The sequence below is a fragment of the Scardinius erythrophthalmus genome (genome assembly GCF_964197995.2).
Source record: "Scardinius erythrophthalmus genome assembly, chromosome: 16".
In the NCBI taxonomy this organism is placed as follows: domain Eukaryota; kingdom Metazoa; phylum Chordata; class Actinopteri; order Cypriniformes; family Leuciscidae; genus Scardinius; species Scardinius erythrophthalmus.
Window position 1 is genome coordinate 31,518,460 of NC_138236.1, and position 144,179 is coordinate 31,662,638.

The window sequence follows — 144,179 nt, forward strand, 5'->3', positions numbered from 1 at the left end:
CCTGCTGGCAACAGGAAGTGACATGTTTAACACTGATATGGACTCCTAATAACATATAAAAAAGTGCCAGCAAGTGCTAAACATGCTAACAACATAATAGAAGCATGCTAAAACATGCTAGCAAACTCTTAGCTAAGTGCTAAAGCATGCTATTATTGCAATTAAATAGGAATTTGCTGTAACTCAGGCATGGAATGTCAAATCTGCCCCAAACTTCACACTTTTGATAAGCGTTCTGTCCTGAACACATTTACATGAGAAAATTCAGTTATAGTAATAGCGCCACCTACTGGTAACAGGAAGTGACATGTTTAACACTCTTGTGGTCTCCTAATAACATATAAAAAAGAGCCAGCAAGTGCTAAACAGGTAAGCAACATACTAGAAACATGTTAGCAAACACTTAGCTAAGTGCTAAAGCATGCTATTACTGCAATTAAATAGGAATTTGCTGTAACTCAGGCATGTAATGTCCAATCTGCCCCAAACTTCACACATTTGATAAGAATCATGGCCTGAACACATGTCTATGCTCAAATTCAGTTATAGTAATAGCGCCACCTACTGGCAACAGGAATTGACATGTTTAACACTTTGATGCCGTTCTAGCAACATGTTAAAAATGCCATTGAGTTCTATACATGCTAGAAACATGTTAAAACATGCTAGCAGTACTTAGCTAAGTGCTAAACCATGCTAATTCAATGAAACAGGACTTTGTTGTTACTCAAGAAGGCAATGTACAATCTACCCCAAACTTCACACGTTTGATAAGAGTTATCTCTTGAACACATGTCCATGCTCATATTTAGTTATAGTCATAGCGCCACCTGCTGGCAACAGGAAGTGACGTTTAACACTGTTCTTGACTCCTAATAACATATAAAAAAATGCCAGTAGGTGCTAAACATCCTACCAACATACTAGAGACTTGCTAAAACATACTAGCAAACACTTAGCTAAGTGCTAAAGAATGATATTACTGCAATTAAATATGAATTTGCTGTAACTCAGGCAAGGAATGTCCAATCTGCCCCAAACTTCACACTTTTGATAAGCGTTCTGTCCTGAACACATGATCATGCTTACAGTCATAGCGCCACCTGCTGGCAGCAGGAAGTGACATGTTTAACACTGTTATGGACTCCTAATAACATATAAAAAAGTGCCAGCAAGTGCTAAACATGCTAACAACATACTAGAAACATGCTAAAACATGCTAGCAAACTCTTAGCTAAGTGCTAAAGCATGCTATTATTGCAATTAAATAGGAATTTGCTGTAATTCAGGCATGGAATGTCCAATCTGCCCCAAACTTCACACATTTGATAAGAATCATGGCCTGAACACATGTCTATGCTCAAATTCAGTTATAGTAATAGCGCCACCTACTGGCAAAAGGAAGTGACATGTTTAACACTTTGATGCCGTTCTAGCAACATGTTAAAAATGCCATTGAGTTCTAAACATGCTAGAAACATGTTAAAACATGCTAACAATGCTTAGCTAAGTGCTAAAGAATGTTAATTCAATGAAACATGACTTTGTTGTTACTCAAGAAGGCAATGTCCAATTTGCACCAAACTTCACACGTTTGATAAGAGTTCTGTCCTGAACACACATCCATGCTCATATTCAGTTATAGCCATAACGCCACCTACTGGCAACAGAAACTGACATGGTTAACACCGTAATGCAGTACTAACCACATAATTATTGTGTACTAAGCATGCTAGAAACAGACTAAACATGCTAGCAACACTTAGCTGAGTCATGAAGCATGCTATTATCACCATTATACAAAACATTTTGTAACTGACTTTGACATACTCTTACTATATATACCTCCTTAAATGTACATTTCCCAACCATGCTCTGTCTTCCTAAAGCCACCGAGTGTTGATGGCACGGGTGCGAGGGCCCTTTCATCGCTGCTTGCAGCTTTAATTATTATTAGGGCCCGAGCACCGATGGTGTGAGGACCCTCTTGGAATTGCTCTGTTTATTATTATTAGGGCCCGAGCACCGATGGTGTGAGGACCCTCTTGGAATTGCTCTGTTTATTATTATTATTATTAGGGCCCGAGCACCGATGGTGTGAGGACCCTCTTGGAATTGCTCTGTTTATTATTATTATTATTATTATTCTTCTTCTTCTTCTTCTCCGCATTGAATTGCATTTTTGAGGGCCTAAACATGCGCGAAAACTCACGAAACTTTGCACACGCGTCAGAACTGGCGAAAATTTACATCTGATATAGGTTTCAGAATTGGACGGGGCAAAACGGCTCGATAGCGCCACCTATAAAAGTTCAACGGAGTGCGCCTCCCGCAACGTTCCACGTACGTGCACGAAATTCGGTACATACATGTAATGACCTAATACCTACAAAAAAGTCTCTTGGAGCATAGCCCTAAACCCAACAGGAAGTCAGCCATTTTGAACTTCCTCCCAGATTTTTGTGCAGTTTTTGACATTTTCAGGCCTCGTACTTTAACGAACTCCTCCTACAGTTTTAATCTGATCATCTTCAAATTTGGTGAGTGTAATCTTAAGGCCTTTGCGACGTTAAATTGCGAAGATCTTGAGTTTTCGTCGAAGGGCGGGTCCTCGGCGGCCTGACAAATTTTGATGTTTCGCCATGAAACAGGAAGTTGCTGTAACTCAGGCATGGAATGTCCAATCTGCCCCAAACTTCATACGTTTGATAAGAGTTCTGTCCTGAACACATGACCATGCTCATATTCAGTTATAGTCATAGCGCCACCTGCTGGCAACAGGAAGTGACATGTTTAACACTGTTATGGACTCCTAATAACATATAAAAAAGTGCCAGCAAGTGCTAAACATGCTAACAACATACTAGAAGCATGCTAAAACATGCTAGCAAACTCTTAGCTAAGTGCTAAAGCATGCTATTATTGCAATTAAATAGGAATTTGCTGTAACTCAGGCATGGAATGTCCAATCTGCCCCAAACTTCACACTTTTGATAAGCGTTCTGTCCTGAACATATCTACATGAGAATATTCAGTTATAGTAATAGCGCCACCTACTGGTAACAGGAAGTGTCATGTTTAACACGTTGATGCCATTCTAGCAACATGTTAAAAATGCCATTGACTTCTAAACATGCTAGAAACATGTTAAAACATACTAGCAATACTTAGCTAAGTGCTAAAGCATGCTAATTCAATGAAACAGGATGTTGTTGTTACTCAAGAAGGCAATGTCCAATCTGCGCCAAACTTCACACTTTTAATAAACGTTCTGTCCTGAACACATGACCATGCTCATATTCAGTTATAGTCATAGCGCCACCTGCTGGCAACAGGAAGTGACATGTTTAACACTGTTATGGACTCCTAATAACATATAAAAAAGTGCCAGCAAGTGCTAAACATGCTAACAACATACTAGAAGCATGCTAAAACATGCTAGCAAACTCTTAGCTAAGTGCTAAAGCATGCTATTATTGCAATTAAATAGGAATTTGCTGTAACTCAGGCATGGAATGTCCAATCTGCCCCAAACTTCACACTTTTGATAAGCGTTCTGTCCTGAACATATCTACATGAGAATATTCAGTTATAGTAATAGCGCCACCTACTGGTAACAGGAAGTGTCATGTTTAACACGTTGATGCCATTCTAGCAACATGTTAAAAATGCCATTGACTTCTAAACATGCTAGAAACATGTTAAAACATACTAGCAATACTTAGCTAAGTGCTAAAGCATGCTAATTCAATGAAACAGGACTTTGTTGTTACTCAAGAAGGCAATGTACAATCTACCCCAAACGTCACACGTTTGATAAGAGTTATCTCTTGAACACATGTCCATGCTCATATTTAGTTATAGTCATAGCGCCACCTGCTGGCAACAGGAAGTGACGTTTAACACTGTTCTTGACTCCTAATAACATATAAAAAAATGCCAGTAGGTGCTAAACATCCTACCAACATACTATAGACATGCTAAAACATACTAGCAAACACTTAGCTAAGTGCTAAAGAATGATATTACTGCAATTAAATATGAATTTGCTGTAACTCAGGCATGGAATGTCCAATCTGCCCCAAACTTCACACTTTTGATAAGCGTTCTGTCCTGAACACATGACCATGCTTATATTCAGTTACAGTCATAGCGCCACCTGCTGGCAACAGGAAGTGACATGTTTAACACTGTTATGGACTCCTAATAACATATAAAAAAGTGCCAGCAAGTGTTAAACATGCTAACAACATACTAGAAACATGCTAAAACATGCTAGCAAACTCTTAGCCAAGTGCTAAAGCATGCTATTATTGCAATTAAATAGGAATTTGCTGTAACTCAGGCATGGAATGTCCAATCTGCCCCAAACTTCACACTTTTGATAAGAGTCATGGCCTGAACACATCTACATGAGAATGTTCAATTATAGTAATAGCGCCACCAACTGGCAACAGGAAGTGACATGTTTAACACGTTGATGCCGTTCTAGCAACATGTTAAAAATGCCATTGAGTTCTAAACATGCTAGAAACATGTTAAAACATGCTAACAATGCTTAGCTAAGTGCTAAAGCATGCTAATTCAATGAAACATGACTTTGTTGTTACTCAAGAAGGCAATGTCCAATTTGCACCAAACTTCACACGTTTGATAAGAGTTCTGTCCTGAACACACATCCAAGCTCATATTCAGTTATAGTCATAACGCCACCTACTGGCAACAGAAACTGACATGGTTAACACAGTAATGCAGTACTAACCACATAATTATTGTGTACTAAGCATGCTAGAAACACACTAAACATGCTAGCAACACTTAGCTGAGTCATGAAGCATGCTATTATCACCATTATACAAAACATTTTGTAACTGACTTTGACATACTCTTACTATATATACCTCCTTAAATGTACATTTCCCAACCATGCTCTGTCTTCCTAAAGCCACCGAGTGTTGATGGCACGGGTGCGAGGGCCCTTTCATCGCTGCTTGCAGCTTTAATTATTATTATTATTCTTCTTCTCCGCATTTAATTGCATTTTTGAGGGCCTAAACATGCTCGAAAACTCACGAAACTTTGCACACGCGTCAGAACTGGCGAAAATTTACATCTGATATAGGTTTCAGAATTGGACGGGGCAAAATGGCTCGATAGCGCCACCTATAAAAGTTCAACGGAGTGCGCCTCCCGCAACGTTCCACGTACGTGCACGAAATTCGGTACATACATGTAATGACCTAATACCTACAAAAAAGTCTCTTGGAGCATAGCCCTAAACACAACAGGAAGTCAGCCATTTTGAACTTCCTCTCAGATTTTTGTGCAGTTTTTGACATTTTCAGGCCTCGTACTTTAACGAACTCCTCCTACAGTTTTAATCTGATCATCTTCAAATTTGGTGAGTGTAATCTTAAGGCCTTTGCGACGTTAAATTGCGAAGATCTTGAGTTTTCGTCAAAGGGCGGGTCCTCGGCGGCCTGACAAATTTCGATGTTTCGCCATGAAACAGGAAGTTGCTGTAACTCAGGCATGGAATGTCCAATCTGCCCCAAACTTCACACTTTTGATAAGCGTTCTGTCCTGAACACATGACCATGCTCATATTCAGTTACAGTCATAGCGCCACCTGCTGGCAACAGGAAGTGACATGTTTAACACTGATATGGACTCCTAATAACATATAAAAAAGTGCCAGCAAGTGCTAAACATGCTAACAACATAATAGAAGCATGCTAAAACATGCTAGCAAACTCTTAGCTAAGTGCTAAAGCATGCTATTATTGCAATTAAATAGGAATTTGCTGTAACTCAGGCATGGAATGTCCAATCTGCCCCAAACTTCACACTTTTGATAAGCGTTCTGTCCTGAACACATCTACATGCTCAAATTCAGTTATAGTAATAGCGCCACCTACTGGTAACAGGAAGTGACATGTTTAACACTCTTGTGGTCTCCTAATAACATATAAAAAAGAGCCAACAAGTGCTAAACAGGTTAGCAACATACTAGAAACATGCTAGCAAACACTTAGCTAAGTGCTAAAGCATGCTATTACTGCAATTAAATAGGAATTTGCTGTAACTCAGGCATGTAATGTCCAATCTGCCCCAAACTTCACACATTTGATAAGAATCATGGCCTGAACACATGTCTATGCTCAAATTCAGTTATAGTAATAGCACCACCTACTGGCAACAGGAAGTGACATGTTTAACACTTTGATGCCGTTCTAGCAACATGTTAAAAATGCCATTGAGTTCTATACATGCTAGAAACATGTTAAAACATGCTAGCAGTACTTAGCTAAGTGCTAAACCATGCTAATTCAATGAAACAGGACTTTGTTGTTACTCAAGAAGGCAATGTACAATCTACCCCAAACTTCACACGTTTGATAAGAGTTATCTCTTGAACACATGTCCATGCTCATATTTAGTTATAGTCATAGCGCCACCTGCTGGCAACAGGAAGTGACGTTTAACACTGTTCTTGACTCCTAATAACATATAAAAAAATGCAAGTAGGTGCTAAACATCCTACCAACATACTAGAGACTTGCTAAAACATACTAGCAAACACTTAGCTAAGTGCTAAAGAATGATATTACTGCAATTAAATATGAATTTGCTGTAACTCAGGCAAGGAATGTCCAATCTGCCCCAAACTTCACACTTTTGATAAGCGTTCTGTCCTGAACACATGATCATGCTTACAGTCATAGCGCCACCTGCTGGCAGCAGGAAGTGACATGTTTAACACTGTTATGGACTCCTAATAACATATAAAAAAGTGCCAGCAAGTGCTAAACATGCTAACAACATACTAGAAACATGCTAAAACATGCTAGCAAACTCTTAGCTAAGTGCTAAAGCATGCTATTATTGCAATTAAATAGGAATTTGCTGTAATTCAGGCATGGAATGTCCAATCTGCCCCAAACTTCACACATTTGATAAGAATCATGGCCTGAACACATGTCTATGCTCAAATTCAGTTATAGTAATAGCGCCACCTACTGGCAACAGGAAGTGACATGTTTAACACTTTTATGCCGTTCTAGCAACATGTTAAAAATGCCATTGAGTTCTAAACATGCTAGAAACATGTTAAAACATGCTAACAATGCTTAGCTAAGTGCTAAAGAATGTTAATTCAATGAAACATGACTTTGTTGTTACTCAAGAAGGCAATGTCCAATTTGCACCAAACTTCACACGTTTGATAAGAGTTCTGTCCTGAACACACATCCATGCTCATATTCAGTTATAGCCATAACGCCACCTACTGGCAACAGAAACTGACATGGTTAACACCGTAATGCAGTACTAACCACATAATTCTTGTGTACTAAGCATGCTAGAAACAGACTAAACATGCTAGCAACACTTAGCTGAGTCATGAAGCATGCTATTATCACCATTATACAAAACATTTTGTAACTGACTTTGACATACTCTTACTATATATACCTCCTTAAATGTACATTTCCCAACCATGCTCTGTCTTCCTAAAGCCACCGAGTGTTGATGGCACGGGTGCGAGGGCCCTTTCATCGCTGCTTGCAGCTTTAATTAGGGCCCGAGCACCGATGGTGAGAGGACCCTATTGTTTTTGCTCCGTTTATTATTATTCTTCTTCTCCAAAGTGAATCGCTTTTTAGAGGGCCTAAACATGCTCGAAAACTCATGAAACTTTGCACACGCTTCAGAAGTGGTGAAAATTTACGTGTGATATGGTTTTCAGAATTGGGGGGGGCAAATTCGGTAAATTATTGCCCCCACATTTTGCCCCGGCTCCTGGTTTCACGTACAGGTATGAAATTTGGTACATACATGTAATGACCCAATACCTACAGAAAAGTCTCTTGGAGCATAGCCCTAAACACAACAGGAAGTGAGCTATTTTGAACTTCCTCCTGGATTTTGGGCATTTTTCGTAATTTCCTGATGTTGTACTTTAACGAACTCCTCCTACAGATTTGATCTGATACTCTTCAAATTTGGTGAGTGTAATCTTAAGGCCTTTGTGACGTTAAATTGCGAAGATCTAGAGTTTTCGTCGAAGGGTGTGCCCTCGGCGGCCTGACAAACATCTATCTATAAATTACAGGAACGTCTGTCTGTCTGTCTGTCTGTGTGTGTGTGTGTCTGTTCCTCGCATATCTCTCGAACCGTTAGTCCGATTGATTTCAAACTCGACAGGTGTCTTGCCACGGGCACGAGTAAGTGCAGTGCCAAGTTTGACATTGTTTGGATGAGAAATGCAAAAGATATCGTTAAATATATCATTTTTAGAAGGTTGTGGTTTAAAAATAAACATTCTGACATTAGAGAGTTGTATCGGTCAAAGAAGCCCCAAGAAGGCTGTGGTTTAAAAATAAACATTCTGACATAAACACTCAGTCAGCTACACTGTTTACTTCTGAATATTATAGTTTGGTTCCCGAACGTGATAAATCCATCTATCTATAAATTACAGAAACGTCCGTCTGTCTGTCTGTGTGTTATTCGCATATCTCTCGAATGTGAGATAACCACTAAATGTGTGAAAACCACTATTTTCTGTTTCAAACTTTCACATAGCATCTTTAGGTTATAACAACATTGAAAATCAAAATCTGGATTTGAATTTTTTAAGATTTATTATAAAAACGGATTATTTTTTCCCAAAAATGCAATAAATTCATGACTTTTTTTTTTTTTTTTTTAAATGCTATTAATCCATTGAATCAATATAAAGTTATTTTTGATCATATTGCCATCGCAAGAAATATCTCCTGAACTTTTTTGACGGCGATCAGCTCACAAAAACTGATTTTGCACGGGCACTTTGCACTGCTCCCTGAATCGAGGTGCTTATTCATTTGTGGATGTAAACTGAATCTGTAAGTCAGCTATGCTGTTAGTGTTTACTTCTGAATATTATATTTCATTCTGGTGCGCTTAACGTTGTCGCTACTGTGTAATAGTAGCCTATGCTATTCACCAACTAAACATATCCTATTCAATGCGTTCACAGTCTCTTTCACGGGCATCATTTGTAGTTGCCTATTCACAAACTGTTTGCTCAAGCATAGCGTTTTCTCGGAGTTCACTGTGTGCTTTTTACCATGCACAAATAAAAATGTCACTGAACTTTTGCTGTGTAATTGTAACAATGAGCACACACCAAACCAACAATTACTAAAAACACACACAAAAACTGATTTTGCACGGGCATTTTTTGCACTAGTTCACCCAATTTCGGCCTTTTGGTGATATATGCATGATCAGATAAGTTCAATATTAATGTTGCTTGCAGTTCTGATGTTGCTAGGCAACCACAGACAGCCTGCAGTAACTCAGGCATACAATTTTCAATCTGCCACAAACTTCACATGTTTGATAAGAGTCCTGTCCTGAACACATGCCAATGCTCATTATGATTATAGCAATAGCACCACCTGCTGGTAGCAGGAAGTGTGGCAAATACAAAACGTGCTCGAAAAATCATGAAACTTTGCACACGCTTCAGAAGTGGTGACAATTTACGTGTGATGTGGTTTTAAAAATTGGGTGGGGCAAAATGGCTTACTTATTGCCCCTACATTTTGCCCCGGCTCGACGTTTCACGTACAGGTATGAAATTTGGTACACACATGTAAAGACCCAATACCTACAAAAAAGTCTCTTGGAGCATAGCCCTAAACACAACAGGAAGTCAGTTATTTTGAACTTCCTGTCAGATTTTGGGCAGTTTTTGCCATTTCCTGATGTTGTACTTTAACAAACTCCTACAGTTTTGATCTGATCCTCTTCAAATTTGGTGAGTGTAATCTTAAGGCCTTTCCTAAAGGTGCCGGGTGGCGGTGGCAGGGGTGCGAGGGCCCTTTTCATCGCTGCTTGCAGCTTTAATTAGGGCCCGAGCACCGATGGTGTGAGGACCCTCTTGGAATTGCTCTGTTTATTATTATTATTATTATTATTATTATTCTTCTTCTCCGCATTGAATTGCATTTTTGAGGGCCTAAACATGCTCGAAAACTCACGAAACTTTGCACACGCGTCAGAACTGGCGAAAATTTACATCTGACATAGGTTTCAGAATTGGACGGGGCAAAATGGCTCGATAGCGCCACCTATAAAAGTTCAACGGAGTGCGCCTCCCGCAACATTCCACGTACGTGCACGAAATTCGGTACATACATGTAATGACCTAATACCTACAAAAAAGTCTCTTGGAGCATAGCCCTAAACACAACAGGAAGTCAGCCATTTTGAACTTCCTCTCAGATTTTTGTGCAGTTTTTGCCATTTTCAGGCCTCGTACTTTAACGAACTCCTCCTACAGTTTTAATCTGATCATCTTCAAATTTGGTGAGTGTAATCTTAAGGCCTTTGCGACGTTAAATTGCGAAGATCTTGAGTTTTCGTCAAAGGGCGGGTCCTCGGCGGCCTTACAAATTTCGATGTTTCGCCATGAAACAGGAAGTTGCTGTAACTCAGGCATGGAATGTCCAATCTGCCCCAAACTTCACACGTTTGATAAGAGTTCTGCCCTGAACACATGGCCATGCTCATATTCAGTTATAGTCATAGCGCCACCTGCTGGCAACAGGAAGTGACATGTTTAACACTGTTATGGACTCCTAATAACATATAAAAAAGTGCCAGCAAGTGCTAAACATGCTAACAACATACTAGAAGCATGCTAAAACATGCTAGCAAACTCTTAGCTAAGTGCTAAAGCATGCATATTATTGCAATTAAATAGGAATTTGCTGTAACTCAGGAATGGAATATCCAATCTGCCCCAAACTTCACACTTTTGATAAGCGTTCTGTCCTGAACACATCTACATGAGAATATTCAGTTATAGTAATAGCGCCACCTACTGGCAACAGGAAGTGTCATGTTTAACACGTTGATGCCATTCTAGCAACATGTTAAAAATGCCATTGAGGTCTAAACATGCTAGAAACATGTTAAAACATGCTAGCTTATGTTAAAACATGCTAGCAATACTTAGCTAAGTGGTAAAGCATGCTAATTCAATGAAACAGGATGTTGTTGTTACTCAAGAAGGCAATGTCCAATCTGCGCCAAACTTCACACTTTTAATAAACGTTCTGTCCTGAACACATGACCATGCTCATATTCAGTTACAGTCATAGTGCCACCTGCTGGCAACAGGAAGTGACATGTTAAACACTGTTGTGGACATATAAAAACATATAAAAAAAGTGCCAGCAAGTGCTAAACATGCTAACAACATACTAGAAACATGCTAAAACATGCTAGCAAACTCTTAGCTAAGTGCTAAAGCAGGCTATTGCTGCAATTAAATAGGAATTTGCTGTTACACAGGCATGGAATGTCCAATCTGCCCCAAACTTCACACGTTTGATAAGAGTCATGGCCTGAACACATCTACATGAGAATATTCAGTTATAGTAATAGCGCCACCTGCTGTCAACAGGAAATGACATGTTTAACACTGTTGTGGTCTCCTAATAACATATAAAAAAGAGCCAGCAAGTGCTAAACAGGTTAGCAACATACTAGAAACATGCTAGCAAACACTTAGCTAAGTGCTAAAGCATGCTATTACTGCAATTAAATAGGAATTTGCTGTAACTCAGGCATGGAATGTCCAATCTGCCCCAAACTTCACACATTTGATAAGAATCATGGCCTGAACACATGTCTATGCTCAAATTCAGTTATAGTTATAGCGCCACCTACTGGCAACAGGAAGTGACATGTTTAACACGTTGATGCCGTTCTAGCAACATGTTAAAAATGCCATTGAGTTCTAAACATGCTAGAAACATGTTAAAACATGCTAGCAATACTTAGCTAAGTGCTAAAGCATGCTAATTCAATGAAACAGGACTTTGTTGTTACTCAAGAAGGCAATGTACAATCTACCCCAAACTTCACACGTTTGATAAGAGTTATCTCTTGAACACATGTCCATGCTCATATTTAGTTATAGTCATAGCGCCACCTGCTGGCAACAGGAAGTGACGTTTAACATTGTTCTTGACTCCTAATAACATATAAAAAAATGCCAGTAGGTGCTAAACATCCTACCAACATACTAGAGACATGCTAAAACATACTAGCAAACACTTAGCTAAGTGCTAAAGAATGATATTACTGTAATTAGGGCCCGAGCACCGATGGTGTGAGGACCCTCTTGGAATTGCTCTGTTTATTATTATTATTATTAGGGCCCGAGCACCGATGGTGTGAGGACCCTCTTGGAATTGCTCTGTTTATTATTATTATTATTATTATTCTTCTTCTTCTTCTTCTCCGCATTTAATTGCATTTTTGAGGGCCTAAACATGCTCGAAAACTCACGAAACTTTGCACACGCGTCAGAACTGGCGAAAATTTACATCTGATATAGGTTTCAGAATTGGACGGGGCAAAATGGCTCGATAGCGCCACCTATAAAAGTTCAACGGAGTGCGCCTCCCGCATCGTTCCACGTACGTGCACGAAATTCGGTACATACATGTAATTACCTAATACCTACAAAAAAGTCTCTTGGAGCGTAGCCCTAAACACAACAGGAAGTCAGCCATTTTGAACTTCCTCTCAGATTTTTGTGCAGTTTTTGCCATTTTCAGGCCTCGTACTTTAACGAACTCCTCCTACAGTTTTAATCTGATCATCTTCAAATTTGGTGAGTGTAATCTTCAGGCCTTTGCGACGTTAAATTGCGAAGATCTTGAGTTTTCGTCGAAGTGCGGGTCCTCGGCGGCCTGACAAATTTCGATGTTTCGCCATGAAACAGGAAGTTGCTGTAACTCAGGCATGGAATGTCCAATCTGCCCCAAACTTCACACTTTTGATAAGAGTTCTGTCCTGAACACATGACCATGCTCATATTCAGTTATAGTCATAGCGCCACCTGCTGGCAACAGGAAGTGACATGTTTAACACTGTTATGGACTCCTAATAACATATAAAAAAGTGCCAGCAAGTGCTAAACATGCTAACAACATACTAGAAGCATGCTAAAACATGCTAGCAAACTCTTAGCTAAGTGCTAAAGCATGCTATTATTGCAATTAAATAGGAATTTGCTGTAACTCAGGCATGGAATGTCCAATCTGCCCCAAACTTCACACTTTTGATAAGCGTTCTGTCCTGAACACATCTACATGAGAATATTCAGTTATAGTAATAGCGCCACCTACTGGTAACAGGAAGTGTCATGTTTAACACGTTGATGCCATTCTAGCAACATGTTAAAAATGCCATTGACTTCTAAACATGCTAGAAACATGTTAAAACATGCTAGCAATACTTAGCTAAGTGCTAAAGCATGCTAATTCAATGAAACAGGATGTTGTTGTTACTCAAGAAGGCAATGTCCAATCTGCACCAAACTTCACACTTTTGATAAGCGTTCTGTCCTGAACACATGACCATGCTTATATTCAGTTACAGTCATAGCGCCACCTGCTGGCAACAGGAAGTGACATGTTTAACACTGTTATGGACTCCTGATAACATATAAAAAAGTGCCAGCAAGTGCTAAACATGCTAACAACATGCTAGAAACATATTAGCAAACACTTAGCTAAGTGCTAAAGCATGCTATTGCTGCAATTAAATATGAATTTGCTGTAACACAGGCATGGAATGTCCAATCTGCCCCAAACTTAATATGTAACATGCAAGAAACATGCTAGCAACACATAGCTAAGTTCTAAAGCATGCTAGAAATGCTAAAGGAAGTTGTTGTAACTTAGGCATACAATGTCCAATCTACCCCAAACTTCACACGTTTGATAATAGTTATCTCCTGAACACAAGTCCATGCTCATATTCAGATATAGTCATAGCGCCGCCTGCTGGCAACAGGAAGTGACGTTTAACACTATTCTGGACTCCTAATAACATATAAAAAAATGCCAGTAGGTGCTAAACATCCTACCAACATACTAGAGACATGCTGAAACATACTAGCAAACACTTAGCTAAGTGCTAAAGAATGATATTACTGCAATTAAATATGAATTTGCTGTAACTCAGGCATGGAATGTCCAATCTGCCCCAAACTTCACACTTTTGATAAGCGTTCTGTCCTGAACACATGACCATGCTTATATTCAGTTACAGTCATAGCGCCACCTGCTGGCAACAGGAAGTGACATGTTTAACACTGTTATGGACTCCTAATAACATATAAAAAAGTGCCAGCAAGTGTTAAACATGCTAACAACATACTAGAAACATGCTAAAACATGCTAGCAAACTCTTAGCTAAGTGCTAACGCATGCTATTATTGCAATTAAATAGGAATTTGCTGTAACTCAGGCATGGAATGTCCAATCTGCCCCAAACTTCACACTTTTGATAAGAGTCATGGCCTGAACACATCTACATGAGAATGTTCAGTTATAGTAATAGCGCCACCTACTGGCAACAGGAAGTGACATGTTTAACACGTTGATGCCGTTCTAGCAACATGTTAAAAATGCCATTGAGTTCTAAACATGCTAGAAACATGTTAAAACATGCTAACAATGCTTAGGTACGTGCTAAAGAATGCTAATTCAATGAAACATGACTTTGTTGTTACTCAAGAAGGCAATGTCCAATTTGCACCAAACTTCACACGTTTGATAAGAGTTCTGTCCTGAACACACATCCATGCTCATATTCAGTTATAGTCATAACGCAACCTACTGGCAACAGAAACTGACATGGTTAACACAGTAATGCAGTACTAACCACATAATAATTGTGTACTAAGCATGCTAGAAACAGACTAAACATGCTAGCAACACTTAGCTGAGTCATGAAGCATGCTATTATCACCATTATACAAAACATTTTGTAACTGACTTTGACATACTCTTACTATATATACCTCCTTAAATGTACATTTCCCAACCATGCTCTGTCTTCCTAAAGCCACCGAGTGTTGATGGCACGGGTGCGAGGGCCCTTTCATCGCTGCTTGCAGCTTTAATTATTATTATTATTCTTCTTCTCCGCATTGAATTGCATTTTTGAGGGCCTAAACATGCTCGAAAACTCACGAAACTTTGCACACGCGTCAGAACTGGCGAAAATTTACATCTGATATAGGTTTCAGAATTGGACGGGGCAAAATGGCTCGATAGCGCCACCTATAAAAGTTCAACGGAGTGCGCCTCCCGCATCGTTCCACGTACGTGCACGAAATTCGGTACATACATGTAATTACCTAATACCTACAAAAAAGTCTCTTGGAGCGTAGCCCTAAACACAACAGGAAGTCAGCCATTTTGAACTTCCTCTCAGATTTTTGTGCAGTTTTTGCCATTTTCAGGCCTCGTACTTTAACGAACTCCTCCTACAGTTTTAATCTGATCATCTTCAAATTTGGTGAGTGTAATCTTCAGGCCTTTGCGACGTTAAATTGCGAAGATCTTGAGTTTTCGTCGAAGTGCGGGTCCTCGGCGGCCTGACAAATTTCGATGTTTCGCCATGAAACAGGAAGTTGCTGTAACTCAGGCATGGAATGTCCAATCTGCCCCAAACTTCACACTTTTGATAAGAGTTCTGTCCTGAACACATGACCATGCTCATATTCAGTTATAGTCATAGCGCCACCTGCTGGCAACAGGAAGTGACATGTTTAACACTGTTATGGACTCCTAATAACATATAAAAAAGTGCCAGCAAGTGCTAAACATGCTAACAACATACTAGAAGCATGCTAAAACATGCTAGCAAACTCTTAGCTAAGTGCTAAAGCATGCTATTATTGCAATTAAATAGGAATTTGCTGTAACTCAGGCATGGAATGTCCAATCTGCCCCAAACTTCACACTTTTGATAAGCGTTCTGTCCTGAACACATCTACATGAGAATATTCAGTTATAGTAATAGCGCCACCTACTGGTAACAGGAAGTGTCATGTTTAACACGTTGATGCCATTCTAGCAACATGTTAAAAATGCCATTGACTTCTAAACATGCTAGAAACATGTTAAAACATGCTAGCAATACTTAGCTAAGTGCTAAAGCATGCTAATTCAATGAAACAGGATGTTGTTGTTACTCAAGAAGGCAATGTCCAATCTGCACCAAACTTCACACTTTTGATAAGCGTTCTGTCCTGAACACATGACCATGCTTATATTCAGTTACAGTCATAGCGCCACCTGCTGGCAACAGGAAGTGACATGTTTAACACTGTTATGGACTCCTAATAACATATAAAAAAGTGCCAGCAAGTGTTAAACATGCTAACAACATACTACAAACATGCTAAAACATGCTAGCAAACTCTTAGCTAAGTGCTAAAGCATGCTATTATTGCAATTAAATAGGAATTTGCTGTAACTCAGGCATGGAATGTCCAATCTGCCCCAAACTTCACACGTTTGATAAGAATCATGGCCTGAACACATGTCTATGCTCAAATTTAGTTATAGTAATAGCGCCACCTACTGGCACCAGGAAGTGACATGTTTAACACGTTGATGCCGTTCTAGCAACATGTTAAAAATGCCATTGAGTTCTAAACATGCTAGAAACATGTTAAAACATGCTAGCAATACTTAGCTAAATGCTAAAGCCTGCTAATTCAATGAAACAGGACTTTGTTGTTACTCAAGAAGGCAATGTACAATCTACCCCAAACTTCACACGTTTGATAAGAGTTATCTCTTGAACACATGTCCATGCTCATATTTAGTTATAGTCATAGCGCCACCTGCTGGCAACAGGAAGTGACGTTTAACACTGTTCTTGACTCCTAATAACATATAAAAAAATGCCAGTAGGTGCTAAACATCCTACCAACATACTAGAGACATGCTGAAACATACTAGCAAACACTTAGCTAAGTGCTAAAGAATGATATTACTGCAATTAAATATGAATTTGCTGTAACTCAGGCATGGAATGTCCAATCTGCCCCAAACTTCACACTTTTGATAAGCGTTCTGTCCTGAACACATGACCATGCTTATATTCAGTTACAGTCATAGCGCCACCTGCTGGCAACAGGAAGTGACATGTTTAACACTGTTATGGACTCCTAATAACATATAAAAAAGTGCCAGCAAGTGTTAAACATGCTAACAACATACTAGAAACATGCTAAAACATGCTAGCAAACTCTTAGCTAAGTGCTAACGCATGCTATTATTGCAATTAAATAGGAATTTGCTGTAACTCAGGCATGGAATGTCCAATCTGCCCCAAACTTCACACTTTTGATAAGAGTCATGGCCTGAACACATCTACATGAGAATGTTCAGTTATAGTAATAGCGCCACCTACTGGCAACAGGAAGTGACATGTTTAACACGTTGATGCCGTTCTAGCAACATGTTAAAATGCCATTGAGTTCTAAACATGCTAGAAACATGTTAAAACATGCTAACAATGCTTAGGTACGTGCTAAAGAATGCTAATTCAATGAAACATGACTTTGTTGTTACTCAAGAAGGCAATGTCCAATTTGCACCAAACTTCACACGTTTGATAAGAGTTCTGTCCTGAACACACATCCATGCTCATATTCAGTTATAGTCATAACGCAACCTACTGGCAACAGAAACTGACATGGTTAACACAGTAATGCAGTACTAACCACATAATAATTGTGTACTAAGCATGCTAGAAACAGACTAAACATGCTAGCAACACTTAGCTGAGTCATGAAGCATGCTATTATCACCATTATACAAAACATTTTGTAACTGACTTTGACATACTCTTACTATATATACCTCCTTAAATGTACATTTCCCAACCATGCTCTGTCTTCCTAAAGCCACCGAGTGTTGATGGCATGGGTGCGAGGGCCCTTTCATCGCTGCTTGCAGCTTTAATTATTATTATTATTATTCTTCTCCGCATTGAATTGCATTTTTGAGGGCCTAAACATGCGCGAAAACTCACGAAACTTTGCACACGCGTCAGAACTGGCGAAAATTTACATCTGATATAGGTTTCAGAATTGGACGGGGCAAAACGGACGGGGCAAAACGGCTCGATAGCGCCACCTATAAAAGTTCAACGGAGTGCGCCTCCCGCAACGTTCCACGTACGTGCACGAAATTCGGTACATACATGTAATGACCTAATACCTACAAAAAAGTCTCTTGGAGCATAGCCCTAAACCCAACAGGAAGTCAGCCATTTTGAACTTCCTCCCAGATTTTTGTGCAGTTTTTGACATTTTCAGGCCTCATACTTTAACGAACTCCTCCTACAGTTTTAATCTGATCATCTTCAAATTTGGTGAGTGTAATCTTAAGGCCTTTGCGACGTTAAATTGCGAAGATCTTGAGTTTTCGTCGAAGGGCGGGTCCTCGGCGGCCTGACAAATTTTGATGTTTCGCCATGAAACAGGAAGTTGCTGTAACTCAGGCATGGAATGTCCAATCTGCCCCAAACTTCATACGTTTGATAAGAGTTCTGTCCTGAACACATGACCATGCTCATATTCAGTTATAGTCATAGCGCCACCTGCTGGCAACAGGAAGTGACATGTTTAACACTGTTATGGACTCCTAATAACATATAAAAAAGTGCCAGCAAGTGCTAAACATGCTAACAACATACTAGAAGCATGCTAAAACATGCTAGCAAACTCTTAGCTAAGTGCTAAAGCATGCTATTATTGCAATTAAATAGGAATTTGCTGTAACTCAGGCATAGAATGTCCAATCTGCCCCAAACTTCACACTTTTGATAAGCGTTCTGTCCTGAACATATCTACATGAGAATATTCAGTTATAGTAATAGCGCCACCTACTGGTAACAGGAAGTGTCATGTTTAACACGTTGATGCCATTCTAGCAACATGTTAAAAATGCCATTGACTTCTAAACATGCTAGAAACATGTTAAAACATACTAGCAATACTTAGCTAAGTGCTAAAGCATGCTAATTCAATGAAACAGGATGTTGTTGTTACTCAAGAAGGCAATGTCCAATCTGCGCCAAACTTCACACTTTTAATAAACGTTCTGTCCTGAACACATGACCATGCTCATATTCAGTTATAGTCATAGCGCCACCTGCTGGCAACAGGAAGTGACATGTTTAACACTGTTATGGACTCCTAATAACATATAAAAAAGTGCCAGCAAGTGCTAAACATGCTAACAACATACTAGAAGCATGCTAAAACATGCTAGCAAACTCTTAGCTAAGTGCTAAAGCATGCTATTATTGCAATTAAATAGGAATTTGCTGTAACTCAGGCATGGAATGTCCAATCTGCCCCAAACTTCACACTTTTGATAAGCGTTCTGTCCTGAACATATCTACATGAGAATATTCAGTTATAGTAATAGCGCCACCTACTGGTAACAGGAAGTGTCATGTTTAACACGTTGATGCCATTCTAGCAACATGTTAAAAATGCCATTGACTTCTAAACATGCTAGAAACATGTTAAAACATACTAGCAATACTTAGCTAAGTGCTAAAGCATGCTAATTCAATGAAACAGGACTTTGTTGTTACTCAAGAAGGCAATGTACAATCTACCCCAAACGTCACACGTTTGATAAGAGTTATCTCTTGAACACATGTCCATGCTCATATTTAGTTATAGTCATAGCGCCACCTGCTGGCAACAGGAAGTGACGTTTAACACTGTTCTTGACTCCTAATAACATATAAAAAAATGCCAGTAGGTGCTAAACATCCTACCAACATACTATAGACATGCTAAAACATACTAGCAAACACTTAGCTAAGTGCTAAAGAATGATATTACTGCAATTAAATATGAATTTGCTGTAACTCAGGCATGGAATGTCCAATCTGCCCCAAACTTCACACTTTTGATAAGCGTTCTGTCCGGAACACATGACCATGCTTATATTCAGTTACAGTCATAGCGCCACCTGCTGGCAACAGGAAGTGACATGTTTAACACTGTTATGGACTCCTAATAACATATAAAAAAGTGCCAGCAAGTGTTAAACATGCTAACAACATACTAGAAACATGCTAAAACATGCTAGCAAACTCTTAGCCAAGTGCTAAAGCATGCTATTATTGCAATTAAATAGGAATTTGCTGTAACTCAGGCATGGAATGTCCAATCTGCCCCAAACTTCACACTTTTGATAAGAGTCATGGCCTGAACACATCTACATGAGAATGTTCAATTATAGTAATAGCGCCACCAACTGGCAACAGGAAGTGACATGTTTAACACGTTGATGCCGTTCTAGCAACATGTTAAAAATGCCATTGAGTTCTAAACATGCTAGAAACATGTTAAAACATGCTAACAATGCTTAGCTAAGTGCTAAAGCATGCTAATTCAATGAAACATGACTTTGTTGTTACTCAAGAAGGCAATGTCCAATTTGCACCAAACTTTACACGTTTGATAAGAGTTCTGTCCTGAACACACATCCAAGCTCATATTCAGTTATAGTCATAACGCCACCTACTGGCAACAGAAACTGACATGGTTAACACAGTAATGCAGTACTAACCACATAATTATTGTGTACTAAGCATGCTAGAAACACACTAAACATGCTAGCAACACTTAGCTGAGTCATGAAGCATGCTATTATCACCATTATACAAAACATTTTGTAACTGACTTTGACATACTCTTACTATATATACCTCCTTAAATGTACATTTCCCAACCATGCTCTGTCTTCCTAAAGCCACCGAGTGTTGATGGCACGGGTGCGAGGGCCCTTTCATCGCTGCTTGCAGCTTTAATTATTATTATTCTTCTTCTTCTTCTTCTCCGCATTGAATTGCATTTTTGAGGGCCTAAACATGCTCGAAAACTCACGAAACTTTGCACACGCGTCAGAACTGGCGAAAATTTACATCTGATATAGGTTTCAGAATTGGACGGGGCAAAACGGCTCGATAGCGCCACCTATAAAAGTTCAACGGAGTGCGCCTCCCGCAACGTTCCACGTACGTGCACGAAATTCGGTACATACATGTAATGACCTAATACCTACAAAAAAGTCTCTTGGAGCATAGCCCTAAACACAACAGGAAGTCAGCCATTTTGAACTTCCTCTCAGATTTTTGTGCAGTTTTTGCTATTTTCAGGCCTCGTACTTTAACGAACTCCTCCTACAGTTTTAATCTGATCATCTTCAAATTTGGTGAGTGTAATCTTAAGGCCTTTGCGACGTTAAATTGCGAAGATCTTGAGTTTTCGTCAAAGGGCGGGTCCTCGGTGACCTGACAAATTTCGATGTTTCGCCATGAAACAGGAAGTTGCTGTAACTCAGGCATGGAATGTCCAATCTGCCCCAAACTTCACACTTTTGATAAGCGTTCTGTCCTGAACACATGACCATGCTCATATTCAGTTACAGTCATAGCGCCACCTGCTGGCAACAGGAAGTGACATGTTTAACACTGTTATGGACTCCTAATAACATATAAAAAAGTGCCAGCAAGTGCTAAACATGCTAACAACATACTAGAAGCATGCTAAAACATGCTAGCAAACTCTTAGCTAAGTGCTAAAGCATGCTATTATTGCAATTAAATAGGAATTTGCTGTAACTCAGGCATGGAATGTCCAATCTGCCCCAAACTTCACACTTTTGATAAGCGTTCTGTCCTGAACACATCTACATGAGAACATTCAGTTATAGTAATAGCGCCACCTACTGGTAACAGGAAGTGTCATGTTTAACACGTTGATGCCATTCTAGCAACATGTTAAAAATGCCATTGAGGTCTAAACATGCTAGAAACATGTTAAAACATGCTAGCTAATGTTAAAACATGCTAGCAATACTTAGCTAAGTGGTAAAGCATGCTAATTCAATGAAACAGGATGTTGTTGTTACTCAAGAAGGCAATGTCCAATCTGCCCCAAACTTCACACTTTTGATAAGCGTTCTGTCCTGAACACATGACCATGCTCATATTCAGTTACAGTCATAGCGCCACCTGCTGGCAACAGGAAGTGACATGTTTAACACTGTTATGGACTCCTAATAACATATAAAAAAGTGCCAGCAAGTGTTAAACATGCTAACAACATACTAGAAAAATGCTAAAACATGCTAGCAAACTCTTAGCTAAGTGCTAAAGCATGCTATTATTGCAATTAAATAGGAATTTGCTGTAACTCAGACATGGAATGTCCAATCTGCCCCAAACTTCACACTTTTGATAAGAGTCATGGCCTGAATACATCTACATGAGAATGTTCATTTATAGTAATAGCGCCACCTACTGGCAACAGGAAGTGACATGTTTAACACATTGATGCCGTTCTAGCAACATGTTAAAAATGCCATTGAGTTCTAAACATGCTAGAAACATGTTAAAACATGCTAACAATGCTTAGCTAAGTGCTAAAGAATGCTAATTCAATGAAACATGACTTTTTTGTTACTCAAGAAGGCAATTTCCAATTTGCACCAAACTTCACACGTTTGATAAGAGTTCTGTCCTGAACACACATCCATGCTCATATTCAGCTATAGTCATAACGCCACCTACTGGCAACAGAAACTGACATGGTTAACACAGTAATGCAGTACTAACCACATAATTATTGTGTACTAAGCATGCTAGAAACAGACTAAACATGCTAGCAACACTTAGCTGAGTCATGAAGCATGCTATTATCACCATTATACAAAACATTTTGTAACTGACTTTGACATACTCTTACTATATATACCTCCTTAAATGTACATTTCCCAACCATGCTCTGTCTTCCTAAAGCCACAAAGTGTTGATGGCACGGGTGCGAGGGCCCTTTCATCGCTGCTTGCAGCTTTAATTAGGGCCCGAGCACCGATGGTGTGAGGACCCTCTTGGAATTGCTCTGTTTATTATTATTAGGGCCCGAGCACCGATGGTGTGAGGACCCTCTTGGAATTGCTCTGTTTATTATTATTATTATTATTATTCTTCTTCTTCTTCTTCTCCGCATTGAATTGCATTTTTGAGGGCCTAAACATGCGCGAAAACTCACGAAACTTTGCACACGCGTCAGAACTGGCGAAAATTTACATCTGATATAGGTTTCAGAATTGGACGGGGCAAAACGGCTCGATAGCGCCACCTATAAAAGTTCAACGGAGTGCGCCTCCCGCAACGTTCCACGTACGTGCACGAAATTCGGTACATACATGTAATGACCTAATACCTACAAAAAAGTCTCTTGGAGCATAGCCCTAAACCCAACAGGAAGTCAGCCATTTTGAACTTCCTCCCAGATTTTTGTGCAGTTTTTGACATTTTCAGGCCTCATACTTTAACGAACTCCTCCTACAGTTTTAATCTGATCATCTTCAAATTTGGTGAGTGTAATCTTAAGGCCTTTGCGACGTTAAATTGCGAAGATCTTGAGTTTTCGTCGAAGGGCGGGTCCTCGGCGGCCTGACAAATTTTGATGTTTCGCCATGAAACAGGAAGTTGCTGTAACTCAGGCATGGAATGTCCAATCTGCCCCAAACTTCATACGTTTGATAAGAGTTCTGTCCTGAACACATGACCATGCTCATATTCAGTTATAGTCATAGCGCCACCTGCTGGCAACAGGAAGTGACATGTTTAACACTGTTATGGACTCCTAATAACATATAAAAAAGTGCCAGCAAGTGCTAAACATGCTAACAACATACTAGAAGCATGCTAAAACATGCTAGCAAACTCTTAGCTAAGTGCTAAAGCATGCTATTATTGCAATTAAATAGGAATTTGCTGTAACTCAGGCATGGAATGTCCAATCTGCCCCAAACTTCACACTTTTGATAAGCGTTCTGTCCTGAACATATCTACATGAGAATATTCAGTTATAGTAATAGCGCCACCTACTGGTAACAGGAAGTGTCATGTTTAACACGTTGATGCCATTCTAGCAACATGTTAAAAATGCCATTGACTTCTAAACATGCTAGAAACATGTTAAAACATACTAGCAATACTTAGCTAAGTGCTAAAGCATGCTAATTCAATGAAACAGGATGTTGTTGTTACTCAAGAAGGCAATGTCCAATCTGCGCCAAACTTCACACTTTTAATAAACGTTCTGTCCTGAACACATGACCATGCTCATATTCAGTTATAGTCATAGCGCCACCTGCTGGCAACAGGAAGTGACATGTTTAACACTGTTATGGACTCCTAATAACATATAAAAAAGTGCCAGCAAGTGCTAAACATGCTAACAACATACTAGAAGCATGCTAAAACATGCTAGCAAACTCTTAGCTAAGTGCTAAAGCATGCTATTATTGCAATTAAATAGGAATTTGCTGTAACTCAGGCATGGAATGTCCAATCTGCCCCAAACTTCACACTTTTGATAAGCGTTCTGTCCTGAACATATCTACATGAGAATATTCAGTTATAGTAATAGCGCCACCTACTGGTAACAGGAAGTGTAATGTTTAACACGTTGATGCCATTCTAGCAACATGTTAAAAATGCCATTGACTTCTAAACATGCTAGAAACATGTTAAAACATACTAGCAATACTTAGCTAAGTGCTAAAGCATGCTAATTCAATGAAACAGGATGTTGTTGTTACTCAAGAAGGCAATGTCCAATCTGCGCCAAACTTCACACTTTTAATAAACGTTCTGTCCTGAACACATGACCATGCTCATATTCAGTTATAGTCATAGCGCCACCTGCTGGCAACAGGAAGTGACATGTTTAACACTGTTATGGACTCCTAATAACATATAAAAAAGTGCCAGCAAGTGCTAAACATGCTAACAACATACTAGAAGCATGCTAAAACATGCTAGCAAACTCTTAGCTAAGTGCTAAAGCATGCTATTATTGCAATTAAATAGGAATTTGCTGTAACTCAGGCATGGAATGTCCAATCTGCCCCAAACTTCACACTTTTGATAAGCGTTCTGTCCTGAACATATCTACATGAGAATATTCAGTTATAGTAATAGCGCCACCTGCTGGCAACAGGAAGTGACGTTTAACACTGTTCTTGACTCCTAATAACATATAAAAAAATGCCAGTAGGTGCTAAACATCCTACCAACATACTATAGACATGCTAAAACATACTAGCAAACACTTAGCTAAGTGCTAAAGAATGATATTACTGCAATTAAATATGAATTTGCTGTAACTCAGGCATGGAATGTCCAATCTGCCCCAAACTTCACACTTTTGATAAGCGTTCTGTCCTGAACACATGACCATGCTTATATTCAGTTACAGTCATAGCGCCACCTGCTGGCAACAGGAAGTGACATGTTTAACACTGTTATGGACTCCTAATAACATATAAAAAAGTGCCAGCAAGTGTTAAACATGCTAACAACATACTAGAAACATGCTAAAACATGCTAGCAAACTCTTAGCCAAGTGCTAAAGCATGCTATTATTGCAATTAAATAGGAATTTGCTGTAACTCAGGCATGGAATGTCCAATCTGCCCCAAACTTCACACTTTTGATAAGAGTCATGGCCTGAACACATCTACATGAGAATGTTCAATTATAGTAATAGCGCCACCAACTGGCAACAGGAAGTGACATGTTTAACACGTTGATGCCGTTCTAGCAACATGTTAAAAATGCCATTGAGTTCTAAACATGCTAGAAACATGTTAAAACATGCTAACAATGCTTAGCTAAGTGCTAAAGCATGCTAATTCAATGAAACATGACTTTGTTGTTACTCAAGAAGGCAATGTCCAATTTGCACCAAACTTCACACGTTTGATAAGAGTTCTGTCCTGAACACACATCCAAGCTCATATTCAGTTATAGTCATAACGCCACCTACTGGCAACAGAAACTGACATGGTTAACACAGTAATGCAGTACTAACCACATAATTATTGTGTACTAAGCATGCTAGAAACACACTAAACATGCTAGCAACACTTAGCTGAGTCATGAAGCATGCTATTATCACCATTATACAAAACATTTTGTAACTGACTTTGACATACTCTTACTATATATACCTCCTTAAATGTACATTTCCCAACCATGCTCTGTCTTCCTAAAGCCACCGAGTGTTGATGGCACGGGTGCGAGGGCCCTTTCATCGCTGCTTGCAGCTTTAATTATTATTATTATTCTTCTTCTTCTTCTTCTCCGCATTTAATTGCATTTTTGAGGGCCTAAACATGCTCGAAAACTCACGAAACTTTGCACACGCGTCAGAACTGGCGAAAATTTACATCTGATATAGGTTTCAGAATTGGACGGGGCAAAATGGCTCGATAGCGCCACCTATAAAAGTTCAACGGAGTGCGCCTCCCGCAACGTTCCACGTACGTGCACGAAATTCGGTACATACATGTAATGACCTAATACCTACAAAAAAGTCTCTTGGAGCATAGCCCTAAACACAACAGGAAGTCAGCCATTTTGAACTTCCTCTCAGATTTTTGTGCAGTTTTTGCCATTTTCAGGCCTCGTACTTTAACGAACTCCTCCTACAGTTTTAATCTGATCATCTTCAAATTTGGTGAGTGTAATCTTAAGGCCTTTGCGACGTTAAATTGCGAAGATCTTGAGTTTTCGTCAAAGGGCGGGTCCTCGGCGGCCTGACAAATTTCGATGTTTCGCCATGAAACAGGAAGTTGCTGTAACTCAGGCATGGAATGTCCAATCTGCCCCAAACTTCACACTTTTGATAAGCGTTCTGTCCTGAACACATGACCATGCTCATATTCAGTTACAGTCATAGCGCCACCTGCTGGCAACAGGAAGTGACATGTTTAACACTGATATGGACTCCTAATAACATATAAAAAAGTGCCAGCAAGTGCTAAACATGCTAACAACATAATAGAAGCATGCTAAAACATGCTAGCAAACTCTTAGCTAAGTGCTAAAGCATGCTATTATTGCAATTAAATAGGAATTTGCTGTAACTCAGGCATGGAATGTCAAATCTGCCCCAAACTTCACACTTTTGATAAGCGTTCTGTCCTGAACACATTTACATGAGAAAATTCAGTTATAGTAATAGCGCCACCTACTGGTAACAGGAAGTGACATGTTTAACACTCTTGTGGTCTCCTAATAACATATAAAAAAGAGCCAGCAAGTGCTAAACAGGTAAGCAACATACTAGAAACATGTTAGCAAACACTTAGCTAAGTGCTAAAGCATGCTATTACTGCAATTAAATAGGAATTTGCTGTAACTCAGGCATGTAATGTCCAATCTGCCCCAAACTTCACACATTTGATAAGAATCATGGCCTGAACACATGTCTATGCTCAAATTCAGTTATAGTAATAGCGCCACCTACTGGCAACAGGAATTGACATGTTTAACACTTTGATGCCGTTCTAGCAACATGTTAAAAATGCCATTGAGTTCTATACATGCTAGAAACATGTTAAAACATGCTAGCAGTACTTAGCTAAGTGCTAAACCATGCTAATTCAATGAAACAGGACTTTGTTGTTACTCAAGAAGGCAATATACAATCTACCCCAAACTTCACACGTTTGATAAGAGTTATCTCTTGAACACATGTCCATGCTCATATTTAGTTATAGTCATAGCGCCACCTGCTGGCAACAGGAAGTGACGTTTAACACTGTTCTTGACTCCTAATAACATATAAAAAAATGCCAGTAGGTGCTAAACATCCTACCAACATACTAGAGACTTGCTAAAACATACTAGCAAACACTTAGCTAAGTGCTAAAGAATGATATTACTGCAATTAAATATGAATTTGCTGTAACTCAGGCAAGGAATGTCCAATCTGCCCCAAACTTCACACTTTTGATAAGCGTTCTGTCCTGAACACATGATCATGCTTACAGTCATAGCGCCACCTGCTGGCAGCAGGAAGTGACATGTTTAACACTGTTATGGACTCCTAATAACATATAAAAAAGTGCCAGCAAGTGCTAAACATGCTAACAACATACTAGAAACATGCTAAAACATGCTAGCAAACTCTTAGCTAAGTGCTAAAGCATGCTATTATTGCAATTAAATAGGAATTTGCTGTAATTCAGGCATGGAATGTCCAATCTGCCCCAAACTTCACACATTTGATAAGAATCATGGCCTGAACACATGTCTATGCTCAAATTCAGTTATAGTAATAGCGCCACCTACTGGCAAAAGGAAGTGACATGTTTAACACTTTGATGCCGTTCTAGCAACATGTTAAAAATGCCATTGAGTTCTAAACATGCTAGAAACATGTTAAAACATGCTAACAATGCTTAGCTAAGTGCTAAAGAATGTTAATTCAATGAAACATGACTTTGTTGTTACTCAAGAAGGCAATGTCCAATTTGCACCAAACTTCACACGTTTGATAAGAGTTCTGTCCTGAACACACATCCATGCTCATATTCAGTTATAGCCATAACGCCACCTACTGGCAACAGAAACTGACATGGTTAACACCGTAATGCAGTACTAACCACATAATTATTGTGTACTAAGCATGCTAGAAACAGACTAAACATGCTAGCAACACTTAGCTGAGTCATGAAGCATGCTATTATCACCATTATACAAAACATTTTGTAACTGACTTTGACATACTCTTACTATATATACCTCCTTAAATGTACATTTCCCAACCATGCTCTGTCTTCCTAAAGCCACCGAGTGTTGATGGCACGGGTGCGAGGGCCCTTTCATCGCTGCTTGCAGCTTTAATTATTAGGGCCCGAGCACCGATGGTGTGAGGACCCTCTTGGAATTGCTCTGTTTATTATTATTATTAGGGCCCGAGCACCGATGGTGTGAGGACCCTCTTGGAATTGCTCTGTTTATTATTAGGGCCCGAGCACCGATGGTGTGAGGACCCTCTTGGAATTGTTCTGTTTATTATTATTATTATTATTATTATTATTATTCTTCTCCGCATTGAATTGCATTTTTGAGGGCCTAAACATGCGCGAAAACTCACGAAACTTTGCACACGCGTCAGAACTGGCGAAAATTTACATCTGATATAGGTTTCAGAATTGGACGGGGCAAAACGGCTCGATAGCGCCACCTATAAAAGTTCAACGGAGTGCGCCTCCCGCAACGTTCCATGTACGTGCACGAAATTCGGTACATACATGTAATGACCTAATACCTACAAAAAAGTCTCTTGGAGCATAGCCCTAAACACAACAGGAAGTCAGCCATTTTCAACTTCCTCTCAGATTTTTGTGCAGTTTTTGCCATTTTCAGGCCTCGTACTTTAACGAACTCCTCCTACAGTTTTAATCTGATCATCTTCAAATTTGGTGAGTGTAATCTTAAGGCCTTTGCGACGTTAAATTGCGAAGATCTTGAGTTTTCGTCGAAGGGCGGGTCCTCGGCGGCCTGACAAATTTCGATGTTTCGCCATGAAACAGGAAGTTGCTGTAACTCAGGCATGGAATGTCCAATCTGCCCCAAACTTCACACGTTTGATAAGAGTTCTGTCCTGAACACATGACCATGCTCATATTCAGTTATAGTCATAGCGCCACCTGCTGGCAACAGGAAGCGACATGTTTAACACTGTTATGGACTCCTAATAACATATAAAAAAGTGCCAGCAAGTGCTAAACATGCTAACAACATACTAGAAGCATGCTAAAACATGCTAGCAAACTCTTAGCTAAGTGCTAAAGCATGCTATTATCGCAATTAAATAGGAATTTGCTGTAATTCAGGCATGGAATGTCCAATCTGCCCCAAACTTCACACATTTGATAAGAATCATGGCCTGAACACATGTCTATGCTCAAATTCAGTTATAGTAATAGCGCCACCTACTGGCAACAGGAAGTGACATGTTTAACACTTTTATGCCGTTCTAGCAACATGTTAAAAATGCCATTGAGTTCTAAACATGCTAGAAACATGTTAAAACATGCTAACAATGCTTAGCTAAGTGCTAAAGAATGTTAATTCAATGAAACATGACTTTGTTGTTACTCAAGAAGGCAATGTCCAATTTGCACCAAACTTCACACGTTTGATAAGAGTTCTGTCCTGAACACACATCCATGCTCATATTCAGTTATAGCCATAACGCCACCTACTGGCAACAGAAACTGACATGGTTAACACCGTAATGCAGTACTAACCACATAATTATTGTGTACTAAGCATGCTAGAAACAGACTAAACATGCTAGCAACACTTAGCTGAGTCATGAAGCATGCTATTATCACCATTATACAAAACATTTTGTAACTGACTTTGACATACTCTTACTATATATACCTCCTTAAATGTACATTTCCCAACCATGCTCTGTCTTCCTAAAGCCACCGAGTGTTGATGGCACGGGTGCGAGGGCCCTTTCATCGCTGCTTGCAGCTTTAATTATTATTATTATTATTATTCTTCTTCTTCTTCTCCGCATTGAATTGCATTTTTGAGGGCCTAAACATGCTCGAAAACTCACGAAACTTTGCACACGCGTCAGAACTGGCGAAAATTTACATCTGATATAGGTTTAAGAATTGGACGGGGCAAAATGGCTCGATAGCGCCACCTATAAAAGTTCAACGGAGTGCGCCTCCCGCAACGTTCCACGTACGTGCACGAAATTCGGTACATACGTGTAATGACCTAATACCTACAAAAAAGTCTCTTGAAGCATAGCCCTAAACACAACAGGAAGTCAGCCATTTTGAACTTCCTCTCAGATTTTTGTGCAGTTTTTGCCATTTTCAGGCCTCGTACTTTAACGAACTCCTCCTACAGTTTTAATCTGATCATCTTCAAATTTGGTGAGTGTAATCTTAAGGCCTTTGCGACGTTAAATTGCGAAGATCTTGAGTTTTCGTCAAAGGGCGGGTCCTCGGCGGCCTGACAAATTTCGATGTTTCGCCATGAAACAGGAAGTTGCTGTAACTCAGGCATGGAATGTCCAATCTGCCCCAAACTTCACACTTTTGATAAGCATTCTGTCCTGAACACATGACCATGCTCATATTCAGTTACAGTCATAGCGCCACCTGCTGGCAACAGGAAGTGACATGTTTAACACTGTTATGGACTCCTAATAACATATAAAAAAGTGCCAGCAAGTGCTAAACATGCTAACAACATACTAGAAGCATGCTAAAACATGCTAGCAAACTCTTAGCTAAGTGCTAAAGCATGCTATTATTGCAATTAAATAGGAATTTGCTGTAACCCAGGCATGGAATGTCCAATCTGCCCCAAACTTCACACGTTTGATAAGAATCATGGCCTGAACACATGTCTATGCTCAAATTCAGTTATAGTAATAGTGCCACCTACTGGTAACAGGAAGTGTCATGTTTAACACGTTGATGCCATTCTAGCAACATGTTAAAAATGCCATTGAGTTCTAAACATGTTAGAAACATATTAAAACATGCTAGCAATACTTAGCTAAGTGCTAAAGCATGCTAATTCAATGAAACAGGACTTTGTTGTTACTCAAGAAGGCAATGTACAATCTACCCCAAACTTCACACGTTTGATAAGAGTTATCTTTTGAACACATGTCCATGCTCATATTTAGTTATAGTCATAGCGCCACCTGCTGGCAAAAGGAAGGGATGTTTAACACTGTTCTTGACTCCTAATAACATATAAAAAAATGCCAGTAGGTGCTAAACATCCTACCAACATACTAGAGACATGATAAAACATACTAGCAAACACTTAGCTAAGTGCTAAAGAATGATATTACTGCAATTAAATATGAATTTGCTGTAACTCAGGCATGGAATGTCCAATCTGCCCCAAACTTCACACTTTTGATAAGCGTTCTGTCCTGAACACATGACCATGCTTATATTCAGTTACAGACATAGCGCCACCTGCTGGCAACAGGAAGTGACATGTTTAACACTGTTATGGACTCCTAATAACATATAAAAAAGTGCCAGCAAGTTTTAAACATGCTAACAACATATTATAAACATGCTAAAACATGCTAGCAAACTCTTAGCTAAGTGCTAAAGCATGCTATTATTGCAATTAAATAGGCATTTGCTGTAACTCAGGCATGGAATGTCCAATCTGCCCCAAACTTCACACTTTTGATAAGAGTCATGGCCTGAATACATCTACATGAGAATGTTCATTTATAGTAATAGCGCCACCTACTGGCAACAGGAAGTGACATGTTTAACACGTTGATGCCGTTCTAGCAACATGTTAAAAATGCCATTGAGTTCTAAACATGCTAGAAACATGTTAAAACATGCTAACAATGCTTAGCTAAGTGCTAAAGAATGCTAATTCAATGAAACATGACTTTTTTGTTACTCAAGAAGGCAATTTCCAATTTGCACCAAACTTCACACGTTTGATAAGAGTTCTGTCCTGAACACACATCCATGCTCATATTCAGCAATAGTCATAACGCCACCTATTGGCAACAGAAACTGACATGGTTAACACAGTAATGCAGTACTAACCACATAATTATTGTGTACTAAGCATGCTAGAAACAGACTAAACATGCTAGCAACACTTAGCTGAGTCATGAAGCATGCTATTATCACCATTATACAAAACATTTTGTTACTAACTTTGTCATACTCTTACTATATATACCTCCTTAAATGTACATTTCCCAACCATGCTCTGTCTTCCTAAAGCCACCGAGTGTTGATGGCACGGGTGCGAGGGCCCTTTCATCGCTGCTTGCAGCTTTAATTAGGGCCCGAGCACCGATGGTGTGAGGACCCTCTTGGAATTGCTCTGTTTATTATTATTATTATTAGGGCCCGAGCACCGATGGTGTGAGGACCCTCTTGGAATTGCTCTGTTTATTATTATTATTATTATTATTCTTCTTCTTCTTCTTCTCCGCATTGAATTGCATTTTTGAGGGCCTAAACATGCTCGAAAACTCACGAAACTTTGCACACGCGTCAGAACTGGCGAAAATTTACATCTGATATAGGTTTAAGAATTGGACGGGGCAAAATGGCTCGATAGCGCCACCTATAAAAGTTCAACGGAGTGCGCCTCCCGCAACGTTCCACGTACGTGCACGAAATTCGGTACATACGTGTAATGACCTAATACCTACAAAAAAGTCTCTTGAAGCATAGCCCTAAACACAACAGGAAGTCAGCCATTTTGAACTTCCTCTCAGATTTTTGTGCAGTTTTTGCCATTTTCAGGCCTCGTACTTTAACGAACTCCTCCTACAGTTTTAATCTGATCATCTTCAAATTTGGTGAGTGTAATCTTAAGGCCTTTGCGACGTTAAATTGCGAAGATCTTGAGTTTTCGTCAAAGGGCGGGTCCTCGGCGGCCTGACAAATTTCGATGTTTCGCCATGAAACAGGAAGTTGCTGTAACTCAGGCATGGAATGTCCAATCTGCCCCAAACTTCACACTTTTGATAAGCATTCTGTCCTGAACACATGACCATGCTCATATTCAGTTACAGTCATAGCGCCACCTGCTGGCAACAGGAAGTGACATGTTTAACACTGTTATGGACTCCTAATAACATATAAAAAAGTGCCAGCAAGTGCTAAACATGCTAACAACATACTAGAAGCATGCTAAAACATGCTAGCAAACTCTTAGCTAAGTGCTAAAGCATGCTATTATTGCAATTAAATAGGAATTTGCTGTAACCCAGGCATGGAATGTCCAATCTGCCCCAAACTTCACACGTTTGATAAGAATCATGGCCTGAACACATGTCTATGCTCAAATTCAGTTATAGTAATAGCGCCACCTACTGGTAACAGGAAGTGTCATGTTTAACACGTTGATGCCATTCTAGCAACATGTTAAAAATGCCATTGAGTTCTAAACATGTTAGAAACATATTAAAACATGCTAGCAATACTTAGCTAAGTGCTAAAGCATGCTAATTCAATGAAACAGGACTTTGTTGTTACTCAAGAAGGCAATGTACAATCTACCCCAAACTTCACACGTTTGATAAGAGTTATCTTTTGAACACATGTCCATGCTCATATTTAGTTATAGTCATAGCGCCACCTGCTGGCAAAAGGAAGGGATGTTTAACACTGTTCTTGACTCCTAATAACATATAAAAAAATGCCAGTAGGTGCTAAACATCCTACCAACATACTAGAGACATGATAAAACATACTAGCAAACACTTAGCTAAGTGCTAAAGAATGATATTACTGCAATTAAATATGAATTTGCTGTAACTCAGGCATGGAATGTCCAATCTGCCCCAAACTTCACACTTTTGATAAGCGTTCTGTCCTGAACACATGACCATGCTTATATTCAGTTACAGACATAGCGCCACCTGCTGGCAACAGGAAGTGACATGTTTAACACTGTTATGGACTCCTAATAACATATAAAAAAGTGCCAGCAAGTTTTAAACATGCTAACAACATATTATAAACATGCTAAAACATGCTAGCAAACTCTTAGCTAAGTGCTAAAGCATGCTATTATTGCAATTAAATAGGCATTTGCTGTAACTCAGGCATGGAATGTCCAATCTGCCCCAAACTTCACACTTTTGATAAGAGTCATGGCCTGAATACATCTACATGAGAATGTTCATTTATAGTAATAGCGCCACCTACTGGCAACAGGAAGTGACATGTTTAACACGTTGATGCCGTTCTAGCAACATGTTAAAAATGCCATTGAGTTCTAAACATGCTAGAAACATGTTAAAACATGCTAACAATGCTTAGCTAAGTGCTAAAGAATGCTAATTCAATGAAACATGACTTTTTTGTTACTCAAGAAGGCAATTTCCAATTTGCACCAAACTTCACACGTTTGATAAGAGTTCTGTCCTGAACACACATCCATGCTCATATTCAGCAATAGTCATAACGCCACCTATTGGCAACAGAAACTGACATGGTTAACACAGTAATGCAGTACTAACCACATAATTATTGTGTACTAAGCATGCTAGAAACAGACTAAACATGCTAGCAACACTTAGCTGAGTCATGAAGCATGCTATTATCACCATTATACAAAACATTTTGTTACTAACTTTGTCATACTCTTACTATATATACCTCCTTAAATGTACATTTCCCAACCATGCTCTGTCTTCCTAAAGCCACCGAGTGTTGATGGCACGGGTGCGAGGGCCCTTTCATCGCTGCTTGCAGCTTTAATTATTATTATTATTCTTCTTCTCCGCATTGAATTGCATTTTTGAGGGCCTAAACATGTGCGAAAACTCACGAAACTTTGCACACGCGTCAGAACTGGCGAAAATTTACATCTGATATAGGTTTCAGAATTGGACGGGGCAAAACGGCTCGATAGCGCCACCTATAAAAGTTCAACGGAGTGCGCCTCCCGCAACGTTCCACGTACGTGCACGAAATTCGGTACATACATGTAATGACCTAATACCTACAAAAAAGTCTCTTGGAGCATAGCCCTAAACCCAACAGGAAGTCAGCCATTTTGAACTTCCTCCCAGATTTTTGTGCAGTTTTTGACATTTTCAGGCCTCATACTTTAACGAACTCCTCCTACAGTTTTAATCTGATCATCTTCAAATTTGGTGAGTGTAATCTTAAGGCCTTTGCGACGTTAAATTGCGAAGATCTTGAGTTTTCGTCGAAGGGCGGGTCCTCGGCGGCCTGACAAATTTTGATGTTTCGCCATGAAACAGGAAGTTGCTGTAACTCAGGCATGGAATGTCCAATCTGCCCCAAACTTCATACGTTTGATAAGAGTTCTGTCCTGAACACATGACCATGCTCATATTCAGTTATAGTCATAGCGCCACCTGCTGGCAACAGAAAGTGACATGTTTAACACTGTTATGGACTCCTAATAACATATAAAAAAGTGCCAGCAAGTGCTAAACATGCTAACAACATACTAGAAGCATGCTAAAACATGCTAGCAAACTCTTAGCTAAGTGCTAAAGCATGCTATTATTGCAATTAAATAGGAATTTGCTGTAACTCAGGCATGGAATGTCCAATCTGCCCCAAACTTCACACTTTTGATAAGCGTTCTGTCCTGAACATATCTACATGAGAATATTCAGTTATAGTAATAGCGCCACCTACTGGTAACAGGAAGTGTCATGTTTAACACGTTGATGCCATTCTAGCAACATGTTAAAAATGCCATTGACTTCTAAACATGCTAGAAACATGTTAAAACATACTAGCAATACTTAGCTAAGTGCTAAAGCATGCTAATTCAATGAAACAGGATGTTGTTGTTACTCAAGAAGGCAATGTCCAATCTGCGCCAAACTTCACACTTTTAATAAACGTTCTGTCCTGAACACATGACCATGCTCATATTCAGTTATAGTCATAGCGCCACCTGCTGGCAACAGGAAGTGACATGTTTAACACTGTTATGGACTCCTAATAACATATAAAAAAGTGCCAGCAAGTGCTAAACATGCTAACAACATACTAGAAGCATGCTAAAACATGCTAGCAAACTCTTAGCTAAGTGCTAAAGCATGCTATTATTGCAATTAAATAGGAATTTGCTGTAACTCAGGCATGGAATGTCCAATCTGCCCCAAACTTCACACTTTTGATAAGCGTTCTGTCCTGAACATATCTACATGAGAATATTCAGTTATAGTAATAGCGCCACCTACTGGTAACAGGAAGTGTCATGTTTAACACGTTGATGCCATTCTAGCAACATGTTAAAAATGCCATTGACTTCTAAACATGCTAGAAACATGTTAAAACATACTAGCAATACTTAGCTAAGTGCTAAAGCATGCTAATTCAATGAAACAGGATGTTGTTGTTACTCAAGAAGGCAATGTCCAATCTGCGCCAAACTTCACACTTTTAATAAACGTTCTGTCCTGAACACATGACCATGCTCATATTCAGTTATAGTCATAGCGCCACCTGCTGGCAACAGGAAGTGACATGTTTAACACTGTTATGGACTCCTAATAACATATAAAAAAGTGCCAGCAAGTGCTAAACATGCTAACAACATACTAGAAGCATGCTAAAACATGCTAGCAAACTCTTAGCTAAGTGCTAAAGCATGCTATTATTGCAATTAAATAGGAATTTGCTGTAACTCAGGCATGGAATGTCCAATCTGCCCCAAACTTCACACTTTTGATAAGCGTTCTGTCCTGAACATATCTACATGAGAATATTCAGTTATAGTAATAGCGCCACCTGCTGGCAACAGGAAGTGACGTTTAACACTGTTCTTGACTCCTAATAGCATATAAAAAAATGCCAGTAGGTGCTAAACATCCTACCAACATACTATAGACATGCTAAAACATACTAGCAAACACTTAGCTAAGTGCTAAAGAATGATATTACTGCAATTAAATATGAATTTGCTGTAACTCAGGCATGGAATGTCCAATCTGCCCCAAACTTCACACTTTTGATAAGCGTTCTGTCCTGAACACATGACCATGCTTATATTCAGTTACAGTCATAGCGCCACCTGCTGGCAACAGGAAGTGACATGTTTAACACTGTTATGGACTCCTAATAACATATAAAAGAGTGCCAGCAAGTGTTAAACATGCTAACAACATACTAGAAACATGCTAAAACATGCTAGCAAACTCTTAGCCAAGTGCTAAAGCATGCTATTATTGCAATTAAATAGGAATTTGCTGTAACTCAGGCATGGAATGTCCAATCTGCCCCAAACTTCACACTTTTGATAAGAGTCATGGCCTGAACACATCTACATGAGAATGTTCAATTATAGTAATAGCGCCACCAACTGGCAACAGGAAGTGACATGTTTAACACGTTGATGCCGTTCTAGCAACATGTTAAAAATGCCATTGAGTTCTAAACATGCTAGAAACATGTTAAAACATGCTAACAATGCTTAGCTAAGTGCTAAAGCATGCTAATTCAATGAAACATGACTTTGTTGTTACTCAAGAAGGCAATGTCCAATTTGCACCAAACTTCACACGTTTGATAAGAGTTCTGTCCTGAACACACATCCAAGCTCATATTCAGTTATAGTCATAACGCCACCTACTGGCAACAGAAACTGACATGGTTAACACAGTAATGCAGTACTAACCACATAATTATTGTGTACTAAGCATGCTAGAAACACACTAAACATGCTAGCAACACTTAGCTGAGTCATGAAGCATGCTATTATCACCATTATACAAAACATTTTGTAACTGACTTTGACATACTCTTACTATATATACCTCCTTAAATGTACATTTCCCAACCATGCTCTGTCTTCCTAAAGCCACCGAGTGTTGATGGCACGGGTGCGAGGGCCCTTTCATCGCTGCTTGCAGCTTTAATTATTATTATTATTATTCTTCTTCTCCGCATTGAATTGCATTTTTGAGGGCCTAAACATGCGCGAAAACTCACGAAACTTTGCACACGCGTCAGAACTGGCGAAAATTTACATCTGATATAGGTTTCAGAATTGGACGGGGCAAAACGGCTCGATAGCGCCACCTATAAAAGTTCAACGGAGTGCGCCTCCCGCAACGTTCCACGTACGTGCACGAAATTCGGTACATACATGTAATGACCTAATACCTACAAAAAAGTCTCTTGGAGCATAGCCCTAAACACAACAGGAAGTCAGCCATTTTCAACTTCCTCTCAGATTTTTGTGCAGTTTTTGCCATTTTCAGGCCTCGTACTTTAACGAACTCCTCCTACAGTTTTAATCTGATCATCTTCAAATTTGGTGAGTGTAATCTTAAGGCCTTTGCGACGTTAAATTGCGAAGATCTTGAGTTTTCGTCGAAGGGCGGGTCCTCGGCGGCCTGACAAATTTCGATGTTTCGCCATGAAACAGGAAGTTGCTGTAACTCAGGCATGGAATGTCCAATCTGCCCCAAACTTCACACGTTTGATAAGAGTTCTGTCCTGAACACATGACCATGCTCATATTCAGTTATAGTCATAGCGCCACCTGCTGGCAACAGGAAGCGACATGTTTAACACTGTTATGGACTCCTAATAACATATAAAAAAGTGCCAGCAAGTGCTAAACATGCTAACAACATACTAGAAGCATGCTAAAACATGCTAGCAAACTCTTAGCTAAGTGCTAAAGCATGCTATTATTGCAATTAAATAGGAATTTGCTGTAACTCAGGCATGGAATGTCCAATCTGCCCCAAACTTCACACTTTTGATAAGCGTTCTGTCCTGAACACATCTACATGAGAATATTCAGTTATAGTAATAGCGCCACCTACTTATAACAGGAAGTGTCATGTTTAACACGTTGATGCCATTCTAGCAACATGTTAAAAATGCCATTGACTTCTAAACATGCTAGAAACATGTTAAAACATGCTAGCAATACTTAGCTAAGTGCTAAAGCATGCTAATTCAATGAAACAGGATGTTGTTGTTACTCAAGAAGGCAATGTCCAATCTGCGCCAAACTTCACACTTTTAATAAACGTTCTGTCCTGAACACATGACCATGCTCATATTCAGTTACAGTCATAGTGCCACCTGCTGGCAACAGGAAGTGACATGTTAAACACTGTTGTGGACATATAAAAACATAAAAAAGTGCCAGCAAGTGCTAAACATGCTAACAACATACTAGAAACATGCTAAAACATGCTAGCAAACACTTAGCTAAGTGCTAAAGCATGCTATTGCTGCAATTAAATAGGAATTTGCTATAACACAGGCATGGAATGTCCAATCTGCCCCAAACTTCACACGTTTGATAAGAGTCATGGCCTGAACACATCTACATGAGAATATTCAGTTATAGTAATAGCGCCACCTGCTGTCAACAGGAAGTGACATGTTTAACACTGTTGTGGTCTCCTAATAACATATAAAAAAGAGCCAGCAAGTGCTAAACAGGTTAGCAACATACTAGAAACATGCTAGCAAACACTTAGCTAAGTGCTAAAGCATGCTATTACTGCAATTAAATAGGAATTTGCTGTAACTCAGGCATGGAATGTCCAATCTGCCCCAAACTTCACACGTTTGATAAGAATCATGGCCTGAACACGTCTATGCTCAAATTCAGTTATAGTAATAGCGCCACCTACTGGCAACAGGAAGTGACATGTTTAACACGTTGATGCCGTTCTAGCAACATGTTAAAAATGCCATTGAGTTCTAAACATGCTAGAAACATATTAAAACATGCTAGCAATACTTAGCTAAGTGCTAAAGCATGCTAATTCAATGAAACAGGACTTTGTTGTTGCTCAAGAAGGCAATGTACAATCTACCCCAAACTTCACACGTTTGATAAGAGTTATCTCTTGAACACATGCCCATGCTCATATTTAGTTATAGTCATAGCGCCACCTGCTGGCAACAGGAAGTGACGTTTAACACTGTTCTTGACTCCTAATAACATATAAAAAAATGCCAGTAGGTGCTAAACATCCTACCAACATACTAGAGACATGCTAAAACATACTAGCATACACTTAGCTAAGTGCTAAAGAATATATTACTGCCAATTAAATATGAATTTGCTGTAACTCAGGCATGGAATGTCCAATCTGCCCCAAACTTCACACTTTTGATAAGCGTTCTGTCCTGAACACATGACCATGCTTATATTCAGTTACAGTCATAGCGCCACCTGCTGGCAACAGGAAGTGACATGTTTAACACTGTTATGGACTCCTAATAACATATAAAAAAGTGCCAGCAAGTGTTAAACATGCTAACAACATACTAGAAACATGCTAAAACATGCTAGCAAACTCTTAGCTAAGTGCTAAAGCATGCTATTATTGCAATTAAATAGGAATTTGTTGTAACTCAGGCATGGAATGTCCAATCTGCCCCAAACTTCACACTTTTGATAAGAGTCATGGCCTGAACACATCTACATGAGAATGTTCAGTTATAGTAATAGCGCCACCTACTGGCAACAGGAAGTGATATGTTTAACACGTTGATGCCGTTCTAGCAACATGTTAAAAATGCCATTGAGTTCTAAACATGCTAGAAACATGTTAAAACATGCTAACAATGCTTAGCTAAGTGCTAAAGAATGCTAATTCAATGAAACATGACTTTGTTGTTACTCAAGAAGGCAATGTCCAATTTGCACCAAACTTCACACGTTTGATAAGAGTTCTGTCCTGAACACACATCCATGCTCATATTCAGTTATAGTCATAACGCCACCTACTGGCAACAGAAACTGACATGGTTAACACAGTAATGCAGTACTAACCACATAATTATTGTGTACTAAGCATGCTAGGAACAGACTAAACATGCTAGCAACACTTAGCTGAGTCATGAAGCATGCTATTATCACCATTATACAAAACATTTTGTAAGTGACTTTGACATACTCTTACTATATATACCTCCTTAAATGTACATTTCCCAACCATGCTCTGTCTTCCTAAAGCCACCGAGTGTTGATGGCAGGGGTGCGAGGGCCCTTTCATCGCTGCTTGCAGCTTTAATTAGGGCCCGAGCACCGATGGTGTGAGGACCCTCTTGGAATTGCTCTGTTTATTATTATTATTATTATTATTATTATTCTTCTTCTCCGCATTGAATTGCATTTTTGAGGGCCTAAACATGCTCGAAAACTCACGAAACTTTGCACACGCGTCAGAACTGGCGAAAATTTACATCTGATATAGGTTTCAGAATTGGACGGGGCAAAATGGCTCGATAGCGCCACCTATAAAAGTTCAACGGAGTGCGCCTCCCGCATCGTTCCACGTACGTGCACGAAATTCGGTACATACATGTAATTACCTAATACCTACAAAAAAGTCTCTTGGAGCGTAGCCCTAAACACAACAGGAAGTCAGCCATTTTGAACTTCCTCTCAGATTTTTGTGCAGTTTTTGCCATTTTCAGGCCTCGTACTTTAACGAACTCCTCCTACAGTTTTAATCTGATCATCTTCAAATTTGGTGAGTGTAATCTTCAGGCCTTTGCGACGTTAAATTGCGAAGATCTTGAGTTTTCGTCGAAGTGCGGGTCCTCGGCGGCCTGACAAATTTCGATGTTTCGCCATGAAACAGGAAGTTGCTGTAACTCAGGCATGGAATGTCCAATCTGCCCCAAACTTCACACTTTTGATAAGAGTTCTGTCCTGAACACATGACCATGCTCATATTCAGTTATAGTCATAGCGCCACCTGCTGGCAACAGGAAGTGACATGTTTAACACTGTTATGGACTCCTAATAACATATAAAAAAGTGCCAGCAAGTGCTAAACATGCTAACAACATACTAGAAGCATGCTAAAACATGCTAGCAAACTCTTAGCTAAGTGCTAAAGCATGCTATTATTGCAATTAAATAGGAATTTGCTGTAACTCAGGCATGGAATGTCCAATCTGCCCCAAACTTCACACTTTTGATAAGCGTTCTGTCCTGAACACATCTACATGAGAATATTCAGTTATAGTAATAGCGCCACCTACTGGTAACAGGAAGTGTCATGTTTAACACGTTGATGCCATTCTAGCAACATGTTAAAAATGCCATTGACTTCTAAACATGCTAGAAACATGTTAAAACATGCTAGCAATACTTAGCTAAGTGCTAAAGCATGCTAATTCAATGAAACAGGATGTTGTTGTTACTCAAGAAGGCAATGTCCAATCTGCACCAAACTTCACACTTTTGATAAGCGTTCTGTCCTGAACACATGACCATGCTTATATTCAGTTACAGTCATAGCGCCACCTGCTGGCAACAGGAAGTGACATGTTTAACACTGTTATGGACTCCTGATAACATATAAAAAAGTGCCAGCAAGTGCTAAACATGCTAACAACATGCTAGAAACATATTAGCAAACACTTAGCTAAGTGCTAAAGCATGCTATTGCTGCAATTAAATATGAATTTGCTGTAACACAGGCATGGAATGTCCAATCTGCCCCAAACTTAATATGTAACATGCAAGAAACATGCTAGCAACACATAGCTAAGTTCTAAAGCATGCTAGAAATGCTAAAGGAAGTTGTTGTAACTTAGGCATACAATGTCCAATCTACCCCAAACTTCACACGTTTGATAATAGTTATCTCCTGAACACAAGTCCATGCTCATATTCAGATATAGTCATATCGCCGCCTGCTGGCAACAGGAAGTGACGTTTAACACTATTCTGGACTCCTAATAACATATAAAAAAATGCCAGTAGGTGCTAAACATCCTACCAACATACTAGAGACATGCTGAAACATACTAGCAAACACTTAGCTAAGTGCTAAAGAATGATATTACTGCAATTAAATATGAATTTGCTGTAACTCAGGCATGGAATGTCCAATCTGCCCCAAACTTCACACTTTTGATAAGCGTTCTGTCCTGAACACATGACCATGCTTATATTCAGTTACAGTCATAGCGCCACCTGCTGGCAACAGGAAGTGACATGTTTAACACTGTTATGGACTCCTAATAACATATAAAAAAGTGCCAGCAAGTGTTAAACATGCTAACAACATACTAGAAACATGCTAAAACATGCTAGCAAACTCTTAGCTAAGTGCTAACGCATGCTATTATTGCAATTAAATAGGAATTTGCTGTAACTCAGGCATGGAATGTCCAATCTGCCCCAAACTTCACACTTTTGATAAGAGTCATGGCCTGAACACATCTACATGAGAATGTTCAGTTATAGTAATAGCGCCACCTACTGGCAACAGGAAGTGACATGTTTAACACGTTGATGCCGTTCTAGCAACATGTTAAAAATGCCATTGAGTTCTAAACATGCTAGAAACATGTTAAAACATGCTAACAATGCTTAGGTACGTGCTAAAGAATGCTAATTCAATGAAACATGACTTTGTTGTTACTCAAGAAGGCAATGTCCAATTTGCACCAAACTTCACACGTTTGATAAGAGTTCTGTCCTGAACACACATCCATGCTCATATTCAGTTATAGTCATAACGCAACCTACTGGCAACAGAAACTGACATGGTTAACACAGTAATGCAGTACTAACCACATAATAATTGTGTACTAAGCATGCTAGAAACAGACTAAACATGCTAGCAACACTTAGCTGAGTCATGAAGCATGCTATTATCACCATTATACAAAACATTTTGTAACTGACTTTGACATACTCTTACTATATATACCTCCTTAAATGTACATTTCCCAACCATGCTCTGTCTTCCTAAAGCCACCGAGTGTTGATGGCATGGGTGCGAGGGCCCTTTCATCGCTGCTTGCAGCTTTAATTAGGGCCCGAGCACCGATGGTGTGAGGACCCTCTTGGAATTGCTCTGTTTATTAGGGCCCGAGCACCGATGGTGTGAGGACCCTCTTGGAATTGCTCTGTTTATTATTATTATTATTATTAGGGCCCGAGCACCGATGGTGTGAGGACCCTCTTGGAATTGCTCTGTTTATTATTATTATTATTCTTCTTCTTCTTCTTCTTCTCCGCATTGAATTGCATTTTTGAGGGCCTAAACATGCTCGAAAACTCACTAAACTTTGCACACGCGTCAGAACTGGCGAAAATTTACATCTGATATAGGTTTCAGAATTGGACGGGGCAAAACGGCTCGATAGCGCCACCTATAAAAGTTCAACGGAGTGCGCCTCCCGCAACGTTCCACGTACGTGCACGAAATTCGGTACATACATGTAATGACCTAATACCTACAAAAAAGTCTCTTGGAGCATAGCCCTAAACACAACAGGAAGTCAGCCATTTTGAACTTCCTCTCAGATTTTTGTGCAGTTTTTGCTATTTTCAGGCCTCGTACTTTAACGAACTCCTCCTACAGTTTTAATCTGATCATCTTCAAATTTGGTGAGTGTAATCTTAAGGCCTTTGCGACGTTAAATTGCGAAGATCTTGAGTTTTCGTCAAAGGGCGGGTCCTCGGCGGCCTGACAAATTTCGATATTTCGCCATGAAACAGGAAGTTGCTGTAACTCAGGCATGGAATGTCCAATCTGCCCCAAACTTCACACTTTTGATAAGCGTTCTGTCCTGAACACATGACCATGCTCATATTCAGTTACAGTCATAGCGCCACCTGCTGGCAACAGGAAGTGACATGTTTAACACTGTTATGGACTCCTAATAACATATAAAAAAGTGCCAGCAAGTGCTAAACATGCCAACAACATAATAGAAGCATGCTAAAACATGCTAGCAAACTCTTAGCTAAGTGCTAAAGCATGCTATTATTGCAATTAAATAGGAATTTGCTGTAACTCAGGCATGGAATGTCCAATCTGCCCCAAACTTCACACTTTTGATAAGCGTTCTGTCCTGAACACATCTACATGAGAACATTCAGTTATAGTAATAGCGCCACCTACTGGTAACAGGAAGTGACATGTTTAACACTCTTGTGGTCTCCTAATAACATATAAAAAAGAGCCAGCAAGTGCTAAACAGGTTAGCAACATACTAGAAACATGCTAGCAAACACTTAGCTAAGTGCTAAAGCATGCTATTACTGCAATTAAATAGGAATTTGCTGTAACTCAGGCATGTAATGTCCAATCTGCCCCAAACTTCACACATTTGATAAGAATCATGGCCTGAACACATGTCTATGCTCAAATTCAGTTATAGTAATAGCGCCACCTACTGGCAACAGGAAGTGACATGTTTAACACTTTGATGCCGTTCTAGCAACATGTTAAAAATGCCATTGAGTTCTATACATGCTAGAAACATGTTAAAACATGCTAGCAGTACTTAGCTAAGTGCTAAACCATGCTAATTCAATGAAACAGGACTTTGTTGTTACTCAAGAAGGCAATGTACAATCTACCCCAAACTTCACACGTTTGATAAGAGTTATCTCTTGAACACATGTCCATGCTCATATTTAGTTATAGTCATAGCGCCACCTGCTGGCAACAGGAAGTGACGTTTAACACTGTTCTTGACTCCTAATAACATATAAAAAAATGCCAGTAGGTGCTAAACATCCTACCAACATACTAGAGACTTGCTAAAACATACTAGCAAACACTTAGCTAAGTGCTAAAGAATGATATTACTGCAATTAAATATTAATTTGCTGTAACTCAGGCAAGGAATGTCCAATCTGCCCCAAACTTCACACTTTTGATAAGCGTTCTGTCCTGAACACATGATCATGCTTACAGTCATAGCGCCACCTGCTGGCCGCAGGAAGTGACATGTTTAACACTGTTATGGACTCCTAATAACATATAAAAAAGTGCCAGCAAGTGCTAAACATGCTAACAACATACTAGAAACATGCTAAAACATGCTAGCAAACTCTTAGCTAAGTGCTAAAGCATGCTATTATTGCAATTAAATAGGAATTTGCTGTAATTCAGGCATGGAATGTCCAATCTGCCCCAAACTTCACACATTTGATAAGAATCATGGCCTGAACACATGTCTATGCTCAAATTCAGTTATAGTAATAGCGCCACCTACTGGCAACAGGAAGTGACATGTTTAACACTTTGATGCCGTTCTAGCAACATGTTAAAAATGCCATTGAGTTCTAAACATGCTAGAAACATGTTAAAACATGCTAACAATGCTTAGCTAAGTGCTAAAGAATGTTAATTCAATGAAACATGACTTTGTTGTTACTCAAGAAGGCAATGTCCAATTTGCACCAAACTTCACACGTTTGATAAGAGTTCTGTCCTGAACACACATCCATGCTCATATTCAGTTATAGCCATAACGCCACCTACTGGCAACAGAAACTGACATGGTTAACACCGTAATGCAGTACTAACCACATAATTATTGTGTACTAAGCATGCTAGAAACAGACTAAACATGCTAGCAACACTTAGCTGAGTCATGAAGCATGCTATTATCACCATTATACAAAACATTTTGTAACTGACTTTGACATACTCTTACTATATATACCTCCTTAAATGTACATTTCCCAACCATGCTCTGTCTTCCTAAAGCCACCGAGTGTTGATGGCACGGGTGCGAGGGCCCTTTCATCGCTGCTTGCAGCTTTAATTATTATTATTATTAGGGCCCGAGCACCGATGGTGTGAGGACCCTCTTGGAATTGCTCTGTTTATTATTATTAGGGCCCGAGCACCGATGGTGTGAGGACCCTCTTGGAATTGCTCTGTTTATTAGGGCCCGAGCACCGATGGTGTGAGGACCCTCTTGGAATTGCTCTGTTTATTATTATTATTATTATTATTATTATTCTTCTTCTCCGCATTGAATTGCATTTTTGAGGGCCTAAACATGCGCGAAAACTCACGAAACTTTGCACACGCGTCAGAACTGGCGAAAATTTACATCTGATATAGGTTTCAGAATTGGACGGGGCAAAACGGCTCGATAGCGCCACCTATAAAAGTTCAACGGAGTGCGCCTCCCGCAACGTTCCACGTACGTGCACGAAATTCGGTACATACATGTAATGACCTAATACCTACAAAAAAGTCTCTTGGAGCATAGCCCTAAACCCAACAGGAAGTCAGCCATTTTGAACTTCCTCCCAGATTTTTGTGCAGTTTTTGACATTTTCAGGCCTCATACTTTAACGAACTCCTCCTACAGTTTTAATCTGATCATCTTCAAATTTGGTGAGTGTAATCTTAAGGTCTTTGCGACGTTAAATTGCGAAGATCTTGAGTTTTCGTCGAAGGGCGGGTCCTCGGCGGCCTGACAAATTTTGATGTTTCGCCATGAAACAGGAAGTTGCTGTAACTCAGGCATGGAATGTCCAATCTGCCCCAAACTTCATACGTTTGATAAGAGTTCTGTCCTGAACACATGACCATGCTCATATTCAGTTATAGTCATAGCGCCACCTGCTGGCAACAGAAAGTGACATGTTTAACACTGTTATGGACTCCTAATAACATATAAAAAAGTGCCAGCAAGTGCTAAACATAATAACAACATACTAGAAGCATGCTAAAACATGCTAGCAAACTCTTAGCTAAGTGCTAAAGCATGCTATTATTGCAATTAAATAGGAATTTGCTGTAACTCAGGCATGGAATGTCCAATCTGCCCCAAACTTCACACTTTTGATAAGCGTTCTGTCCTGAACATATCTACATGAGAATATTCAGTTATAGTAATAGCGCCACCTACTGGTAACAGGAAGTGTCATGTTTAACACGTTGATGCCATTCTAGCAACATGTTAAAAATGCCATTGACTTCTAAACATGCTAGAAACATGTTAAAACATACTAGCAATACTTAGCTAAGTGCTAAAGCATGCTAATTCAATGAAACAGGATGTTGTTGTTACTCAAGAAGGCAATGTCCAATCTGCGCCAAACTTCACACTTTTAATAAACGTTCTGTCCTGAACACATGACCATGCTCATATTCAGTTATAGTCATAGCGCCACCTGCTGGCAACAGGAAGTGACATGTTTAACACTGTTATGGACTCCTAATAACATATAAAAAAGTGCCAGCAAGTGCTAAACATGCTAACAACATACTAGAAGCATGCTAAAACATGCTAGCAAACTCTTAGCTAAGTGCTAAAGCATGCTATTATTGCAATTAAATAGGAATTTGCTGTAACTCAGGCATGGAATGTCCAATCTGCCCCAAACTTCACACTTTTGATAAGCGTTCTGTCCTGAACATATCTACATGAGAATATTCAGTTATAGTAATAGCGCCACCTACTGGTAACAGGAAGTGTCATGTTTAACACGTTGATGCCATTCTAGCAACATGTTAAAAATGCCATTGACTTCTAAACATGCTAGAAACATGTTAAAACATACTAGCAATACTTAGCTAAGTGCTAAAGCATGCTAATTCAATGAAACAGGATGTTGTTGTTACTCAAGAAGGCAATGTCCAATCTGCGCCAAACTTCACACTTTTAATAAACGTTCTGTCCTGAACACATGACCATGCTCATATTCAGTTATAGTCATAGCGCCACCTGCTGGCAACAGGAAGTGACATGTTTAACACTGTTATGGACTCCTAATAACATATAAAAAAGTGCCAGCAAGTGCTAAACATGCTAACAACATACTAGAAGCATGCTAAAACATGCTAGCAAACTCTTAGCTAAGTGCTAAAGCATGCTATTATTGCAATTAAATAGGAATTTGCTGTAACTCAGGCATGGAATGTCCAATCTGCCCCAAACTTCACACTTTTGATAAGCGTTCTGTCCTGAACATATCTACATGAGAATATTCAGTTATAGTAATAGCGCCACCTGCTGGCAACAGGAAGTGACGTTTAACACTGTTCTTGACTCCTAATAACATATAAAAAAATGCCAGTAGGTGCTAAACATCCTACCAACATACTATAGACATGCTAAAACATACTAGCAAACACTTAGCTAAGTGCTAAAGAATGATATTACTGCAATTAAATATGAATTTGCTGTAACTCAGGCATGGAATGTCCAATCTGCCCCAAACTTCACACTTTTGATAAGCGTTCTGTCCTGAACACATGACCATGCTTATATTCAGTTACAGTCATAGCGCCACCTGCTGGCAACAGGAAGTGACATGTTTAACACTGTTATGGACTCCTAATAACATATAAAAGAGTGCCAGCAAGTGTTAAACATGCTAACAACATACTAGAAACATGCTAAAACATGCTAGCAAACTCTTAGCCAAGTGCTAAAGCATGCTATTATTGCAATTAAATAGGAATTTGCTGTAACTCAGGCATGGAATGTCCAATCTGCCCCAAACTTCACACTTTTGATAAGAGTCATGGCCTGAACACATCTACATGAGAATGTTCAATTATAGTAATAGCGCCACCAACTGGCAACAGGAAGTGACATGTTTAACACGTTGATGCCGTTCTAGCAACATGTTAAAAATGCCATTGAGTTCTAAACATGCTAGAAACATGTTAAAACATGCTAACAATGCTTAGCTAAGTGCTAAAGCATGCTAATTCAATGAAACATGACTTTGTTGTTACTCAAGAAGGCAATGTCCAATTTGCACCAAACTTCACACGTTTGATAAGAGTTCTGTCCTGAACACACATCCAAGCTCATATTCAGTTATAGTCATAACGCCACCTACTGGCAACAGAAACTGACATGGTTAACACAGTAATGCAGTACTAACCACATAATTATTGTGTACTAAGCATGCTAGAAACACACTAAACATGCTAGCAACACTTAGCTGAGTCATGAAGCATGCTATTATCACCATTATACAAAACATTTTGTAACTGACTTTGACATACTCTTACTATATATACCTCCTTAAATGTACATTTCCCAACCATGCTCTGTCTTCCTAAAGCCACCGAGTGTTGATGGCACGGGTGCGAGGGCCCTTTCATCGCTGCTTGCAGCTTTAATTATTATTATTATTATTATTCTTCTTCTTCTTCTTCTCCGCATTGAATTGCATTTTTGAGGGCCTAAACATGCTCGAAAACTCACGAAACTTTGCACACGCGTCAGAACTGGCGAAAATTTACATCTGATATAGGTTTCAGAATTGGACGGGGCAAAATGGCTCGATAGCGCCACCTATAAAAGTTCAACGGAGTGCGCCTCCCGCAACGTTCCACGTACGTGCACGAAATTCGGTACATACATGTAATGACCTAATACCTACAAAAAAGTCTCTTGGAGCATAGCCCTAAACACAACAGGAAGTCAGCCATTTTGAACTTCCTCTCAGATTTTTGTGCACTTTTTGCCATTTTCAGGCCTCGTACTTTAACGAACTCCTCCTACAGTTTTAATCTGATCATCTTCAAATTTGGTGAGTGTAATCTTAAGGCCTTTGCGACGTTAAATTGCGAAGATCTTGAGTTTTCGTCAAAGGGCGGGTCCTCGGCGGCCTGACAAATTTCGATGTTTCGCCATGAAACAGGAAGTTGCTGTAACTCAGGCATGGAATGTCCAATCTGCCCCAAACTTCACACTTTTGATAAGCGTTCTGTCCTGAACACATGACCATGCTCATATTCAGTTACAGTCATAGCGCCACCTGCTGGCAACAGGAAGTGACATGTTTAACACTGTTATGGACTCCTAATAACATATAAAAAAGTGCCAGCAAGTGCTAAACATGCTAACAACATACTAGAAGCATGCTAAAACATGCTAGCAAACTCTTAGCTAAGTGCTAAAGCATGCTATTATTGCAATTAAATAGGAATTTGCTGTAACTCAGGCATGGAATGTCCAATCTGCCCCAAACTTCACACTTTTGATAAGCGTTCTGTCCTGAACACATCTACATGAGAAAATTCAGTTATAGTAATAGCGCCACCTACTGGTAACAGGAAGTGTCATGTTTAACACGTTGATGCCATTCTAGCAACATGTTAAAAATGCCATTGACTTCTAAACATGCTAGAAACATGTTAAAACATGCTAGCAATACTTAGCTAAGTGCTAAAGCATGCTAATTCAATGAAACAGGATGTTGTTGTTACTCAAGAAGGCAATGTCCAATCTGCGCCAAACTTCACACTTTTAATAAACGTTCTGTCCTGAACACATGACCATGCTCATATTCAGTTACAGTCATAGTGCCACCTGCTGGCAACAGGAAGTGACATGTTAAACACTGTTGTGGACATAAAAACATATAAAAAAAGTGCCAGCAAGTGCTAAACATGCTAACAACATACTAGAAAAATGCTAAAACATGCTAGCAAACACTTAGCTAAGTGCTAAAGCATGCTATTGCTGCAATTAAATAGGAATTTGCTGTAACACAGGCATGGAATGTCCAATCTGCCTCAAACTTCACACGTTTGATAAGAGTCATGGCCTGAACACATCTACATGAGAATATTCAGTTATAGTAATAGCGCCACCTGCTGTCAACAGGAAGTGACATGTTTAACACTGTTGTGGTCTCCTAATAACATATAAAAAAGAGCCAGCAAGTGCTAAACAGGTTAGTAACATACTAGAAACATGCTAGCAAACACTTAGCTAAGTGCTAAAGCATGCTATCACTGCAATTAAATAGGAATTTGCTGTAACCCAGGCATGGAATGTCCAATCTGCCCCAAACGTCACACGTTTGATAAGAATCATGGCCTGAACACATGTCTATGCTCAAATTCAGTTATAGTAATAGCGCCACCTACTGGCAACAGGAAGTGACATGTTTAACACGTTGATGCTGTTCTAGCAACATGTTAAAAATGCCATTGAGTTCTAAACATGCTAGAAACATATTAAAACATGCTAGCAATACTTAGCTAAGTGCTAAAGCATGCTAATTCAATGAAACAGGACTTTGTTGTTACTCAAGAAGGCAATGTACAATCTACCCCAAACTTCACACGTTTGATAAGAGTTATCTCTTGAACACATGTCCATGCTCATATTTAGTTATAGTCATAGCGCCACCTGCTGGCAACAGGAAGTGACGTTTAACACTGTTCTTGACTCCTAATAACATATTAAAAAATGCCAGTAGGTGCTAAACATCCTACCAACATACTAGAGACATGCTAAAACATACTAGCAAACACTTAGCTAAGTGCTAAAGAATGATATTACTGCAATTAAATATGAATTTGCTGTAACTCAGGCATGGAATGTCCAATCTGCCCCAAACTTCACACTTTTGATAAGCGTTCTGTCCTGAACACATGACCATGCTTATATTCAGTTACAGTCATAGCGCCACCTGCTGGCAACAGGAAGTGACATGTTTAACACTGTTATGGACTCCTAATAACATATAAAAAAGTGCCAGCAAGTGCTAAACATGCTAACAACATACTAGAAACATGCTAAAACATGCTAGCAAACTCTTAGCTAAGTGCTATTATTATTAGCATGCTATTATTGCAATTAAATAGGAATTTGCTGTAACTCAGGCATGGAATGTCCAATCTGCCCCAAACTTCACACTTTTGATAAGAGTCATGGCCTGAACACATCTACATGAGAATGTTCAGTTATAGTAATAGCGCCACCTACTGGCAACAGGAAGTGACATGTTTAACACGTTGATGCCGTTCTAGCAACATGTTAAAAATGCCATTGAGTTCTAAACATGCTAGAAACATGTTAAAACATGCTAACAATGCTTAGCTAAGTGCTAAAGAATGCTAATTCAATGAAACATGACTTTGTTGTTACTCATGAAGGCAATGTCCAATTTGCACCAAACTTCACACGTTTGATAAGAGTTCTGTCCTGAACACACATCCATGCTCATATTCAGTTATAGTCATAACGCAACCTACTGGCAACAGAAACTGACATGGTTAACACAGTAATGCAGTACTAACCACATAATTATTGTGTACTAAGCATGCTAGAAACAGATTAAACATGCTAGCAACACTTAGCTGAGTCATGAAGCATGCTATTATCACCATTATACAAAACATTTTGTAACTGACTTTGACATACTCTTACTATATATACCTCCTTAAATGTACATTTCCCAACCATGCTCTGTCTTCCTAAAGCCACCGAGTGTTGATGGCACGGGTGCGAGGGCCCTTTCATCGCTGCTTGCAGCTTTAATTATTATTATTATTCTTCTCCGCATTTAATTGCATTTTTGAGGGCCTAAACATGCTCGAAAACTCACGAAACTTTGCACACGCGTCAGAACTGGCGAAAATTTACATCTGATATAGGTTTCAGAATTGGGCGGGGCAAAATGGCTCGATAGCGCCACCTATAAAAGTTCAACGGAGTGCGCCTCCCGCTGTGTTCCACGTACGTGTACGAAATTCGGTACATATGTGAAAGGACCTAATACCTACAAAAAAGTCTCTTGGAGCATAGCTCTAAACACAACAGGAAGTCAGCCATTTTCAACTTCCTCTCTGATTTTTGTGCACTTTTTGCCATTTTCAGGCCTCGTACTTTAACGAACTCCTCCTACAGTTTTAATCTGATCATCTTCAAATTTGGTGAGTGTAATCTTAAGGCCTTTGCGACGTTAAATTGCGAAGATCTTGAGTTTTCGTCGAAGGGCGGGCCCTCGGCGGCCTGACAAATTTTGATGTTTCGCCATGAAACAGGAAGTTGCTGTAACTCAGGCATGGAATGTCCAATCTTCCCCAAACTTCACACTTTTGATAAGCGTTCTGTCCTGAACACATGACCATGCTTATATTCAGTTACAGTCATAGCGCCACCTGCTGGCAACAGGAAGTGACATGTTTAACACTCTTGTGGACTCCTGATAACATATAAAAAAGTGCCAGCAAGTGCTAAACATGCTAACAACTTACTAGAAACATGCTAAAACATGCTAGCAAACACTTAGCTAAGTGCTAAAGCATGCTATTACTGCAATTAAATAGGAATTTGCTGTAACTCAGGCACGGAATGTCCGATCTGCCCCAAACTTCACACTTTTGATAAGCGTTCTGTCCTGAACACATGACCATGCTCATATTCAGTTACAGTCATAGCGCCACCTGCTGGCAACAGGAAGTGACATGTTAAACACTGTTGTGGACTCCTGATAACATATAAAAAAGTGCCAGCAAGTGCTAAACATGCTAACAACATACTAGAAACATGTTAGCAAACACTTAGCTAAGTGCTAAAGCATGCTATTGCTGCAAATAAATAGGAAGTTGCTGTAACTAAGGCATGGAATGTCCAATCTGCCCCAAACTTCACACTTTTGATAAGCGTTCTGTCCTGAACACATGACCATGCTCATATTCAGTTATAGTCATAGCGCCACCTGCTGGCAACAGGAAGTGACATGTTTAACACTCTTGTGGACTCCTGATAACATATAAAAAAGTGCCAGCAAGTGCTAAACATGCTAACAACATACTAGAAACATGCTAAAACATGCTAGCAAACACTTAGCTAAGTGCTAAAGCATGCTATTACTGCAATTAAATAGAAATTTGTTGTAACTCAGGCACAGAATGTCCAATCTGCCCCAGACTTCACACGTTTGATAAGAGTCATGGCCTGAACACATCTACATGAGAATATTCAGTTATAGTAATAGCGCCACCTACTGGTAACAGGAAGTGTCATGTTTAACACGTTGATGCCGTTCTAGCAACATGTTAAAAATGCCATTGACTTCTAAAAATGCTAGAAACATGTTAAAACATGCTAGCAATACTTAGCTAATTCAATGAAACAGGATGTTGTTGTTACTCAAGAAGGCAATGTCCAATCTGCGCCAAACTTCACACTTTTGATAAGCGTTCTGTCCTGAACACATGACCATGCTCATTCAGTTACAGTCATAGCACCGCCTGCTGGCAACAGGAAGTGACATGTTAAACACTGTTGTGGACTCCTGATAACATATAAAAAAGTGCCAGCAAGTGCTAAACACGCTAACAACATACTAGAAACATATTAGCAAACACTTAGCTAAGTGCTAAAGCATGCTATTGCTGCAATTAAATATGAATTTGCTGTAACACAGGCATGGAATGTCCAATCTGCCCCAAACTTAATATGTAACATGCAAGAAACATGCTAGCAACACCTAGCTAAGTTCTAAAGCATGCTAGAAATGCTAAAGGAAGTTGTTGTAACTTAGGCATACAATGTCCAATCTACCCCAAACTTCAAACGTTTGATAATAGTTATCTCCTGAACACAAGTCCATGCTCATATTCAGATATAGTCATAGCGCCGCCTGCTGGCAACAGGAAGTGACGTTTAACACTATTCTGGACTCCTAATAACATATAAAAAAGTGTCACCAACTGCTAAACATGTTAGCAACATACTAGAAACATGCAATCAAATACTTAGCTAAGTGTTAAAGCATCCTATTACTGCAATTAAATATGAATTTGCTGTAACTCAGGCATTCAATGTCCAATCTACCCCAAAATTAATATGTAATATGCTAGAAACATCATAAAACATGCTAGAAATGCTAAAGGAAGTTGTTGTAACTCAAGCATACAATGTCCAATCTGCCCCAAACTCCACATGTTTGATAAAAGTCCTGCACTGAACACATCTACATAGCGATATTCAGATATAGACATAGCCCCACCTACTGGCAACAGAAACTGACATGGTTAACACAGTAATGCAGTACTAACCACATAACTATTGTGTACTAAGCATGCTAAAAACATACTAAACATGCTAGCAACTACTATATATACCTCCTTAAATGCACATTTTCCAACCATGCTCTGTCTTCCTAAAGCCACCGGGTGGCGGCGGCACGGGTGCGAGGGCCCTTTCATCGCTGCTTGCAGCTTTAATTAGGGCCCAAGCCCTGAAAGGGCGAAGGCCCTATTGTTTTCGTTAGGATTATTATTAGGGCCCGAGCACCGATGGTGTGAGGACCCTCTTGGAATTGCTCTGTTTATTATTATTAGGGCCCGAGCACCGATGGTGTGAGGACCCTCTTGGAATTGCTCTGTTTATTATTATTATTATTATTCTTCTTCTCCGCATTGAATTGCATTTTTGAGGGCCTAAACATGCTCGAAAACTCACGAAACTTTACACACGCGTCAGAACTGGCGAAAATTTACATCTGATATAGGTTTCAGAATTGGACGGGGCAAAACGGCTCGATAGCGCCACCTATAAAAGTTCAACGGAGTGCGCCTCCCGCAACGTTCCACGTACGTGCACGAAATTCGGTACATACATGTAATGAACTAATACCTACAAAAAAGTCTCTTGGAGCATAGCCCTAAACACAACAGGAAGTCAGCCATTTTGAACTTCCTCTCAGATTTTTGTGCAGTTTTTGCCATTTTCAGGCCACGTACTTTAACGAACTCCTCCTACAGTTTTAATCTGATCATCTTCAAATTTGGTGAGTGTAATCTTAAGGCCTTTGCGACGTTAAATTGCGAAGATCTTGAGTTTTCGTCAAAGGGCGGGTCCTCGGCGGCCTGACAAATTTCGATGTTTCGCCATGAAACAGGAAGTTGCTGTAACTCAGGCATGGAATGTCCAATCTGCCCCAAACTTCACACTTTTGATAAGCGTTCTGTCCTGAACACATGACCATGCTCATATTCAGTTACAGTCATAGCGCCACCTGCTGGCAACAGGAAGTGACATGTTTAACACTGTTATGGACTCCTAATAACATATAAAAAAGTGCCAGCAAGTGCTAAACATGCTAACAACATACTAGAAGCATGCTAAAACATGCTAGCAAACTCTTAGCTAAGTGCTAAAGCATGCTATTATTGCAATTAAATAGGAATTTGCTGTAACTCAGGCATGGAATGTCCAATCTGCCCCAAACTTCACACTTTTGATAAGCGTTCTGTCCTGAACACATCTACATGAGAACATTCAGTTATAGTAATAGCGCCACCTACTGGTAACAGGAAGTGTCATGTTTAACACGTTGATGCCATTCTAGCAACATGTTAAAAATGCCATTGACTTCTAAACATGCTAGAAACATTTTAAAACATGCTAGCAATACTTAGCTAAGTGCTAAAGCATGCTAATTCAATGAAACAGGATGTTGTTGTTACTCAAGAAGGCAATGTCCAATCTGCGCCAAACTTCACACTTTTAATAAACGTTCTGTCCTGAACACATGACCATGCTCATATTCAGTTACAGTCATAGTGCCACCTGCTGGCAACAGGAAGTGACATGTTAAACACTGTTGTGGACATAAAAACATATAAAAAAAGTGCCAGCAAGTGCTAAACATGCTAACAACATACTAGAAAAATGCTAAAACATGCTAGCAAACACTTAGCTAAGTGCTAAAGCATGCTATTGCTGCAATTAAATAGGAATTTGCTGTAACACAGGCAAGGAATGTCCAATCTGCCTCAAACTTCACACGTTTGATAAGAGTCATGGCCTGAACACATCTACATGAGAATATTCAGTTATAGTAATAGCGCCACCTGCTGTCAACAGGAAGTGACATGTTTAACACTGTTGTGGTCTCCTAATAACATATAAAAAAGAGCCAGCAAGTGCTAAACAGGTTAGTAACATACTAGAAACATGCTAGCAAACACTTAGCTAAGTGCTAAAGCATGCTATCACTGCAATTAAATAGGAATTTGCTGTAACCCAGGCATGGAATGTCCAATCTGCCCCAAACATCACACGTTTGATAAGAATCATGGCCTGAACACATGTCTATGCTCAAATTCAGTTATAGTAATAGCGCCACCTACTGGCAACAGGAAGTGACATGTTTAACACGTTGATGCCGTTCTAGCAACATGTTAAAAATGCCATTGAGTTCTAAACATGCTAGAAACATATTAAAACATGCTAGCAATACTTAGCTAAGTGCTAAAGCATGATAATTCAATGAAACAGGACTTTGTTGTTACTCAAGAAGGCAATGTACAATCTACCCCAAACTTCACACGTTTGATAAGAGTTATCTCTTGAACACATGTCCATGCTCATATTTAGTTATAGTCATAGCGCCACCTGCTGGCAACAGGAAGTGACGTTTAACACTGTTCTTGACTCCTAATAACATATAAAAAAAGTGCCAGTAGGTGCTAAACATCCTACCAACATACTAGAGACATGCTAAAACATACTAGCAAACACTTAGCTAAGTGCTAAAGAATGATATTACTGCAATTAAATATGAATTTGCTGTAACTCAGGCATGGAATGTCCAATCTGCCCCAAACTTCACACTTTTGATAAGCGTTCTGTCCTGAACACATGACCATGCTTATATTCAGTTACAGTCATAGCGCCACCTGCTGGCAACAGGAAGTGACATGTTTAACACTGTTATGGACTCCTAATAACATATAAAAAAGTGCCAGCAAGTGTTAAACATGCTAACAACATACTAGAAACATGCTAAAACATGCTAGCAAACTCTTAGCTAAGTGCTAAAGCATGCTATTATTGCAATTAAATAGGAATTTGCTGTAACTCAGGCATGGAATGTCCAATCTGCCCCAAACTTCACACTTTTGATAAGAGTCATGGCCTGAATACATCTACATGAGAATGTTCATTTTTAGTAATAGCGCCACCTACTGGCAACAGGAAGTGACATGTTTAACACGTTGATGCCGTTCTAGCAACATGTTAAAAATGACATTGAGTTCTAAACATGCTAGAAACATGTTAAAACATGCTAACAATGCTTAGCTAAGTGCTAAAGAATGCTAATTCAATGAAACATGACTTTTTTGTTACTCAAGAAGGCAATTTCCAATTTGCACCAAACTTCACACGTTTGATAAGAGTTCTGTCCTGAACACACATCCATGCTCATATTCAGCTATAGTCATAACGCCACCTACTGGCAACAGAAACTGACATGGTTAACACAGTAATGCAGTGCTAACCACATAATTATTGTGTACTAAGCATGCTAGAAACAGACTAAACATGCTAGCAACACTTAGCTGAGTCATGAAGCATGCTATTATCACCATTATACAAAACATTTTGTTACTAACTTTGACATACTCTTACTATATATACCTCCTTAAATGTACATTTCCCAACCATGCTCTGTCTTCCTAAAGCCACCGAGTGTTGATGGCACGGGTGCGAGGGCCCTTTCATCGCTGCTTGCAGCTTTAATTATTATTATTCTTCTCCGCATTGAATTGCATTTTTGAGGGCCTAAACATGCGCGAAAACTCACGAAACTTTGCACACGCGTCAGAACTGGCGAAAATGTACATCTGATATAGGTTTCAGAATTGGACGGGGCAAAATGGCTCGATAGCGCCACCTATAAAAGTTCAACGGAGTGCGCCTCCCGCAACGTTCAACGTACGTGCACGAAATTCGGTACATACGTGTAATGACCTAATACCTACAAAAAAGTCTCTTGGAGCATAGCCCTAAACACAACAGGAAGTCAGCCATTTTGAACTTCCTCTCAGATTTTTGTGCAGTTTTTGCCATTTTCAGGCCTCGTACTTTAACGAACTCCTCCTACAGTTTTAATCTGATCATCTTCAAATTTGGTGAGTGTAATCTTAAGGCCTTTGCGACGTTAAATTGCGAAGATCTTGAGTTTTCGTCGAAGGGCGGGTCCTCGGCGGCCTTACAAATTTCGATGTTTCGCCATGAAACAGGAAGTTGCTGTAACTCAGGCATGGAATGTCCAATCTGCCCCAAACTTCACACGTTTGATAAGAGTTCTGTCCTGAACACATGGCCATGCTCATATTCAGTTATAGTCATAGCGCCACCTGCTGGCAACAGGAAGTGACATGTTTAACACTGTTATGGACTCCTAATAACATATAAAAAAGTGCCAGCAAGTGCTAAACATGCTAACAACATACTAGAAGCATGCTAAAACATGCTAGCAAACTCTTAGCTAAGTGCTAAAGCATGCTATTATTGCAATTAAATAGGAATTTGCTGTAACTCAGGCATGGAATGTCCAATCTGCCCCAAACTTCACACTTTTGATAAGCGTTCTGTCCTGAACACATCTACATGAGAATATTCAGTTATAGTAATAGCGCCACCTACTGGCAACAGGAAGTGTCATGTTTAACACGTTGATGCCATTCTAGCAACATGTTAAAAATGCCATTGAGGTCTAAACATGCTAGAAACATGTTAAAACATGCTAGCTAATGTTAAAACATGCTAGCAATACTTAGCTAAGTGGTAAAGCATGCTAATTCAATGAAACAGGATGTTGTTGTTACGCAAGAAGGCAATGTCCAATATGCGCCAAACTTCACACTTTTAATAAACGTTCTGTCCTGAACACATGACCATGCTCATATTCAGTTACAGTCATAGTGCCACCTGCTGGCAACAGGAAGTGACATGTTAAACACTGTTGTGGACATATAAAAAACATATAAAAAAGTGCCAGCAAGTGCTAAACATGCTAACAACATAGTAGAAACATGCTAAAACATGCTAGCAAACACTTAGCTAAGTGCTAAAGCATGCTATTGCTGCAATTAAATAGGAATTTGCTGTAACACAGGCATGGAATGTCCAATCTGCCCCAAACTTCACACGTTTGATAAGAGTCATGGCCTGAACACATCTACATGAGAATATTCAGTTATAGTAATAGCGCCACCTGCTGTCAACAGGAAGTGACATGTTTAACACTGTTGTGGTCTCCTAATAACATATATAAAAGAGCCAGCAAGTGCTAAACAGGTTAGCAACATACTAGAAACATGCTAGCAAACACTTAGCTAAGTGATAAAGCATGCTATTACTGCAATTAAATAGGAATTTGCTGCAACTCAGGCATGGAACGTCCAATCTGCCCCAAACTTCACATGTTTGATAAGAATCATGGCCTGAACGCATGCCTATGCTCAAATTCAGTTATAGTAATAGCGCCACCTACTGGCAACAGGAAGTGACATGTTTAACACGTTGATGCCGTTCTAGCAACATGTTAAAAATGCCATTGAGTTCTAAACATGCTAGAAACATATTAAAACATGCTAGCAATACTTAGCTAAGTGCTAAAGCATGCTAATTCAATGAAACAGGACTTTGTTGTTACTCAAGAAGGCAATGTACAATCTACCCCAAACGTCACACGTTTGATAAGAGTTATCTCTTGAACACATGTCCATGCTCATATTTAGTTATAGTCATAGCGCCACCTGCTGGCAACAGGAAGTGACGTTTAACACTGTTCTTGACTCCTAATAACATATAAAAAAATGCCAGTAGGTGCTAAACATCCTACCAACATACTAGAGACATGCTAAAACATAATAGCAAACACTTAGCTAAGTGCTAAAGAATGATATTACTGCAATTAAATATGAATTTGCTGTAACTCAGGCATGGAATGTCCAATCTGCCCCAAACTTCACACTTTTGATAAGCGTTCTGTCCTGAACACATGACCATGCTTATATTCAGTTATAGTCATAGCGCCACCTGCTGGCAACAGGAAGTGACATGTTTAACACTGTTGTGGACTCCTAATAACATATAAAAAAGTGCCAGCAAGTGTTAAACATGCTAACAACATACTAGAAACATGCTAAAACATGCTAGCAAACTCTTAGCCAAGTGCTAAAGCATGCTATTATTGCAATTAAATAGGAATTTGCTGTAACTCAGGCATGGAATGTCCAATCTGCCCCAAATTTCACACTTTTGATAAGAGTCATGGCCTGAACACATCTACATGAGAATGTTCAGTTATAGTAATAGCGCCACCAACTGGCAACAGGAAGTGACATGTTTAACACGTTGATGCCGTTCTAGCAACATGTTAAAAATGCCATTGAGTTCTAAACATGCTAGAAACATGTTAAAACATGCTAACAATGCTTAGCTAAGTGCTAAAGCATGCTAATTCAATTAAACATGACTTTGTTGTTACTCAAGAAGGCAATGTCCAATTTGCACCAAACTTCACACGTTTGATAAGAGTTCTGTCCTGAACACACATCCAAGCTCATATTCAGTTATAGTCATAACGCCACCTACTGGCAACAGAAACTGACATGGTTAACACAGTAATGCAGTACTAACCACATAATTATTGTGTACTAAGCATGCTAGAAACACACTAAACATGCTAGCAACACTTAGCTGAGTCATGAAGCATGCTATTATCACCATTATACAAAACATTTTGTAACTGACTTTGACATACTCTTACTATATATACCTCCTTAAATGTACATTTCCCAACCATGCTCTGTCTTCCTAAAGCCACCGAGTGTTGATGGCACGGGTGCGAGGGCCCTTTCATCGCTGCTTGCAGCTTTAATTATTATTATTCTTCTTCTTCTCCGCATTGAATTGCATTTTTGAGGGCCTAAACATGCTCGAAAACTCACGAAACTTTGCACACGCGTCAGAACTGGCGAAAATTTACATCTGATATAGGTTTCAGAATTAGACGGGGCAAAATGGCTCGATAGCGCCACCTATAAAAGTTCAACGGAGTGCGCCTCCCGCAACGTTCCACGTACGTGTACGAAATTCGGTACATACATGTAATGACCTAATACCTACAAAAAAGTCTCTTGGAGCATAGCCCTAAACCCAACAGGAAGTCAGCCATTTTGAACTTCCTCCCAGATTTTTGTGCAGTTTTTGACATTTTCAGGCCTCATACTTTAACGAACTCCTCCTACAGTTTTAATCTGATCATCTTCAAATTTGGTGAGTGTAATCTTAAGGCCTTTGCGACGTTAAATTGCGAAGATCTTGAGTTTTCGTCGAAGGGCGGGTCCTCGGCGGCCTGACAAATTTTGATGTTTCGCCATGAAACAGGAAGTTGCTGTAACTCAGGCATGGAATGTCCAATCTGCCCCAAACTTCATACGTTTGATAAGAGTTCTGTCCTGAACACATGACCATGCTCATATTCAGTTATAGTCATAGCGCCACCTGCTGGCAACAGGAAGTGACATGTTTAACACTGTTATGGACTCCTAATAACATATAAAAAAGTTCCAGCAAGTGCTAAACATGCTAACAACATACTAGAAGCATGCTAAAACATGCTAGCAAACTCTTAGCTAAGTGCTAAAGCATGCTATTATTGCAATTAAATAGGAATTTGCTGTAACTCAGGCATGGAATGTCCAATCTGCCCCAAACTTCACACTTTTGATAAGCGTTCTGTCCTGAACATATCTACATGAGAATATTCAGTTATAGTAATAGCGCCACCTACTGGTAACAGGAAGTGTCATGTTTAACACGTTGATGCCATTCTAGCAACATGTTAAAAATGCCATTGACTTCTAAACATGCTAGAAACATGTTAAAACATACTAGCAATACTTAGCTAAGTGCTAAAGCATGCTAATTCAATGAAACAGGACTTTGTTGTTACTCAAGAAGGCAATGTACAATCTACCCCAAACGTCACACGTTTGATAAGAGTTATCTCTTGAACACATGTCCATGCTCATATTTAGTTATAGTCATAGCGCCACCTGCTGGCAACAGGAAGTGACGTTTAACACTGTTCTTGACTCCTAATAACATATAAAAAAATGCCAGTAGGTGCTAAACATCCTACCAACATACTATAGACATGCTAAAACATACTAGCAAACACTTAGCTAAGTGCTAAAGAATGATATTACTGCAATTAAATATGAATTTGCTGTAACTCAGGCATGGAATGTCCAATCTGCCCCAAACTTCACACTTTTGATAAGCGTTCTGTCCTGAACACATGACCATGCTTATATTCAGTTACAGTCATAGCGCCACCTGCTGGCAACAGGAAGTGACATGTTTAACACTGTTATGGACTCCTAATAACATATAAAAAAGTGCCAGCAAGTGTTAAACATGCTAACAACATACTAGAAACATGCTAAAACATGCTAGCAAACTCTTAGCCAAGTGCTAAAGCATGCTATTATTGCAATTAAATAGGAATTTGCTGTAACTCAGGCATGGAATGTCCAATCTGCCCCAAACTTCACACTTTTGATAAGAGTCATGGCCTGAACACATCTACATGAGAATGTTCAATTATAGTAATAGCGCCACCAACTGGCAACAGGAAGTGACATGTTTAACACGTTGATGCCGTTCTAGCAACATGTTAAAAATGCCATTGAGTTCTAAACATGCTAGAAACATGTTAAAACATGCTAACAATGCTTAGCTAAGTGCTAAAGCATGCTAATTCAATGAAACATGACTTTGTTGTTACTCAAGAAGGCAATGTCCAATTTGCACCAAACTTCACACGTTTGATAAGAGTTCTGTCCTGAACACACATCCAAGCTCATATTCAGTTATAGTCATAACGCCACCTACTGGCAACAGAAACTGACATGGTTAACACAGTAATGCAGTACTAACCACATAATTATTGTGTACTAAGCATGCTAGAAACACACTAAACATGCTAGCAACACTTAGCTGAGTCATGAAGCATGCTATTATCACCATTATACAAAACATTTTGTAACTGACTTTGACATACTCTTACTATATATACCTCCTTAAATGTGCATTTCCCAACCATCCTCTGTCTTCCTAAAGCCACCGAGTGTTGATGGCATGGGTGCGAGGGCCCTTTCATCGCTGCTTGCAGCTTTAATTATTATTATTATTCTTCTCCGCATTGAATTGCATTTTTGAGGGCCTAAACATGCGCGAAAACTCACGAAACTTTGCACACGCGTCAGAACTGGCGAAAATTTACATCTGATATAGGTTTCAGAATTGGACGGGGCAAAACGGCTCGATAGCGCCACCTATAAAAGTTCAACGGAGTGCGCCTCCCGCAACGTTCCACGTACGTGCACGAAATTCGGTACATACATGTAATGACCTAATACCTACAAAAAAGTCTCTTGGAGCATAGCCCTAAACCCAACAGGAAGTCAGCCATTTTGAACTTCCTCCCAGATTTTTGTGCAGTTTTTGACATTTTCAGGCCTCATACTTTAACGAACTCCTCCTACAGTTTTAATCTGATCATCTTCAAATTTGGTGAGTGTAATCTTAAGGCCTTTGCGACGTTAAATTGCGAAGATCTTGAGTTTTCGTCGAAGGGCGGGTCCTCGGCGGCCTGACAAATTTTGATGTTTCGCCATGAAACAGGAAGTTGCTGTAACTCAGGCATGGAATGTCCAATCTGCCCCAAACTTCATACGTTTGATAAGCGTTCTGTCCTGAACACATGACCATGCTCATATTCAGTTATAGTCATAGCGCCACCTGCTGGCAACAGGAAGTGACATGTTTAACACTGTTATGGACTCCTAATAACATATAAAAAAGTGCCAGCAAGTGCTAAACATGCTAACAACATACTAGAAGCATGCTAAAACATGCTAGCAAACTCTTAGCTAAGTGCTAAAGCATGCTATTATTGCAATTAAAAAGGAATTTGCTGTAACTCAGGCATGGAATGTCCAATCTGCCCCAAACTTCACACTTTTGATAAGCGTTCTGTCCTGAACATATCTACATGAGAATATTCAGTTATAGTAATAGCGCCACCTACTGGTAACAGGAAGTGTCATGTTTAACACGTTGATGCCATTCTAGCAACATGTTAAAAATGCCATTGACTTCTAAACATGCTAGAAACATGTTAAAACATACTAGCAATACTTAGCTAAGTGCTAAAGCATGCTAATTCAATGAAACAGGATGTTGTTGTTACTCAAGAAGGCAATGTCCATGCTCATATTTAGTTATAGTCATAGCGCCACCTGCTGGCAACAGGAAGTGACGTTTAACACTGTTCTTGACTCCTAATAACATATAAAAAAATGCCAGTAGGTGCTAAACATCCTACCAACATACTATAGACATGCTAAAACATACTAGCAAACACTTAGCTAAGTGCTAAAGAATGATATTACTGCAATTAAATATGAATTTGCTGTAACTCAGGCATGGAATGTCCAATCTGCCCCAAACTTCACACTTTTGATAAGCGTTCTGTCCTGAACACATGACCATGCTTATATTCAGTTACAGTCATAGCGCCACCTGCTGGCAACAGGAAGTGACATGTTTAACACTGTTATGGACTCCTAATAACATATAAAAAAGTGCCAGCAAGTGTTAAACATGCTAACAACATACTAGAAACATGCTAAAACATGCTAGCAAACTCTTAGCCAAGTGCTAAAGCATGCTATTATTGCAATTAAATAGGAATTTGCTGTAACTCAGGCATGGAATGTCCAATCTGCCCCAAACTTCACACTTTTGATAAGAGTCATGGCCTGAACACATCTACATGAGAATGTTCAATTATAGTAATAGCGCCACCAACTGGCAACAGGAAGTGACATGTTTAACACGTTGATGCCGTTCTAGCAACATGTTAAAAATGCCATTGAGTTCTAAACATGCTAGAAACATGTTAAAACATGCTAACAATGCTTAGCTAAGTGCTAAAGCATGCTAATTCAATGAAACATGACTTTGTTGTTACTCAAGAAGGCAATGTCCAATTTGCACCAAACTTCACACGTTTGATAAGAGTTCTGTCCTGAACACACATCCAAGCTCATATTCAGTTATAGTCATAACGCCACCTACTGGCAACAGAAACTGACATGGTTAACACAGTAATGCAGTACTAACCACATAATTATTGTGTACTAAGCATGCTAGAAACACACTAAACATGCTAGCAACACTTAGCTGAGTCATGAAGCATGCTATTATCACCATTATACAAAACATTTTGTAACTGACTTTGACATACTCTTACTATATATACCTCCTTAAATGTACATTTCCCAACCATGCTCTGTCTTCCTAAAGCCACCGAGTGTTGATGGCACGGGTGCGAGGGCCCTTTCATCGCTGCTTGCAGCTTTAATTATTATTATTCTTCTTCTCCGCATTGAATTGCATTTTTGAGGGCCTAAACATGCGCGAAAACTCACGAAACTTTGCACACGCGTCAGAACTGGCGAAAATTTACATCTGATATAGGTTTCAGAATTGGACGGGGCAAAACGGCTCGATAGCGCCACCTATAAAAGTTCAACGGAGTGCGCCTCCCGCAACGTTCCACGTACGTGCACGAAATTCGGTACATACATGTAATGACCTAATACCTACAAAAAAGTCTCTTGGAGCATAGCCCTAAACCCAACAGGAAGTCAGCCATTTTGAACTTCCTCCCAGATTTTTGTGCAGTTTTTGACATTTTCAGGCCTCATACTTTAACGAACTCCTCCTACAGTTTTAATCTGATCATCTTCAAATTTGGTGAGTGTAATCTTAAGGCCTTTGCGACGTTAAATTGCGAAGATCTTGAGTTTTCGTCGAAGGGCGGGTCCTCGGCGGCCTGACAAATTTTGATGTTTCGCCATGAAACAGGAAGTTGCTGTAACTCAGGCATGGAATGTCCAATCTGCCCCAAACTTCATACGTTTGATAAGAGTTCTGTCCTGAACACATGACCATGCTCATATTCAGTTATAGTCATAGCGCCACCTGCTGGCAACAGAAAGTGACATGTTTAACACTGTTATGGACTCCTAATAACATATAAAAAAGTGCCAGCAAGTGCTAAACATGCTAACAACATACTAGAAGCATGCTAAAACATGCTAGCAAACTCTTAGCTAAGTGCTAAAGCATGCTATTATTGCAATTAAATAGGAATTTGCTGTAACTCAGGCATGGAATGTCCAATCTGCCCCAAACTTCACACTTTTGATAAGCGTTCTGTCCTGAACATATCTACATGAGAATATTCAGTTATAGTAATAGCGCCACCTACTGGTAACAGGAAGTGTCATGTTTAACACGTTGATGCCATTCTAGCAACATGTTAAAAATGCCATTGACTTCTAAACATGCTAGAAACATGTTAAAACATACTAGCAATACTTAGCTAAGTGCTAAAGCATGCTAATTCAATGAAACAGGATGTTGTTGTTACTCAAGAAGGCAATGTCCAATCTGCGCCAAACTTCACACTTTTAATAAACGTTCTGTCCTGAACACATGACCATGCTCATATTCAGTTATAGTCATAGCGCCACCTGCTGGCAACAGGAAGTGACATGTTTAACACTGTTATGGACTCCTAATAACATATAAAAAAGTGCCAGCAAGTGCTAAACATGCTAACAACATACTAGAAGCATGCTAAAACATGCTAGCAAACTCTTAGCTAAGTGCTAAAGCATGCTATTATTGCAATTAAATAGGAATTTGCTGTAACTCAGGCATGGAATGTCCAATCTGCCCCAAACTTCACACTTTTGATAAGCGTTCTGTCCTGAACATATCTACATGAGAATATTCAGTTATAGTAATAACGCCACCTACTGGTAACAGGAAGTGTCATGTTTAACACGTTGATGCCATTCTAGCAACATGTTAAAAATGCCATTGACTTCTAAACATGCTAGAAACATGTTAAAACATACTAGCAATACTTAGCTAAGTGCTAAAGCATGCTAATTCAATGAAACAGGATGTTGTTGTTACTCAAGAAGGCAATGTCCAATCTGCGCCAAACTTCACACTTTTAATAAACGTTCTGTCCTGAACACATGACCATGCTCATATTCAGTTATAGTCATAGCGCCACCTGCTGGCAACAGGAAGTGACATGTTTAACACTGTTATGGACTCCTAATAACATATAAAAAAGTGCCAGCAAGTGCTAAACATGCTAACAACATACTAGAAGCATGCTAAAACATGCTAGCAAACTCTTAGCTAAGTGCTAAAGCATGCTATTATTGCAATTAAATAGGAATTTGCTGTAACTCAGGCATGGAATGTCCAATCTGCCCCAAACTTCACACTTTTGATAAGCGTTCTGTCCTGAACATATCTACATGAGAATATTCAGTTATAGTAATAGCGCCACCTGCTGGCAACAGGAAGTGACGTTTAACACTGTTCTTGACTCCTAATAACATATAAAAAAATGCCAGTAGGTGCTAAACATCCTACCAACATACTATAGACATGCTAAAACATACTAGCAAACACTTAGCTAAGTGCTAAAGAATGATATTACTGCAATTAAATATGAATTTGCTGTAACTCAGGCATGGAATGTCCAATCTGCCCCAAACTTCACACTTTTGATAAGCGTTCTGTCCTGAACACATGACCATGCTTATATTCAGTTACAGTCATAGCGCCACCTGCTGGCAACAGGAAGTGACATGTTTAACACTGTTATGGACTCCTAATAACATATAAAAGAGTGCCAGCAAGTGTTAAACATGCTAACAACATACTAGAAACATGCTAAAACATGCTAGCAAACTCTTAGCCAAGTGCTAAAGCATGCTATTATTGCAATTAAATAGGAATTTGCTGTAACTCAGGCATGGAATGTCCAATCTGCCCCAAACTTCACACTTTTGATAAGAGTCATGGCCTGAACACATCTACATGAGAATGTTCAATTATAGTAATAGCGCCACCAACTGGCAACAGGAAGTGACATGTTTAACACGTTGATGCCGTTCTAGCAACATGTTAAAAATGCCATTGAGTTCTAAACATGCTAGAAACATGTTAAAACATGCTAACAATGCTTAGCTAAGTGCTAAAGCATGCTAATTCAATGAAACATGACTTTGTTGTTACTCAAGAAGGCAATGTCCAATTTGCACCAAACTTCACACGTTTGATAAGAGTTCTGTCCTGAACACACATCCAAGCTCATATTCAGTTATAGTCATAACGCCACCTACTGGCAACAGAAACTGACATGGTTAACACAGTAATGCAGTACTAACCACATAATTATTGTGTACTAAGCATGCTAGAAACACACTAAACATGCTAGCAACACTTAGCTGAGTCATGAAGCATGCTATTATCACCATTATACAAAACATTTTGTAACTGACTTTGACATACTCTTACTATATATACCTCCTTAAATGTACATTTCCCAACCATGCTCTGTCTTCCTAAAGCCACCGAGTGTTGATGGCACGGGTGCGAGGGCCCTTTCATCGCTGCTTGCAGCTTTAATTATTATTATCATTATTATTCTTCTTCTTCTTCTTCTCCGCATTTAATTGCATTTTTGAGGGCCTAAACATGCTCGAAAACTCACGAAACTTTGCACACGCGTCAGAACTGGCGAAAATTTACATCTGATATAGGTTTCAGAATTGGACGGGGCAAAATGGCTCGATAGCGCCACCTATAAAAGTTCAACGGAGTGCGCCTCCCGCAACGTTCCACGTACGTGCACGAAATTCGGTACATACATGTAATGACCTAATACCTACAAAAAAGTCTCTTGGAGCATAGCCCTAAACACAACAGGAAGTCAGCCATTTTGAACTTCCTCTCAGATTTTTGTGCAGTTTTTGCCATTTTCAGGCCTCGTACTTTAACGAACTCCTCCTACAGTTTTAATCTGATCATCTTCAAATTTGGTGAGTGTAATCTTAAGGCCTTTGCGACGTTAAATTGCGAAGATCTTGAGTTTTCTTCAAAGGGCGGGTCCTCGGCGACCTGACAAATTTCGATGTTTCGCCATGAAACAGGAAGTTGCTGTAACTCAGGCATGGAATGTCCAATCTGCCCCAAACTTCACACTTTTGATAAGCGTTCTGTCCTGAACACATGACCATGCTCATATTCAGTTACAGTCATAGCGCCACCTGCTGGCAACAGGAAGTGACATGTTTAACACTGATATGGACTCCTAATAACATATAAAAAAGTGCCAGCAAGTGCTAAACATGCTAACAACATAATAGAAGCATGCTAAAACATGCTAGCAAACTCTTAGCTAAGTGCTAAAGCATGCTATTATTGCAATTAAATAGGAATTTGCTGTAACTCAGGCATGGAATGTCCAATCTGCCCCAAACTTCACACTTTTGATAAGCGTTCTGTCCTGAACACATTTACATGAGAAAATTCAGTTATAGTAATAGCGCCACCTACTGGTAACAGGAAGTGACATGTTTAACACTCTTGTGGTCTCCTAATAACATATAAAAAAGAGCCAGCAAGTGCTAAACAGGTTAGCAACATACTAGAAACATGTTAGCAAACACTTAGCTAAGTGCTAAAGCATGCTATTACTGCAATTAAATAGGAATTTGCTGTAACTCAGGCATGTAATGTCCAATCTGCCCCAAACTTCACACATTTGATAAGAATCATGGCCTGAACACATGTCTATGCTCAAATTCAGTTATAGTAATAGCGCCACCTACTGGCAACAGGAAGTGACATGTTTAACACTTTGATGCCGTTCTAGCAACATGTTAAAAATGCCATTGAGTTCTATACATGCTAGAAACATGTTAAAACATGCTAGCAGTACTTAGCTAAGTGCTAAACCATGCTAATTCAATGAAACAGGACTTTGTTGTTACTCAAGAAGGCAATGTACAATCTACCCCAAACTTCACACGTTTGATAAGAGTTATCTCTTGAACACATGTCCATGCTCATATTTAGTTATAGTCATAGCGCCACCTGCTGGCAACAGGAAGTGACGTTTAACACTGTTCTTGACTCCTAATAACATATAAAAAAATGCCAGTAGGTGCTAAACATCCTACCAACATACTAGAGACATGCTAAAACATACTAGCAAACACTTAGCTAAGTGCTAAAGAATGATATTACTGCAATTAAATATGAATTTGCTGTAACTCAGGCATGGAATGTCCAATCTGCCCCAAACTTCACACTTTTGATAAGCGTTCTGTCCTGAACACATGACCATGCTTATATTCAGTTACAGTCATAGCGCCACCTGCTGGCAACAGGAAGTGACGTTTAACACTGTTCTTGACTCCTAATAACATATAAAAAAATGCCAGTAGGTGCTAAACATCCTACCAACATACTAGAGACTTGCTAAAACATACTAGCAAACACTTAGCTAAGTGCTAAAGAATGATATTACTGCAATTAAATATGAATTTGCTGTAACTCAGGCAAGGAATGTCCAATCTGCCCCAAACTTCACACTTTTGATAAGCGTTCTGTCCTGAACACATGATCATGCTTACAGTCATAGCGCCACCTGCTGGCAGCAGGAAGTGACATGTTTAACACTGTTATGGACTCCTAATAACATATAAAAAAGTGCCAGCAAGTGCTAAACATGCTAACAACATACTAGAAACATGCTAAAACATGCTAGCAAACTCTTAGCTAAGTGCTAAAGCATGCTATTATTGCAATTAAATAGGAATTTGCTGTAATTCAGGCATGGAATGTCCAATCTGCCCCAAACTTCACACATTTGATAAGAATCATGGCCTGAACACATGTCTATGCTCAAATTCAGTTATAGTAATAGCGCCACCTACTGGCAAAAGGAAGTGACATGTTTAACACTTTGATGCCGTTCTAGCAACATGTTAAAAATGCCATTGAGTTCTAAACATGCTAGAAACATGTTAAAACATGCTAACAATGCTTAGCTAAGTGCTAAAGAATGTTAATTCAATGAAACATGACTTTGTTGTTACTCAAGAAGGCAATGTCCAATTTGCACCAAACTTCACACGTTTGATAAGAGTTCTGTCCTGAACACACATCCATGCTCATATTCAGTTATAGCCATAACGCCACCTACTGGCAACAGAAACTGACATGGTTAACACTGTAATGCAGTACTAACCACATAATTATTGTGTACTAAGCATGCTAGAAACAGACTAAACATGCTAGCAACACTTAGCTGAGTCATGAAGCATGCTATTATCACCATTATACAAAACATTTTGTAACTGACTTTGACATACTCTTACTATATATACCTCCTTGAATGTACATTTCCCAACCATGCTCTGTCTTCCTAAAGCCACCGAGTGTTGATGGCACGGGTGCGAGGGCCCTTTCATCGCTGCTTGCAGCTTTAATTATTATTATTATTATTCTTCTCCGCATTTAATTGCATTTTTGAGGGCCTAAACATGCTCGAAATCTCACAAAACTTTGCACACGCGTCAGAACTGGCGAAAATTTACATCTGATATAGGTTTCAGAATTGGACGGGGCAAAATGGCTCGATAGCGCCACCTATAAAAGTTCAACGGAGTGCGCCTCCCGCAACGTTCCACGTACGTGCACGAAATTCGGTACATACATGTAATGACCTAATACCTACAAAAAAGTCTCTTGGAGCATAGCCCTAAACACAACAGGAAGTCAGCCATTTTGAACTTCCTCTCAGATTTTTGTGCAGTTTTTGCCATTTTCAGGCCTCGTACTTTAACGAACTCCTCCTACAGTTTTAATCTGATCATCTTCAAATTTGGTGAGTGTAATCTTAAGGCCTTTGCGACGTTAAATTGCGAAGATCTTGAGTTTTCGTCGAAGGGCGGGTCCTCGGTGGCCTGACAAATTTCGATGTTTCGCCATGAAACAGGAAGTTGCTGTAACTCAGGCATGGAATGTCCAATCTGCCCCAAACTTCACACGTTTGATAAGAGTTCTGTCCTGAACACATGACCATGCTCATATTCAGTTATAGTCATAGCGCCACCTGCTGGCAACAGGAAGTGACATGTTTAACACTGTTATGGACTCCTAATAACATATAAAAAAGTGCCAGCAAGTGCTAAACATGCTAACAACATACTAGAAGCATGCTAAAACATGCTAGCAAACTCTTAGCTAAATGCTAAAGCATGCTATTATTGCAATTAAATAGGAATTTGCTGTAACTCAGGCATGGAATGTCCAATCTGCCCCAAACTTCACACTTTTGATAAGCGTTCTGTCCTGAACACATCTACATGAGAATATTCAGTTATAGAAATAGCGCCACCTACTGGTAACAGGAAGTGTCATGTTTAACACGTTGATGCCATTCTAGCAACATGTTAAAAATGCCATTGACTTCTAAACATGCTAGAAACATGTTAAAACATGCTAGCAATACTTAGCTAAGTGCTAAAGCATGCTAATTCAATGAAACAGGATGTTGTTGTTACGCAAGAAGGCAATGTCCATTCTGCACCAAACTTCACACTTTTAATAAACGTTCTGTCCTGAACACATGACCATGCTCATATTCAGTTACAGTCATAGTGCCACCTGCTGGCAACAGGAAGTGACATGTTAAACACTGTTGTGGACATATAAAAACATATAAAAAAAGTGCCATCAAGTGTTAAACATGCTAACAACATACTAGAACCATGCTAAAACATGCTAGCAAACACTTAGCTAAGTGCTAAAGCATGCTATTGCTGCAATTAAATAGGAATTTGCTGTAACACAGGCATGGAATGTCCAATCTGCCCCAAACTTCACACGTTTGATAAGAGTCATGGCCTGAACACATCTACATGAGAATATTCAGTTATAGTAATAGCGCCACCTGCTGTCAACAGGAAGTGACATGTTTAACACTGTTGTGGTCTCCTAATAACATATAAAAAAGAGCCAGCAAGTGCTAAACAGGTTAGCAACATACTAGAAACATGCTAGCAAACACTCAGCTAAGTGCTAAAGCATGCTATTACTGCAATTAAATATGAATTTGCTGTAACTCAGGCATGGAATGTCCAATCTGCCCCAAACTTCACACGTTTGATAAGAATCATGGCCTGAACACACGTCTATGCTCAAATTCAGTTATAGTAATAGCGCCACCTACTGGCAACAGGAAGTGACATGTTTAACACGTTGATGCCGTTCTAGCAACATGTTAAAAATGCCATTGAGTTCTAAACATGCTAGAAACATATTAAAACATGCTAGCAATACTTAGCTAAGTGTTAAAGCATGCTAATTCAATGAAACAGGACTTTGTTGTTACTCAAGAAGGCAATGTACAATCTACCCCAAACTTCACACGTTTGATAAGAGTTATCTCTTGAACACATGTCCATGCTCATATTTAGTTATAGTCATAGCGCCACCTGCTGGCAACAGGAAGTGACGTTTAACACTGTTCTTGACTCCTAATAACATATAAAAAAATGCCAGTAGGTGCTAAACATCCTACCAACATACTAGAGACATGTTAAAACATACTAGCAAACACTTAGCTAAGTGCTAAAGAATGATATTACTGCAATTAAATATGAATTTGCTGTAACTCAGGCATGGAATGTCCAATCTGCGTCAAACTTCACACTTTTGATAAGCGTTCTGTCCTGAACACATGACCATGCTTATATTCAGTTACAGTCATAGCGCCACCTGCTGGCAACAGGAAGTGACATGTTAACACTGTTATGGACTCCTAATAACATATAAAAAAGTGCCAGCAAGTGTTAAACATGCTAACAACATACTAGAAACATGCTAAAACATGCTAGCAAACTCTTAGCTAAGTGCTAAAGCATGCTATTATTGCAATTAAATAGGAATTTGCTGTAACTCAGGCATGGAATGTCCAATCTGCCCCAAACTTCACACTTTTGATAAGAGTCATGGCCTGAACACATCTGCATGAGAATGTTCAGTTCTAGTAATAGCGCCACCTACTGGCAACAGGAAGTGACATGTTTAACACGTTGATGCCGTTCTAGCAACATGTTAAAAATGCCATTGAGTTCTAAACATGCTAGAAACATGTTAAAACATGCTAACAATGCTTAGCTAAGTGCTAAAGAATGCTAATTCAATGAAACATGACTTTGTTGTTACTCAAGAAGGCAATGTCCAATTTGCACCAAACTTCACACGTTTGATAAGAGTTCTGTCCTGAACACACATCCATGCTCATATTCAGTTATAGTCATAACGCCACCTACTGGCAACAGAAACTGACATGGTTAACACAGTAATGCAGTACTAACCACATAATTATTGTGTACTGAGCATGCTAGAAACAGACTAAACATGCTAGCAACACTTAGCTGAGTCATGAAGCATGCTATTATCACCATTATACAAAACATTTTGTAACTGACTTTGACATACTCTTACTATATATACCTCCTTAAATGTACATTTCCCAACCATGCTCTGTCTTCCTAAAACCACCGAGTGTTGATGGCACGGGTGCGAGGGCCCTTTCATCGCTGCTTGCAGCTTTAATTATTATTATTATTATTGTTCTTCAAGGGTTCGGGGGCTTTTGGGGCCTTTAACATACTCGAAAACTCATGAAACTTTGCACACTGGTCAGAACCCGCGGCCATTAGGGCCGAGGTGAAGCTGGTACCCGGGCGTGGCAGGGGTGCTCAACAGCGCCACCTAGAATGCAATCTGAAATCTTGGACACATACAAGAACGTATTAGTATGAAACTCGGTACACATATAGATCTCATCAGGCCGAACAACTTCCGCACTCTATGTTATTAGCTCCGCCCAACAGGAAGTTAGCTATTATGGGTTGTTTGAAAAACGTACGCTCTGGAATTTGAAATACTCCTCCTAGAGAATTCATCCAATCCCCTCGAAACTCTGTGTGCATGAAGTCAAGACATTGAGGATGCTAAATTGCGAAAGGATTTTTGATATCTCGAACGGTTTGGCCGTGGCGAGGAAACGAATTTATGGCGAATAATGGGACACAGGAAGTGTGTTATAACTTCTGCATACATTAACTGATCTTGATGAAACTTCAGCAGTGTGTTCGTTGTAAGAGGCCGATCACACTGATGTGACTATTGTGAGTCTAAGTTATAGCGCCACCAACTGGCAGCAGGAAGTGTGTCACTTTCAAAATGCTTTGAAATCACCCTCTTCTTTTTACCTGATTTGCTTCAAACTTTGTGTATAATGTAGACACACTGCAGATGTAGACCTGCGAAAGGATGATTGATATCTTAGATACTGTTGCCGTGGCAATGCTTCAAACTTTAATATTCTTTTTTGATGCTTTTGAGACTCTTAGCATGCTTGAAATTGGATGAAACTCGACAGACAAATAACACTTATTAGCCAGTAGACATGTGAAAAGTTTCAGAAAGGGGCGTGGCAGGGGGGATCAACAGCGCCCCCTTGAACGGAGTTTGAAAACTTGGTCCATATATCAAACACGCTTGCATGAAATAATATGAAACTCGGTACACATATAGATCTCATCGGGCCGAACAACTTTCCCTCTGTCAAGTTTCACGCCAGCCCAACAGGAAGTCGGCTATTATGGGTTGTTTGGAAAACGCTTGCTGTGGAATGTGAAGTAGAGAAGAAAAAGAGAAGAAGTCGCTCAAGTCAGGGTATATTAAAAGCTAGTGAAAAGAGATGCGTTTTCAGAGAGATTTTAAAAAGTGTCAGAGTTTGGGCAGATCTGATATTGTGGGGTAGACTATTCCATAGCTTAGGCCCATAAGCTGCGAAAGCACGATCACCCCTATTTTTTAGTCTGGTCCTAGGGACAGAAAGTAGGTTCGAGTCCCCCGATCTTAGTGATCTTGACTTAATTTCTGGATAAAGCATTTCAGATAAGTACTGGGGAGCTAAGTTCTGTATAGATTTAAAAACAAAAAGCAAAACTTTAAAATCTATTCGAAATTTAATCGGTAGCCAATGAAGCGAAATCAGAACCGGTGTAATATGTTCAAATTTTCGTTTTCCTTTGAGAAGGCGTGCAGCTGCATTTTGGACTATTTGTAGACGGGTGATGTGTTTCTGAGAGATCCCAATATATAAAGAATTACAATAGTCCAATCTGGATGTTACAAAAGCATGCATAGCTATCTCAAAGTGCTTACTAGACAAAAATGGTTTAACCTTTGCTAAGAGACGGAGGTGAAAGAAGCAAGACTTTACCACCGCACTTATCTGCTTTTCAAGGGTAATGTTGTTATCAATCCAGACCCCCAGATTCCGAATACAGGTGGTACTGTAAGGTGACAACGTTTGGAGGTCACAAACATGTGTACTACGATCACTGGGGCCAAACACGATAATTTCCGTCTTGTTTTCATTCAGACTCAAAAAGTTACCTGTAAGCCATGATTTCAGGTCATCTATACAGTCCAGTAGTGGCTGTAAAGCAGACCTGTCGTCACGCTTTAGAGGCAGGTAAATTTGGGTATCGTCGGCATACAGGTGAAAAGAAATCCCATGTTTAGTTAAAATAGAACCTAAAGGTAACATATACAGATTAAACAGTTCTGGCCCAAGAATAGAACCCTGCGGAACACCACACCCAAGTTTCATTCTAGATGAGCACTGTTTCCCGATACGAACAGAATAGCTTCTGTTAGACAAATATGAGCGGAACCATTTCAACACCATGCCCTTAAAACCTGTACATGCCTCAAGACGAGAGATTAAAATATCATGGTCGACAAGGTCAAAAGCAGAGCTAAGGTCTAAAAGGACGGGAGCTACAGATTGCCCTGTGTCAGTACTGAGCAGAACATCATTCATGACTCGTAGAAGTGCAGATTCTGTACTATGACGTAATTTAAAACCAGACTGAAATTTCTCGTAGATCTGACTATCAGTTAAAAAAGACTGGAGTTGGCATAGAACCGCTTTTTCTAAAATTTTAGAAATAAAAGGTAAATTTGAAATGGGGCGGTAGTTGCTTAGAATTGATGAATCCAAGCTAGCTCTTTTAAGTTTCGGCAAGACCGAGGCATGTTTCAGGCTGTTAGGAACAACCCCGGTGTAGAGACATTTGTTGATAATAGACAACAAGTCAGAACCAATAGTACATACAACCTGCTTAAAAAATTTAGTAGGAATCACATCTTGAAAGCAACTAGCAAAAGTATAAAAGTGAATATAAAAGTGAAAGTAAAAAACGGACGTCCGCACGGACATTGATAATGTTGCACATTGGAAAGAATGATACTTCTAAACATAACACTAAACCGCCATTAGGTGTCGCCAGGCGACCATCTTAATGAGCAAGTCATTGATTCATTCGTTCAAACGATTCGTTCCAATGACTGAGTCATTCATGATTGAGACAGATGTTTATGGATTGACCATTGAATCTTTGAGTCAACCGATTCGTTTCAAAATGCTGAATCATTCAGTAATGAGAAAACAAGTTGCTGTGAGATGCGCGATGGTTCTGCTGTGATCTTTGTTTAACTATTTTTGCTGCTGAAACAGAACAAAAACAGTCAATATTGCATCTAAAATGTAAGCGACTTAATTGTAACTGTTTATTAACCTGTTGTATGAAATCAATGTCACAGTTTCAATCGTGATTGCATTCAGGAAATAGTAGCCTACTCGTCAAGTGAGGTTGCTTAACTCTATCATATGTTATAAAATATATAAAAACTCCATATTTGTAATTTTTATAGTCATTATGTTGTTAACTGGGTTCCTTTTTTGTGTGCTGCGCTCATTTGTTTACAATTCTCCTGGAGAAGCTGCACGAGCCTCAGCAGTGCAACCTTGTTAACATTGATCAGTACATTTATTATTAACTGTTGATTGCAACTTAAAATGAATGTAATGCAATTAGAATAATCTCTCTTTTTAGTGATTCCCAAGTTATTTTTTTGTTATTGACGTTCTAACCAGGCTATACTCTGGTCGGGCAAGTAAAATTCTCTTTCAGGTAGGCCTATTGTATTTATATATAAATATATTAGGGATCTGACTGTGACAAAATTTTCCCACCGGTTAATCGATGTGTGACACCACTGAAGGCTTTTAAATCGCTAACTTAAAAGCGAAAGTAAAATACAGACGTCCGCACAGACATTGATAATGGTGCGGAGTAGAACGAGCATTTTCAATGTATTCCTATGGAAGTACGAATGAACTAAAACATTTTATTTATGTTTTTATGTGTCCACTGTTCAATCGCAACCGCGTCACACACACACACACACACACACACATTCCAGAATTGCAATCTTGACATCGCAGCCTGTTCATTATAGCCCTAATAAAATATAATAATAAAATAGTCAACCTGACATATAGTCAACCTGACATATACAAATTACACTGCTCTGTTTAAATAGTCAGTAGTACAATTTGTACCATTCACAGTAAGCACTGCTCCACTGTGATGTTTCCAAGCACATTTTTGCGCGTGTGAAGAGGATAATTTTCTCCATCGATATTGGAACACGAGTGAAGTACAAAGCATATAATAAAGAATAGTTTAGCATCCAAATACATCGCAAATGTTGAAACATTTTTGATTCTAATGAGAGGGTTACGTGAGACCAACACGGCTTACTTTCGTTTTTATTTTTACATTAAATTTAAAGGATATGTTGTGAAATATTTTGAGTGTATCATAAAATCAGAATAAGGTAAGACAAGTAATATTTTCTGTCTTTTCTATATATATATTTATATTTACTTATATGTATATATATGAAGAATTCAGATGCAAAAGCCTCTAAGTGCCATCTGAAATTTTCTTCTTGAATGATCATTTTTATCAAGCTCGTATATTTAAGTTCAGTAATTTCACTTAAATGACAATTAATAGGTAATTTGCATTACCATTTAAGTGAAATTACTGAACTTAAATATACGAGCTTGATAAAAATGATCATTCAAGAAAAAAATTTCAGATGGCACTTAGAGGCTTTTGCATCTGAACTCTTCATCGATGGAGGGCCAAAGCCGGCGGCACCGCCAAGGCACCGGGGTTGCGGTGCCACCGGCTTGGGCCCGTAATCGCTGCTCGCAGCTATATTTAGGGCCCAAGCCCTGAAAGGGCGAAGAGCCCTATTGTTTCCGGTAGGATTATTTATTAGGGCCCAAGCCCTGAAAGGGCGAAGGCCCTATTGTTTCCGTAAGGATTATTATTTTTTTTTTCTTTTTTTTCTTCATTATTTTTTTTTTTGCCTTTTTGCCACTTTTGGGGCCCTTAACATGCTCAAAAACTCTTGAAATTTTGCACACACGTCAGAACCTGCGGCCATCAGGGCCGGGCTGAAGCTGGTACTGGGGCGTGGCAGGGGGGCTCGACAGCGCCCCCTGGAATGGGGTCCGAAAACTTGGTCCATAAATCAAACACGCTTGCATGTAATAATATGAAACTCAGTACACATATAGATCTCATCGGGCCGAACAACTTTCGTGCTCTAAGTTTTACAAAAGCCCAACAGGAAGTCGGTTATTATACGTTGTTTGGAAAACGCATACAATGGAATGTGAAATACTCCTCCTAGGGATTTCATCCGATCGCCACCAAACTCGGTGAGAATAAAGTCAAGACATTGAGGATGAATTCTTGCGAACGGATTTTTGATATCTCGAACGGTTTGGCCGTGGCGAGGAAACGAATTTATGGCGAATAATGGGACACAGGAAGTGTGTTATAACTTCTGCATACATTAACTGATCTTGATGAAACTTTCGCAGTGTGTTTGTTGTAAGAGGCCGATCACATGGATGTGACTATTGTGAGTCAAAGTTATAGCGCCACCAACTGGCAGCAGGAAGTGTGTCACTTTCAAAATGCTTTGAAGTCACCCTCTTAATTTTACCCGATTTGCTTCAAACTTTATGTGTATAATGTAAACACAGGGCAGATGTAGACCTGTGAAAGGATTATTGATATCTTAGATACTGTTGCCGTGGCAACGCATCAAGTTTTAATATTCTTTTCGGATGCGTTTGAGACTCTTAACATGATTGAAATTGGATGAAACTCGACAGACACATAACACTTATTAGCCAGTAGACATGTGAAAAGTTTCAGAAACGGGCGTGGCAGGGGGGCTCAACAGCGCCCTCTTGAACAGGGTCTGAAAACTTGGTCCATATATCAAACACGCTTGCATGAAATAATATGAAACTCGGTACACATATAGATTTCGTCGGGCCGAACAACTTTCCCTCTGACAAGTTTCACGCCAGCCCAACAGGAAGTCAGCTATTATGGGTTGTTTGGAAAACGCTTGCTGTGGAATGTGATGTACTCCTCCTAGAGAATTCATTCAATCACCTCCAAACTCAGTCAGCATGAAGTAAAGACATTGAGGATGCTAAATTGCAGACGGATTTTTGATATCTTGAACGGTTTGGCCGTGGCGAGGAAACGAATTTATGGCGAGAAAAGAGAGACACGAAGTGTTATAACTTCTGCATACATCAACTGATCTTGATGAAACTTCAGCAGTGTGTTCGTGGTAAGACGCCGATCAGATGGATGTGACTATTGTGAGTCAAAGTTATAGCGCCACCAACTGGCAGCAGGAAGTGTGTCACTTTCAACATGCTTTTGACAAAAGTGGGGGGGTTAGTTTTAAATACAGTAAAAAAAAAATGTTTTTATATTGTTCTCATCAAGCCGGACAACTTTCTAATTTACATTCATTAGCTCAGAGCAAAAGGAAGTCAGATATTTTGGTCTGAATGTGGATTTTTTTGCAAAATCAGCCTATGAATTTTTAGCCACTCCTCTTAAACTATTTATTTTATTCCCACCAAACTTTTTCAACATGATGGAAATACATTAAATATGCTAAATTGTGAACGGATAATAAATATCTCAAACGGTTTTGCTATGGCGAGGGATTAAAGTAATGTCCAAAAAGGAAAAACTAAAAGCCTCAAATTTTCTAAAAATGTAATTATATACCATTTTATTTCTATATAAAAGTATACAAACATCACAACTAAACATTTTATTCTTTTTTTTCAATTTAAGAATGAATTTTAAGTTTAAAAACTGCCAGAATGGTTGTTTAGTCTAAACAATACATAAATAAAGTCAAACATAGTGCTATACTGCCCTCTTGTGTTCAAAATCAGGTAGGCCTATTATATCTATATATAAATATACTAGGTATGTGACGGTGAGAATATTTTACCACCGGTTAACTGACGTGTGACACCGCTGGGGGCTTTTTAATCGCTAACTTAAAAACTAAAGTAAAATATGTTCGTCCGCACTGACATTTATATTGGTTGAGCGAGCGTTTCAAATTAATTCCTATGGAAGTAGGAATTAACTGAAAAACGTTCACTCTGTTCTGCTCGTTCCTCGCCGTGGACGTGCACCGTTATGAATGCCCGTGCAGCCATGAGCATTTTAGTTTCATTTTAAAATTAGCGCCTTTCGGGGGGTGGATTGCTTGAAATTATTTTACAAAAGCACAATTTTGTGTTTTATTGCAACTGTACACAAATATAAGTTAACACTTTGCAGTTTGAATGTCGTCCTGTATAATGATGGAGTATGTTTTTATGTGTCTACTGTTCAATCGCGCCCACGCCACACACACACACGGTTTACTATCTTTGTGGGTACTCTCCATGGACTTCATGGTTTTTATACTGTACAAACTGTATTCTATCTCCTCACACTAACCCTACCCCTAAACCTACCTATCCCATAAAACTTTCTGCATTTTTACATTTCCAAAAAAACTCATTCTGTATGATTTATAATCTTGTTTACCCATGGGGACCTCTATTTAGGTCCCCACTGTGACACGAGTCCCCATGAGTCTGTGTGCATTCAGGTTAAAGTCCCCACCGGGATAGAAAAACATGAACACACACACACACACACACACACACACACACACTCCAGCATTACAATCTTGACATCGCAGCCTGTTCATTATAGCCTTAATAAAATACAATAATAAAATAGTCAACCTAACATATAAAAATTACACTGCTCTAAATAGTCAGTAGTACAATTCGTACATTCACAGTAAGCACCGCTCGCTCCACTGTGATGTTTCCAAGCAAATTTTTGCGCATGTGAAGAGGATGATTTTTTCCATCAATATTGGAACACGAGTGAAGAACAAAGCCTATAATAAAGAATAGTTTAGCATCCAAATACATCGCAAATGTTGAAACATTTTGATTCTGATGAGAGGGTTACGTGAGCCCAACACTGCTTACTTTCATTTTTACTTTTACATTAAATTTAAAGGATTTGTTGTGGAATATTTTGAGTGTATCATAAAATCTGAATAAAAAAAAAAAAATAATAATAATAATAATAAAAAAAAATGAATGAATGAATGAATGAATGAATGAATGAATGAATGAATGAATGAATGAATGAATGAATGAATGAATGAATGAATGAATGAATGAATGAATGAATGAATGAATGAATGAATGAATGAATGAATAAATAAATGTATGTATATATATATATATGTATGTATGTATATATATATATATATATATATATATATGTATATATATATATATATATATATATATATATATATAGCTGCGAGCAGCGATAAAGGGCCAAAGCCGGCGGCACCGCCACCCTAAAGGCACCGGGGTTGCGGTGCCACCGGCTTGGGCCCGTAATCGCTGCTCGCAGCTATATTTATTATTATTATTATTTTGTCAACCTTTCGGGCACTTTTGAGGCCCTTAACATGCTCAAAAACTCTTGAAATTTTGCACACACATCAGAACCTGCGGCCATCAGGGCCGGACTGAAGCTGGTACCCGGGCGTGGCACGGGGGCTCGACAGCGCCCCCTGGAATGGTGTCCGAAAACTTGGTCTATAAATCAAACACGCTTGCATATAATAATATGAAACTCAGTACACATATAGATCTCATCGGGCCGAACAACTTTCGTGCTCTAAGTTTTACACCAGCCCAACAGGAAGTCAACTATTATGGGTTGTTTGAAAAACGCATCCTCTGGAATTTGAAATACTCCTCCTAGAATATTCGTCCAATCACAACCAAACTCGGTGTGCATGAAGTCAAGACATTGAGGATGCTAAATTGCGGACGGATTTTTGATATCTCGAACGGTTTGGCTGTGGCGAGGAAACGAATTTATGGCGAATAATGGGACACAGGAAGTGTGTTATAACTTCTGCATACATTAACTGATCTTGATGAAACTTTCGCAGTGTGTTTGTTGTAAGAGGCCGATCACAAGGATGTGACTATTGTGAGTCAAAGTTATAGCGCCACCAACTGGCAGCAGGAAGTGTGTCACTTTCAAAATGCTTTGAAGTCACCCTCTTAATTTTACCCGATTTGCTTCAAACTTTATGTGTATAATGTAAACACACGGCAGATGTAGACCTGTGAAAGGATTATTGACATCTTAGATACTGTTGCCGTGGCAACGCATCAAATTTTAATATTCTTTTCGGATGCGTTTGAGACTCTTAACATGCTTGAAATTGGATGAAACTCGACAGACACATAACACTTATTAGCCAGTAGACATGTGAAAAGTTTCAGAAACGGGCGTGGCAGGGGGGCTCAACAGCGCCCTCTTGAACAGGGTCTGAAAACTTGGTCCATATATCAAACACGCTTGCATGAATTAATATGAAACTCGGTACACATATAGATTTCATGGGGCCGAACAACTTTCCCTCTGTCAAGTTTCACGCCAGCCCAACAGGAAGTCGGCTATTATGGGTTGTTTGGAAAACGCTTGCTGTGGAATGTGATGTACTCCTCCTAGAGAATTCATTCAATCACCTCCAAACTCAGTCAGCATGAAGTAAAGACATTGAGGATGCTAAATTGCGGACGGATTTTTGATATCTTGAACGGTTTGGCCGTGGCGAGGAATCGAAATTTATGGCGAGAAAAGAGAAACACGAAGTGAAATAACTTCTGCATACATTAACTGATCTTGATGAAACTTCAGCAGTTTGTTCATGGTAAGAGGCCGATCAGATGGATGTAACTATTGTGAGTCAAAGTTATAGCGCCACCAACTGGCAGCAGGAAGTGTGTCACTTTCAACATGCTTTTGACAAAAGTGGGGGGGTTAGTTTTAAATACAGTAAAAAAAAAAAAAAAGGTTTTATATTGTTCTCATCAAGCCGGACAACTTTCTAATTTACATTCATTAGCTCAGAGCAAAAGGAAGTCAGATATTTTGGTCTGAATGTGGATTTTTTTTTTTTGCAAAATCAGCCTCTGAATTTTTAGCCACTCCTCTTAAACTATTTATTTTATTCCCACCAAACTTTTTCAACATGATGAAAATATATTAAATATGCTAAATTGAGAACGGATAATAAATATCTCAAACGGTTTTGCTATGGCGAGGGATTGAAGTAATGTCCAAAAAGGAAAAACTAAAAGCCTCAAATTTTCTAAAAATGTAATTATATACCATTTATTTCTATATAAAAGTATACAAATATCACAACTAAACCCATTTTATTCTGTTTTTTTTTTTTCAATTTAATAATTATAAGTTTAAAAATAGTAATTGTACTATTTAGTCCCATAAAAGTCAAGTCATACATAGGGCTATACTGCCCTCTTGTGTTCAAAATCAGGTAGGCCTATTGTATCTACATAAAAATATACTAGGTATGTGACGGTGAGAATATTTTACCACCGGTTAATTGACGTGTGACACCGCTGGGGGCTTTTGAATCGCAAACTTAAAAACGAAAGTAAAATATGTTCGTCCGCACTGACATTGATAGTGGTTGAGCGAGCGTTTCAAATGAATTCCTATAGAAGTAGGAATTAACTGAAAAACGTTCACTCTGTTCTGCTCGTTCCTCACCGTGGATGTGCACCGTTTTAAATAGCTAATATGAGCATTTTAGTTTAATTTTAAAATTAGCACCTTTTGGGGGGAGGATTGCTTGAAATTATTTTACAAAAGCACAATGTTGTGTTTTATTGCAACTGTACACAAATATAAGTTAACACTTTGCAGTTTGAATGTCGTCCTGTATAATGACGGAGTATGTTTTTTTTTTTCAATCGCACCCACGCCACACACACACACACACACGGTTTACTATCTTTGTTGGGACTCTCCATAGACTTAATGGTTTTATACTGTACAAACTGTATATTCTATCTCCTCACACTAACCCTAGCCCTAAACCTACCTATCCCAGAAAACTTTCTGCATTTTTACATTTCCAAAAAAACTCATTCTGTATGATTTATAAGCTTGTTTACCCATGGGGACCTCTATTTAGGTCCCTACTGTGACACGAGTCCCCATGAGTCGGTGTGCATTCAGGTTGAAGTCCCCACCGGGATAGAAAAACATGAACACACACACACACACACACACACACACACACACACACACACACACACACACACACACACACACACACACACACACACACACACACACACACACACATTACAGCATTGTAATCTTGACATCGCAGCCTGTTCATTATAGCCTTCATAAAATATAATAATAAAATAGTCAACCTAACATATAAAAATTACACTGCTCTAAATAGTCAGTAGTACAATTCATACATTCACAGTAAGCACCGCTCCACTGTGATGTTTCCAAGCACATTTTTGCGCTTGTGAAGAGGATGATTTTTTCCATCGATATTGGAACATGAGTGAAGAACAAAGCCTATAATAAAGAATAGTTTAGCATCCAAATACATCGCAAATGTTGAAACAAGAGGGTTACGTGAGCCCAACACTGCTTTCTTTCATTTTTATTTTTACATTAAATTTAAAGGATTTGTTGTGGAATATTTTGAGTGTATCATAAAATCAGAATAAGGTAAGTCAAGTAATATTTTTGGTCTTTTATATATATATATATAAATATAGCTGCGAGCAGCGATTACGGGCCCAAGCCGGTGGCACCGCAACCCCGGTGCGTAATCGCTGCTCGCAGCTATATTTATTATTATTATTATTATTTTGTCAACCTTTCGGCCACTTTTGGGGCCCTTAACATGCTCGAAAACTCTTGAAATTTTGCACACAGGTCAGAACCCGCGGCCATCAGGGCCGGACTGAAGCTGGTACCCGGGCGTGGCAGGGGGGCTCGACAGCGCCCCCTGGAACGGGATCCGAACACTTGTCCATAAATCAGACACGCTTGCATGTAATAATATGAAACTTGGTACACATATAGAACTCATCGGGCCGAACAACTTTCGTGCTCTAAGTTTTACGCCAGCCCAACAGGAAGTCGGCTATTTAGGGTTGTTTGGAAACGCATGCTGTGGAATTTAATGTACTCCTCCTAGGGAATTCATCGATTCGTCTCCAAACTCGGTGTGCATGAAGTCAAGACATTGAGGATGCTAAATTGCGGACGGATTTTTGATATCTCGAATGGTTTGGCCGTGGCGAGGAAACGAATTTATGGCGAAAAAATGAAACAGGAAGTGTGTTATAACTTCTGCATACATTAACTGATCTTGATGAAACTTCAGCAGTGTGTTCGTTGTAAGAGGCCGATCGCACAGATGTGACTATTGTGAGTCAAAGTTATAGCGCCACCAACAGGCAGCAGGAAGTACATCACTATTAAAATGCTTTGAAATCACTGTCTTATTTTTACCAGATTTGCTTCAAACTTTATGTGTACAATGTAGACACACGGCAGATGTAAACCTGTGAAAGGATTATTGATATCTTAGATACTGTTGCCGTGGCAACGCATCAAACTTTAATATTCTTTTTTTATGCTTTTGAGACTCTTAACATACTTGAAATTGCATGAAACTCAACAGACACATCACATTTATTATCCAGTAGACATGTGCAAAGTTTCAGAAACGGGCGTGGTGAGGGGCTCAGTAGCGCCACCTTTAGTCATAAGTGGGGGGGTTAGTTTTATCAACAGCAACAAAACTTGGTATGTGTATTGTTCTCATCAAGACGGACAACTTTCTAATTTACATGAACCATCTCTGACCAACAGGAAGAGAGATATTTTGGTTTGAATGTGGATTTTCTGAAGAATTTTCTCTCCCTCTCTCTGTGTCTGTGTGTGTGTGAGGGGAGGGGGGGATTTGACTATTGCTTTTATATTGTTAATCAAGGTTTCAGGGGCTTTTGGGGTCCTTAACGTGCTCAAAAACTCTTGAAACTTTGCACACAGGTCAGAACCCACGGCCATCAGGGCCGGGCTGAAGCTGGTACCCGGGCGTGGCTGGGGGGCTCAACAGCGCCCCCTTGAACGGGGTTCTAAAACTTGATCCATATATCAAACACGCTCGCATGAATTAATATGAAACTCGGTACCAGAGGTGTAAAAAGTAGTAAAAAATGTTACTCAAGTGAAAGTACAAGTACTGAGGGAAAATTTTACTCAATTAAAAGTAAAAGTATCTGGCCAGAATCGTACTCGAGTAAAAGTAAAAAAGTACCACATTAAAATTGTACTTGAGTATTAAAGAAGTAAAAGTAATAGCAAGAATGAAAACTAGAGATTCTTGTTTAAGCTTTTAATCTCTAAAATCATGAAGTGAATGAACCACATACAAGGTTTTGTCCTGCTTTAGAACTGTTTGTATTTAATTGTATTTATTTATCAAACTATAAGACTACTATCTAATGCCTATATGCAACATTATTTAAACAATCAACTAAACATGCTTTTACCACTAAAAGAAAAGAATTCGCTAAGGTACAGCCACTGGTGCTCTTGATCCTGTGGCTGATTTTGGACCATAAACAATGGACAAATGGAGTCTTCAAACGCCTCAGATGTAAAGTTATTCGCTGTCAAAGTGACGCCAAAATGTAGGGGTGTAACGATACACGTATTCGTAGAATGGTTCGGTTCGTTGGACCATTTTTCCTGCCGACCAAAATTTCGTTATTTCAAATGTAGGCGTGTTGCACGTGGCAAGCGCGCTCATAATGTAAGAGACGCCGGCACAACCACAACATTTCCCAACATCAAATGGCAAACGTAATGCAAGAGGAACGAAACTGCTCGTTATTGTGTGGTTGAAGGGCCATTTATTAGTTTGAACCAAAGCAGCGCGAGCCGATCTTGATCAAGCGACACTGTTATTACACAGCACTAATAAGATATCCAGTAAAGAAAGCATTTAAAATCGCCACAGAAGTAATAACATCGCTGCGAGATCTAGTGAGAAACATTCACATTTCTCCGTTATTAACGGATCAAACAGCGCTGATGTGGAAACCAGGAAGAAACATTGTGCCATGAATGAACTATCCAGTGTCCACAGATCTGCAACATTTACCATGGATTTACTGTAGTAACACTAACTGCAACCATGGAAGTTTGGCAGGAATAGTAGGCTACAATGCCTTCAATGCCATTGAATGCCAATCAATGCCATTACGTCGGTTTTATTTTGACATTATGAATACAATTGCTGCCCTCAAATGTTAATCTGAACTAAAATAAACCTTTGTTTATAACTACTACAATATTAAATTTCATTTTTTCCAAGGAGCTGTTTTGTTTTATATGCTCCTAAGAACAGTCAATTATAGCTCCAGAATTGCTCAAAGTAAAAAAAAAATCATACTTTATGATGTTAGTTTTAATAAAAAAAAAAAAAAAATTGAATCAAGGAAATTTCTCTGGCATTTCTTTCTTTTTGCTGTATCGAACCGTACCGAACCGAACCGTGACACAAGTGTATCGTATCGAACCGAACCGTGAATTTTGTGAACTGTTACACTCCTACCAAAATGAATGGAAGTCAATGGAATGCTAACAGCAGGTGATGGCTTGTTAGCCAATGGCGGCCCCCGGGGGTGGTACGCTCTTCGGCTGCTGGATTGTCCCCCTGAGAATGACTGTTATAATTTCTCTAATTTCTAGGTCAAGGTGCTGTGCATTGTGGTAATAGATGCGACATGACGTCACGTCCAAAGGACCAATGAATATTCTGACCAATTTGGTGAAATGTGAAAACAAATCTCATTAAATTAGACTAGACACTAAACTTAATTAAACTAGGCATCAGCGCAATTCAATTGGTTTGGTAATAGCAAGGAAAAATAGAATGAAGTGATCTCCAAAAAAGAAGTACTTTTTGACTGTAAATAAAATTGTAAGGAGTAAAAAGTACTTTTTTTTCTTAAAAAATGTAATTAAGTAAAAGTAAAAGTACTGATTTTTAATTGTACTCAAGTAAAGTAAAAATCCCCCAAAATAATACTTAAGTACAGTAATCAAGTAAAATTACTCAAGTATTTTACACCTCTGCTCGGTACACATATAGATCTCATCGGGCCGAACAACTTTACCCCGGTCAAGTTTTACGCCAGCCCAACAGGAAGTCGGCTATTATGGGTTGTTTGGAAAACGCTTGCTGTGGAATGTGAAATACTCCTCCTAGAAAATTCATCGTGTCCCCTTCAAACTCTGTGTGCATGTAGTCAAGACATTGAGGATGCTAAATTGCGGACGGATTTTTGATATCTCGAACGGTTTGGCTGTGGCGAGGAATCGAATTTATGGCGAGAAAAGAGAAACACGGAAGTGGAATAACTTCTGCATACATTAACTGATCTTGATGAAACTTCAGCAGTGTGTTCGTGGTAAGAGGCCGATCAGATGGATGTAGCTATTGTGAGTCAAAGTTATAGCGCCACCAACTGGCAGCAGGAAGTGTGTCACTTTCAACATGCTTTTGACAAAAGTGGGGGGGTTAGTTTTAACTACAGTAAAGAAAAAATAGTTTGTATATTGTTCTCATCAAGCCGGACAACTTTCTAATTTACATTCAATAGCTCTGGCCATCAGGAAGTCAGATATTTTGGTCTGAATGTGGATTTTTTTGCAAAATCAGCCTCTGAATTTTTAGCCACTCCTCTTAAACTATTTATTTTATTCGTACCAAACTTTTTCAACATGATGAAACTACATTAAATATGCTAAATTGTGAATGGATAATAAATATCTCAAACGGTTTTGCTATGGCGAGGGATTAAATAATGTCCAAAAAGGAAACACTAAAAATCTTCTAAAAATGTAATTATATACCATTTATTTCTATATAAAAGTATACAAATATCACAATTAAACCCATTTTATTCTGTTTTTGCAATTCAAGAAGAATGAAAAAGTTAAAACAGGCTATTTAGTGCTATTTGGTTCAACAAAAAAGCAAACATAGGGCTATACTGCCCTCTTGTGTCCAAAAGGACATCAAAATAGTATATAAAACTTTTTACCAGGTAGGCCAATATTGTATTTAAATATACATGTATTAGGTATGTGTCTGAGGATATTTTCCCACCGGTTAATCGACGTGTGACACGAGTGGGTGCTTTTAAATCGCTAATATAATAGTGTAAGAAAAATAATGATAATGTTGCACACACAAATCACACACATGTGGGAAAGAATGATGCTTTTAAACAACACTAAACCGCCATTAGGTGTCGCCAGGCATCCATCTTAATAAGCGAGTCATTGATTCATTCGTTCAAACGATTTGTTCGAATTAATCGATCATGATTAAGACAGATGTTTATGGATTGATCATTCAATCTTTGAGTCAACCGATTCGTTAAAAATGCTGAATCGTTCAGTTATGAGAAAACACGTGATGCGTGATGGTTCTGCCGTGATCTTTGTTTAACTATTTTCGCTGCTGAAACAGAACAAAAACAGTCAACATTGCATCTAAAATGTAAGCGACTTAATTGTAACTGTTTATTAACCTGTTGTATGAAATCTAGGGGTGGGAGAAAAAATTTATTCTTAGATGCATCGCGATGCGGACGTGGACGATTCTGAATCGATTCACAAATGTCAAAAAATCGATTCTCTAAAAAAATATTTTTCTGATAACGTAATATTGACGGAAGGCAAAAGGCGGAACTCTAAGCGGACGTGCGTGCAGTCTGTGGCGCGCACATAACAGAGAAGTTTCTTCTGCTCACCAAGGCTGCATTTATTTGATTAAAAATACAAACAAAAACAGTAATATTGTAAAATATTATTCCAATTTAAAACAGCTGCTTTCTATTTTAATATATTTTAAACTGTTATTTATTCCTGTGATCAAAGCTGAGTTTTCAGCATCATTACTCCAGTCGTCACTGTCACATGATCCTTCAGAAATTATTCTAATATGATGATTGATACTCAAGAAACATTCATTATTATTTTAAATGTCGAAAACAGTTGTGTACAGTCTTTGATGAATAGAAAGTTCAAAAGAACAGCATTTATCTAAAATCTAAAGCTTTTGTAACGTTAAACACTACCGCTCTAAAGTTTTGGGTTAGTAATAATTACAATTTTATTTTTTTGGGGAAATAAATAAAATAAATCAGTACTTTTATTTATGAAGGATGAGTTAAACTGATCAACAGTTACAGTAAAGACATTTATAATGTTAAAAATATATATATTTGAAATATATGCTGTTCTTTTGAACTTTACATTCATCAAAGCATTTTGAAAAAAAAAAAATCTGTACACAACTGTTTTCAACATTGAAAATAATAATGAATATTTATTGAGCATCAATCATCATATTAGTATGATTTCTGAAAGATCATGTGACACTGAAGACTGGAGTAATGATGCTGAAAACTCAACTTTGATCACAGAAATGAATTACTATGTAAAATATTTAAAAATTGAAAACAGCTGTTTTAAATTGGAATAATATTTCACAATATTACTGTTTTTGTTTGTATTTTTAATCAATAAATGCAGCCTTGGTGAGCAGAAGAGACTTCTTCTAAAAACATTAAAAATCTTACTGACCCCAAACTTTTGAACAATAATATATATATATATATACATATATATGTATGTGTGTGTATGTATGTATGTATGTATATATATATATATATTTATATATATATATATATATATATATATATATATATATATATATATATATATATATATATATATATATATATATATATATATATATATATATATATATATATATATAATATAGCTGCGAGCAGCGATGGAGGGCCAAAGCCGGCGGTACCGCCACCCCGGTGCCTTTAGGTAACTAAAGGCACGGGGGTTGCGGTGCCACCGGCTTGGGCCCGTAATCGCTGCTCGCAGCTATATTTAGGGCCCGAGCACCGATGGTGTGAGGACCCTCTTGGAATTGCTCTGTTTATTATTATTATTATTATTATTATTATTCTTCTTCTCCGCATTGAATTGCATTTTTGAGGGCCTAAACATGCGCGAAAACTCACGAAACTTTGCACACGCGTCAGAACTGGCGAAAATTTACATCTGATATAGGTTTCAGAATTGGACGGGGCAAAACGGCTCGATAGCGCCACCTATAAAAGTTCAACGGAGTGCGCCTCCCACAACGTTCCACGTACGTGCACGAAATTCGGTACATACATGTAATGACCTAATACCTACAAAAAAGTCTCTTGGAGCATAGCCCTAAACACAACAGGAAGTCAGCCATTTTCAACTTCCTCTCAGATTTTTGTGCAGTTTTTGCCATTTTCAGGCCTCGTACTTTAACGAACTCCTCCTACAGTTTTAATCTGATCATCTTCAAATTTGGTGAGTGTAATCTTAAGGCCTTTGCGACGTTAAATTGCGAAGATCTTGAGTTTTCGTCGAAGGGCGGGTCCTCGGCGGCCTGACAAATTTCGATGTTTCGCCATGAAACAGGAAGTTGCTGTAACTCAGGCATGGAATGTCCAATCTGCCCCAAACTTCACACTTTTGATAAGCGTTCTGTCCTGAACACATGACCATGCTCATATTCAGTTACAGTCATAGCGCCACCTGCTGGCAACAGGAAGTGACATGTTTAACACTGTTATGGACTCCTAATAACATATAAAAAAGTGCCAGCAAGTGCTAAACATGCTAACAACATACTAGAAGCATGCTAAAACATGCTAGCAAACTCTTAGCTAAGTGCTAAAGCATGCTATTATTGCAATTAAATAGGAATTTGCTGTAACTCAGGCATGGAATGTCCAATCTGCCCCAAACTTCACACTTTTGATAAGCGTTCTGTCCTGAACACATCTACATGAGAACATTCAGTTATAGTAATAGCGCCACCTACTGGTAACAGGAAGTGTCATGTTTAACACGTTGATGCCATTCTAGCAACATGTTAAAAATGCCATTGACTTCTAAACATGCTAGAAACATTTTAAAACATGCTAGCAATACTTAGCTAAGTGCTAAAGCATGCTAATTCAATGAAACAGGATGTTGTTGTTACTCAAGAAGGCAATGTCCAATCTGCGCCAAACTTCACACTTTTAATAAACGTTCTGTCCTGAACACATGACCATGCTCATATTCAGTTACAGTCATAGTGCCACCTGCTGGCAACAGGAAGTGACATGTTAAACACTGTTGTGGACATAAAAACATAAAAAAAGTGCCAGCAAGTGCTAAACATGCTAACAACATACTAGAAAAATGCTAAAACATGCTAGCAAACACTTAGCTAAGTGCTAAAGCATGCTATTGCTGCAATTAAATAGGAATTTGCTGTAACACAGGCAAGGAATGTCCAATCTGCCTCAAACTTCACACGTTTGATAAGAGTCATGGCCTGAACACATCTACATGAAAATATTCAGTTATAGTAATAGCGCCACCTGCTGTCAACAGGAAGTGACATGTTTAACACTGTTGTGGTCTCCTAATAACATATAAAAAAGAGCCAGCAAGTGCTAAACAGGTTAGTAACATACTAGAAACATGCTAGCAAACACTTAGCTAAGTGCTAAAGCATGCTATCACTGCAATTAAATAGGAATTTGCTGTAACCCAGGCATGGAATGTCCAATCTGCCCCAAACATCACACGTTTGATAAGAATCATGGCCTGAACACATGTCTATGCTCAAATTCAGTTATAGTAATAGCGCCACCTACTGGCAACAGGAAGTGACATGTTTAACACGTTGATGCCGTTCTAGCAACATGTTAAAAATGCCATTGAGTTCTAAACATGCTAGAAACATATTAAAACATGCTAGCAATACTTAGCTAAGTGCTAAAGCATGATAATTCAATGAAACAGGACTTTGTTGTTACTCAAGAAGGCAATGTACAATCTACCCCAAACTTCACACGTTTGATAAGAGTTATCTCTTGAACACATGTCCATGCTCATATTTAGTTATAGTCATAGCGCCACCTGCTGGCAACAGGAAGTGACGTTTAACACTGTTCTTGACTCCTAATAACATATAAAAAAAATGCCAGTAGGTGCTAAACATCCTACCAACATACTAGAGACATGCTAAAACATACTAGCAAAGACTTAGCTAAGTGCTAAAGAATGATATTACTGCAATTAAATATGAATTTGCTGTAACTCAGGCATGGAATGTCCAATCTGCCCCAAACTTCACACTTTTGATAAGCGTTCTGTCTTGAACACATGACCATGCTTATATTCAGTTACAGTCATAGCGCCACCTGCTGGCAACAGGAAGTGACATGTTTAACACTGTTATGGACTCCTAATAACATATAAAAAAGTGCAAGCAAGTGTTAAACATGCTAACAACATACTAGAAACATGCTAAAACATGCTAGCAAACTCTTAGCTAAGTGCTAAAGCATGCTATTATTGCAATTAAATAGGAATTTGCTGTAACTCAGGCATGGAATGTCCAATCTGCCCCAAACTTCACACTTTTGATAAGAGTCATGGCCTGAATACATCTACATGAGAATGTTCATTTTTAGTAATAGCGCCACCTACTGGCAACAGGAAGTGACATGTTTAACACGTTGATGCCGTTCTAGCAACATGTTAAAAATGCCATTGAGTTCTAAACATGCTAGAAACATGTTAAAACATGCTAACAATGCTTAGCTAAGTGCTAAAGAATGCTAATTCAATGAAACATGACTTTTTTGTTACTCAAGAAGGCAATTTCCAATTTGCACCAAACTTCACATGTTTGATAAGAGTTCTGTCCTGAACACACATCCATGCTCATATTCAGCTATAGTCATAACGCCACCTACTGGCAACAGAAACTGACATGGTTAACACAGTAATGCAGTACTAACCACATAATTATTGTGTACTAAGCATGCTAGAAACAGACTAAACATGCTAGCAACACTTAGCTGAGTCATGAAGCATGCTATTATCACCATTATACAAAACATTTTGTTACTAACTTTGACATACTCTTACTATATATACCTCCTTAAATGTACATTTCCCAACCATGCTCTGTCTTCCTAAAGCCACCGAGTGTTGATGGCACGGGTGCGAGGGCCCTTTCATCGCTGCTTGCAGCTTTAATTATTATTATTCTTCTCCGCATTTAATTGCATTTTTGAGGGCCTAAACATGCTCGAAAACTCACAAAACTTTGCACACGCGTCAGAACTGGCGAAAATTTACATCTGATATAGGTTTCAGAATTGGACGGGGCAAAATGGCTCGATAGCGCCACCTATAAAAGTTCAACGGAGTGCGCCTCCCGCAACGTTCCACGTACGTGCACAAAATTCGGTACATACATGTAATGACCTAATACCTACAAAAAAGTCTCTTGGAGCATAGCCCTAAACACAACAGGAAGTCAGCCATTTTCAACTTCCTCTCAGATTTTTGTGCAGTTTTTGCCATTTTCAGGCCTCGTACTTTAACGAACTCCTCCTACAGTTTTAATCTGATCATCTTCAAATTTGGTGAGTGTAATCTTAAGGCCTTTGCGACGTTAAATTGCGAAGATCTTGAGTTTTCGTCGAAGGGCGGGTCCTCGGCGGCCTGACAAATTTCGATGTTTCGCCATGAAACAGGAAGTTGCTGTAACTCAGGCATGCAATGTCCAATCTGCCCCAAACTTCACACGTTTGATAAGAGTTCTGTCCTGAACACATGACCATGCTCATATTCAGTTATAGTCATAGCGCCACCTGCTGGCAACAGGAAGCGACATGTTTAACACTGTTATGGACTCCTAATAACATATAAAAAAGTGCCAGCAAGTGCTAAACATGCTAACAACATACTAGAAGCATGCTAAAACATGCTAGCAAACTCTTAGCTAAGTGCTAAAGCATGCTATTATTGCAATTAAATAGGAATTTGCTGTAACTCAGGCATGGAATGTCCAATCTGCCCCAAACTTCACACTTTTGATAAGCGTTCTGTCCTGAACACATCTACATGAGAATATTCAGTTATAGTAATAGCGCCACCTACTTATAACAGGAAGTGTCATGTTTAACACGTTGATGCCATTCTAGCAACATGTTAAAAATGCCATTGACTTCTAAACATGCTAGAAACATGTTAAAACATGCTAGCAATACTTAGCTAAGTGCTAAAGCATGCTAATTCAATGAAACAGGATGTTGTTGTTACTCAAGAAGGCAATGTCCAATCTGCGCCAAACTTCACACTTTTAATAAACGTTCTGTCCTGAACACATGACCATGCTCATATTCAGTTACAGTCATAGTGCCACCTGCTGGCAACAGGAAGTGACATGTTAAACACTGTTGTGGACATATAAAAACATATAAAAAAGTGCCAGCAAGTGCTAAACATGCTAACAACATACTAGAAACATGCTAAAACATGCTAGCAAACACTTAGCTAAGTGCTAATGCATGCTATTGCTGCAATTAAATAGGAATTTGCTGTAACACAGGCATGGAATGTCCAATCTGCCCCAAACTTCACACGTTTGATAAGAGTCATGGCCTGAACACATCTACATGAGAATATTCAGTTATAGTAATAGCGCCACCTGCTGTCAACAGGAAGTGACATGTTTAACACTGTTGTGGTCTCCTAATAACATATAAAAAAGAGCCAGCAAGTGCTAAACAGGTTAGCAACATACTAGAAACATGCTAGCAAACACTTAGCTAAGTGCTAAAGCATGCTATTACTGCAATTAAATAGGAATTTGCTGTAACTCAGGCATGGAATGTCCAATCTGCCCCAAACTTCACACGTTTGATAAGAATCATGGCCTGAACACGTCTATGCTCAAATTCAGTTATAGTAATAGCGCCACCTACTGGCAACAGGAAGTGACATGTTTAACACCTTGATGCCGTTCTAGCAACATGTTAAAAATGCCATTGAGTTCTAAACATGCTAGAAACATATTAAAACATGCTAGCAATACTTAGCTAAGTGCTAAAGCATGCTAATTCAATGAAACAGGACTTTGTTGTTGCTCAAGAAGGCAATGTACAATCTACCCCAAACTTCACACGTTTGATAAGAGTTATCTCTTGAACACATGCCCATGCTCATATTTAGTTATAGTCATAGCGCCACCTGCTGGCAACAGGAAGTGACGTTTAACACTGTTCTTGACTCCTAATAACATATAAAAAAATGCCAGTAGGTGCTAAACATCCTACCAACATACTAGAGACATGCTAAAACATACTAGCATACACTTAGCTAAGTGCTAAAGAATGATATTACTGCCAATTAAATATGAATTTGCTGTAACTCAGGCATGGAATGTCCAATCTGCCCCAAACTTCACACTTTTGATAAGCGTTCTGTCCTGAACACATGACCATGCTTATATTCAGTTACAGTCATAGCGCCACCTGCTGGCAACAGGAAGTGACATGTTTAACACTGTTATGGACTCCTAATAACATATAAAAAAGTGCCAGCAAGTGTTAAACATGCTAACAACATACTAGAAACATGCTAAAACATGCTAGCAAACTCTTAGCTAAGTGCTAAAGCATGCTATTATTGCAATTAAATAGGAATTTGTTGTAACTCAGGCATGGAATGTCCAATCTGCCCCAAACTTCACACTTTTGATAAGAGTCATGGCCTGAACACATCTACATGAGAATGTTCAGTTATAGTAATAGCGCCACCTACTGGCAACAGGAAGTGACATGTTTAACACGTTGATGCCGTTCTAGCAACATGTTAAAAATGCCATTGAGTTCTAAACATGCTAGAAACATGTTAAAACATGCTAACAATGCTTAGCTAAGTGCTAAAGAATGCTAATTCAATGAAACATGACTTTGTTGTTACTCAAGAAGGCAATGTCCAATTTGCACCAAACTTCACACGTTTGATAAGAGTTCTGTCCTGAACACACATCCATGCTCATATTCAGTTATAGTCATAACGCCACCTACTGGCAACAGAAACTGACATGGTTAACACAGTAATGCAGTACTAACCACATAATTATTGTGTACTAAGCATGCTAGGAACAGACTAAACATGCTAGCAACACTTAGCTGAGTCATGAAGCATGCTATTATCACCATTATACAAAACATTTTGTAAGTGACTTTGACATACTCTTACTATATATACCTCCTTAAATGTACATTTCCCAACCATGCTCTGTCTTCCTAAAGCCACCGAGTGTTGATGGCAGGGGTGCGAGGGCCCTTTCATCGCTGCTTGCAGCTTTAATTAGGGCCCGAGCACCGATGGTGTGAGGACCCTCTTGGAATTGCTCTGTTTATTAGGGCCCGAGCACCGATGGTGTGAGGACCCTCTTGGAATTGCTCTGTTTATTATTATTATTATTATTATTATTCTTCTCCGCATTTAATTGCATTTTTGAGGGCCTAAACATGCTCGAAAACTCACGAAACTTTGCACACGCGTCAGAACTGGCGAAAATTTACATCTGATATAGGTTTCAGAATTGGACGGGGCAAAATGGCTCGATAGCGCCACCTATAAAAGTTCAACGGAGTGCGCCTCCCGCAATGTTCCACGTACGTGCACGAAATTCGGTACATACGTGTAATGACCTAATACCTACAAAAAAGTCTCTTGGAGCATAGCCCTAAACACAACAGGAAGTCAGCCATTTTGAACTTCCTCTCAGATTTTTGTGCAGTTTTTGCCATTTTCAGGCCTCGTACTTTAACGAACTCCTCCTACAGTTTTAATCTGATCATCTTCAAATTTGGTGAGTGTAATCTTAAGGCCTTTGCGACGTTAAATTGCGAAGATCTTGAGTTTTCGTCAAAGGGCGGGTCCTCGGCGGCCTGACAAATTTCGATGTTTCGCCATGAAACAGGAAGTTGCTGTAACTCAGGCATGGAATGTCCAATCTGCCCCAAACTTCACACTTTTGATAAGCGTTCTGTCCTGAACACATGACCATGCTCATATTCAGTTATAGTCATAGCGCCACCTGCTGGCAACAGGAAGTGACATGTTTAACACTGTTATGGACTCCTAATAACATATAAAAAAGTGCCAGCAAGTGCGAAACATGCTAACAACATAATAGAAGCATGCTAAAACATGCTAGCAAACTCTTAGCTAAGTGCTAAAGCATGCTATCATTGCAATTAAATAGGAATTTGCTGTAACTCAGGCATGGAATGTCCAATCTGCCCCAAACTTCACACTTTTGATAAGCGTTCTGTCCTGAACACATCTACATGAGAAAATTCAGTTATAGTAATAGCGCCACCTACTGGTAACAGGAAGTGTCATGTTTAACACTTTGATGCCATTCTAGCAACATGTTAAAAATGCCATTGACTTCTAAACATGCTAGAAACATGTTAAAACATGCTATCAATACTTAGCTAAGTGCTAAAGCATGCTAATTCAATGAAACAGGATGTTGTTGTTACTCAAGAAGGCAATGTCCAATCTGCGCCAAACTTCACACGTTTGATAAGAGTTATCTCTTGAACACATGTCCATGCTCATATTTAGTTATAGTCATAGCGCCACCTGCTGGCAACAGGAAGTGACGTTTAACACTGTTATGGACTCCTAATAACATATAAAAAAGTGCCAGCAAGTGTTAAACATGCTAACAACATACTAGAAACATGCTAAAACATGCTAGCAAACACTTAGCTAAGTGCTAAAGCATGCTATTGCTGCAATTAAATAGGAATTAGCTGTAACACAGGCATGGAATGTCCAATCTGCCTCAAACTTCACACGTTTGATAAGAGTCATGGCCTGAACACATCTACATGAGAATATTCAGTTATAGTAATAGCGCCACCTGCTGTCAACAGGAAGTGACATGTTTAACACTGTTGTGGTCTCCTAATAACATATAAAAAAGAGCCAGCAAGTGCTAAACAGGTTAGCAACATACTAGAAACATGCTAGCAAACACTTAGCTAAGTGCTAAAGCATGCTATCACTGCAATTAAATAGGAATTTGCTGTAACCCAGGCATGGAATGTCCAATCTGCCCCAAACTTCACACGTTTGATAAGAATCATGGCCTGAACACGTCTATGCTCAAATTCAGTTATAGTAATAGCACCACCTACTGGCAACAGGAAGTGACGTTTAACACGTTGATGCCGTTCTAGCAACATGTTAAAAATGCCATTGACTTCTAAACATGCTAGAAACATGTTAAAACATGCTAGCAATACTTAGCTAAGTGCTAAAGCATGCTAATTCAATGAAACAGGACTTTGTTGTTACTCAAGAAGGCAATGTACAATCTACCCCAAAATTCACACGTTTGATAAGAGTTATCTCTTGAACACATGTCCATGCTCATATTTAGTTATAGTCATAGCGCCACCTGCTGGCAACAGGAAGTGACGTTTAACACTGTTCTTGACTCCTAATAACATATAAAAAAAATGCCAGTAGGTGCTAAACATCCTACCAACATACTAGAGACATGCTAAAACATACTAGCAAACACTTAGCTAAGTGCTAAAGAATGATATTACTGCAATTAAATATGAATTTGCTGTAACTCAGGCATGGAATGTCCAATCAGCCCCAAACTTCACACTTTTGATAAGCGTTCTGTCCTGAACACATGACCATGTTCATATTCAGTTACAGTCATAGCGCCACCTGCTGGCAACAGGAAGTGACATGTTTAACACTGTTATGGACTCCTAATAACATATAAAAAAGTGCCAGCAAGTGCTAAACATTGCTAACAACATACTAGAAACATTCTAAAACATGCAAGCAAACTCTTAGCTAGTGCTAAAGCATGCTATTATTGCAATTAAAAAGGAATTTGCTGTAACTCAGGCATGGAATGTCCAATCTGCCCCAAACTTCACACTTTTGATAAGAGTCATGGCCTGAACACATCTACATGAGAATGTTCAGTTATAGTAATAGCGCCACCTACTGGCAACAGGAAGTGACATGTTTAACACGTTGATGCCGTTCTAGCAGCATGTTAAAAATGCCATTGACTTCTAAACATGCTAGAAACATGTTAAAACATGCTAGCAATACTTAGCTAAGTGCTAAAGCATGCTAATTCAGTGAAACATGACTTTGTTGTTACTCAAGAAGGCAATGTCCAATTTGCACCAAACTTCACACGTTTGATAAGAGTTCTGTCATGAACACACATCCATGCTCATATTCAGTTATAGTCATAACGCCACCTACTGGCAACAGAAACTGACATGGTTAACACAGTAATGCAGTACTAACCACATAATTATTGTGTACTAAGCATGCTAGGAACAGACTAAACATGCTAGCAACACTTAGCTGAGTCATGAAGCATGCTATTATCACCATTATACAAAACATTTTGTAAGTGACTTTGACATACTCTTACTATATATACCTCCTTAAATGTACATTTCCCAACCATGCTCTGTCTTCCTAAAGCCACCGAGTGTTGATGGCAGGGGTGCGAGGGCCCTTTCATCGCTGCTTGCAGCTTTAATTAGGGCCCGAGCACCGATGGTGTGAGGACCCTCTTGGAATTGCTCTGTTTATTAGGGCCCGAGCACCGATGGTGTGAGGACCCTCTTGGAATTGCTCTGTTTATTATTATTATTATTATTATTATTATTCTCCGCATTTAATTGCATTTTTGAGGGCCTAAACATGCTCGAAAACTCACGAAACTTTGCACACGCGTCAGAACTGGCGAAAATTTACATCTGATATAGGTTTCAGAATTGGACGGGGCAAAATGGCTCGATAGCGCCACCTATAAAAGTTCAACGGAGTGCGCCTCCCGCAACGTTCCACGTACGTGCACGAAATTCGGTACATACGTGTAATGACCTAATACCTACAAAAAAGTCTCTTGGAGCATAGCCCTAAACACAACAGGAAGTCAGCCATTTTGAACTTCCTCTCAGATTTTTGTGCAGTTTTTGCCATTTTCAGGCCTCGTACTTTAACGAACTCCTCCTACAGTTTTAATCTGATCATCTTCAAATTTGGTGAGTGTAATCTTAAGGCCTTTGCGACGTTAAATTGCGAAGATCTTGAGTTTTCGTCAAAGGGCGGGTCCTCGGCGGCCTGACAAATTTCGATGTTTCGCCATGAAACAGGAAGTTGCTGTAACTCAGGCATGGAATGTCCAATCTGCCCCAAACTTCACACTTTTGATAAGCGTTCTGTCCTGAACACATGACCATGCTCATATTCAGTTATAGTCATAGCGCCACCTGCTGGCAACAGGAAGTGACATGTTTAACACTGTTATGGACTCCTAATAACATATAAAAAAGTGCCAGCAAGTGCGAAACATGCTAACAACATAATAGAAGCATGCTAAAACATGCTAGCAAACTCTTAGCTAAGTGCTAAAGCATGCTATCATTGCAATTAAATAGGAATTTGCTGTAACTCAGGCATGGAATGTCCAATCTGCCCCAAACTTCACACTTTTGATAAGCGTTCTGTCCTGAACACATCTACATGAGAAAATTCAGTTATAGTAATAGCGCCACCTACTGGTAACAGGAAGTGTCATGTTTAACACTTTGATGCCATTCTAGCAACATGTTAAAAATGCCATTGACTTCTAAACATGCTAGAAACATGTTAAAACATGCTATCAATACTTAGCTAAGTGCTAAAGCATGCTAATTCAATGAAACAGGATGTTGTTGTTACTCAAGAAGGCAATGTCCAATCTGCGCCAAACTTCACACGTTTGATAAGAGTTATCTCTTGAACACATGTCCATGCTCATATTTAGTTATAGTCATAGCGCCACCTGCTGGCAACAGGAAGTGACGTTTAACACTGTTATGGACTCCTAATAACATATAAAAAAGTGCCAGCAAGTGTTAAACATGCTAACAACATACTAGAAACATGCTAAAACATGCTAGCAAACACTTAGCTAAGTGCTAAAGCATGCTATTGCTGCAATTAAATAGGAATTAGCTGTAACACAGGCATGGAATGTCCAATCTGCCTCAAACTTCACACGTTTGATAAGAGTCATGGCCTGAACACATCTACATGAGAATATTCAGTTATAGTAATAGCGCCACCTGCTGTCAACAGGAAGTGACATGTTTAACACTGTTGTGGTCTCCTAATAACATATAAAAAAGAGCCAGCAAGTGCTAAACAGGTTAGCAACATACTAGAAACATGCTAGCAAACACTTAGCTAAGTGCTAAAGCATGCTATCACTGCAATTAAATAGGAATTTGCTGTAACCCAGGCATGGAATGTCCAATCTGCCCCAAACTTCACACGTTTGATAAGAATCATGGCCTGAACACGTCTATGCTCAAATTCAGTTATAGTAATAGCACCACCTACTGGCAACAGGAAGTGACGTTTAACACGTTGATGCCGTTCTAGCAACATGTTAAAAATGCCATTGACTTCTAAACATGCTAGAAACATGTTAAAACATGCTAGCAATACTTAGCTAAGTGCTAAAGCATGCTAATTCAATGAAACAGGACTTTGTTGTTACTCAAGAAGGCAATGTACAATCTACCCCAAAATTCACACGTTTGATAAGAGTTATCTCTTGAACACATGTCCATGCTCATATTTAGTTATAGTCATAGCGCCACCTGCTGGCAACAGGAAGTGACGTTTAACACTGTTCTTGACTCCTAATAACATATAAAAAAAATGCCAGTAGGTGCTAAACATCCTACCAACATACTAGAGACATGCTAAAACATACTAGCAAACACTTAGCTAAGTGCTAAAGAATGATATTACTGCAATTAAATATGAATTTGCTGTAACTCAGGCATGGAATGTCCAATCAGCCCCAAACTTCACACTTTTGATAAGCGTTCTGTCCTGAACACATGACCATGTTCATATTCAGTTACAGTCATAGCGCCACCTGCTGGCAACAGGAAGTGACATGTTTAACACTGTTATGGACTCCTAATAACATATAAAAAAGTGCCAGCAAGTGCTAAACATTGCTAACAACATACTAGAAACATTCTAAAACATGCAAGCAAACTCTTAGCTAGTGCTAAAGCATGCTATTATTGCAATTAAAAAGGAATTTGCTGTAACTCAGGCATGGAATGTCCAATCTGCCCCAAACTTCACACTTTTGATAAGAGTCATGGCCTGAACACATCTACATGAGAATGTTCAGTTATAGTAATAGCGCCACCTACTGGCAACAGGAAGTGACATGTTTAACACGTTGATGCCGTTCTAGCAGCATGTTAAAAATGCCATTGACTTCTAAACATGCTAGAAACATGTTAAAACATGCTAGCAATACTTAGCTAAGTGCTAAAGCATGCTAATTCAGTGAAACATGACTTTGTTGTTACTCAAGAAGGCAATGTCCAATTTGCACCAAACTTCACACGTTTGATAAGAGTTCTGTCATGAACACACATCCATGCTCATATTCAGTTATAGTCATAACGCCACCTACTGGCAACAGAAACTGACATGGTTAACACAGTAATGCAGTACTAACCACATAATTATTGTGTACTAAGCATGCTAGGAACAGACTAAACATGCTAGCAACACTTAGCTGAGTCATGAAGCATGCTATTATCACCATTATACAAAACATTTTGTAAGTGACTTTGACATACTCTTACTATATATACCTCCTTAAATGTACATTTCCCAACCATGCTCTGTCTTCCTAAAGCCACCGAGTGTTGATGGCAGGGGTGCGAGGGCCCTTTCATCGCTGCTTGCAGCTTTAATTATTATTATTATTATTCTTCTCCGCATTGAATTGCATTTTTGAGGGCCTAAACATGCTCGAAAACTCACGAAACTTTGCACACGCGTCAAAACTGGTGAAAATTTACATCTGATATAGGTTTCAGAATTGGACGGGGCAAAACGGCTCGATAGCGCCACCTATAAAAGTTCAACGGAGTGCGCCTCCCGCAACGTTCCACGTACGTGCACGAAATTCGGTACATACATGTAATGACCTAATACCTACAAAAAAGTCTCTTGGAGCATAGCCCTAAACACAACAGGAAGTCAGCCATTTTGAACTTCCTCTCAGATTTTTGTGCAGTTTTTGCCATTTTCAGGCCTCGTACTTTAACGAACTCCTCCTACAGTTTTAATCTGATCATCTTCAAATTTGGTGAGTGTAATCTTAAGGCCTTTGCGACATTAAATTGCGAAGATCTTGAGTTTTCGTCAAAGGGCGGGTCCTCGGCGGCCTGACAAATTTCGATGTTTCGCCATGAAACAGGAAGTTGCTGTAACTCAGGCATGGAATGTCCAATCTGCCCCAAACTTCACACTTTTGATAAGCGTTCTGTCCTGAACACATGACCATGCTCATATTCAGTTACAGTCATAGCGCCACCTGCTGGCAACAGGAAGTGACATGTTTAACACTGTTATGGACTCCTAATAACATATAAAAAAGTACCAGCAAGTGCTAAACATGCTAACAACATACTAGAAGCATGCTAAAACATGCTAGCAAACACTTAGCTAAGTGCTAAAGCATGCTATTATTGCAATTAAATAGGAATTTGCTGTAACTCAGGCATGGAATGTCCAATCTGCCCCAAACTTCACACTTTTGATAAGCGTTCTGTCCTGAACACATCTACATGAGAACATTCAGTTATAGTAATAGCGCCACCTACTGGTAACAGGAAGTGTCATGTTTAACACGTTGATGCCATTCTAGCAACATGTTAAAAATGCCATTTACTTCTAAACATGCTAGAAACATGTTAAAACATGCTAGCAATACTTAGCTAAGTGCTAAAGCATGCTAATTCAATGAAACAGGATGTTGTTGTTACTCAAGAAGGCAATGTCCAATCTGCGCCAAACTTCACACTTTTAATAAACGTTCTGTCCTGAACACATGACCATGCTCATATTCAGTTACAGTCAAAGTGCCACCTGCTGGCAACAGGAAGTGACATGTTAAACACTGTTGTGGACATATAAAAACATATAAAAAAAGTGCCAGCAAGTGCTAAACATGCTAACAACATACTAGAAACATGCTAAAACATGCTAGCAAACACTTAGCTAAGTGCTAAAGCATGCTATTGCTGCAATTAAATAGGAATTTGCTGTAACACAGGCATGGAATGTCCAATCTGCCCCAAACTTCACACGTTTGATAAGAGTCATGGCCTGAACACATCTACATGAGAATATTCAGTTATAGTAATAGCGCCACCTGCTGTCAACAGGAAGTGACATGTTTAACACTGTTGTGGTCTCCTAATAACATATAAAAAAGAGCCAGCAAGTGCTAAACAGGTTAGCAACATACTAGAAACATGCTAGCAAATACTTAGCTAAGTGCTAAAGCATGCTATCACTGCAATTAAATAGGAATTTGCTGTAACCCAGGCATGGAATGTCCAATCTGCCCCAAACTTCACACGTTTGATAAGAATCATGGCCTGAACACATGTCTATGCTCAAATTCAGTTATAGTAATAGCGCCACCTACTGGCAACAGGAAGTGACATGTTTAACACGTTGATGCCGTTCTAGCAACATGTTAAAAATGCCATTGAGTTCTAAACATGCTAGAAACTTGTTAAAACATGCTAGCAATACTTAGCTAAGTGCTAAAGCATGCTAATTCAATGAAACAGGACTTTGTTGTTACTCAAGAAGGCAATGTACAATCTACCCCAAACTTCACACGTTTGATAAGAGTTATCTCTTGAACACATGACCATGCTCATATTTAGTTATAGTCATAGCGCCACCTGCTGGCAACAGGAAGTGACGTTTAACACTGTTCTTGACTCCTAATAACATATAAAAAAATGCCAGTAGGTGCTAAACATCCTACCAACATACTAGAGACATGCTAAAACATACTAGCAAACACTTAGCTAAGTGCTAAAGAATGATATTACTGCAATTAAATATGAATTTGCTGTAACTCAGGCATGGAATGTCCAATCTGCCCCAAACTTCACACTTTTGATAAGCGTTCTGTCCTGAACACATGACCATGCTTATATTCAGTTACAGTCATAGCGCCACCTGCTGGCAACAGGAAGTGACATGTTTAACACTGTTATGGACTCCTAATAACATATAAAAAAGTGCCAGCAAGTGTTAAACATGCTAACAACATACTAGAAACATGCTAAAACATGCTAGCAAACTCTTAGATAAGTGCTAAAGCATGCTATTATTGCAACTAAATAGGAATTTGCTGTAACTCAGGCATGGAATGTCCAATCTGCCCCAAACTTCACATGTTTGATAAGAGTCATGGCCTGAACACATCTACATGAAAATGTTCAGTTATAGGAATAGCGCCACCTACTGGCAACAGGAAGTGACATGTTTAACACGTTGATGCCGTTCTAGCAACATGTTAAAAATGCCATTGAGTTCTAAACATGCTAGAAACATGTTAAAACATGCTAACAATGCTTAGCTAAGTGCTAAAGAATGCTAATTCAATGAAACATGACTTTGTTGTTACTCAAGAAGGCAATGTCCAATTTGCACCAAACTTCACACGTTTGATAAGAGTTCTGTCCTGAACACATATCCATGCTCATATTCAGCTATAGTCATAACGCCACCTACTGGCAACAGAAACTGACATGGTTAACACAGTAATGCAGTACTAACCACATAATTATTGTGTACTAAGCATGCTAGAAACAGACTAAACATGCTAGCAACACTTAGCTGAGTCATGAAGCATGCTATTATCACCATTATACAAAACATTTTGTAACTGACTTTGACATACTCTTACTATATATACCTCCTTAAATGTACATTTCCCAACCATGCTCTGTCTTCCTAAAGCCCCCGAGTGTTGATGGCACGGGTGCGAGGGCCCTTTCATCGCTGCTTGCAGCTTTAATTAGGGCCCGAGCACCGATGGTGTGAGGACCCTCTTGGAATTGCTCTGTTTATTATTATTATTAGGGCCCGAGCACCGATGGTGTGAGGACCCTCTTGGAATTGCTCTGTTTATTAGGGCCCGAGCACCGATGGTGTGAGGACCCTCTTGGAATTGCTCTGTTTATTATTATTATTATTATTATTATTATTATTCTTCTCCGCATTGAATTGCATTTTTGAGGGCCTAAACATGCGCGAAAACTCACGAAACTTTGCACACGCGTCAGAACTGGCGAAAATTTACATCTGATATAGGTTTCAGAATTGGACGGGGCAAAACGGCTCGATAGCGCCACCTATAAAAGTTCAACGGAGTGCGCCTCCCGCAACGTTCCACGTACGTGCACGAAATTCGGTACATACATGTAATGACCTAATACCTACAAAAAAGTCTCTTGGAGCATAGCCCTAAACCCAACAGGAAGTCAGCCATTTTGAACTTCCTCCCAGATTTTTGTGCAGTTTTTGACATTTTCAGGCCTCATACTTTAACGAACTCCTCCTACAGTTTTAATCTGATCATCTTCAAATTTGGTGAGTGTAATCTTAAGGCCTTTGCGACGTTAAATTGCGAAGATCTTGAGTTTTCGTCGAAGGGCGGGTCCTCGGCGGCCTGACAAATTTTGATGTTTCGCCATGAAACAGGAAGTTGCTGTAACTCAGGCATGGAATGTCCAATCTGCCCCAAACTTCATACGTTTGATAAGAGTTCTGTCCTGAACACATGACCATGCTCATATTCAGTTATAGTCATAGCGCCACCTGCTGGCAACAGGAAGTGACATGTTTAACACTGTTATGGACTCCTAATAACATATAAAAAAGTGCCAGCAAGTGCTAAACATGCTAACAACATACTAGAAGCATGCTAAAACATGCTAGCAAACTCTTAGCTAAGTGCTAAAGCATGCTATTATTGCAATTAAATAGGAATTTGCTGTAACTCAGGCATGGAATGTCCAATCTGCCCCAAACTTCACACTTTTGATAAGCGTTCTGTCCTGAACATATCTACATGAGAATATTCAGTTATAGTAATAGCGCCACCTACTGGTAACAGGAAGTGTCATGTTTAACACGTTGATGCCATTCTAGCAACATGTTAAAAATGCCATTGACTTCTAAACATGCTAGAAACATGTTAAAACATACTAGCAATACTTAGCTAAGTGCTAAAGCATGCTAATTCAATGAAACAGGATGTTGTTGTTACTCAAGAAGGCAATGTCCAATCTGCGCCAAACTTCACACTTTTAATAAACGTTCTGTCCTGAACACATGACCATGCTCATATTCAGTTATAGTCATAGCGCCACCTGCTGGCAACAGGAAGTGACATGTTTAACACTGTTATGGACTCCTAATAACATATAAAAAAGTGCCAGCAAGTGCTAAACATGCTAACAACATACTAGAAGCATGCTAAAACATGCTAGCAAACTCTTAGCTAAGTGCTAAAGCATGCTATTATTGCAATTAAATAGGAATTTGCTGTAACTCAGGCATGGAATGTCCAATCTGCCCCAAACTTCACACTTTTGATAAGCGTTCTGTCCTGAACATATCTACATGAGAATATTCAGTTATAGTAATAGCGCCACCTACTGGTAACAGGAAGTGTCATGTTTAACACGTTGATGCCATTCTAGCAACATGTTAAAAATGCCATTGACTTCTAAACATGCTAGAAACATGTTAAAACATACTAGCAATACTTAGCTAAGTGCTAAAGCATGCTAATTCAATGAAACAGGACTTTGTTGTTACTCAAGAAGGCAATGTACAATCTACCCCAAACGTCACACGTTTGATAAGAGTTATCTCTTGAACACATGTCCATGCTCATATTTAGTTATAGTCATAGCGCCACCTGCTGGCAACAGGAAGTGACGTTTAACACTGTTCTTGACTCCTAATAACATATAAAAAAAATGCCAGTAGGTGCTAAACATCCTACCAACATACTATAGACATGCTAAAACATACTAGCAAACACTTAGCTAAGTGCTAAAGAATGATATTACTGCAATTAAATATGAATTTGCTGTAACTCAGGCATGGAATGTCCAATCTGCCCCAAACTTCACACTTTTGATAAGCGTTCTGTCCTGAACACATGACCATGCTTATATTCAGTTACAGTCATAGCGCCACCTGCTGGCAACAGGAAGTGACATGTTTAACACTGTTATGGACTCCTAATAACATATAAAAAAGTGCCAGCAAGTGTTAAACATGCTAACAACATACTAGAAACATGCTAAAACATGCTAGCAAACTCTTAGCCAAGTGCTAAAGCATGCTATTATTGCAATTAAATAGGAATTTGCTGTAACTCAGGCATGGAATGTCCAATCTGCCCCAAACTTCACACTTTTGATAAGCGTTCTGTCCTGAACACATCTACATGAGAATATTCAGTTATAGTAATAGCGCCACCTACTGGCAACAGGAAGTGTCATGTTTAACACGTTGATGCCATTCTAGCAACATGTTAAAAATGCCATTGAGGTCTAAACATGCTAGAAACATGTTAAAACATGCTAGCTAATGTTAAAACATGCTAGCAATACTTAGCTAAGTGGTAAAGCATGCTAATTCAATGAAACAGGATGTTGTTGTTACGCAAGAAGGCAATGTCCAATATGCGCCAAACTTCACACTTTTAATAAACGTTCTGTCCTGAACACATGACCATGCTCATATTCAGTTACAGTCATAGTGCCACCTGCTGGCAACAGGAAGTGACATGTTAAACACTGTTGTGGACATATAAAAACATATAAAAAAGTGCCAGCAAGTGCTAAACATGCTAACAACATAGTAGAAACATGCTAAAACATGCTAGCAAACACTTAGCTAAGTGCTAAAGCATGCTATTGCTGCAATTAAATAGGAATTTGCTGTAACACAGGCATGGAATGTCCAATCTGCCCCAAACTTCACACGTTTGATAAGAGTCATGGCCTGAACACATCTACATGAGAATATTCAGTTATAGTAATAGCGCCACCTGCTGTCAACAGGAAGTGACATGTTTAACACTGTTGTGGTCTCCTAATAACATATATAAAAGAGCCAGCAAGTGCTAAACAGGTTAGCAACATACTAGAAACATGCTAGCAAACACTTAGCTAAGTGCTAAAGCATGCTATTACTGCAATTAAATAGGAATTTGCTGTAACTCAGGCATGGAACGTCCAATCTGCCCCAAACTTCACATGTTTGATAAGAATCATGGCCTGAACGCATGCCTATGCTCAAATTCAGTTATAGTAATAGCGCCACCTACTGGCAACAGGAAGTGACATGTTTAACACGTTGATGCCGTTCTAGCAACATGTTAAAAATGCCATTGAGTTCTAAACATGCTAGAAACATATTAAAACATGCTAGCAATACTTAGCTAAGTGCTAAAGCATGCTAATTCAATGAAACAGGACTTTGTTGTTACTCAAGAAGGCAATGTACAATCTACCCCAAACGTCACACGTTTGATAAGAGTTATCTCTTGAACACATGTCCATGCTCATATTTAGTTATAGTCATAGCGCCACCTGCTGGCAACAGGAAGTGACGTTTAACACTGTTCTTGACTCCTAATAACATATAAAAAAATGCCAGTAGGTGCTAAACATCCTACCAACATACTAGAGACATGCTAAAACATAATAGCAAACACTTAGCTAAGTGCTAAAGAATGATATTACTGCAATTAAATATGAATTTGCTGTAACTCAGGCATGGAATGTCCAATCTGCCCCAAACTTCACACTTTTGATAAGCGTTCTGTCCTGAACACATGACCATGCTTATATTCAGTTATAGTCATAGCGCCACCTGCTGGCAACAGGAAGTGACATGTTTAACACTGTTGTGGACTCCTAATAACATATAAAAAAGTGCCAGCAAGTGTTAAACATGCTAACAACATACTAGAAACATGCTAAAACATGCTAGCAAACTCTTAGCCAAGTGCTAAAGCATGCTATTATTGCAATTAAATAGGAATTTGCTGTAACTCAGGCATGGAATGTCCAATCTGCCCCAAATTTCACACTTTTGATAAGAGTCATGGCCTGAACACATCTACATGAGAATGTTCAGTTATAGTAATAGCGCCACCAACTGGCAACAGGAAGTGACATGTTTAACACGTTGATGCCGTTCTAGCAACATGTTAAAACATGCTAACAATGCTTAGCTAAGTTCTAAAGAATGCTAATTCAATGAAACATGACTTTGTTGTTACTCAAGAAGGCAATGTCCAATTTGCACCAAACTTCACATGTTTGATAAGAGTTCTGTCCTGAACACACATCCATGCTCATATTCAGTTATAGTCATAACGCCACCTACTGGCAACAGAAACTGACATGGTTAACACCGTGCAGTACTAACCACATAATTATTGTGTACTAAGCATGCTAGAAACAGACTGAACATGCTAGCAACACTTAGCTGAGTCATGAAGCATGCTATTATCACCATTATACAAAACATTTTGTAACTGACTTTGACATACTCTTACTATATATACCTCCTTAAATGTACATTTCCCAACCATGCTCTGCCTTCCTAAAGCCACCGAGTGTTGATGGCACGGGTGCGAGGGCCCTTTCATCGCTGCTTGCAGCTTTAATTATTATTATTATTATTATTATTATTATTCTTCTCCGCATTGAATTGCATTTTTGAGGGCCTAAACATGCGCGAAAACTCACGAAACTTTGCACACGCGTCAGAACTGGCGAAAATTTACATCTGATATAGGTTTCAGAATTGGACGGGGCAAAACGGCTCGATAGCGCCACCTATAAAAGTTCAACGGAGTGCGCCTCCCGCAACGTTCCACGTACGTGCACGAAATTCGGTACATACATGTAATGACCTAATACCTACAAAAAAGTCTCTTGGAGCATAGCCCTAAACCCAACAGGAAGTCAGCCATTTTGAACTTCCTCCCAGATTTTTGTGCAGTTTTTGACATTTTCAGGCCTCATACTTTAACGAACTCCTCCTACAGTTTTAATCTGATCATCTTCAAATTTGGTGAGTGTAATCTTAAGGCCTTTGCGACGTTAAATTGCGAAGATCTTGAGTTTTCGTCGAAGGGCGGGTCCTCGGCGGCCTGACAAATTTTGATGTTTCGCCATGAAACAGGAAGTTGCTGTAACTCAGGCATGGAATGTCCAATCTGCCCCAAACTTCACACGTTTGATAAGAGTTCTGTCCTGAACACATGACCATGCTCATATTCAGTTATAGTCATAGCGCCACCTGCTGGCAACAGGAAGTGACATGTTTAACACTGTTATGGACTCCTAATAACATATAAAAAAGTGCCAGCAAGTGCTAAACATGCTAACAACATACTAGAAGCATGCTAAAACATGCTAGCAAACTCTTAGCTAAGTGCTAAAGCATGCTATTATTGCAATTAAATAGGAATTTGCTGTAACTCAGGCATGGAATGTCCAATCTGCCCCAAACTTCACACTTTTGATAAGCGTTCTGTCCTGAACATATCTACATGAGAATATTCAGTTATAGTAATAGCGCCACCTACTGGTAACAGGAAGTGTCATGTTTAACACGTTGATGCCATTCTAGCAACATGTTAAAAATGCCATTGACTTCTAAACATGCTAGAAACATGTTAAAACATACTAGCAATACTTAGCTAAGTGCTAAAGCATGCTAATTCAATGAAACAGGATGTTGTTGTTACTCAAGAAGGCAATGTCCAATCTGCGCCAAACTTCACACTTTTAATAAACGTTCTGTCCTGAACACATGACCATGCTCATATTCAGTTACAGTCATAGCGCCACCTGCTGGCAACAGGAAGTGACATGTTTAACACTGTTATGGACTCCTAATAACATATAAAAAAGTGCCAGCAAGTGCTAAACATGCTAACAACATACTAGAAGCATGCTAAAACATGCTAGCAAACTCTTAGCTAAGTGCTAAAGCATGCTATTATTGCAATTAAATAGGAATTTGCTGTAACTCAGGCATGGAATGTCCAATCTGCCCCAAACTTCACACTTTTGATAAGCGTTCTGTCCTGAACACATCTACATGAGAATATTCAGTTATAGTAATAGCGCCACCTACTGGTAACAGGAAGTGTCATGTTTAACACGTTGATGCCATTCTAGCAACATGTTAAAAATGCCATTGACTTCTAAACATGCTAGAAACATGTTAAAACATACTAGCAATACTTAGCTAAGTGCTAAAGCATGTTAATTCAATGAAACAGGACTTTGTTGTTACTCAAGAAGGCAATGTACAATCTACCCCAAACGTCACACGTTTGATAAGAGTTATCTCTTGAACACATGTCCATGCTCATATTTAGTTATAGTCATAGCGCCACCTGCTGGCAACAGGAAGTGACGTTTAACATTGTTCTTGACTCCTAATAACATATAAAAAAATGCCAGTAGGTGCTAAACATCCTACCAACATACTATAGACATGCTAAAACATACTAGCAAACACTTAGCTAAGTGCTAAAGAATGATATTACTGCAATTAAATATGAATTTGCTGTAACTCAGGCATGGAATGTCCAATCTGCCCCAAACTTCACACTTTTGATAAGCGTTCTGTCCTGAACACATGACCATGCTTATATTCAGTTACAGTCATAGCGCCACCTGCTGGCAACAGGAAGTGACATGTTTAACACTGTTATGGACTCCTAATAACATATAAAAAAGTGCCAGCAAGTGTTAAACATGCTAACAACATACTAGAAACATGCTAAAACATGCTAGCAAACTCTTAGCCAAGTGCTAAAGCATGCTATTATTGCAATTAAATAGGAATTTGCTGTAACTCAGGCATGGAATGTCCAATCTGCCCCAAACTTCACACTTTTGATAAGAGTCATGGCCTGAACACATCTACATGAGAATGTTCAATTATAGTAATAGCGCCACCAACTGGCAACAGGAAGTGACATGTTTAACACGTTGATGCCGTTCTAGCAACATGTTAAAAATGCCATTGAGTTCTAAACATGCTAGAAACATGTTAAAACATGCTAACAATGCTTAGCTAAGTGCTAAAGCATGCTAATTCAATGAAACATGACTTTGTTGTTACTCAAGAAGGCAATGTCCAATTTGCACCAAACTTCACACGTTTGATAAGAGTTCTGTCCTGAACACACATCCAAGCTCATATTCAGTTATAGTCATAACGCCACCTACTGGCAACAGAAACTGACATGGTTAACACAGTAATGCAGTACTAACCACATAATTATTGTGTACTAAGCATGCTAGAAACACACTAAACATGCTAGCAACACTTAGCTGAGTCATGAAGCATGCTATTATCACCATTATACAAAACATTTTGTAACTGACTTTGACATACTCTTACTATATATACCTCCTTAAATGTACATTTCCCAACCATGCTCTGTCTTCCTAAAGCCACCGAGTGTTGATGGCACGGGTGCGAGGGCCCTTTCATCGCTGCTTGCAGCTTTAATTATTATTATTATTCTTCTTCTCCGCATTGAATCGCATTTTTGAGGGCCTAAACATGCTCGAAAACTCACGAAACTTTGCACACGCGTCAGAACTGGCGAAAATTTACATCTGATATAGGTTTCAGAATTGGACGGGGCAAAATGGCTCGATAGCGCCACCTATAAAAGTTCAACGGAGTGCGCCTCCCGCAACGTTCCACGTACGTGCACGAAATTCGGTACATACGTGTAATGACCTAATACCTACAAAAAAGTCTCTTGGAGCATAGCCCTAAACACAACAGGAAGTCAGCCATTTTGAACTTCCTCTCAGATTTTTGTGCAGTTTTTGCCATTTTCAGGCCTCGTACTTTAACGAACTCCTCCTACAGTTTTAATCTGATCATCTTCAAATTTGGTGAGTGTAATCTTAAGGCCTTTGCGACGTTAAATTGCGAAGATCTTGAGTTTTCGTCGAAGGGCGGGTCCTCGGCGGCCTTACAAATTTCGATGTTTCGCCATGAAACAGGAAGTTGCTGTAACTCAGGCATGGAATGTCCAATCTGCCCCAAACTTCACACTTTTGATAAGCGTTCTGTCCTGAACACATGACCATGCTCATATTCAGTTACAGTCATAGCGCCACCTGCTGGCAACAGGAAGTGACATGTTTAACACTGTTATGGACTCCTAATAACATATAAAAAAGTGCCAGCAAGTGCTAAACATGCCAACAACATACTAGAAGCATGCTAAAACATGCTAGCAAACTCTTAGCTAAGTGCTAAAGCATGCTATTATTGCAATTATATAGGAATTTGCTGTAACTCAGGCATGGAATGTCCAATCTGCCCCAAACTTCACACTTTTGATAAGCGTTCTGTCCTGAACACATCTACATGAGAACATTCAGTTATAGTAATAGCGCCACCTACTGGCAACAGGAAGTGTCATGTTTAACACGTTGATGCCATTCTAGCAACATGTTAAAAATGCCATTGACTTCTAAACATGCTAGAAACATGTTAAAACATGCTATCAATACTTAGCTAAGTGCTAAAGCATGCTAATTCAATGAAATAGGATGTTGTTGTTACTCAAGAAGGCAATGTCCAATCTGCGCCAAACTTCACACTTTTAATAAACGTTCTGTCCTGAACACATGACCATGCTCATATTCAGTTACAGTCATAGTGCCACCTGCTGGCAACAGGAAGTGACATGTTAAACACTGTTGTGGACATAAAAACATATAAAAAAGTGCCAGCAAGTGCTAAACATGCTAACAACATACTAGAAAAATGCTAAAACATGCTAGCAAACACTTAGCTAAGTGCTAAAGCATGCTATTGCTGCAATTAAATAGGAATTTGCTGTAACACAGGCATGGAATGTCCAATCTGCCTCAAACTTCACACGTTTGATAAGAGTCATGGCCTGAACACATCTACATGAGAATATTCAGTTATAGTAATAGCGCCACCTACTGTCAACAGGAAGTGACATGTTTAACACTGTTGTGGTCTCCTAATAACATATAAAAAAGAGCCAGCAAGTGCTAAACAGGTTAGCAACATACTAGAAACATGCTAGCAAACACTTAGCTAAGTGCTAAAGCATGCTATCACTGCAATTAAATAGGAATTTGCTGTAACCCAGGCATGGAATGTCCAATCTGCACCAAACTTCACACGTTTGATAAGAATCATGGCCTGAACACATGTCTATGCTCAAATTCAGTTATAGTAATAGCGCCACCTACTGGCAACAGGAAGTGACATGTTTAACACGTTGATGCCGTTCTAGCAACATGTTAAAAATGCCATTGAGTTCTAAACATGTTAGAAACATATTAAAACATGCTAGCAATACTTAGCTAAGTGCTAAAGCATGCTAATTCAATGAAACAGGACTTTGTTGTTACTCAAGAAGGCAATGTACAATCTACCCCAAACTTCACACGTTTGATAAAAGTTATCTCTTGAACACATGTCCATGCTCATATTTAGTTATAGTCATAGCGCCACCTGCTGGCAACAGGAAGTGATGCTTAACACTGTTCTTGACTCCTAATAACATATTAAAAAAAAATGCCAGTAGGTGCTAAACATCCTACCAACATACTAGAGACATGCTAAAACATACTAGCAAACACTTAGCTAAGTGCTAAAGAATGATATTACTGCAATTAAATATGAATTTGCTGTAACTCAGGCATGGAATGTCCAATCTGCCCCAAACTTCACACTTTTGATAAGCGTTCTGTCCTGAACACATGACCATGCTTATATTCAGTTACAGACATAGCGCCACCTGCTGGCAACAGGAAGTGACATGTTTAACACTGTTATGGACTCCTAATAACATAAAAAAGTGCCAGCAAGTGTTAAACATGCTAACAACATATTATAAACATGCTAAAACATGCTAGCAAACTCTTAGCTAAGTGCTAAAGCATGCTAATATTGCAATTAAATAGGAATTTGCTGTAACTCAGGCATGGAATGTCCAATCTGCCCCAAACTTCACACTTTTGATAAGAGTCATGGCCTGAATACATCTACATGAGAATGTTCATTTATAGTAATAGCGCCACCTACTGGCAACAGGAAGTGACATGTTTAACACGTTGATGCCGTTCTAGCAACATGTTAAAAATGCCATTGAGTTCTAAACATGCTAGAAACATGTTAAAACATGCTAACAATGCTTAGCTAAGTGCTAAAGAATGCTAATTCAATGAAACATGACTTTTTTGTTACTCAAGAAGGCAATTTCCAATTTGCACCAAACTTCACACGTTTGATAAGAGTTCTGTCCTGAACACACATCCATGCTCATATTCAGCAATAGTCATAACGCCACCTACTGGCAACAGAAACTGACATGGTTAACACAGTAATGCAGTACTAACCACATAATTATTGTGTACTAAGCATGCTAGAAACAGACTAAACATGCTAGCAACACTTAGCTGAGTCATGAAGCATGCTATTATCACCATTATACAAAACATTTTGTTACTAACTTTGACATACTCTTACTATATATACCTCCTTAAATGTACATTTCCCAACCATGCTCTGTCTTCCTAAAGCCACCGAGTGTTGATGGCATGGGTGCGAGGGCCCTTTCATCGCTGCTTGCAGCTTTAATTATTATTATTATTATTATTATTATTATTCTTCTCCGCATTGAATTGCATTTTTGAGGGCCTAAACATGCTCGAAAACTCACGAAACTTTGCACACGCGTCAGAACTGGCGAAAATTTACATCTGACATAGGTTTCAGAATTGGACGGGGCAAAATGGCTCGATAGCGCCACCTATAAAAGTTCAACGGAGTGCGCCTCCCGCAACATTCCACGTACGTGCACGAAATTCGGTACATACATGTAATGACCTAATACCTACAAAAAAGTCTCTTGGAGCATAGCCCTAAACACAACAGGAAGTCAGCCATTTTGAACTTCCTCTCAGATTTTTGTGCAGTTTTTGCCATTTTCAGGCCTCGTACTTTAACGAACTCCTCCTACAGTTTTAATCTGATCATCTTCAAATTTGGTGAGTGTAATCTTAAGGCCTTTGCGACGTTAAATTGCGAAGATCTTGAGTTTTCGTCAAAGGGCGGGTCCTCGGCGGCCTTACAAATTTCGATGTTTCGCCATGAAACAGGAAGTTGCTGTAACTCAGGCATGGAATGTCCAATCTGCCCCAAACTTCACACGTTTGATAAGAGTTCTGCCCTGAACACATGGCCATGCTCATATTCAGTTATAGTCATAGCGCCACCTGCTGGCAACAGGAAGTGACATGTTTAACACTGTTATGGACTCCTAATAACATATAAAAAAGTGCCAGCAAGTGCTAAACATGCTAACAACATACTAGAAGCATGCTAAAACATGCTAGCAAACTCTTAGCTAAGTGCTAAAGCATGCATATTATTGCAATTAAATAGGAATTTGCTGTAACTCAGGAATGGAATATCCAATCTGCCCCAAACTTCACACTTTTGATAAGCGTTCTGTCCTGAACACATCTACATGAGAATATTCAGTTATAGTAATAGCGCCACCTACTGGCAACAGGAAGTGTCATGTTTAACACGTTGATGCCATTCTAGCAACATGTTAAAAATGCCATTGAGGTCTAAACATGCTAGAAACATGTTAAAACATGCTAGCTTATGTTAAAACATGCTAGCAATACTTAGCTAAGTGGTAAAGCATGCTAATTCAATGAAACAGGATGTTGTTGTTACTCAAGAAGGCAATGTCCAATCTGCGCCAAACTTCACACTTTTAATAAACGTTCTGTCCTGAACACATGACCATGCTCATATTCAGTTACAGTCATAGTGCCACCTGCTGGCAACAGGAAGTGACATGTTAAACACTGTTGTGGACATATAAAAACATATAAAAAAAGTGCCAGCAAGTGCTAAACATGCTAACAACATACTAGAAACATGCTAAAACATGCTAGCAAACTCTTAGCTAAGTGCTAAAGCAGGCTATTGCTGCAATTAAATAGGAATTTGCTGTTACACAGGCATGGAATGTCCAATCTGCCCCAAACTTCACACGTTTGATAAGAGTCATGGCCTGAACACATCTACATGAGAATATTCAGTTATAGTAATAGCGCCACCTGCTGTCAACAGGAAATGACATGTTTAACACTGTTGTGGTCTCCTAATAACATATAAAAAAGAGCCAGCAAGTGCTAAACAGGTTAGCAACATACTAGAAACATGCTAGCAAACACTTAGCTAAGTGCTAAAGCATGCTATTACTGCAATTAAATAGGAATTTGCTGTAACTCAGGCATGGAATGTCCAATCTGCCCCAAACTTCACACGTTTGATAAGAATCATGGCCTGAACACATGTCTATGCTCAAATTCAGTTATAGTTATAGCGCCACCTACTGGCAACAGGAAGTGACATGTTTAACACGTTGATGCCGTTCTAGCAACATGTTAAAAATGCCATTGAGTTCTAAACATGCTAGAAACATGTTAAAACATGCTAGCAATACTTAGCTAAGTGCTAAAGCATGCTAATTCAATGAAACAGGACTTTGTTGTTACTCAAGAAGGCAATGTACAATCTACCCCAAACTTCACACGTTTGATAAGAGTTATCTCTTGAACACATGTCCATGCTCATATTTAGTTATAGTCATAGCGCCACCTGCTGGCAACAGGAAGTGACGTTTAACATTGTTCTTGACTCCTAATAACATATAAAAAAATGCCAGTAGGTGCTAAACATCCTACCAACATACTAGAGACATGCTAAAACATACTAGCAAACACTTAGCTAAGTGCTAAAGAATGATATTACTGTAATTAGGGCCCGAGCACCGATGGTGTGAGGACCCTCTTGGAATTGCTCTGTTTATTATTATTATTAGGGCCCGAGCACCGATGGTGTGAGGACCCTCTTGGAATTGCTCTGTTTATTATTATTATTTTTAGGGCCCAAGCCCTGAAAGGGCGAAGGCCCTATTGTTTTCGGTAGGATTATTTGTTATTATTATTATTATTATTTTTTTCTACTTCTCGGGCACTTTTGGGGCCCTTAACATGCTCGAAAACTCTTGGAACTTTGCACACGGGTCAGAACCCGCGGCCATCAGGACCGGACTGAAGCTGGTACCCGGGCGTGGCACGGGGGCTCGACAGCGCCCCCTGGAATTATGTCGGAAAAATTGGTCCATAAATCAAACACGCTTGCATGTAATAATATGAAACTCAGTACACATATAGATCTCATCGGGCCGAACAACTTTCGTGCTCTAAGTTTTACACCAGCCCAACAGGAAGTCGGTTATTATACGTTGTTTGGAAAATGCATACAATGGAATGTGAAATACTCCTCCTAGGAAATTCATCCATTCGCCTCCAAACTCGGTGTGCATGAAGTCAAGACATTGAGGATGATAAATTGCGGACGGATTTTTGATATCTCGAACGGTTTGGCCGTGGCGAGGAAACGAATTTATGGCGAATAATGGGACACAGGAAGTGTGTTATAACTTCTGCATACATTAACTGATCTTGATGAAACTTCAGCAGTGTGTTCGTTGTAAGAGGCCGAACACAAGGATGTGACTATTGTGAGTCAAAGTTATAGCGCCACCAACTGGCAGCAGGAAGTGTGTCACTTTCAAAATGCTTTGAAATCACTCTCTTATTTTTACCCGATTTGCTTCAAACTTTATGTGTATAATGTAGACACACGGCAGATGTAGACCTGTGAAAGGATTATTGATATCTTAGATACTGTTGCCATGGCAACGCATCAAACTTTATTATTCTTTTTTGATGCTTTTGAGACTCTTAACATACTTGAAATTGCATGAAACTCAACAGACACATCACACTTATTAGCCTGTAGACATGTGCAAAGTTTCAAAAACGGGCGTGGTGGAATGGCTCAGTAGCGCCACCTTTAGTCAAAAATGGGGCCTTAGTTTTGCCTAGAATCACCAAAATCGGTATATATATTGTTCTCATCGAGCCGGACAACTTTCTAATTTACACTTAATAGCTCAAAGCAACAGAAAGTCAGATATTTTGGTTTGAATGTGATTTTTTTGGAGCATTTTCTCTCTCTCTCTGTCTCTGAGTGTGTGAGGGGTGGGGGTGATTTGTCAGTTGAGTGAGATTTTACTTTTTCATTTGTTTTTCAAGGTTTCTGGGGCTTTTGGGTCCCTAAACGTGCTTGAAAACTCTTGAAACTTTGCACACAGGTCAGAACCCGCGGCCATCAGGGCCGGGCTGAATCTGGTAGCCGGGCGTGGCAGGGGGGCTCGACAGCGCCCCCTTGAACGGGGTTCTAAAACTTGGTCCATATATCAAACACACTTGCATGAATTAATTTGAAACTCGGTACACATATAGATCTCATTGGGCCGAACAACTTTCGTGCTCTAAGTTTTACGCCAGCCCAACAGGAAGTCGGCTATTTAGGGTTGTTTGGAAACGCTTGCTGTGGAATTTAATGTACTCCTCCTAGGAAATACATCGATTCGCCTCCAAACTCGGTCAGCGTGAAGTCAAGGCATTGAGGATGCTAAATTGCGGACGGATTTTTGATATCTTGAACGGTTTGGCCGTGGCGAGGAAATGAATTTATGGCGAGAAAAGAGAGACACGAAGTGTTATAACTTCTGCATACATTAACTGATCTTGATGAAACTTCAGCAGTGTGTTTGTGATAAGAGGCCGATCAGATGGATGTAACTATTGTGAGTCAAAGTTATAGCGCCACCAACTGGCAGCAGGAAGTGTGTCACTTTCAACATGCTTTTGACAAAAGTGGGGGGGTTAGTTTTACCAACAGTTACAAACATGAGTATATATATTGGTCTCACCGAGCCGGACAACTTTCTAATTAACAGTCATTAGCTCAGAGCAAAAGAAAGTCAGATATTTTTGGTTTGAATGTGGATTTTTGGGATATTTCAGACTCTGAGTTTTTAGCTACTCTTCCAAACTGGCTTATTTTTTTCACACCAAACTTTTTCAAAATGATGAAAATACATTAAAGATGCTAAATTGTGAACGGATATTAAACATCTCAAATGGTTTTGCTATAGTGAGGGACTGAAGTAATGTACAAAAATTAAACACTAAAAGCCTCATCTTCTAAAAATGTAATTATACACCATTTATTTCTATAAAAGTATACAAATATCACAACCAAACTCATTTTATTCTTTTTTTTAATTTAATAATTATTTATAAGTTTAAAAATAGTAATTGTACCATTTAGTCTCATAAAAGTCAAGTCATTCATAGGGCTATACTGCCCTCTTGTGTTCAAAATCAGGTAGGCCTATTGTATTTACATAAAAATATACTAGGTATGTGACGGTGAGAATATTTTACCACCGGTTAATCGACGTGTGACACCGCTGGGGGCTTTTGAATCGCAAACTTAAAAACGAAAGTACAATATTTTCGTCCGCACTGACATTGATAGTGGTTGATAATAATAATAATAATTTGTTACATTTATATAGCGCTTTTTCTGAGACCTCAAAGCGCTTTACATAGATGGGGGGAATCTCCTCAACCACCACCAATGTGCAGCATCCACTTGGATGATGCGACGGCAGCCATATTGCGCCAGAACGCCCACCACACACCAGCTTACTGGTGGAGAGGAGACAGTGATGAAGCCAATCAGTATATCAGTACATGGGGATGATTAGGAGGCCATGATGGATAGAGGCCAAGGGGCAAATTTGGCCAGGATGCCGGGGTTACACCCCAACTCTTTTTCGAAGGACATCCTGGAATTTTTAATGACCACAGAGAGTCAGGACCTCGGTTTAACGTCTAATCCGAAGGACGGTGCTCTTTTGGCAGTATAGTGTCCCCGTCACTACACTGGGGCATTAGGACTCACACAGACCACAGGGTGAGCGGTTGAGCGGGCGTTTCAAATGAATTCCTATGGAAGTAGGAATAAACTGAAAAACGTCCACTTTGTTCTGCTCGTTCCTTGTCGTGGATGCGCACCATGAATGCCCGTGCAGCCATGAGCATTTTAGTTTAATTTTAAAATTAGCGCCTTTCGGGGGGTGGATTGCTTGAAATTATTTTACAAAAGCACAATGTTGTGTCTTATTGCGACAGTACACAAATATAAGTTAACACTTTGCAGTTTGAATGTGCTCCTGTATAATGACGTATGTTTTTATGTGTCCACTGTTCCATCGCGCCCACGCCACACACACACACACACACGGTTTACTATCTTTGTGGGGACTCTCCATAGACTTAATGGTTTTTATACTTTACAAACTGTATATTCTATCTCCTCACACTAACCCTACCCCTAAACCTACCCATTACAGAAAACTTTCTGCATTTTTACATTTCCAAAAAGACTCATTGTGTATGATTTCTAAGCTTGTTTACCCATGGGGACCTCTATTTAGGTCCCCACTGTGACACGAGTCCCCATGAGTCTGTGTGCATTCAGGCTGAAGTCCCCACCGGGATAGAAAAACATGAACACACATGCAAACACACACACACACACACACACACACACACACACACACACACACACACACACACACACACACACACACACACACACACACACACACACACATTCCAGCATTGCAATCTTGACATCGCAGCCTGTTCATTATAGCCATGTGTGTATATATATATATATATATTAGGGGTGGAGCCGAACCCGAATACGGTATTCGGAAAGCACAAATAATGTGTTTTTTACGAATACTTATTTCGAACAAATACTTTTAAAAATATTTGTATTCGGGAACAAGAAAAACTTTATATCAAAAAGCTGCGTTTCCTCATGAGACATGGCGACCGGCGGTGCTGCTAATGTGGTGGCTGAAATATTTTGGATTAAGCTAATGTCACGTTGTCATAAGGGGTAGTTCACATAGCGTGTTTTTTGCGCGTGCAGATTTCAAATGTAGGCGCGCGGCAAGCGCCCTTAATATAAGCGAGCGGCGCGCTGCATAGCAACGACAGACGCCACGGGAGGGCAAGCGCTTGTGGAAAGGAGAAAACGGTGCAAACTGCGGTCTTCATGATGACGAGGAAGTATCAGCAAGAATTAATTGATTTCTAGCCCTTGCATTAGCTTTAGATATATTTATGGAGATGAGAAATGAAATAAAAAGCCGTCATTATGTCATTAATATCAGTCCGTCAGAAAAGCAGTTCTAGGCTTATTCTTGGCTGGATAACTCTTAGCAGGTTTAAAAAGCTCTTTTAAAATTAAATATGAATGCAGTTTTGTATTAAATAAAAGTACAGTCAAGTCAAATAAAACATGTTTTATCTCCTGTTTGTTAACACTACAATAAGATACCATTCATTAACGTTACTTAATGCGTTAACCAACACATTGAGTGAACAATATTTTTACAACATTAATTAATGTTTGTGAATGTTATTTAATACAAATACTTGATTGGTCATGTTTGTTCACTTCATTCATTGTGCATTAAATAATGTTAACATAAATAATGTTAACTTTTGATTTTAAAAATGTATTTTTAAATGAACCCCAAGGAGAATAATTGCGACAGTATATAGCCTAACTATTGTTTATTGTTAGGTCATTTTATCTAATGTTATCTAACAAATGGAATCTTATTGTAAAGTGTTTTTAATACTACAGTTTCCATCTTTGTAACCGCGATATACACTTTAATATATGTAAATTTAATCTAAATTAAGCTTTGGTACCGAAATTGTTACCGAGAACCGTGGATTTTCACTGGTATTGGTACCGAATACTGAAATTTTGGTACCGTGACAACACTAGTAGCTCTGTTAGCTCGGTAATTTAGACAATAGGCTGTTGACAGAGTAACGTTAACGTAGGTAATGGCTGTTATGTTATTTTCTTTTCAATGACGTTCCTTGTTACATGTTCATTGCTGGATTTATGAAAAAACATCAACCAATATTGCATATCCATAATTATTATAATGGATATAAATAAAGAATACTTACACTATAACATAAATTAGAAGTGTAACGCAAAAAAAATTGATTTTTACACCTATTTTGAATTTTACTCGAATACAAATACAAATACAAATACTTTTCCCCTCTCAACAAATACAAATACAGATACAAATACCGGCTGCTTTGCACACCCCTAATATATATATATATTAGGGGTGGGGGAAAAAATCGATTCTTAGATGAATCGCGATTCGGGACGTGGACGATTCTGAATCGATTCACAAATGTCAAAAATCGATTTTCTAAAAAAAAAAAATTTCTAATAACGTAACATTGACGGAACGCAAAAGGCGGAACTCTGAAGCGGACGTGCATGTGCGCGGACAGTCTGTGGCGTGCACATAACCGAGACGCGCACATAACGGACGCATGATGGCTGAGCGCCAAATGTGCAATGCCAGTCACAAAAAGTTACATTTTGACTGTAAGTTACTCTCTGCAGATGTTCATTCACTTTCTTTGTATAAGCTGTTTTTGATTGTGGTATACAGCAAACATTTCAAGTCATAACTCTTTATTATTTAGTTGTGTATAAGTCAAGAGCGACTTTGTATGTTACTAATTATTCAGAAAATGCATAAGTCCACAAGCATTATACGTTATGATAGCTTCTGGTACATAATTCTATATTTTTGAACGAAAACTGTGTGAATTTGCTACAGCAAAATGTTTTTGTTTTTTTTTGTCTGAAGGATTATATTGCTCATTGGAAATAACGAGGATGTTGGTTAGAAGTCTATTATTAAATGCTACTATGCTAGAGATTCAGAATATGCTGAAGTCTGTATTAATTTACTACAAGTATGCTGCTAGTACAAGCACACATTTATTTTCCTGTTGGTTCTCAGCAATGCTGGCAAATGTAACCTTACAGTTGACTTGCCAAATCACTTCCATTTGTTTTATTAATAAAATTAATATAGGAAGTATTGGAAGTAAGTTTGTTATGGGTCATCATAAATACTTTGCTTTAAAAGTACCAAGTAAAAACATTTTTTCAATGTTTTTGATAAAAGGCACTTCCCTGAGAATTGAACTTAATACATGTGAAAAAGACACTTTAATGTCTCCGTTTGTCATTCTGTATAGCAAAGCAGATGAGAGTAGATCATGATCAGAAACCTGATTAGAAATCATTATGAATAAAATCGAATTGTTTTGAATCGAAAATCTTTTTGAATCGAAAATCGATTTTGAATCGAATCGTGGCCTCAAGAATCGGAATCGAATCGAATCGTGAGATGGTAAAAGATTCCCACCCCTAATATATATATATATATAGCTGCGAGCAGCGATGAAGGGCCAAAGCTGGCGGTACCGCCACCCTGGTGCCTTTAGGTAAAGGCACCGGGGTTGCGGTGCCATCGGCTTGGGCCCGTAATCGCTGCTCGCAGCTATATTTAGGGCCCGAGCACCGATGGTGTGAGGACCCTCTTGGAATTGCTCTGTTTATTATTATTATTATTATTATTCTTCTTCTTCTTCTTCTCCGCATTTAATTGCATTTTTGAGGGCCTAAACATGCTCGAAAACTCACGAAACTTTGCACACGCGTCAGAACTGGCGAAAATTTACATCTGATATAGGTTTCAGAATTGGACGGGGCAAAATGGCTCGATAGCGCCACCTATAAAAGTTCAACGGAGTGCGCCTCCCGCAACGTTCCACGTACGTGCACGAAATTCGGTACATACATGTAATGACCTAATACCCACAAAAAAGTCTCTTGGAGCATAGCCCTAAACACAACAGGAAGTCAGCCATTTTGAACTTCCTCTCAGATTTTTGTGCAGTTTTTGCCATTTTCAGGCCTCGTACTTTAACGAACTCCTCCTACAGTTTTAATCTGATCATCTTCAAATTTGGTGAGTGTAATCTTAAGGCCTTTGCGACGTTAAATTGCGAAGATCTTGAGTTTTCGTCAAAGGGCGGGTCCTCGGCGGCCTGACAAATTTCGATGTTTCGCCATGAAACAGGAAGTTGCTGTAACTCAGGCATGGAATGTCCAATCTGCCCCAAACTTCACACTTTTGATAAGCGTTCTGTCCTGAACACATGACCATGCTCATATTCAGTTACAGTCATAGCGCCACCTGCTGGCAACAGGAAGTGACATGTTTAACACTGTTATGGACTCCTAATAACATATAAAAAAGTGCCAGCAAGTGCTAAACATGCTAACAACATAATAGAAGCATGCTAAAACATGCTAGCAAACTCTTAGCTAAGTGCTAAAGCATGCTATGATTGCAATTAAATAGGAATTTGCTGTAACTCAGGCATGGAATGTCCAATCTGCCCCAAACTTCACACTTTTGATAAGCGTTCTGTCCTGAACACATCTACATGAGAAAATTCAGTTATAGTAATAGCGCCACCTACTGGCAACAGGAAGTGTCATGTTTAACACGTTGATGCCATTCTAGCAACATGTTAAAAATGCCATTGACTTCTAAACATGCTAGAAACATGTTAAAACATGCTAGCAATACTTAGCTAAGTGCTAAAGCATGCTAATTCAATGAAACAGGATGTTGTTGTTACTCAAGAAGGCAATGTCCAATCTGCGCCAAACTTCACACGTTTGATAAGAGTTATCTCTTGAACACATGTCCATGCTCATATTTAGTTATAGTCATAGCGCCACCTGCTGGCAACAGGAAGTGACGTTTAACACTGTTATGGACTCCTAATAACATATAAAAAAGTGCCAGCAAGTGTTAAACATGCTAACAACATACTAGAAACATGCTAAAATATGCTAGCAAACACTTAGCTAAGTGCTAAAGCATGCTATTGCTGCAATTAAATAGGAATTTGCTGTAACACAGGCATGGAATGTCCAATCTGCCTCAAACTTCACACGTTTGATAAGAGTCATGGCCTGAACACATCTACATGAGAATATTCAGTTATAGTAATAGCGCCACCTGCTGTCAACAGGAAGTGACATGTTTAACACTGTTGTGGTCTCCTAATAACATATAAAAAAGAGCCAGCAAGTGCTAAACAGGTTAGCAACATACTAGAAACATGCTAGCAAACACTTAGCTAAGTGCTAAAGCATGCTATCACTGCAATTAAATAGGAATTTGCTGTAACCCAGGCATGGAATGTCCAATCTGCCCCAAACTTCACACGTTTGATAAGAATCATGGCCTGAACACATGTCTATGCTCAAATTCAGTTATAGTAATAGCACCACCTACTGGCAACAGGAAGTGACATGTTTAACACGTTGATGCCGTTCTAGCAACATGTTAAAAATGCCATTGACTTCTAAACATGCTAGAAACATGTTAAAACATGCTAGCAATACTTAGCTAAGTGCTAAAGCATGCTAATTCAATGAAACAGGACTTTGTTGTTACTCAAGAAGGCAATGTACAATCTACCCCAAACTTCACACGTTTGATAAGAGTTATCTCTTGAACACATGTCCATGCTCATATTTAGTTATAGTCATAGCGCCACCTGCTGGCAACAGGAAGTGACGTTTAACACTGTTCTTGACTCCTAATAACATATAAAAAAAAATGCCAGTAGGTGCTAAACATCCTTCCAACATACTAGAGACATGCTAAAACATACTAGCAAACACTTAGCTAAGTGCTAAAGAATGATATTACTGCAATTAAATATGAAGTTGCTGTAACTCAGGCATGGAATGTCCAATCTGCCCCAAACTTCACACTTTTGATAAGCGTTCTGTCCTGAACACATGACCATGCTTATATTCAGTTACAGTCATAGCGCCACCTGCTGGCAACAGGAAGTGACATGTTTAACACTGTTATGGACTCCTAATAAAATATAAAAAAGTGCCAGCAAGTGTTAAACATGCTAACAACATACTAGAAACATGCTAAAACATGCTAGCAAACTCTTAGCTAAGTGCTAAAGCATGCTATTATTGCAATTAAATAGGAATGTGCTGTAACTCAGGCATGGAATGTCCAATCTGCCCCAAACTTCACACTTTTGATAAGAGTCATGGCCTGAATACATCTACATGAGAATGTTCATTTATAGTAATAGCGCCACCTACTGGCAACAGGAAGTGACATGTTTAACACGTTGATGCCGTTCTAGCAACATGTTAAAAATGCCATTGACTTCTAAACATGCTAGAAACATGCTAAAACATGCTAACAATGCTTAGCTAAGTGCTAAAGAATGCTAATTCAATGAAACATGACTTTTTTGTTACTCAAGAAGGCAATTTCCAATTTGCACCAAACTTCACACGTTTAATAAGAGTTCTGTCCTGAACACACATCCATGCTCATATTCAGCTATAGTCATAACGCCACCTACTGGCAACAGAAACTGACATGGTTAACACAGTAATGCAGTACTAACCACATAATTATTGTGTACTAAGCATGCTAGAAACAGACTAAACATGCTAGCAACACTTAGCTGAGTCATGAAGCATGCTATTATCACCATTATACAAAACATTTTGTTACTAACTTTGACATACTCTTACTATATATACCTCCTTAAATGTACATTTCCCAACCATGCTCTGTCTTCCTAAAGCCACCGAGTGTTGATGGCACGGGTGCGAGGGCCCTTTCATCGCTGCTTGCAGCTTTAATTATTATTATTATTATTCTTCTCCGCATTGAATTGCATTTTTGAGGGCCTAAACATGCTCGAAAACTCACGAAACTTTGCACACGCGTCAGAACTGGCGAAAATTTACATCTGATATAGGTTTCAGAATTGGACGGGGCAAAACGGCTCGATAGCGCCACCTATAAAAGTTCAACGGAGTGCGCCTCCCGCAACGTTCCACGTACGTGCACGAAATTCGGTACATACATGTAATGAACTAATACCTACAAAAAAGTCTCTTGGAGCATAGCCCTAAACACAACAGGAAGTCAGCCATTTTGAACTTCCTCTCAGATTTTTGTGCAGTTTTTGACATTTTCAGGCCTCGTACTTTAACGAACTCCTCCTACAGTTTTAATCTGATCATCTTCAAATTTGGTGAGTGTAATCTTAAGGCCTTTGCGACGTTAAATTGCGAAGATCTTGAGTTTTCGTCAAAGGGCGGGTCCTCGGCGGCCTGACAAATTTCGATGTTTCGCCATGAAACAGGAAGTTGCTGTAACTCAGGCATGGAATGTCCAATCTGCCCCAAACTTCACACTTTTGATAAGCGTTCTGTCCTGAACACATGACCATGCTCATATTCAGTTACAGTCATAGCGCCACCTGCTGGCAACAGGAAGTGACATGTTTAACACTGTTATGGACTCCTAATAACATATAAAAAAGTGCCAGCAAGTGCTAAACATGCTAACAACATACTAGAAGCATGCTAAAACATGCTAGCAAACTCTTAGCTAAGTGCTAAAGCATGCTATTATTGCAATTAAATAGGAATTTGCTGTAACTCAGGCATGGAATGTCCAATCTGCCCCAAACTTCACACTTTTGATAAGCGTTCTGTCCTGAACACATCTACATGAGAACATTCAGTTATAGTAATAGCGCCACCTACTGGTAACAGGAAGTGTCATGTTTAACACGTTGATGCCATTCTAGCAACATGTTAAAAATGCCATTGACTTCTAAACATGCTAGAAACATTTTAAAACATGCTAGCAATACTTAGCTAAGTGCTAAAGCATGCTAATTCAATGAAACAGGATGTTGTTGTTACTCAAGAAGGCAATGTCCAATCTGCGCCAAACTTCACACTTTTAATAAACGTTCTGTCCTGAACACATGACCATGCTCATATTCAGTTACAGTCATAGTGCCACCTGCTGGTAACAGGAAGTGACATGTTAAACACTGTTGTGGACATAAAAACATAAAAAAAGTGCCAGCAAGTGCTAAACATGCTAACAACATACTAGAAAAATGCTAAAACATGCTAGCAAACACTTAGCTAAGTGCTAAAGCATGCTATTGCTGCAATTAAATAGGAATTTGCTGTAACACAGGCAAGGAATGTCCAATCTGCCTCAAACTTCACACGTTTGATAAGAGTCATGGCCTGAACACATCTACATGAGAATATTCAGTTATAGTAATAGCGCCACCTGCTGTCAACAGGAAGTGACATGTTTAACACTGTTGTGGTCTCCTAATAACATATAAAAAAGAGCCAGCAAGTGCTAAACAGGTTAGTAACATACTAGAAACATGCTAGCAAACACTTAGCTAAGTGCTAAAGCATGCTATCACTGCAATTAAATAGGAATTTGCTGTAACCCAGGCATGGAATGTCCAATCTGCCCCAAACATCACACGTTTGATAAGAATCATGGCCTGAACACATGTCTATGCTCAAATTCAGTTATAGTAATAGCGCCACCTACTGGCAACAGGAAGTGACATGTTTAACACGTTGATGCCGTTCTAGCAACATGTTAAAAATGCCATTGAGTTCTAAACATGCTAGAAACATATTAAAACATGCTAGCAATACTTAGCTAAGTGCTAAAGCATGATAATTCAATGAAACAGGACTTTGTTGTTACTCAAGAAGGCAATGTACAATCTACCCCAAACTTCACACGTTTGATAAGAGTTATCTCTTGAACACATGTCCATGCTCATATTTAGTTATAGTCATAGCGCCACCTGCTGGCAACAGGAAGTGACGTTTAACACTGTTCTTGACTCCTAATAACATATAAAAAAAATGCCAGTAGGTGCTAAACATCCTACCAACATACTAGAGACATGCTAAAACATACTAGCAAAGACTTAGCTAAGTGCTAAAGAATGATATTACTGCAATTAAATATGAATTTGCTGTAACTCAGGCATGGAATGTCCAATCTGCCCCAAACTTCACACTTTTGATAAGCGTTCTGTCTTGAACACATGACCATGCTTATATTCAGTTACAGTCATAGCGCCACCTGCTGGCAACAGGAAGTGACATGTTTAACACTGTTATGGACTCCTAATAACATATAAAAAAGTTCCAGCAAGTGTTAAACATGCTAACAACATACTAGAAACATGCTAAAACATGCTAGCAAACTCTTAGCTAAGTGCTAAAGCATGCTATTATTGCAATTAAATAGGAATTTGCTGTAACTCAGGCATGGAATGTCCAATCTGCCCCAAACTTCACACTTTTGATAAGAGTCATGGCCTGAATACATCTACATGAGAATGTTCATTTTTAGTAATAGCGCCACCTACTGGCAACAGGAAGTGACATGTTTAACACGTTGATGCCGTTCTAGCAACATGTTAAAAATGCCATTGAGTTCTAAACATGCTAGAAACATGTTAAAACATGCTAACAATGCTTAGCTAAGTGCTAAAGAATGCTAATTCAATGAAACATGACTTTTTTGTTACTCAAGAAGGCAATTTCCAATTTGCACCAAACTTCACATGTTTGATAAGAGTTCTGTCCTGAACACACATCCATGCTCATATTCAGCTATAGTCATAACGCCACCTACTGGCAACAGAAACTGACATGGTTAACACAGTAATGCAGTACTAACCACATAATTATTGTGTACCAAGCATGCTAGAAACAGACTAAACATGCTAGCAACACTTAGCTGAGTCATGAAGCATGCTATTATCACCATTATACAAAACATTTTGTTACTAACTTTGACATACTCTTACTATATATACCTCCTTAAATGTACATTTCCCAACCATGCTCTGTCTTCCTAAAGCCACCGAGTGTTGATGGCACGGGTGCGAGGGCCCTTTCATCGCTGCTTGCAGCTTTAATTATTATTATTCTTCTTCTTCTTCTTCTCCGCATTGAATTGCATTTTTGAGGGCCTAAACATGCTCGAAAACTCACGAAACTTTGCACACGCGTCAGAACTGGCGAAAATTTACATCTGATATAGGTTTCAGAATTGGACGGGGCAAAATGGCTCGATAGCGCCACCTATAAAAGTTCAACGGAGTGCGCCTCCCGCAACGTTCCACGTACGTGCACGAAATTCGGTACATACATGTAATGACCTAATACCTACAAAAAAGTCTCTTGGAGCATAGCCCTAAACACAACAGGAAGTCAGCCATTTTGAACTTCCTCTCAGATTTTTGTGCACTTTTTGCCATTTTCAGGCCTCGTACTTTAACGAACTCCTCCTACAGTTTTAATCTGATCATCTTCAAATTTGGTGAGTGTAATCTTAAGGCCTTTGCGACGTTAAATTGCGAAGATCTTGAGTTTTCGTCAAAGGGCGGGTCCTCGGCGGCCTGACAAATTTCGATGTTTCGCCATGAAACAGGAAGTTGCTGTAACTCAGGCATGGAATGTCCAATCTGCCCCAAACTTCACACTTTTGATAAGCGTTCTGTCCTGAACACATGACCATGCTCATATTCAGTTACAGTCATAGCGCCACCTGCTGGCAACAGGAAGTGACATGTTTAACACTGTTATGGACTCCTAATAACATATAAAAAAGTGCCAGCAAGTGCTAAACATGCTAACAACATACTAGAAGCATGCTAAAACATGCTAGCAAACTCTTAGCTAAGTGCTAAAGCATGCTATTATTGCAATTAAATAGGAATTTGCTGTAACTCAGGCATGGAATGTCCAATCTGCCCCAAACTTCACACTTTTGATAAGCGTTCTGTCCTGAACACATCTACATGAGAAAATTCAGTTATAGTAATAGCGCCACCTACTGGTAACAGGAAGTGTCATGTTTAACACGTTGATGCCATTCTAGCAACATGTTAAAAATGCCATTGACTTCTAAACATGCTAGAAACATGTTAAAACATGCTAGCAATACTTAGCTAAGTGCTAAAGCATGCTAATTCAATGAAACAGGATGTTGTTGTTACTCAAGAAGGCAATGTCCAATCTGCGCCAAACTTCACACTTTTAATAAACGTTCTGTCCTGAACACATGACCATGCTCATATTCAGTTACAGTCATAGTGCCACCTGCTGGCAACAGGAAGTGACATGTTAAACACTGTTGTGGACATAAAAACATATAAAAAAAGTGCCAGCAAGTGCTAAACATGCTAACAACATACTAGAAAAATGCTAAAACATGCTAGCAAACACTTAGCTAAGTGCTAAAGCATGCTATTGCTGCAATTAAATAGGAATTTGCTGTAACACAGGCATGGAATGTCCAATCTGCCTCAAACTTCACACGTTTGATAAGAGTCATGGCCTGAACACATCTACATGAGAATATTCAGTTATAGTAATAGCGCCACCTGCTGTCAACAGGAAGTGACATGTTTAACACTGTTGTGGTCTCCTAATAACATATAAAAAAGAGCCAGCAAGTGCTAAACAGGTTAGTAACATACTAGAAACATGCTAGCAAACACTTAGCTAAGTGCTAAAGCATGCTATCACTGCAATTAAATAGGAATTTGCTGTAACCCAGGCATGGAATGTCCAATCTGCCCCAAACGTCACACGTTTGATAAGAATCATGGCCTGAACACATGTCTATGCTCAAATTCAGTTATAGTAATAGCGCCACCTACTGGCAACAGGAAGTGACATGTTTAACACGTTGATGCTGTTCTAGCAACATGTTAAAAATGCCATTGAGTTCTAAACATGCTAGAAACATATTAAAACATGCTAGCAATACTTAGCTAAGTGCTAAAGCATGCTAATTCAATGAAACAGGACTTTGTTGTTACTCAAGAAGGCAATGTACAATCTACCCCAAACTTCACACGTTTGATAAGAGTTATCTCTTGAACACATGTCCATGCTCATATTTAGTTATAGTCATAGCGCCACCTGCTGGCAACAGGAAGTGACGTTTAACACTGTTCTTGACTCCTAATAACATATTAAAAAATGCCAGTAGGTGCTAAACATCCTACCAACATACTAGAGACATGCTAAAACATACTAGCAAACACTTAGCTAAGTGCTAAAGAATGATATTACTGCAATTAAATATGAATTTGCTGTAACTCAGGCATGGAATGTCCAATCTGCCCCAAACTTCACACTTTTGATAAGCGTTCTGTCCTGAACACATGACCATGCTTATATTCAGTTACAGTCATAGCGCCACCTGCTGGCAACAGGAAGTGACATGTTTAACACTGTTATGGACTCCTAATAACATATAAAAAAGTGCCAGCAAGTGCTAAACATGCTAACAACATACTAGAAACATGCTAAAACATGCTAGCAAACTCTTAGCTAAGTGCTATTATTATTAGCATGCTATTATTGCAATTAAATAGGAATTTGCTGTAACTCAGGCATGGAATGTCCAATCTGCCCCAAACTTCACACTTTTGATAAGAGTCATGGCCTGAACACATCTACATGAGAATGTTCAGTTATAGTAATAGCGCCACCTACTGGCAACAGGAAGTGACATGTTTAACACGTTGATGCCGTTCTAGCAACATGTTAAAAATGCCATTGAGTTCTAAACATGCTAGAAACATGTTAAAACATGCTAACAATGCTTAGCTAAGTGCTAAAGAATGCTAATTCAATGAAACATGACTTTGTTGTTACTCATGAAGGCAATGTCCAATTTGCACCAAACTTCACACGTTTGATAAGAGTTCTGTCCTGAACACACATCCATGCTCATATTCAGTTATAGTCATAACGCAACCTACTGGCAACAGAAACTGACATGGTTAACACAGTAATGCAGTACTAACCACATAATTATTGTGTACTAAGCATGCTAGAAACAGATTAAACATGCTAGCAACACTTAGCTGAGTCATGAAGCATGCTATTATCACCATTATACAAAACATTTTGTAACTGACTTTGACATACTCTTACTATATATACCTCCTTAAATGTACATTTCCCAACCATGCTCTGTCTTCCTAAAGCCACCGAGTGTTGATGGCACGGGTGCGAGGGCCCTTTCATCGCTGCTTGCAGCTTTAATTATTATTATTATTCTTCTCCGAATTTAATCGCATTTTTGAGGGCCTAAACATGCTCGAAAACTCACGAAACTTTGCACACGCATCAGAACTGGCGAAAATTTACATCTGATATAGGTTTCATAATTGGGCGGGGCAAAATGGCTCGATAGCGCCACCTATAAAAGTTCAACGGAGTGCGCCTCCCGCTATGTTCCACGTACGTGTACGAAATTCGGTACATACATGTAAGGACCTAATACCTACAAAAAAGTCTCTTGGAGCGTAGCCCTAAACACAACAGGAAGTCAGCCATTTTCAACTTCCTCTCAGATTTTTGTGCAGTTTTTGCCATTTTCATGCCTCGTACTTTAACGAACTCCTCCTACAGTTTTAATCTGATCATCTTCAAATTTGGTGAGTGTAATCTTAAGGCCTTTGCGACGTTAAATTGCGAAGATCTTGAGTTTTCGTCGAAGGGCGGGTCCTCGGCAGCCTGACAAATTTTGATGTTTCGCCATGAAACAGGAAGTTGTTGTAACTCAGGCATGGAATGTCCAATCTGCCCCAAACTTCACACTTTTGATAAGCGTTCTGTCCTGAACACATGACCATGCTCATATTCAGTTACAGTCATAGCGCCACCTGCTGGCAACAGGAAGTGACATGTTTAACACTGTTGTGAACTCCTGATAACATATAAAAAAGTGCCAGCAAGTGCTAAACATGCTAACAACATACTAGACACATGCTAAAACATGTTAGCAAACACTTAGCTAAGTGCTAAAGCATGCTATTACTGCAATTAAATAGGAATTTGCTGTAACTCAGGCACGGAATGTCCAATCTGCCCCAAACTTCACACGTTTGATAAGAGTCATGGCCTGAACACATCTACATGAGAATATTCAGTTATAGTAATAGCGCCACCTACTGGTAACAGGAAGTGTCATGTTTAACACGTTGATGCCGTTCTAGCAACATGTTAAAAATGCCATTGACTTCTAAACATGCTAGAAACATGTTAAAACATGCTAGCAAAACTTAGCTGAGTGCTAAAGCATGCTAATTCAATGAAACAGGATGTTGTTGTTACTCAAGAAGGCAATGTCCAATCTGCCCCAAACTTCACACTTTTGATAAGCGTTCTGTCCTGAACACATGACCATGCTCATATTCAGTTACAGTCATAGCGCCACCTGCTGGCAACAGGAAGTGACATGTTAAACACTGTTGTGAACTCCTGATAACATATAAAAAAGTGCCAGCAAGTGCTAAACATGCTAACAACATACTAGACGCATGCTAAAACATGCTAGCAAACACTTAGCTTAGTGCTAAAGCATGCTATTACTGCAATTAAATAGGAATTTGCTGTAACTCAGGCACGGAATGTCCAATCTGCCCCAAACTTCACACGTTTGATAAGAGTCATGGCCTGAACACATCTACATGAGAATATTCAGTTATAGTAATAGCGCCACCTACTGGTAAAAGGAAGTGTCATGTTTAACACGTTGATGCCGTTCTAGCAACATGTTAAAAATGCCATTGACTTCTAAACATGCTAGAAACATGTTAAAACATGCTAGCAAAACTTAGCTGAGTGCTAAAGCATGCTAATTCAATGAAACAGGATGTTGTTGTTACTCAAGAAGGCAATGTCCAATCTGCCCCAAACTTCACACTTTTGATAAGCGTTCTGTCCTGAACACATGACCATGCTCATATTCAGTTACAGTCATAGCGCCACCTGCTGGCAACAGGAAGTGACATGTTAAACACTGTTGTGGACTCCTAATAACATATAAAAAAGTGCCAGCATGTGCTAAACATGCTAACAACATACTAGAAACATGCTAAAACATGCTATCAATCACTTAGATAAGTGTTAAATCATGATATTACTGCAATTAAATGGGAATTTGTTGTAACACAGGCATGGGATGTTCAATCTACCCCAAACTTAATATGTAACATGCAAGAAAATGCTAGCAACACTTAGCTAAGTTCTAAAGCATGCTATAAAAGCTCAAGGAAGTTGTTGTAATTTAAGCATAAAATGTCCAATCTACCCCAAACTTCACACGTTTGATAAGAGTTATCTTTTGAACACATGTCCATGCTCATATTCAGTTATAGTCATAGCGCCGCCTGCTGGCAAAAGGAAGTGACGTTTAACACTGTTCTGGACTCCTAATAACATATAAAAAAATGCCAGTAGGTGCTAAATATCCTACCAACATACTAGAGACATGCTAAAACATACTAGCAAACACTTAGCTAAGTGCTAAAGCATGATATTACTGCAATTAAATATGAATTTGCTGTAACTCAGGAATGCAATGTCCAATCTACCCCAAAATTAATATGTAAAATGCTAGAAACATCATAAAACATGCTAGAAATGCTAAAGGAAGTTGTTGTAACTCAAGCATACAATGTCCAATCTGCCCCAAACTTCACATGTTTGATAAAAGTCCTGCACTGAACACATCTACATAGCAATATTCAGATATAGACATAGCCCCAACTACTGGCAACAGAAACTGACATGGTTAACACAGTAATGCAGTACTAACAACATAATTATTGTGTACTAAGCATGCTAGACACATACTAAACATGCTAGCAACACTTAGCTGAGTCATGAAGCATGCTATTATCCCCATTATACAAAACATTTAGTAACTGACTTTGACATACTCTTACTATATATACCTCCTTAAATGTACATTGCCCAACCATGCTCTGTCTTCCTAAAGCCACTGCGTGTTGATGGCACGGGTGCGAGGGCCCTTTCATCGCTGCTTGCAGCTTTAATTATTATTATTCTTCTTCTCCGCATTGAATTGCATTTTTGAGGGCCTAAACATGCGCGAAAACTCACGAAACTTTGCACACGCGTCAGAACTGGCGAAAATTTACATCTGATATAGGTTTCAGAATTGGACGGGGCAAAACGGCTCGATAGCGCCACCTATAAAAGTTCAACGGAGTGCGCCTCCCGCAACGTTCCACGTACGTGCACGAAATTCGGTACATACATGTAATGACCTAATACCTACAAAAAAGTCTCTTGGAGCATAGCCCTAAACCCAACAGGAAGTCACCCATTTTGAACTTCCTCCCAGATTTTTGTGCAGTTTTTGCCATTTTCAGGCCTCATACTTTAACGAACTCCTCCTACAGTTTTAATCTGATCATCTTCAATTTTGGTGAGTGTAATCTTAAGGCCTTTGCGACGTTAAATTGCGAAGATCTTGAGTTTTCGTCGAAGGGCGGGTCCTCGGCGGCCTGACAAATTTTGATGTTTCGCCATGAAACAGGAAGTTGCTGTAACTCAGGCATGGAATGTCCAATCTGCCCCAAACTTCATACGTTTGATAAGAGTTCTGTCCTGAACACATGACCATGCTCATATTCAGTTATAGTCATAGCGCCACCTGCTGGCAACAGGAAGTGACATGTTTAACACTGTTATGGACTCCTAATAACATATAAAAAAGTGCCAGCAAGTGCTAAACATGCTAACAACATACTAGAAGCATGCTAAAACATGCTAGCAAACTCTTAGCTAAGTGCTAAAGCATGCTATTATTGCAATTAAATAGGAATTTGCTGTAACTCAGGCATGGAATGTCCAATCTGCCCCAAACTTCACACTTTTGATAAGCGTTCTGTCCTGAACATATCTACATGAGAATATTCAGTTATAGTAATAGCGCCACCTACTGGTAACAGGAAGTGTCATGTTTAACACGTTGATGCCATTCTAGCAACATGTTAAAAATGCCATTGACTTCTAAACATGCTAGAAACATGTTAAAACATACTAGCAATACTTAGCTAAGTGCTAAAGCATGCTAATTCAATGAAACAGGATGTTGTTGTTACTCAAGAAGGCAATGTCCAATCTGCGCCAAACTTCACACTTTTAATAAACGTTCTGTCCTGAACACATGACCATGCTCATATTCAGTTATAGTCATAGCGCCACCTGCTGGCAACAGGAAGTGACATGTTTAACACTGTTATGGACTCCTAATAACATATAAAAAAGTGCCAGCAAGTGCTAAACATGCTAACAACATACTAGAAGCATGCTAAAACATGCTAGCAAACTCTTAGCTAAGTGCTAAAGCATGCTATTATTGCAATTAAATAGGAATTTGCTGTAACTCAGGCATGGAATGTCCAATCTGCCCCAAACTTCACACTTTTGATAAGCGTTCTGTCCTGAACATATCTACATGAGAATATTCAGTTATAGTAATAGCGCCACCTACTGGTAACAGGAAGTGTCATGTTTAACACGTTGATGCCATTCTAGCAACATGTTAAAAATGCCATTGACTTCTAAACATGCTAGAAACATGTTAAAACATACTAGCAATACTTAGCTAAGTGCTAAAGCATGCTAATTCAATGAAACAGGACTTTGTTGTTACTCAAGAAGGCAATGTACAATCTACCCCAAACGTCACACGTTTGATAAGAGTTATCTCTTGAACACATGTCCATGCTCATATTTAGTTATAGTCATAGCGCCACCTGCTGGCAACAGGAAGTGACGTTTAACACTGTTCTTGACTCCTAATAACATATAAAAAAATGCCAGTAGGTGCTAAACATCCTACCAACATACTAGAAACATGCTAAAACATACTAGCAAACACTTAGCTAAGTGCTAAAGAATGATATTACTGCAATTAAATATGAATTTGCTGTAACTCAGGCATGGAATGTCCAATCTGCCCCAAACTTCACACTTTTGATAAGCGTTCTGTCCTGAACACATGACCATGCTTATATTCAGTTACAGTCATAGCGCCACCTGCTGGCAACAGGAAGTGACATGTTCAACACTGTTATGGACTCCTAATAACATATAAAAAAGTGCCAGCAAGTGTTAAACATGCTAACAACATACTAGAAACATGCTAAAACATGCTAGCAAACTCTTAGCCAAGTTCTAAAGCATGCTATTATTGCAATTAAATAGGAATTTGCTGTAACTCAGGCATGGAATGTCCAATCTGCCCCAAACTTCACACTTTTGATAAGAGTCATGGCCTGAACACATCTACATGAGAATGTTCAATTATAGTAATAGCGCCACCAACTGGCAACAGGAAGTGACATGTTTAACACGTTGATGCCGTTCTAGCAACATGTTAAAAATGCCATTGAGTTCTAAACATGCTAGAAACATGTTAAAACATGCTAACAATGCTTAGCTAAGTGCTAAAGCATGCTAATTCAATGAAACATGACTTTGTTGTTACTCAAGAAGGCAATGTCCAATTTGCACCAAACTTCACATGTTTGATAAGAGTTCTGTCCTGAACACACATCCATGCTCATATTCAGCTATAGTCATAACGCCACCTACTGGCAACAGAAACTGACATGGTTAACACAGTAATGCAGTACTAACCACATAATTATTGTGTACTAAGCATGCTAGAAACAGACTAAACATGCTAGCAACACTTAGCTGAGTCATGAAGCATGCT